The sequence below is a fragment of the Coptis chinensis genome, chromosome 4 (genome assembly GCF_015680905.1).
Source record: "Coptis chinensis isolate HL-2020 chromosome 4, ASM1568090v1, whole genome shotgun sequence".
Taxonomy (NCBI): domain Eukaryota; kingdom Viridiplantae; phylum Streptophyta; class Magnoliopsida; order Ranunculales; family Ranunculaceae; genus Coptis; species Coptis chinensis.
The window spans coordinates 23,093,783-23,237,961 of record NC_141459.1 but is presented as its reverse complement, the minus strand read 5'-3'; the positions used below and the strand labels follow the sequence as shown (position 1 = coordinate 23,237,961).

At 36.8% G+C, this 144,179-nt stretch overlaps 11 protein-coding genes and 2 long non-coding RNA genes across 18 annotated transcripts; 6 read left to right on the top strand and 7 right to left on the bottom strand.

Annotated features, from left to right (window-relative positions):
• Nucleotides 1-9,059: 9,059 nt before the first annotated feature.
• LOC147502719 (uncharacterized) lies at nt 9,060-19,428 on the bottom strand. 4 transcript variants are annotated; one of them, XR_015220048.1, is made up of 7 exons: nt 18,834-19,428; nt 18,480-18,760; nt 12,614-12,714; nt 12,278-12,337; nt 12,061-12,169; nt 9,784-9,869; nt 9,060-9,261 (listed from the first exon to the last, which is right to left on the bottom strand). It is a non-coding gene; the product is annotated as an uncharacterized LOC147502719 (long non-coding RNA). The 4 variants fall into 4 exon arrangements; XR_015220047.1 differs by having other exon boundaries at nt 18,480-19,428; XR_015220046.1 differs by lacking the exons at nt 18,480-18,760; nt 18,834-19,428 and having other exon boundaries at nt 12,598-13,779.
• Nucleotides 19,429-20,539: 1,111 nt separating this feature from the next.
• Nucleotides 20,540-29,282, top strand: LOC147502717 (LEAF RUST 10 DISEASE-RESISTANCE LOCUS RECEPTOR-LIKE PROTEIN KINASE-like 2.8). The gene is made up of 3 exons (XM_086607558.1): nt 20,540-21,435; nt 27,845-27,922; nt 28,033-29,282. Exons 1-3 carry the CDS (start codon nt 20,586-20,588, stop codon nt 28,761-28,763), a joined length of 1,659 nt encoding a protein of 552 aa, XP_086463684.1. The 5' UTR covers nt 20,540-20,585; the 3' UTR covers nt 28,764-29,282.
• Nucleotides 28,826-29,197, top strand: LOC147502718 (LEAF RUST 10 DISEASE-RESISTANCE LOCUS RECEPTOR-LIKE PROTEIN KINASE-like 2.2). The gene has a single exon (XM_086604598.1). It carries the CDS (start codon nt 28,826-28,828, stop codon nt 29,195-29,197), a length of 372 nt encoding a protein of 123 aa, XP_086460724.1.
• Nucleotides 29,283-34,135: 4,853 nt separating the features above from the next.
• On the top strand, nt 34,136-34,504 carry LOC147502716 (uncharacterized). Its single transcript, XM_086604597.1, has one exon. It carries the CDS (start codon nt 34,136-34,138, stop codon nt 34,502-34,504), a length of 369 nt encoding a protein of 122 aa, XP_086460723.1.
• A 27,031-nt stretch (nt 34,505-61,535) lies between these two features.
• LOC147502715 (LEAF RUST 10 DISEASE-RESISTANCE LOCUS RECEPTOR-LIKE PROTEIN KINASE-like 2.4) lies at nt 61,536-64,451 on the top strand. Its single transcript, XM_086607557.1, has 3 exons — nt 61,536-62,414; nt 63,072-63,149; nt 63,248-64,451. Exons 1-3 carry the CDS (start codon nt 61,556-61,558, stop codon nt 64,366-64,368), a joined length of 2,058 nt encoding a protein of 685 aa, XP_086463683.1. The 5' UTR covers nt 61,536-61,555; the 3' UTR covers nt 64,369-64,451.
• Nucleotides 64,452-65,568: 1,117 nt separating this feature from the next.
• Nucleotides 65,569-66,689, top strand: LOC147502714 (uncharacterized). Its single transcript, XR_015221781.1, has 2 exons — nt 65,569-65,710; nt 65,914-66,689. It is a non-coding gene; the product is annotated as an uncharacterized LOC147502714 (long non-coding RNA).
• A 5,790-nt stretch (nt 66,690-72,479) lies between these two features.
• Nucleotides 72,480-80,946, top strand: LOC147502713 (rust resistance kinase Lr10-like). 3 transcript variants are annotated; one of them, XM_086607554.1, is made up of 3 exons: nt 72,480-73,328; nt 73,867-73,947; nt 79,659-80,946. In XM_086607554.1, exons 1-3 carry the CDS (start codon nt 72,551-72,553, stop codon nt 80,798-80,800), a joined length of 2,001 nt encoding a protein of 666 aa, XP_086463680.1. In that variant the 5' UTR covers nt 72,480-72,550; the 3' UTR covers nt 80,801-80,946. The 3 variants fall into 3 exon arrangements, with proteins under 3 accessions (XP_086463680.1, XP_086463682.1, XP_086463681.1); XM_086607556.1 differs by lacking the exon at nt 72,480-73,328 and adding an exon at nt 73,674-73,764; XM_086607555.1 differs by lacking the exon at nt 72,480-73,328 and adding an exon at nt 73,698-73,764 and having other exon boundaries at nt 73,849-73,947.
• Nucleotides 80,947-90,705: 9,759 nt separating this feature from the next.
• Nucleotides 90,706-91,767, bottom strand: LOC147502712 (uncharacterized). The gene is made up of 4 exons (XM_086603904.1): nt 91,642-91,767; nt 91,412-91,566; nt 91,212-91,335; nt 90,706-91,119 (listed from the first exon to the last, which is right to left on the bottom strand). Exons 1-4 carry the CDS (start codon nt 91,714-91,716, stop codon nt 90,889-90,891), a joined length of 585 nt encoding a protein of 194 aa, XP_086460030.1. The 5' UTR covers nt 91,717-91,767; the 3' UTR covers nt 90,706-90,888.
• A 12,368-nt stretch (nt 91,768-104,135) lies between these two features.
• LOC147502711 (uncharacterized) lies at nt 104,136-104,597 on the bottom strand. The gene has a single exon (XM_086604596.1). It carries the CDS (start codon nt 104,595-104,597, stop codon nt 104,136-104,138), a length of 462 nt encoding a protein of 153 aa, XP_086460722.1.
• A 2,462-nt stretch (nt 104,598-107,059) lies between these two features.
• On the bottom strand, nt 107,060-107,707 carry LOC147502710 (uncharacterized). Its single transcript, XM_086604595.1, has 2 exons — nt 107,513-107,707; nt 107,060-107,404 (listed from the first exon to the last, which is right to left on the bottom strand). The coding sequence occupies exons 1-2, from the start codon at nt 107,705-107,707 to the stop codon at nt 107,060-107,062; spliced, it is 540 nt and encodes a 179-aa protein (XP_086460721.1).
• An 869-nt stretch (nt 107,708-108,576) lies between these two features.
• On the bottom strand, nt 108,577-108,936 carry LOC147502709 (uncharacterized). Its single transcript, XM_086604594.1, has one exon. It carries the CDS (start codon nt 108,934-108,936, stop codon nt 108,577-108,579), a length of 360 nt encoding a protein of 119 aa, XP_086460720.1.
• A 27,264-nt stretch (nt 108,937-136,200) lies between these two features.
• On the bottom strand, nt 136,201-136,725 carry LOC147502708 (uncharacterized). Its single transcript, XM_086604593.1, has one exon. It carries the CDS (start codon nt 136,723-136,725, stop codon nt 136,201-136,203), a length of 525 nt encoding a protein of 174 aa, XP_086460719.1.
• A 43-nt stretch (nt 136,726-136,768) lies between these two features.
• LOC147502707 (uncharacterized) lies at nt 136,769-139,191 on the bottom strand. The gene is made up of 2 exons (XM_086604592.1): nt 138,747-139,191; nt 136,769-138,510 (listed from the first exon to the last, which is right to left on the bottom strand). The coding sequence occupies exons 1-2, from the start codon at nt 139,189-139,191 to the stop codon at nt 136,769-136,771; spliced, it is 2,187 nt and encodes a 728-aa protein (XP_086460718.1).
• Nucleotides 139,192-144,179: the final 4,988 nt, after the last annotated feature.

Below are 144,179 nucleotides of genomic sequence, written 5' to 3'. Positions count from 1 at the left end.
TTATCTTCATCACCATCAAAAGTTGTCAAACACTTTCACCACTCGACAATTAAGGCTTCAAAAGCTTTAGGGTGATTAACACATTCACCACTCAACAAAATGCAATGTGATTAATTCATAATGTACGTTGAACAAACTTCATACTTCTCTACTAAAATCTAGTCGTCCCATGGTACTTAACTCAGGGTCGGCTCTGAGGTTTGGGTGGCCCTAGGCGAGCTCCTAAAAATGGGCCCTCCGTCTTAGGAAAAAAAAAAAGCACACACACACACGCGCGTATTTTTTTAAAATTATTAATAGTATACTGCATTGCAGTGGGAGCGTGAGCAGAGCAATGTAGTTCGTGATCATAGCCAATCCATTTAGTCTTTCTTGTGACATGTTTGACCAAAGGTAAGACTTGATTGTCTAACATATTATATTTTCAAACTCATAATTCATAAACAAAAGAAATTTTAAATTGAAATAATAGAATAAGCAATTCAAATAATTTTAGCATAGAGAGTTTGAGACCTCATACATTTGTTAGAAGAACTTTCGACTTTTGTAGGAAAAAGTCAAAAAGAGAAGAAATCCGGCATCCGCTAATTCGCTAAAATAGTTTGAAATCCGGCATCCTCATATCTCTTGTTTTGCTACTGTAAGTCTGTAAGTTTCGTTTAGTTTCTTTTGTTTAGTGCAGTTGGGCTTTTGAGTTTTGACTAAATGGGCCTAGCCAAACAGCCAAACTAAAAAAAAAATGAATATGGACGTGGGTCAGTGGGTGTGAACTTGTGTAAGCAGCTGGAGGCCCTAAATATTAGCAATCAAATGGGGCCCTAGGCGGTGGCCTATGCTGCCTACCCTCAAAGCCGGCCCTGACTTAACTTCGTCTTGGTGTTGTAACTTCTATGTAGGCAAACCAATTACTTCCTCTTTTTTCAGTCATGCATCATATATCCTAATGAATTAATATAATGTACCAAACCTAGTAGTACATTTATCCTAAAATGAACAATATGTTCACCTTCGTGTTGTAACTTCCATGTATGCAAGCTTAACACTTCCTCTTTCTTCGGATATGAATCATTTATCCTAAAGAATGAATAGAATGTACATAATGTATTAGTAGCTAATAACTAACTAACTACACGCTCAGAGTTTAATAATTGTGCCTATGGCAGTCCATTGCCTAAATATTTCATCAAAGCATACATATATGAATATAATATTCAAACTACCAGCTCAAAAGTGATTATGTCGAGGAATATATATATAAGTACCTCCTAGCACCTAAAGCTGCCAGTTTGTCTGCTAGTATCTATCTAGTTTCATGAATATTTGGCAACCTAACCAAAAGATTTAATGTTGGCATATAGATTTAATGTTGCACTCTATTCCATGTGTACTCTAAATTCAATCAGATTTTTCAATGTATGTGTGTTCCTCAAGATGGTGAACATGATTCAATGTTAGAGTTGCACAAACATGATTCTATGGAGTATGGACCCAATTTTTTGAGAATAAACTAATTATATACATTTACAATAATAGAAATGAAAATGTCGTACAGGTGTGACAACAATCTGTTTGAGGAACATGACTATGCCAGCAAATCTATACAATGGTTGCCAAATAAGGTTTCATATATAGTAATTGATGTCATAAAAACCGCAAGGGTATACTAATGTGGTGAGGCATCAAGCATGCCATTGTGTCCAAATCACTTTTCAAATGGGGAAAATACCATTGTAGCATTTAAATTTACACTCCAAGAAAAGTATTAAAAACCTTGCAGCCTTCTAGGCTATAACATTAGAAACTTGAAATAAAAAATATAACGTAGAAATACTATATAGATAATCACTAAAGAAATAGAATCGATGAGCATAATGACCATACCAGCAGGATGCTTGGTCACTCCAACTATTCTTCAAATTTGAATCCCTGGTATGTTATGGTTCGTCTTCTTGACCTTTGCCACCACAACCTTCATAACTTTCATTTGGGGTTACTCAGTTCAACTTTCCCATTGCCAGGTGCATTGTTGTATTTCCTTAGGCTATCCTCTGAAGAGTTGGATTTTTTAGATAAAACCCCCAAAAGTTTGGTACACTTTGTAAAGAACCCCCCATGATTTTGCAACTCACACATAACTACCCACTCCATCCCGGTTCTGTTTCTCTCACATCCATATTTTCATTATTGACAACTCTACCCTTTCAGTTGCTTTTATTTTGTCTCTAGAGTGAAACCCCCCATATTATCATGAATAGTAGATTGTATCTAACACAGATCTCTTTATTGCCAAACCCTAAACCCTAAATTTCCATCAAACCCGATATTTCTTTGTCTTTATCTCCTTTGTTTTGGTTTTGCTTTGGTTAGCTACTCTTATTTCTTCGTCTGGTGGTCGTACTATTTCAGATAGCGAGGAAATGTAAGTTTTTTCACCAAGCTGTGATTTTTTTCGTCCAGTTAGTGTTAATTGTACTAGGGTTTTTATAGATGTTAGTTGCTTATATACATGCATGGTTTTTAAATGCAGTAAAATGGATGATTTTGGTCTAAGAAATCTTAGGTGTCACCATGGTGGGAATTTGGGGTGAAACTATTAGGAACAATCGTAGACGTTACAGTTATATTGGTGGGGAGTATGAAGATACAGGTGTAATAGAAGGGAATAGGGTAGATGTTTTTGGTTTGGTTCAGTGGATTACTTCCAAGTTTGCTTCATGGTCAAACCCTGCATGTTATTGAGATAACTTGGGTGCATGGTCAGGAAACTAAATAAATTGTATCAGATGATGAGTTGATGTACATGTGGAGGCATGCTAGGGAAGATAGGGATAGCCTTACTCACTTGTTTATCCACATCACTTGAGTACTCTCTAGTGGTAGTGATGATGATGAGGGCCCATTTGATGATGAACCATCCTCTGAAAAGGAACTTGTTGCATTTGATTTGGATGAATGGCCAACTGTGGAAGAGTATGATAGACAAGAATAAGTTGTAAAGAAGTTGGCAAATAGTAGGTCCCAACTTCTTTTGGGATATGAACAAAATCAGACATATGTAGGACAAATGAAGTGCCTAGTGAGGGGCAAAATGTGTCTGCTTCACATCATGGGGGGGACCACAACCAAAATAAAAAAAAATGGTGAAAAGAGAGAGAAAAAAAATCCCCCCATTTCTACATTTGGGAGGTTAAATAAGAAGAGAATTAGTGCTCCATATGGTATTATTGATGAAGATTCTGATGATGGTTGGCTGGAGCAGAATCCAAATGATACTTTTGTAGAGATTCATGAGGAGGGAAATGAACCAGAAGCAGTTAAGAACAATCCAACTAATACTTTTGTAGAGATTCTTCAGGAGGGAATTGAAGCAAAAGCAGTTGACATTAATCCAACTAGATCAGATGACAACAATCCAACCACATAAACTTTTGAAGCTGGATCTTCTAGTAATGGTGAGCATTTATTATAAGTATGAATTAATTTAGATTATTTATTATAATTTATATTTTATTGAAGTTTATTATGCCACTTTTATGTTCATAGTGAAAAGATTAGAAGAGGTGCTAGAGAGGTGGACATTGATCAAATAGATGCTAAAGATAAGTATTATTCAGATTCTTCTGAAGATGAGGACTACATGCCTGAAGAAAATGAAATTAATGAACCAGATGATGTGGCACCAGCTGGGTTTGTAGTTAATGAAGATGAAGTTCACACTAATGAGCCTGAAAAAGATGTGGCTGAAAGAACTTTTCAAATTCCAAGTGATGAAGGTCCAATTGGAGTTACAGTAGAGAATAAGTTGTTTGTTGGTCAGATTTGGGGTGATAAGTATGAATGCGGAGCTTTTGTGAGGCTTCATGCTATTAGGAGAAAGTTTTCATTTAGGTACAAAATAAATGATAGTGACAAGATAGAATTTGTGTGCTCAGTTAAAAACTGTAGTTGGAGGTGTTATGTAAGGGTGACAAATTATCATCATACAATGAAGTTGAGGAAACTAAATGATGTGCACATATGTGAAGCTGATCCTGAAGATAAAAATTCATTAGCTAATGCCGCACCTTGGGTTGCTGTACAAGTTGAAGCAGATTTGAGGGATCACAAAAGCTTCAGGGCAAGTGATATCATTACTTTGATTTGGAGGAGATATCAGGTACATATAAACTACAATACAGCTTGGTATGCTAGGAATATAACTATGGAGGTAATTCATGGTAGTTATGATGATTCATACTAAAGACTTCCTGCAATGTGTAGGCAAATTTTGAAATGGAACCCAGGTAGTATAGCAAAATTTAATAGAAACTCAAACTACATGACCTTTGAAGACATATGTATAGCATTGAAACCTTATTTAGATGGCTTTGTCAGTGGATGTAGGCCTATAGATGGGTGTTTTCTCAAGGGAAAGCATGGGGGTGTATGCTTAAGTATGATTGCTTTGGATGGGAATAATGGGCTGTATCCTTTGGCATTTTACATTTGCATAGCTGAAGATACTAAAAGTTGGACAAAATTTTTGGGTATCATTGCTCCATATATCATGAGGCATGAAAAGCCACTTACCATCATTTCAGATAGGCAGAAAGGTTTAAGTAATGCAGTCCAAACTGTGTTACCCAATTGTCATCAGAGGTTTTGTTTCATGCATATGGTGAAGAATATGAAGAGGAAGTATAGGGGTTTATAGTTGGAATCATGGGATGCAGCAAAATAATTTTCATTTGTATAGTGGACAAAGAAAATAGAAATAATTAAGAAGAAGGATGCAGGGGCACATGATTAGCTGATGCTTGAGAATCCAAGTATGTGGGCAAGATCACACTTTGACACAACAACAACATCAGACCATCTGTCCAATAATTTCACTGAGGCTTGAAACAATTATATTTTGGATACTAGAGACAAGCCTGTTGCAAAGATAATTTCAAAGATTTTGATGTTGCAAATGAAGATTTTGTACCAAAGAAAGTTGAAATATAAGTTGTGGGAGGATGATGAGTTGGTGCCTAGGGTAAAGGAGTTAATCAACAAGAGGTGTGAAGATATCAAAGATTATGATGTAGCTGGTGCAGATAATAACAAGTTGTGTGTATCATAGAATGTTACACATTGGTGGATAGTATATCTAGAAAAACATGAGTGCACTTGCAATGAATGGCAAGTGACTGGGATTCCTTGCATTCATGATGTATGTGTTATCAAACCTAGAAGGTTGCTATGGAAAAAGTAAGGTTTATATATCTTTACTTATGTTTACTTAAGGTTTATATATCTTTACTTATGTTTTATGTAGTACTTAATATATATTTTATTGCTTATTATGTTGCATGTACCTAATGGCAGCTTTTGTAGTCCATATCTACTTGCTAAAAGTTATAAACAAGCATGTGCTGGCCACATAGCTCCAATTGAGCCTGAAGATGATTGGGAGAAGGTGGGTACTTGTGTTTACATAAATATAGATTTACCATATATGTATCAAACATATAAGATGCTAACTCATTATATTAGTGCAGCCTCCACCAGCTGAGTATGTATTTCCACCCATTAGGTAGAGACAACCTGGGAGACCAAGAGTTAATAGGAGAAGATGGGAGGATGAGAATGCAAACACAACAAGGTGTGGAAAATATGGAGAATTTGGGCACAATGCAAGAAGTTGTCAAGGAGGAGCTGTGGGTGGTAATGATGCAATTAGGGCTGCAACGAGAAATGGTGAAAATTTGGAACCAACTAGGAGTACTGCAACTAAAGGTAAACATGGAAGACCAAGACAAAGAGTAATAAGGAATCCTTATCTTGCAAGACCTCTAAACCAAGAAGGTGAACAAGTTCCTGTAGATGGTGAACAAGCAGTTAGGGATGGGGTAGAGGCAGGGGAAAGGGAAGGGGTAGGAAAGGAGAAGAGGGAGAGGGAGAAGAGAATGAAGTTACTGGTGATAAACCTTATACTGATGATGTTGCACCTAGGGGAAGGGGTACAAGGGGAAGAGGAAGAGGGAGTGCAGAAGCTGGTGCTAATGAGGCTTTTACTGGTGATGATGTTGCACCAAGGAGAAAAGGAAGTGGGAGTGGAGAAGCTAGTACTAATGAGGCTTCTACTGCTAATGTGGCACCTAGAGGAAGGGGTGGAAGAGGAACTAGAGGGAGGGGAAGAGGACCTGCTAATGTTGTTGCACTTGTTGAGATACCATTGAGTGATTCTCAACCACCAATGACTCAGACTCAACCAACCCCTCCACCACCATCCACGTACTGTTAGACCCCAACTGGTTATACCTGCAGCACCAACTTTGCCTGAAGAATCGAGAAGGACAAGGTCAAGAAAGTCATAGATGCTTCTGGTTATTTCTTTTGTTTTTTTTGTGGTTTTGTATATGTCTAAACACTATGGTTTGATGTTGGTTTTCGCTATTGTTTTGGATTTGTAGACAAGATCTTTGGTTGTTAAGTTGGATGTTATGTTGCTACATTTTAGTTGTTTTGTTTGAATGGTTATTATGATGTTAAATGTTGCCATATTTTGTGGTTGCTGGCTTTGGTTTGATGATGTTGCATTGTATTGAAGACTTTATTGAATGTTTGTAACATTTGCAGGTTGGTACTCTGTTAGTGCTATGTAAATGCAAGAGTCAAACAATGATAAAATATTAATTTTCAGCTTTTCATTCCATTACTTTCTCAATGTCAATTTCCTTACAAGTTCACCCACATCATTGACAGACCCTTCAATTTGCATGTTAATAGGTCCATAAATAGTCAGTTTTAGCTTCCCACCATCATTCATTTCTTTTTTTTTACTTTTCTGCTTCTGTGTCAGCTGGTCATTCTAAATCAACCCAGACAAAAGCCTTGCACTTAGGTCTTCCATAGCAGGAAAGAAACCTTTGACCCTTGGTATTCTCTTGAGAACTCCAATACAACTTCATCTTTTCTGGGCACCCTTGAACACATGGATAGTTAAGCCATGGACAATCATGCTTCCAATGACCAGACTCCCCACATTCAAAACATTTTCCTGTGTTCTGATGAACTTGAAATGGTATAAGTGAATTATTTATAAAATTAAAAAAAAAAAAACCCAATTTTAGCTAAAACATTTGAGTTTCCCCCCTCCCCGAACCAATTCCAGCTAATGAGAAGAATGATGAAGAAGATGAACGATGACAAGTACACTAACTAACCTTTAACTGAACATTGTTTGCATTTGACCCTGATGCTTCGCCACCACCTATTTTGCTCATCTTATACATAAACCCTAAATAATTAATTTGTCACTTGATTTGGAGTTGGGGAATTTATAGAGGATAGAGAATAAAGGGTAGAGTTGTCAATAACGAAAATATGGATGTGAGAGAAACAGAACCGGGATGGAGTGGGTAGTTATGTGTGAGTTGCCAAATCATAGGGGGTTCTTTACAAAGTGTACCAAACTTTGGGGGGTTTTATCTAAAAAACCGTTTAAGAAATATATGTAAAAAAATAAATAAATAATTGACATAAGAAACCACTAGCTAATGCCTAGCCACGCATAGAATGACTAAGACTTAGCAACGTCAACTACTACATGTAAAAGTGAGGACAAAAATGCTTTGGTACAGTACGATGCACAACTGCAAGCAAGTGTTAAGTCTTAATATAAGTGTATGCTTCAAATTCAAAAATCTAAATAACCAATATAATATGGCCGGACTATTGTTAAATTTAGTTGGAAACTTTATCTTCAAATAGCCTGGACATCATTATGCTAGCGACAAAAGGATCTCTTCTTTGCATGTTTCCAAATGTGTTGACTCAAGGGGAAAAAAATTGTAAAAGTAAAAGACTGCATTATGTGCGTATAACTATGTTAGAAATTTACAAATGAAAAACATGTCTATATTGACCAAGAAAAAAAATATTCGTAAAGTTTCACCATGTCTTAACTTTCTTTGGTAACTAATATTACAGTTATTGTGCAAAGTCTCTGTCAAATATAATCTACTCAAGCTATGACCTACAACCCTAAAAAATCAAAAGTAATAATATCACAGTGTCACTTGATCATCACAAAGTCACTCCACTAACACCAACATAAAAATCCCAGCAAATTACCTAGAACTGGAGTAGAGGTCTTGGCTGAGACACCATCTTCGCTGCAAGAGTGAATGGAAGAAATAAATGAAATATTTTTGTCCAAAAAAAAAGATGAAACCATGAGAAGAAATCCGAGAGCAAATTGTAAGTATTAGTGACAAATAATATACGTAGTGACTTGGAAACACAATCCAACGTACTTACCCTTTGATTTCTAATTGTTATTTTCAACAGTACAATAGGAAGTCCAGTGAGCACTTTGAACACCACGTCCATACAGTCCTTCACAACACTCTTTGAAAGAGTGACTTGCACCTTGAATCTAGAACATCGTATCATTAGTGATTAGCCGGATTAATTTAACTTATTATTGGCTAACTACAGAGTACTTGGAGCAACACTAATTAAGAATATGAGTATACGCCAATATATTTTCTAACCTATACGATCTTCGTTAGGGACTGCATCATGCATCTCCATTGTTTTCTAGTTTGAAGTTATGCCTTTGTCCCATCAAGGTAGTGCTTCAATAACACAATTGAAGGTCAACTGTACAGAAAACATAATATATACACTACACCACGGATATACATCTGTCGCAAAAAATATTAGTAACGGTTATCTTGCGTTGACACAAATGCGTGACAAATAATAGTAACGGGTGTTAGTAACACTTAATATCCGTAGCATAATATAGTCACGGTTGTCAAATGTTATTGAAATTAATTTTAGTAACGGATACATAACCGTTACAATGTATTAATAACGCTTACTAATTTTGTTTGTAATTGATGAATTGTTGGCAATTATCTATTTGTAATGGATGTTCAACCGATACTAAATCTGGTAGCATTTGGGGAAAAAAATTAGGTCCCAATCATTGTTGTGCTACCTGCACCTGCTTCTAGCATATATTTCACAACTTGTCCATCCCATTAAAGGCCTAAGCATTCACTCATGGATACACAATAGCAAGAAAGAAAGAAGCACTCAAACCAACATATTCCATAATTCATTGGTGAGTCACAAGTCTTGACTCTAATTACATTAAACTAGTAATTAGATTAAGTCTTTTGTGTTTACAAAATACACGGATATAATAAGTCCTAATAGCTCTCAAACAAAACATTTGATCTCTTAATTCGTCCTTCCTATAGCAATCATCAAAGTCATTGACACCTGCAACCAACCAAATGACACCAAATATAAATTAAGTAAATAGAAATTATTGATACATAATATCGAGTAAAATTTGTGCAAGTTAGATTCATAAAAACAAGCAACATAAGTCAAAGTTGAATTACTCTACCCTATTCACACAAGACTGCGCCAGGTATGTTTTTATGCTATTTAATGGACTGTAATCATGGCACCTCTATAATACTTATGTAATAAAAGACACCGTAGTTGGCTATCACACGTACAAATTAATATGGTACATCATATCGCACAATTAATATAAAGGTATCGTTGTATAGTCCCCGTCAAGAAGGACAATAGGGCACTAAAATATAAAGACGTTAACTTTATAGATTCTAAAATATACCTTAAGGTTGTGTGTTGTCCTAAGGCCCTTCTAAATGGTGTTTACTCATTCAAAATGAGCTCTTCAAGAACTTAGAACCGTTATAAATTGCTCTTATTATGCTGTGTGATCCTAGAAACAATATTCAAAACAAAGATAGTTGATATATCACTAACCTGGACTTGTTTTTATCATTGGTGGGAGCAATTCCTCACAACTCAGAGGCGGCATCATCATTCTTTATAAGAGCACTGCCAGCTTGCTGTAAATTAGTAAAACAGGCGTAAGGCACGAGATAAATATTCAACAAATTCGAAAAGAAAGAGTAAAGGTCCTTCATTACACAGAGATTAAACGTACATAATATCAAGCCAACTAATACGAAGTGATAAAATAAGTGAAAAAGAAGTTGAGTTTACCTTATTTCACTCAAGTTTCCGGGCATTGATAGTACATAGTTTTTCTTATTTTATAGGAGCGACCAACTAATATTAAGTGATAAGAGCCCAAAATTATAGTTTCAACCCCTTAATAGTATTACATTTAGGCCAATTATGTTCATAATAAGTAAGAGTTGGTAATGTTTACGTGTTTTTGTGTATTTCAGGTTTTGTAATCAATTATGTGAAGAAACACGTCACTTTTACAAGAGAAATGAGTCAAATTGCTTACTAGAGAAATTCTATGATTAAAACTTAAGTTTCAAGGAGAAAAAGCATTTTTAAAGCCTAGTTAAAGCTGAAAAGTCAAAGTCAACGCGGGTAAAAAAAGAACATAAAAGTCAACAGAACTTCTGTAGGCCGTATCTTTGGACTCAGACATCGGAATTGGGCCTATTATATGTCAAAAAGACCAGCTCAGAAAGAGCTTCCTAATGGTGCAAGCCTTGACCTAATCAGAGTAGTAAAAATGGACAAAAAGGTATTATAGTATATTTCCATCAAGAAAACCCTTTTTGGACTTAAGTAATTAGGTTTTGGGTTTGATTTAGTGACCCAAAACACAGCTTCAAAGTCCATGTGCGAAATTGTAAACCTAACCCTCTCCTATATAAAGAGGATTGAGGCAAAACTTTATTCTCTCTCTTTCTCCCATTAGTTAGAATAATTTAGAGCTCTCTCCCACTTAGTTTAGTTTAATTAGGGTTTAATATTAGCTCTCTCCTACCTCTTCACTTTAGTTTAATTAAGTAATTATGGTTTATAATTGTAGCCTCCATAAAACCTCCATTAAAATACCTTTAAGTTATTATTATTATTCAATTCAATTGCTTATCTTTCTATTATGTCTTATTCTCATTCTTTTATTCATGATAGTCCCATGAATTAAAGCTAAACATCCATTAGAGAGGATTTGAATGAAGCTTTGATGAGGACTTGATATGTTAGTATAAAATTGTTGGTTAGAACTTCAAGTTTAGGTTTTTCTTGACTTAGAAATAAAAAGAATTTAATCTAAACTAGAGAATAGTGAGTTTTGTCATGAGAATGGAAAACAGACTTTCTCTCATGCTAATTAGTTATTACTAGAGATACCATAATTGATTAGGGATCATTAAAGGTCTAATCTTTATATTTGAATCTTGTGGTTGAATGTAAAGATTAGGGTTTCGTAACAAACTCTATGCTAGCATGTTAAGTATTAATTAAAGTGGATTTCAATCTCTCTCTATTCTTCTCCATATTTTATTCAAGTCATATTCAATTCTTTTAATTTAATTAGTATAAGTTAAATTCATATATTTAGTTTCGTAGTATAATTTCACATCCATAATATTGCTCTCACCACTATTTCTTTGTGTTTGATTAGTTGAATTCGTTTAAGTCTAAAGAGTTAAGAGTAGAACGATTCCGTACTCTATATATTGCATTAATATATATGTGAGAGTAAGAAATAAATAATTGATAACGTAAGAATAAATTAAGAGAAATCTAGCTAGTATTGTGTTTTTACGTATATCAGTTAAGTTCTTTTCATACTTTAAAGAAAACAAGAAAAACAATAAGTAAAACAAGCATATAATGATAAGACTGCATGGACTAAATGATACTAAAACATGGCAATGTGCTTGTCCATGCTAAATTACACTAAGCAGGTAACGAAATATCATGAATTGGAGTGAAAGAAGGGAGCAACTGATTAATGGTGAACAAGTTTATCAAAATGCAGACTAGAAAATGCTAACAAAAAATCCAATTTGGCCCATCTAATGGTAGGTACCACTACCAGTCCCTAGTGTGTGGCCCAGTGGATTTAAGTCAGAATATAATAATCTGACTTTTACTTGGGCCTAATTTAGAGAAGTAAAAAATCTTACATAGCACCCAAGTCCTAATTTCATACATGTGCACATACAATAAGACACACACAAAAGATTCATGGTGATGAAGTTCACTTGCCATCCCTGCTAATTAATTGTGAAACATCCATAAAGAAGGCCAAGAGTGCAGCACCTATTCCAGTCAATATTGTACTCTTGACACGAACTTGAGTGCGCTTATTAACATATGAGAAGAACTGTGGTAGCAATCCATCTCTAGCCATTGCCATCAGGATTCAAGGCTGAAAAGCAAAGATAACAATTACATAATACAAACAACCATTCCCATGCCTTTTCACAAAGGATTTAAGATCAATACTAATTTCTTATTCTTTTGAAGGCATGCATACCTGTTTAAAGATGTCAAATACCAGTGCGTCTCTTGCACAACTCTTCTTTGCAGCTTTGTTCTGTAGTGAGTGAAAATAACTTTAAAGTTCGTATAGAACTAAAAAATGTTAGTTTCTTTCGAGTGAACAATTTCACACAAAATCTAGAAGTCTAACTTATCAACCATATTTTGTTCAGTGCACAACCTCCAAATCTTCTCAACCATTATTCTGTTATGTATTCCCTAATATTTTGTTATGTATCCCCTAATAGAATAAATAGGATGAGGCCTCAAATAGGATATGAGCTATGACTAATGAACAAAAAGAATACAAGATACCTCAGGGGACTCATACCAGAATCATGAGCATCTCGTGAAAGCACCAAGGAAGCTTCGCTTGTTAACACTCAGACATTATACACTACACCATTCTCAACGTTAGCTTGCTCCTGTTACCTAAACACCAAATAGGACATTGATATCTCCAGCCCAATACATAAAAATATTAAAAGACCAAAACATAACTTTTTCCCTCTACCATTCCTTCATTGATATCTCTAGACATAACTAAAACTCTGCAAAAAAAAAAAAACTAAATTCAATCCACCTCATTCCATGTATTCTTATTTCATTTTATAGTAGGAGTAGATGCAGCAATTAGAGTACATTTTAAATTGACTAGCAAGATATAGCATTTGGTAGTTCTCCACACCCATACTCGATACTGAAAATCCAATTGAACCATTTGTTTGTTATGCGTTACTATTTGCCTATTGACTTCCTTGGGTAAAAACCCAATCCTTTTAAAGAGCACTTTATTAGACTAGTTTCACATCTATTCATGGCCAAATAACTGAAAACAAATTCAAGGCACTCGAGTATTTAAGGGACATATTGGACTTGAGATAATAACGTATTTATCTCAAGTATATCCAAGTTTACTGCCCCCAATCTACATAATGTATAATTTCAGTACTTAAATTTACCATCCGGAAATCGCATAGCAAGTGTGCAAAGACAAGATCATCAAATTCAATTCAATCCAATCAGCTTCACAATTATAAAATTCTTATTCTACAATCTAATTTAATGTCAAAACATTGTTTGTTCACAATCATTAATAGTAATTTTCCAAAATATCTGCAACAATCAAGTGACCAAGTGGCCAAGAAATTACAAAAGGAGCACATACAAATCATCCATGCATCCTAATAATGAACTTCTTCAAATGACTACAAATCTATACTTAATTTTAAAAGTGGAGGTGTATAAATTAGCTAACTTGGTTCTCACTTACGGGTCCTTGGCTTATAAAGATTGATTGAGTAGGTGAAGGAAACTGGGTCATGTAGTCATATATTCACTCAGTACAACCACTTTCAATAAAAAGAGAAATGTCAAGAATAGGTAACCCCATAAGATAGTATTAATTCAATAAAAAAAATATGACAACTACAACTATATTTAGTCTTACTCACCACTCTTAGCATCAACTCCTTTCCTTCTTCTTTTTTGTCTTCCTCAAATCAATAGATTCTATTAACATCAACAATATATATATATATATATATATATATATATATATATATATATATATATATATATATATATATATATTATATAATTAACAAATTAACATGTATTGCCTGCTTTTTTATTTGAACCTTTGTGGTTTCATATTTGGACAGGTGAAGTGCCAAGACTTTCCTGGTAAGCACAACAACCTTAACATAGAGGAAACTGAGATACAATTCTCAAGAAGGGCAAACGGTAACATAAAAGCAAATTACATACAAACTATACAATCAAATAATCATGTATTTGAACAAGGACCTCATCAAATTAGTCACATTTGGAAAAGGCCAGCAATAACAACATACCATATCTAAGTATCAACACAAGTAAGTGAAGTATCCCATCATTTAAACAATCAACCATCTTCAAAATATACAACTTCACTTCGAGAACAAAGCTTTTTTATATAATTCAAAAGCCAAAGAGATAAGAATCAACATACAACTAAGTTCAATTAGATTATAAAAAAAATCAAAGTGGAAATTTAACAAATTTGCTATAGTAATTAGGTTCCCTCGAATAATGAAAGGGAATTGAATGAAGCCAACACAAGCAGATTTTTTACCCTTGTCTTTGATACATAAGAAAATTTAAAGGGAATTGAAATCAAACATTCAAAGATGCAACCTTTAGCCATGTTTGACATGTTATACCAATAACAAGAAAAAAAAAAAACCATACTAATTCATAAGCTAATTCATTTTTTCGATAAATAGAAACCCTAAATAAAGGAGGCTTCACTAAATGATAAGCACTGCATGTTACATAACTTTGGTCAAAAAGCATCCTTCCTTGAGCAGATTGAGCAATTTGTGCAATTGATTGCGTAAATAAAAAAACCGTTGCCAAAACCCTAACTGTTATAAAATGGGAGAGAAGAGAAGATGAAGAAAATGAAGGAGAAAAGCAAAATGATGGGTTACCTCAATAAGCAACAACATCGGTAAGAGCAACACCAGCAGTCAGCACCAGCAAGTTCTAAGTTTTCTTTTCAAGTGAGCGAGAGAATGAAAAGCATTCCCCCTCAAAGTTTCCATCCACCTTATCTTGTTTTTATTTTTTTTATATATATTTATATATATATATATATATATATATATATATATATATATATATATATATATATATATATATATTTGGTCACGCTTCGGTATCTGTTACATAATATCTATCTAAACGTAACCAAATAAATCAAGTATTTGCTTATATAATGGTTGGTAACATTTCTAACGGAATGTATGTGTCACACACTTTGTAACAGTTGAATATGTGATAGGAATCAATTTTTCTAGATGTTGCAAAATCAGTATTATGGTGTAGTGATACCTACTATTCATGTATGTTATTTGATTTCTTCTATGCACGCTACTTGTCAAATCCATTGTTGTGTCGAGGGGCACATGCCTAAGGCTCACAATGATTCTGCTTGCACATTGTCAAAGATTAATATTTATATTTTGATCCCTGATATCCAAATGCAATGTGACCAAACAAAAAAAAAACATTATCACAATAAAATCTAGGAAAACATGAATCTAAAAACCTACAAATGTGGTTATGTTGATTGCAATGAGCCAATAAAACTGTTCAAGCATGTCCAATATTTTGTAATTATATTGTACAACGTGTTCATGAAACAATAGCAACAACTAAATACTAGCAAATATGTACTTAGCTCAAAATTAGGCTTTAGGTATGGTTGAGAAGAGGAGAAATAGAAAGGGTCTGGTAGTGTCATTGATTCTATACTAAAGCAACCATCACCTAAAAGAGACAACAAAAGAAAAGACGAAAGGAAGATAAAATGAAAGAATGAGTACATTGGCTTTTGGTTTAGAGAGTGTTTTGATTTACCAATAAAGGTAATCCAAATATGGAAGGAGTGTAACTTAGTTTGGCTTGGTGTTCCATAAAAGTTCAGCAAATCAATATATTAATTGGTATATTCTCCAATGAAAATTAGGCAACTGAATCAAACAATTGAATTGTAGTTTTATAAGAGAATACATATAGTACATAATCCAATGACTATTATCAAAATTAAGTCCGCTATACAGCTTGCTTGAAAGTTGAATGAAAAAAAATTGGAACCTTCATTCAGCAACAACTCAAAATAATTTAAATCATCAAAAAAAATATATGAAGGGAAATATAATTAAGTCGGGATTTTTTTTTTAATAACTGAAATTCAATAATATTACTCTAAGACACATTGTATGGTTTTCAGTTAATGCAATTAATGTTGCAATAAAACAATAGCGCTACTTCAAAAAAATATATAGTATGTCATGCATGAGCATGGATTATTAATTAATTAGTAGTTTCTATTTTGTTTGGTTTCCTAATTCAATTAGGAATAGGAATTAGATGGTTTCCTATTTGGTTTCCAATTAGGTTTAATAGTTGTTTTCTTATATAAAGGCATATAGGCATTCATTGTTAGGTTGGTTATTATGGAATATTAATTCTTTGTGAATTATTCTTCATGTTTGAAGGTTTAAACCCTAAATTTAGGTATTTGATTTATTAAATCGTATTGATGTTCATCTATTGTTGAAGCTTCCACCAACAAGATACATCAAATTTGGTATCAAGAGCCGGTTGATTTTTGGGAATTTTTTTAGGAAACATTGTTCACGAGTACTGTTCACCATAACACTGTTCACCGCGGGTACTGTTTACCAAACACTATTCACTACAAAAAAAATACTTTCTTTAATTGTCTTGGTTAATTTTCATGGAGTATCATAGGAGAAGTAGAAGAGACTCACCGCCACCGCTCGATCATCGAAGTTCCACGGGTCGAAGTACCATGTCGATCACAATTATGAGAGAACTTACGATATGGATTGCAGCCGCCATGAGAGTTTTACTCCTTCGAGAAGGTATGAACTTCCTTCCCCTCCTCCATTACCGATTGTTAATTTGCGACAAAAATTCAAGTCAGAGAAGGGATGCGAATTTTCCTCCCACGAATCGATATATGATTCTGATTCCGACCATGCAAAGAGGGATGGTGTTTCCCCTCTTAAAAATAGTCACTACCACCACCATGAAAAAAAGTCACCTTTGTTGGTTAGGCGAACTCCCCCACCTTCTCTCTCTAATCAATTTGGTGAGAATTCACAAGCGAAAAGAGAACAAATTGATGCTTGGATAGCCACTAGCTGCTATTCTCAATATCAAGAAAAATCATATAGAGAACCTATATGGGAAGTTTCTCCGCCGGAATACTATGGACACGAGACATACCGCAAGACATACCATACTAACCGTCAACAACATGCCAGTGGACAACCTAATGTTTTGGGCTCGAAACTAGGCATTAAGAAGCAACATAAAGTTACTTTTACTGATTTCCAGCAAGTATTTGAGCCTACTTTATCTCCTCAGTCTACGTTACAAGCAACAAGGAATCAAAAAGAGGTAGAAACCCATCTCCATGATGCCCCACACCAAGCAGTTGTTGGACCTATTGTAGAAGAGGTTGCCACAAGTTGTTCCATCAATGAACTCCATATACAGGTTGTAGCAGAAGAGGAAAACACTATTGATCATCAATTTCCAATCCAGGTTGATGTTTGTACAGAAAAAAAGAAACATGGAGATGATACAAAGAAAGAGGTGACTTCTATGAACATTTTTGATGCACCTAATCCATGTGCTCACCTGGTTGTTACTTATGAAGTTCAAGCATCCAAGTTTCAAAACTCCTTTTCTTCTGCAAAGTTAAAAGACAATTTACAAGGAATTCTGATTCTGATTGTTGAGAATCGTGACAAAGGTGAAGTTGTTTTGATGTCAAGAGGACTCAGTTTAAGTAATATGATGTTGGTACAAGACACATATTTGGATCCTTTCATATTCCATTGTGAGAAGAATTTTTTTGCTTGGACAAATACATCCCTTTCGTGCAGATTTCGTAAGTTATGGTATTCAACTGATTAGAAATTTCAGCATAGAACAATAATAGCATTATGGCGCTTGATTATTTTTGCAAGTCATTACTTGGGCAAAATTCGAGGTTGACTTCCTTTGAACCACGGGAGGGTGACGTATATGACTATGAAGAGCTTTTGTATGTTGATGGATTTTTATAACTCCAAACTCGAGGACAAGTTTCTTTCAAGCCGGAGAGTGTGATGCATGAGCATGAATTATTTAATAATTAGTAGTTTCTATTTTGTTTGGTTTCCTAATTCAATTAGGAATAGAAATTAGATGGTTTCCTATTTGGTTTCCAATCAGGTTTAGTAGTTGTTTTCTTATATAAAGGCATCTAGGCCTTCATTGTTAGGTTGGTTATTATGGAATATTAATTCTTTGTGAATTGTTTTTCATGTTTGAAGGTTTAAACCCTAGATTTAGGTACTTAAGAGATTGAAAAAGTTTTAAGAGAGTGGCAACTATTTTTCTATGGAGATATGCTCAAGGAATCCATACAAACTAAGACCTAATTTCTGTATTGAAGCTCCTTGCTTTAACAACACTAAATAACAAAGACAGTGCCCAAAAAACATTATGCTTGATTATTAATGCAATCAAACATCAATTGGCATATACACAATTGCAAATTTGAAAATGTCCTCAACAATCTTAAAGTATATAATATGGAAATTCAAGGTAATTAAAAACATGGGCATTACCTGATGTCTATAATTCCAATACCCACTCCATCCAGCAATTATCACATCGAGGACCAAAGAGATAGGTAGTTGATCGATCAGCGGTGGGAGCAGCCTCTTTTCCTAGAAGTGCTTTCTTTCTTGGCCGGGAGCGTTTTAGTAGAAATTGGTGGAAATCCACGATAGGTGCTCAACCAAGAAACATGATTATTCAGAAAGGCGGTACACTTCAAGATGCAGCTCCATAGATAACGCCAGTCATTTCATTCCTAGATTTCGACCAAACTAAGATCATCCAATGCCTAACACCACCAAGAACCGAAGGCAACTTCAACAAATTGAAAGTCAAAAATATCAACACTTTGAAATGATTACCTTTGATTTAGAGAGTCGAATCCAATAATTATTTGAAGATAGAGCCAGGTGCAGCCCTGAGTTCTTAAGGGCCCTAGCCAAGCACTTAATGTGAGGCCCCCTACCTTTGAGATCTAACAAAAAACCTATAAAAAGAGTTGATTAAAATGAGCTTAATTATGAGTACGCTTTCTGTCGGTAGTGAGAAAACATAAAACGTGCAGTAATAATTGTCACTAAATTCAGGGCCCTAGTTATGAGAAAAAAATTTGGGGCCCCAGCTGCCTGCTTCTCTCGGCTACCTTCAGATCCACCTCTGGATAGAGCTTTTGGTTAGGGAAATTGAAGATTAAAAAAATGCTTACTTGATTGAACTGCCTGGAACAACATTGGTGTCTTCTTTTTCGTTGTGATTGGGGGTTTAAAGCTTTAGTTTTTTTATTCATTCCCATTGAAATTAGATACACAGACTATTGAAAAGCAAAAAAAAATAAAACTAAAGAGAGATTGGTAAAAGAATCACAAAAACAAAAAACTAAATGTTGTTAGGGATAGCAAGAGATTCAAAGATGTGTTACCACGGTGGGGGTGAGGACTCTTCAATTATGGAGATTTTTTTTTTTTTTTTTTTTTTTTTTTTTCCGGGGGTTTTCAAAGCTTTTTAGCTAATAAGAAAAGAAATTTAGTTTTATAGGTCTGTGCTATTAAGCATCGATAATGATGTCTTCTACTTTTTCGTTATTATGAGCTACTTAATTTTTTTGTCATTTACTGTTTAACTAAATGTCACGCTCATTGTTTCTATGAGTTTTGATCCCTTCTAATAGGGTGACTGAAGGAAAGCCATGATTTTAAGGGATTCTCAGTTATAAGGTGTGTTCTAAACTTCACAAATTCATGGGATTCAGAGTTAATTGGAAAGCCTAAAACCTTTAATAATATAGTAGTTTTAACTTTACTGTGTTTTTTTTAACTTGGATAGCTATACCATAATACAAAATATTACGATATATGATGATAAATATTGAGATTTCAGCAAAGAATATGTAAATATCGTGATATGTTTAGAGATATATACAATTATAAATATCGATTATATTTATAATATTCTCGATATTTTAAAATATATTGTGATATTTAGAGATATTTGACGATATTTTGTGTAGATAACAATTTTATTTAATATTTATCATTATATTTTAAATAAATATAAATTATATATCATTATATATCAAGAAATATCTACAATATCTACGATATTTGTATATGAAACAATGTCAAATATTTCCAAAAAAAAAATATATATCCATGATATATATCTATAAATCAGAAATCGATATTTTGTCATATTTTGATATTTTGTACTATGAGCTATACACCAATCAATTACAAATAGTGGTGGCTAGAGTATCAACATCAGTGGACTTGTTGGCTGGGTCACTTTTTGAAAGCATAGAAGTAGATGCAACTCCATCGCTACGATACTACACTAGGATATATGACAGAATATATGAAATCATGCCTATGCACAAAATACTTATCTGATTATCATCTCCACGACTTTGTGGCTTTGTAGCTTGCTGCCAGTGGAATCACATCGCTTCTTAACATTTCTCGCACGCGTAATACAAGGGTTATGAAGTCAAAGTCTTTCACTAAAGTCTGACTTATATGGCGTAGAGCCGTAGAAGACCAGTAAACCCCACTTGGCCACTACCCGCAGATTTGTGGACATTCAGAAATCCATCAGAACCATATAAATAAAATGAATGAATGTTCTTTCATTCTGTACTTCAAATCATTGAAAACCATCACTACCAATTTCTCTCCATGTCTCACCTTGAAAATTTTACGAAACCATTACTCACTGTTCTCTTCTTTCTCTCATTCACTCTATTAATCTCCTCAATAAACTCTCAACAAGCACCCCCACCATTTATACCAACAAGCACGGATCCTACATATTATTACAACTTGTGTGTACCTTCAACATGCAGCAACCTTTCACTCCCATATCCATTTGCTCTGCCAACTCCATGCCGTGCTGCATCTGTCCTATCCTCTTGTCCTTCTAATCAATATCTCCTCCTAACTGCTCCACGTACAACTGAAGTCTTCAGAGTTCTCTCCCTTAACTCCACTGATCCCAATGAACCCACTTTAACTATTGCGTCAAATTCTCTTTTCACTTGTGGTGTGCCGGTCTCTAATCCAAATTATGCATTAGAGACTACCGTTTTTTCACTACGTCCGACCTATAGCCCTGGCACCCACCTCAATTGTACTAGTCCTATTCCTTCTAATGCAATCCAAGGGTTGCAAAATGCGCCTTGTCTTGATTGCAACACTACATCCAACTTTTGCTATTATGCTCCATTGTATGATGTTAAGTATGCTAACTGTGAGGCATTTTATTTATTTACCAAGGTTGGTGTCTCTTTTAATGCAAGTAATGAAAGAGATTTGAGAGCATATCTACGGTCAGGATTTCAAATCGGATTTTCAAAGTCTTTGGAGTGTCGTGGATGTGAGGGTTCTGGTGGTAGGTGTGGGAACAAACCTTCAACGGGCTCGTTCGTTTGCTTCTGTCCAACTAGTGTGCATAGCTTCAATTGCTCTGATGGTATGTACTTATTTCTTTCGGTAAATGAATTCGGTTCACGTAGATTGGTACTTAAATTATCAAGTCCTAAACCAACCCCCTCCCCCCCTTCTTCCATCCTCTGGATGTGCTTACACTAAAGGAAAAATTAAATTCTATATATATCGCTAAAGACAATTTCTTCCTAGCGTGTCTGTATGGCTTTGAAAAATAAATGTACTAGAGTCTACTTGTCTTTGTATTTTTACTAGACAATTTCATCCTAGTGTGTCAGTAATGTTCATGTTGGTTGAAAGTTGAAACATTTTGTATCCATTTTCACAGACCAATGCTTTAAAGGTGACAGGTTCCTCCTGGCTCCTATTGTACTACGAAATGTGGTCTTTCTGACATGAAATATGACAAAAGGTTGATCCAAAAAACATTAGCCTACCCAAAAAACCCGATTCCACACATAGGGATTATAGTACGCCAGGATGTGCATACATATTTGCATTGAAATTAGAGTCTCTCCCCAAATACACACACAAAAAAAACACGGTCAATCCAAGTTGATTTTTTTTTTTGTATGTATTTAAGGGAGACTCTAATTTCCCCATCAAGTGGGGAGAGGGGGGTGTTATAGCTAGTATCGAAAAACAGTAATAAGAATGCAAGTAAAACTTATTACTGAGGATTGTGCTCTGCACAATTTCCTTAAGACGAAAAACAAGTTATTACAACAGTGTCACCAGCTCTGCAAGAACTCTCAGCATACTCTAGACAAGTTTACCCTCTTAGATAAACAGGAGGGTGGATTTGCACCCACCCCCCCCTGCGCGCGACGTGTGTGGGCACACGCGCACTAAGGTTTTCTGGAGCTCCCACCTCCCGAGAGCCCCCAAACCAAGGAGGCCTTGTGTGCGCGCGAGCACCCTCCTTATATCTCTACACTATCCCTCCATAAGAACACAACCAATATAAACTTAAGAGTCTTAAGTTTAGTAACCAATAATGGGACTAAAGCCCCCCACATTAGAGTGTAGTAGATACAAAAGGTCATGGGTTCAAACCCATGAGGACACAAATTCCTTCACATTTCCAACAATCCCCACATGAATGGAATTATTAAGAAACGAAGAAAAGAAAAAAAAAACAAGAATGTCCGAGTATGAAGAAGTTATGAATGGGTCAAGGTGTCATACGACTTGAACCTTCGCTTGGTGTTTGTCTGTCGGGATTACTAGTTGACCCGGTGACCATAGTCTTAAACTGCTCAACATATATGTAAGCCAAGTCAACAGTAACACACATAACTTCAAAAACATCATAGAGTTCCCTCGGTTGTGCTCAGATATAGCCATGAGCTTCCCGTGTTTCATGAGTGCTCTAGAGAACAAGCTTATAAGTTCTCATAGGAAGCGGCTTTACTTCCTCACTCATATAGGTGCCTCTATCGAGTGTATCATGTATCTTTACACCCCAATTTGGAAAAACCAAATTTATAGAAAGCATTAAGAGTATTCACTCATCCTTTAAATGATACGAAGGTACTACTACATCATAGGGATGGGTACGAGTTTTCACTCTAGGTGTAGTATCCCCACAAATCACGCAGATAACTTGTTTCCCCATTGAACCTTGATCCCGGGATCTCCATTCACGAAGGTTGGGTGTCGCTTATCGGTGATTTAATTAAATAGGCAATTAGTCTTTAATAGACTTTAGCCCCATCCCTCGATGTACTAAAACCAACTCTCTAGCTAGGCCTTTAGTTAAAGGATCGCCTAAATTTTCTTTTGACCTCACAAAGTCAATAGCTATGATCTCATCTCTTAACAACTCGTCGCAATGTTGTTATGTTTCTTCGGTTAATATGTCGAGATTTCCCATTATAGGAAGTATTTTTGGCCCTCAAGATAGCGGCTTGGCTATCCGCAATGAATAGAGACAGTGGAACGGTTTAGGCCAAAGCGGGATATCCATCAAAAATTCCCCGATCCACTCTGCTTCCTCACTAGCTTTGTCTAAAGCTATAAACTCGATTCCATAGTGGAACGGGAAATGCAAGTTTGCTTAGATGATTTCCAAGACACCGCACCCCCCGCCATAGTGAACACATATAGCCACTAGTGGATTTAGATTCCCGAGAATCGGCAATCCAATTGGCATCACTGTACCCCTCAAGCAAATTTGGATATCCGCCATAATGAACACCATAATTTGAAGTATATTTCAAATATCTCAATACTCGATAAGTGCATCCCAATGCTCATTCTTTGGGATTTATGGTGTATCTACTAAGTTTCCTTACGGCGTAAGCAATGTCGGGTCTAGTCTAGTGCAGTTCATAAGATACATGAGACCGCATATAACCCTAGAAAACTCTAAAAAGGAGATACACCTAACCCAAAGATTTTTTTGTCAAATGTATACTAAGATCATATGGTGTTCGGCGGTACATGAAATAAATTGATTAAACCTTTTAAGCATTTTCTCTACATAATGAGATTGAGTCAAAGTAATTCCATCAGAATTATACACAATCTTAATGCCAAGAATGACATTAGCAATACCCAAATCTTTCATGTCAAAATGCTTACTCAAAAAAGATTTAGTCTTATTGACGGTTTCTAAACTGGTTCCAATGATCAACATGTCATCCACATATAAACAGATAATTACACCGGATTGTTCCTCAAATTTACAATAAATGCATTTATCTGCCTCATTAATATTAAAACCCATTAGAGATTAGCACACTGTCAAATTTCTCATGCCACTGTTTAGGAGCTTGTTTGAGACCGTAAAGAGATTTCTTTAGTCTACAAACTTTTCTCTCAAGGCCTTCTAAAACAAAACCTTCTGGCTGATCCATATATATCTCCTCTTGTAATTCCCCATTTAGAAATGTCGTTTTGACATCCATTTGGTGAATTACGAGATTACTGAAAGGAAGAAGCAAAAGCTATTAACATTCTAATAGATGTAATCCTTGTCACAGGAGAGTAAGTATCAAAGAAATCAAACCCTTCTCTCTGTTTATAGCCTTTTGCTACTAATCTCGCTTTATATTTATCAATGGATCCATCTGCCTTAAGTTTCTTTCTAAATAACCATTTATTCCCAATAGTTTTACAACCAGGGGGCAACTCAACCAGCTCCCAAGTGTTATTGGTTATAATGGACTCATATTCACTTAGAATGGCCTCCCTCCAAAAAAATGGCATCAGAAGATGACATTGCCTCTAAATAGGTCTGAGGATCATCCTCTACCAAGAAAGTAAGGAAATCAGGTCAAAAGAGGTGTTAGTCCTAGGTCTCTTGCTCCTCCTAAGTTCAATTTCATCTTCAAAGAAGAATCTTCTCGAACTCTAGGAGCAAGTCTAGAAGAACTTCGAGTCCCTCCGATCTCTCAATAAATGGGAATTTATCCTCAAAAAAGACAAAGATCCCTAGACTCAATAATGGTATTATCATCAACAAATTTATTTTTAGATTTGAAAACTAAAACCTCAGAAGCTTTGCTATTCCTCATTGCATACCCAATAAAGACACAATCTACGCTTTAGGGCCAAAGTTTAGTCCTCTTGGGTGTTGGTATAGACACCTTAGCCAAACACCCCCACACTTTAAAGAATTTATAAGACGGTGTCCTATTTTTCCACATCTCATATGGAGTTTTATCCTGTCTTTAAAAGGTATCTTATTCGAATATAACAGTCGTTAGCAAAGCCTCCCCATAGGTTCATAGAAGCCCCTGAGCTATTGATCATTGAATTGATCATATCTTTGAGAGTCCTATTTTTCCTCTCTGCTATCCCATTGGATTGGGGGAGCATAAGGGGCAATGGTCTCATGTACAATACCATTATTTTCACAAAATTTATTGAAAGGACCGTAATATTCACCTCCTCTATCAGACCTAACTATTTTTATTTTCTTGTCTAACTAGTTCTCAACTTCAGTTTTAAAGGAAATAAATTTAGCTAAGCTATCATCCTTACTCTTAAGAAGATAAACATGACAGAAACGTGAAGCATCATCAATGAATGTAACAAAATATTTATTACCTCCTCTAGTCATGTAACATTTAAGATCACATAAGTCAGTGTGAATCAATGCCAACAACTCAGTGTTTCTTTCTACCTTTTTGAAAGGTTTCCTAGCATATTTAGATTCTACACATACTTCACATCTCTTGTTTTCATAAATAGTATTCTTGGATATGTTACCTAGATGCATCAGTTTTTTAATTGAAACATTATTAACGTGTCCAAGTCTACTATGCCACAGATCAAATGACTCAACCATATAAGAAGAAGTAGATGATTTATTAAATTCAAAATCAGTTACATTGAGCTTAAACAAGCCTTCATCTAAATAACCTTTACCCACAAAGGTTCCCCCTTTAGTCAGAACAAATTTGTCTGACTCAAAGACAAGTTTGAACCCCTTCTTACTTAAAAGGGAACCAGAAACCAGATTTTTCCTAATATCAGGAACATAAAGAACATCCTTCAAATTAAGAACATTTCCAGAAGTGAACTTCAAATTAACAGTCCCTTTTCCTTCAACTCTAGAAGCAGATGAGTTACCCATGAACAGACTCTCTCCTTCTCCCAGAGGAGTGAAGGACGAAATGCACTTTTGGTGCCACGATGATGTGTTTGGTAGCCCCGGTGTCTACCCCACCACCATGTTACTCACCCAAGTTAACCTCAAGAACCACAGCAGAAAAATTACCATCCCGAACTACATTTGCTTGTGCCTTATCTTTCTTCCCATCATTCGGACCTTTTTGAATTTACATCCGGGGCTATATGACCTCGTGATCCGCATTACATAGCAATGAATTTCGTGGATTGTAAGGTTTCTTTTAAAATGAGGTTGGACCGTTTATTCTTGTTCGCATATGGTTTCTTTTTGACGGGAATTTAGTTGATTTAGACTTAGAAGAACTAGCAGCGTTACCTTCAACCAAAGTTAGCCTTAGCCTTCATCTCTCAAGTCTCCACATTGATTTCAAATTTCTTCATGTTATCCTCCTCGATCCGAAGGTTGACGATCGATCTTCTAAGGTCATCTCTTTCTTCTTATGTTTGAGATCGTTTTTGTACTCCTTCCACGAGGAAGGGAGTTTCTCAATGATGGAAGCAACCCGAAACCTTTGCAGATTTTATAACCTTCCCCGCAAAATCTCATGAATGATTATTTGCGGCTCCTCCACTTGAGAAAACAACAGATTTCCCATCTTCCATCTTGAATTCGAAACTTTCCTACAAGAAACTTCTTAGAACCTCATCTTGATGGCATACTTCTTATCAAGTAAACTCCACAATTCTCAGAGCAATCGCATTACACAAAAGATAAACATCATACAAATCAAGGGAAAGACAATCAAGTATATAATTTCGACATAAATAATCCTTCTTTTCCCATCTCTCCACACCACCGTAATCGACCGGGTTCATCTTCATTTTCATTGTAAATGGGTTTCTCAATCAAAATCCATTCAACCAGGTTCAGAGTAGTCGATATAAACCGCATTTTCATCCGGTAAAGACTTAAAATTTCTGCCATCAAAAATCTCAAGTTTGACAGACTTACCACTAGGTTTTTCCATTTTAGCAGTATAAAGAACAAGCGAGCACAATACTAGACAATTTAATTTTTCGTCTTAAGATTGTTATAGCTAGTATCGAAAAACAGTAATAAGAATGCAAGTAAAACTTATCACTGAGGATTGTGCTCGGCACAATTTTCTTAAGACGAAAAACGCCGCCGGTATGGTTGCCGCCAAATTTCTCAAGCCGCACGCCTCCCAAGATATAAACAATGGATTTGCGTGTCACCAAATGACCACTCTGCAGAACTCTCTCAAGATACTCCGCACAAGTTTTAATAAGAGGAAAAATAATGTTGTGTTACCCTCTTAGATAAACAGGAGAGACCTTAGTTTTATAGATCTGAAAAAACACAACTCAAGCCCAGTACTCGCACTCACGCGAAGCCCAATTGGGTGGATTTGCACCCCCTCTTGCGCGCGACGTGTGTGGGCACACGCGCACTAAGGTTTTCTGGAGCTCCCACCTCCCGAGAGCCCCCAAACCAAGGAGGCCTTGTGTGTGCACGAGCACCTCCTTATATCTCTCTACACTATCCCTCCATAAGGACACAACCAATATAAACTTAAGAGTCTTAAGTTTAGTAACCAATGTGGGACTAAAGCCCCCCCACATTAGAGTGTAGTAGATACAAAAGGTCATGGGTTCAAACCCATGAGGACACAAATTCCTTCACATTTCCAACAGGGGGTTATCTAGTGGGGGGTAATACTAGTTAACCCAAAAAAAATGCCACAACTTTTGCTACATACATTTGTTCTTACTTTTTAAGTAACAATCACACTAAAATTATTATCAACTATTTTTTCCTTCTGTTTAATTAGGTATTTTGGAGGACCTTTCAACGTGGGTGAATTCACCAGGAGGCGGGGGATCCCGACCATCTAGAAGAGTTATTGCAGGTTAATTTTGCACATCTTTTAGTTGCATTGTATTTACTTTATTTATAGTGCATATATACATATCCTAAGAGCAACCTTTCATCTAACGAACAGCTCTTGGTTCAATGCAGCGATTTCTGCTTCTGCATCATCATTGTGTCTAGTAGTCATTGTTGGGTTACTAGTGATCCTTGCTCATCGAAAGAAGTTGAACTTTCACTTTGACAAGACGACCATGTCAAGCATATCTCCGAAAAGGTACTCGTATTCTCAACTAAAGAAGATAACTAGCAATTTCTCGTCAAAAATCGGTGAAGGGGGATTTGGTATTTTGTACAAAGGGATCATTCAGAGAAACCAGGTCGAGGTACCAGTAGCTGTCAAGATCTTGAAGAGATCTAAGCAAACTCAGAAACAATTTATGAATGAAGTGGCAACTATAGGGAGTGTACACCATCATAACTTGGTGGGTATGTTTGGATATTGTGTTGATGGGGACACTCATGCAGTTGTTTATGAGTTCATGGAAAATGGATCTTTAGATAAGTATATCTACAACATCAAGAAAGAAAATGTTGAACTCGAAGTTGACAACAAAACTGAAGACAAGTGGCTAAGTCCTAAACAACTATGTAGCATTGCCTTAGAAACAGCTAAGGGAATACTCTACTTGCACCAAGGTTGCAGGGATAGGATCTTGCACCTTGACATTAAACCATCAAATGTCTTGCTTGACTCTAATTTCTCAGCAAAAGTTGCTGATTTCGGGCTAGCAAAGATGATTGATAAGGACCGTAGTCATGTGTCTCTAACCGCAGCTCAAGGAACTCCGTGGTATGCAAAGACCGAGAGATGTGGTTGAAGACTTTTGGTCCAGTGACAGAGAAATCTGATGTTTACAGCTATGGGATGCTTCTTCTAGAGATGGTTGGCAGGAGGAAGAACTACGAATCTGAAATGTCTGAATCTAGTCAAGTGTATTTCCCTGAATGGCTATATAACAAAGTCGAGAACGATGAATTTCCTTTTGTAACAAGAAGGGGGGACAACGATGCTTCTTTTGAGATTGATGAGGATGAAGAAAAGGCAACAGAACAAAATGAAAATATTGTTAAGAGGATGTGTTTAGTGGGTCTTTGGTGCATTCAGCATATCCCTTCAAATAGGCCATCCATGGACAAGATAGTACTAATGTTGGAAGGAAATGTTGAAATTGGAATACCTCCACATCCACATCCACTTCAACAAAAGACAACTCAAAGTCATGAAAGCATATTTTCGGATGCTCCTGTTTAAATTGGTTAGGGCGTAAATATGTATACTAACATTCTTGTATGTGTTTGAGTGTTTCTTCTTAATATACATATGATGTTTATGAAAACCTAACACGAGTATAATGCCTATGTCCATTGAACATTTATGGTGTTGAGGGTGTTGATTTCCCTCGATCACCATTGCTGGAACGACCTCATGGGATCGGCTCTAAGGAGCTTGACTGATTTGCACACATCAGTTGAAGCTAATACTCCTGGAATTTGAACCTCCGAACGATCTGCCCACATTGAACCAAAAAGGTTAGCAACGATCTTGCCATGTCGTCTGGGTTTTTGCTACGACCTCATCATGTCGTTTGGACATGATATCTCGGCATTGGCATGTCGGATGAAACTGAAATTTCACAGCTTGTCGAAATTTCAGAATACTATAAACCCAAAGTTAAGTGCAACAGAAGTTTTTTAGAGAAACCAATTTTGGGTGCAACCAAAATTGAGAGAAAACCCTTGCAAAGAGAAAAAGCTTGTAAGGAGAGAGAGAGAGATAAGTGAAGAGAGATCTAGTAAGTTGAAGATACTTGTCAAGAGTGCTCTTGTGGACATAAGCATAATTGGGCGAACCACGGTAAATCTTGTCTCACTGTGTTATGTTTTTGCTTTACATTGTTATTGCTTGTTTGTGATAGTTAATTTCATTGCTTATAATAGAGGTTGTTAGTTGTAGTGAAAGCTTAGATTTTAATTGGAGTTTAGAGTGTCCATAAACAAACTATCTTAGTGGGGATGGATTAGTATTGTTTTCCCCAACAGAGGGAGTCAAGGAGCTTCAGGGCTTGGAGCTGTCATGACTGCATGAGGTAATGACCAGCTTTTTGATTGTTCATCACTCCAGGCTTTTACAAAAAAAAAAAAAAAAAAAAAATATATATATATGAAGAAGAGAGGAAGACACTATAAGGGAAGGTTTTTTTTTTTTTTTGAAAAATTAAGTTTTTTGTAAACCTGTTTTGCACACCCCCACCTGTTTTATTTCCAAAGGTAAACCTTACAAAACCCCCTTAGAGTTGGATCGTTAAAGGGAGTAACTTAACACTATAAACTTTCAAGTTCACCGGGCATCAAGCCATACACGAGCTTACTCGATCGCTACACATACCACAATAGGTCCTAAAGAAAGAAGTGATGAGAATACTTTCTAGATCTCCTACTTTCCAGTCATGATGTGTTTCACTATCTTAGGAACTGCGCTTTCTCATAGTCACAAAAGAAACACTCGCAAGCACAACACACATAAGTGAGTCCTAGATCGAGTATCATCCCAAAACTCTTTGGTGTAATCCTCAAGTTCCTCATCTGTTTGTTTTTCATTAGTGTCTTCACCTTCTTCATCATCGTAAAGGTAGGCTCTACTTCTCGTGAAGAACTAACGCTCTTGGATCCTCTTTCTTCTTTTTGGCTTCACTACATTCCATGGTTTTTGTTCCTTTGACGGTATTATATATCCTGATGTACGTTTAGGCACTTTTTTGCAGGCTCTTTTGGGACATGATCTCGATCTAAAGAATTCTTGTTCAAAGAAATCATGCATCTTCCATATCTCCTTTGCGTGCATTAGCTAACTCAAAATTGTTCATCTCTCGAGAGGATTGATGCTCGGTAGCTATAGGAGTTGTATCCCCTCTTGGATTTATATGTCCTCTTGAAACCAAACCAACTTTAACACTTTGAGAGATAGGAGTTCTCACATTACTTGTGTTAGTTGCAAATTTTTTCCCCTTCTCTTGAGTTATTCTTATTTGAGTACTATCATCTTGTTGAGGTGCAACATTTTGTTTGAGTTGGTGCAATCATTTCTTCTTCATTCACTACTTCTTGATCTAGAAACTCCAAAGGATATATATATATATATATATATATATATACATTTGGAGTTATGGGCTCAAGAGAAGGGAAGGTTATTTGTTGTTTTCTTTTTCTTTTTCTTTTTTTTGTACGAGTATTCAACTAAAATTCCCTTATACATTTTCATAAAATCACCAATAATATTGAGTTGAGTTGTAGAAAATGCCCTCAAGGATACACGTCAGCATTAGAAAAGATAGGTTTCTCTAAAATATAATAGGGAGTGACTCTCAAGGACAAAATGACGAAAAAGTAACTCTCAACACCTTTTTTTTTTTAATCACTCACAAGGACTGGGTAGATGAAAGGTCAAGTATACCCTTGATCGCGAAATAAAAAATAGCTCGGGTAGATGAAAGGTCAAATATACCCCTGACACACGAAATAATAAACGGCCTGGCCTAACTGAAATGACCTGGTATATTAGTGTATATAGTATGAACAATGATTGTTCATTAAGCTATGATGAACAATCACTATTCATACCTCAACATAATGTATGATTAGTAAAAACACCTATTGGAATATGAACAATCATTATTTATACCTATTTAGGGTATGAAAATATGAACAATCAATGTTCGTATTAACATTGATTGTTCATACCTATTTGGGGTATGAACCTTAACATGAGCTATGAACAATCACTATTCATACTTCAACATGAGCTATGCACAATCATTGTTCATACCTCAACATAATGTATGAATGTTTGATCAGTAAGAACACCTATTGGAGTATGAACAATCATTGTTCATACCTATTTGGGGTATGAACTATCATTAACATTGTTCATGCCTCAAACATGAGGTATAAACAATTAATGTTCATATGAACAATCCATTAGTTAACATGAGCTATAAACAATTAATCACTATTCGTATGAACAATCATTATTCATACTTCAACATGAGCTATGTATGAGGGTGACTTTGGATCAGATCGGATAAAGGGCCTTCCAAAAAATTTCCAATTTTTTTTTCAGATGGCAATATCCAACATGTTAAATACCCAAACTGTGAAACCTTCCATTTATTTACTGTGATGGCACAATAATGAGAGGTGGACTAGGTCAACAGGATAAGGAATGGGATGTAAGATAATAAGGGAAGTCGAGGAGTATAGTATCGTGACCACAGAACCCTAAACCGCGGACGTGGCATAGGTACGGCGGAAAGAGGGACCGAGGGATGGAAAGACAGGTGTACGAACCAGATGAAGAGGGGAAGGGGTATAAAGAGAAGAGGATGGAGAGAAGAGGGGGAGGCCGCACAGTGAGAAGGGAGAGAGAAGAAAGAAAAAGAGAAAAAGAGAGAGGGAGGAGATTAGGTCCAGGTGGAGTTTAGGAGCTCTTCGATGCCTGTTTATAGGTTTGAGGTTCATACATTAACTTGTAATTTCTAGGTTCATACATTTGGCGCCATCTGTGGGGACCGAAGAGATTGTAGAAGGTAGAAACAACACTGAAAGTGAAGAAAAGGGTAGGCAAACCAAAAAGGGCAGTGGTGCAAGATCCAACACCAGAGGCGGTGATTGATGAGGAGGGAGGTCAAGAAGTGGAGCATGAAACAAAAGAGACCTGGCTTATGAGAGAGGAGATCGGGAGACTGAGAGAAGAGAACGACGAACTGAGGAGAGAAAAGGAAAGAGCGGAGGAAGAAGAAGGGGAAGAAGCAGGTGAGGAGTCTGATGAGGAGGAGGGCGAGCCAGACCTCCTCAAAAATCCGGTGGGGGGCTTTGACCATGGAACAAGTTTAGGAGATGATAGATAATGACAGAGAGGCAAATTGGCAGCAGGCAAAGGGCCGTGGGGGAACGGCAAGTCAAGTGGTAGCCGGGCTGAATCGCAACCCATTAGTGGATGACATCCGCGGCCGAGGTGCTTTGGGTTTATCCAACCAACCTAGGTTCAAAAGATACGATGGCAAAGGAGGCCCGGCTGACCACAGTACATCCATCATTTCAGACAACAGATGCCTCTCTGGCAAGAGGCTCGGTATGATGGACTACAGTGTATGATGTTCCCGGCTAGTCTTAAAGGAAGGGCATTGGACTGGTATTACCGGTTGCCAGCGGGAAGCATAAGGAACTTTCAAGAGTTGGAACAGGCGTTTATAGATCACTTCATACACCAAAAAAAGTGAGTGGTGGATATCACGGCATTATTCAATGTTCAACAGAGATCCGCAGAGTCAGTGAGGGAGTATCTGTGTCAATTTAAGGTCGAGACATTGAAGGTCAAAAATCTGGATGAGAGAACCGCAGTGATCGCATTTGAAAGAGGGTTGCGACCAGGAACATGAGTACACCAATCTGTGGCGAAGAACGAGATTGCAACCTTGCATGAGCTATATCCGCGAATGGAAAAATATATCAGGTATGAGGACACTATATAGAAGGAGTCTAAGAGGTCAGGGAAGGCAGTGTTATCGTTGGACAAAGACAGGGAATACCGAAGGGCGGCGGCGTCTGAGAAGGAAAACGGTGGGTACTGCGAATACCCACCAAGGGCAGAAAGAAGTCGGGACGGGATTCGAAGGGAAAACAGAGAAAGGAAACCATATCACAAGTTAAGATAGAAGTGACGCCGTTGAATAGACCCCTGAGCGAAATATTGTTGTTGATTAAAAACCTGCAGGGATATGAAGGGTCGCGGAACACCCCAATAGAACTACCTGATAAACCTTTCTGTGCCTATCATCAGATACGCAATCATGAGCCCGACAACTATTATGCACTAAAGTGGTTGGTTCAACGATTGGTGGAAAAAAGAAGGATGAGGGAGTTTGTAAGGGGAGCACAGAATGAGGAGTGTATGCCGCGCCAGGACCGGATACTAGGAACTATTAATGTGATTTTTAGTGGAGAGGTACTTAGTCATAATGCTAATAGAGATAGGGTGAGGAGAACCGCAAGCATCTAGCAGATCAATGACAGGACAAACAAACCACGACCAAGAGTAAGGACAGCGGAGGACAGAGACAGGATCGTCTTTAGCAGTGCGGACCTACGGGTAGTGGATTCTCCCCATGAAGACACGTTGGTCATCACAGTAGCAATGGGCAATTACATGGTGAAGAGGGTGTTGATCAATTGTGGTATTGCAGTGGATTTATTATTTAAAGGAGCATTGGAAGAAATGGGGATTGATCATAGGCAATTGAGGCCTCCGCGGACTAATTTATACAGGTTCAATGGGAGTATGATGGAGCCCATAGGAGAACTCTTATTGCCTGTAACCACGGGTCCAATGACGGTCTTTGCACAATTTATGGTGGTAGATTCTTCTTCTCAGTACAATGCGATTTTAGGAAGGCGGTGGATTCAAGAGATGAAGGCTGTACCATCAACATACTATCAAGTGATACGGTTTCTCACCCCGACGGGCATGTATGAAGTTCGGAGATCAGGTGACGACCAAGAATAGTCACAAAGGTATAGTGAAACGGTTGATTTGCAGACCAGAAGAAAAGAGCTCAAATCCTAGGAAGAGGCAGGCATAGCAATTATAGTGTGCCTCTATAGAGGGGGAGGAGGAGTCAACAGTGGGTCCGAAGACACTCGACGAGATTGAAGTAGTAAATATTAGGGAAGGGGAGGAAGAGAGATTCACCGCGATAGGGTCCAGTTTGCCAGAGGAGTGGAAAAGTAAGTTACTACAATTCTTGTCAGAAAACAAAGACGTGTTTGCGTAGGTAATTGAGGATGCTACGGGGTTAGACCTGGAGTTTGCGTGTCATCGTCTACACATGAGAGAGGATGCCAAGCCAGTGAGGCAAAGGATGTGGAGCATTAGACCAAAGTATGCGGAGGGCATTCGCGAAAAGGTTGCGCGGTTAAAAGGAGCTGGAATAATACGAGAAGTGGAATTCACAGATTGGTTGTCCAATGTGGTCGCGGTACCAAAAAAGAATGTCAAGGTTTGTATGTGCGTCGATTTTACAGATGTGAGTGTAGAGTGCCCGAAAGATAGTTATCCCATGCCGCGGGTGGATGAATTGGTGGATAGGACAGCAGGATTCAAAATATTTTCATTCATGGATACATCTATGGGATATAACCAAGTCGCGATGTACAAACCAGATCAGGAGAAAACAGCATTTGTCGTAGAAGGCGACATGTATTGCTATACCAAGATGCCATTTGGATTGAAGAATGTTGGAGCCACTTTCCAGAGGCTAGGTGAGAAAATGTTCGAAAGTAAGATTCGGAAGGGGATTGAAATTTACATAGATGACATGGTGGAGAAAAGCATATCAGAGGAGGAACATTTAGAGGGGTTGAAAGAGACATTTAGGATACTGCAAAAGTACAATTTGAAGCTGAATCTGGAGAAATGCACATTCAGAGTGACCACTGGAAAAATTTTGGGCTACATTGTTACTCAGCAGGGAATAGAGGCTAATCCGGAACAGATAAGAGCTTTGATGGAGATGTCGTCACCGCAGAATGTCAAGGAAGTGCAGCGGTTGGCAGGTAGGGTTGCGGCTTTGAATAGGTTCATTTCCAAATCATCTGATAAATGTAGACCACTGTATCAGTTACTGAGAAGCACCCCAGATTTCTTGTGGACATTAGAATGAGAGGAGGTGTTGCAAGAGTTGAAGAGGTATTTGGGTAAGGCTCCCTTGTTATCTCGGCCAGAACAGGGGGAGAAGTTGTACTTGTATTTAGGGGCTACCGAGTATGCAGTTAGTTCAATTCTTGTCTGTCTAGTTGACAGAATGGAGAAGCCGGTGTATTTTCAAAGCAAAACATTGTTGGATGCAGAGACGCGGTATAGTAGAATTGAGAGGTATGCCCTTGCGTTAATCTTCTCGGTTCTAAAGCTGAACCCCTACTTCAAGTCACACTCGGTGGTGATGATGACTAACATTCCTCTCAAACAAGCATTAAGGACAGAGAAGTCAGGTAGAATGTTAAAATGGGCAGTGATGCTTAGTTCGTACTAGATACAATATCAGATAAGAACCGTGGAAAAGGCGCAGGCGGTAGCGGAGTTTCTGGCTGAGTTCCCCGCAGAAGATCCCACTTGGGGAGAAGAGATGGTCATGGAACCGAAGAGGGATGGGGAGCCCGACCTACTACACCCTTGGGATAAGAGGAATGGGTGGAGAGTATTCGCAAATGGATCTGCCACTGACGCATGCAGCGGCATAGGAGTTGTGTTGGTCACGCCTGATAATAACATAATAGAACAGACCATGAAACTAGGGTTCGCGGCATCAAGTAATGAAGCAGAGTATGAAGCAGTGATAGCGGATTGAGAATGGCCGAGGACTTGGGAGTAAAGGAACTGACTGTGTATTTCGACTCAAATCTAGTGGTGTGTCAGGCTAATGGAGGGTTCGATGCTCGCTGTCCGCAAATGGCTAAATATTTGAAGGTGGTGCACGAAAGGTCCAGCAAGTTTGTGAAACTCAGATTTGTACACTTGGGTCGTGGTGAGAATAGGCATGCGGACGCCCTGGCATACGTGGCTACAACCATACCTGGGTCCGAGGAAAAAACGATACGGGTAGGAAGACTAGAGAAGCCAAGCATAAAGGAGGTGATAAAGGTGTGTCAGATTGCAGAAGAATAAAGGGGATGGATGGATCCTATTAAGCATTTCTTGGAGGGAAAGGAGGTGACCGATAAGAAAGAAAGAAGGAGGTTGGAACAGACTTCTTAGAGATATGTTCTGTTGGAAGGTGAACTATACCGAAAAAACTTCAATGGGCCATTGTTGAAGTGTTTAGGGCCACAATTAGCCTTAGAGGTGCTGGCAGAACTGCATGAAGGGGACTGTGGGAGCCATTCCGCCGGGAGAACTACGGCACACCGACTATTGACGCAGGGCTACTTCTGGTTCTACATGAAAAGGAATGCAGTGGAATTCGCTAAGAAATGTGACAAGTGCCAGAGATTTTCACAGCTGATATTCGCTCCCGCGGAACCTCTGCATAATGTCTCAAGTCCATGGCCTTTTGCTATGCGGGCAATGGATATCGTAGGTACACTGCCCATGGCTAGCAGCAAAAGGAGATATATGTTGGCAGCCATGGACTACTTCACCAAATAGATAGAAGTCGTACCTTCGCAACAAGTGAAGGAGATACAGGTGATTAAGTTTTTATAGGAGAACATCATATGTCGGTTTGGGCTGCCATATGCCATCATTGCAGACAATAAGATGTAGTTCACGGGAGCAAAGGTGACTGAGTTTCTGCAGGCATACAAGGTGAAACAAGGGTTCTCTGCCCCCTACAACCCCGAAGGCAACGGACAGGCTGAATCTTCCAACAAAACGATAATGAATAACCTAAAAAGGAAGTTGGAAGACAAGAAGGGTGCGTGGGCAGACGAGTTAAACCATATTCTTTGGGCTTATCGAACCACACCTCGAACAACCACCAAGGAGACCCCATTTGCCTTAGCATACTGCGTCGAGGCCGTGATTCCTTCAGAGATGGTGACAGCTACTATGAGAACCAAGGTCGAGGAGGAGGGATTGAATTGGTGCATCTTGGCAGAGGATTTGAATTTGGCATAAGAGAAAATAGACTCAGATCACATTCGATTAGAAGAGTATCACAGGCGATTACAAAGGCAATACAACAAGCGGGTCAAGCCGCGGTAGTTCAAGATAGGAGAGTTGGTGCTCCACCGGGTGACTCCAAGCACAAAGAAAGAAAAGGATAGGAAGTTAGGTCCAAATTGGAAAGGGTCGTACATTGTGGTGGAAGTAGGAGGGTCTGGTACTTATAAGCTACGAACAATATATGAAGGACAAACTGATAGAAAAGCCTTGGAATGTAAGAATGTTGAAAAAAATTTACAACTGAATGTAATGAAGTTACAAAGCAATGTAAGGGAGGTCCAGAGCTGAGGACTAGAGCTGTTTGTAAATATATAAAACCATAGTACTTTTGTAAAAAGAAATTTGTTTGCTATGTATGATGTCTAAATGAGAATGTGAATCGCGGACAAGAGATACGAGAAACACATGGGGCAAGGAGAGTGATTCCAATAGGCTTCCACGCCTATCGGAGGGAGAGGCAGCGGAGGGGATGAGCCTTTCGCTGATGCTAGAGCTGGAGTGAGCCTGGGACAAGAGGAGTTGTGCCAACAGGCTTCATGGCCTGATCTAGCCCGCGGAGTGGGATGAGCCCTCCGCAGATTAAAGATGCAAGAGACACCGAGGGCAAAGGGGAGTGACCCCATCAGGCTTCCACGCCTATCGGAAGGAGAGGCAGCAGAGAGGATGAGCCCTTTGCTAACGCTAGAGCTGGAGTGAGCCTGGAACAAGAGTTGTTCTAACAGGCTTCATGGCCTGATCTAGCCCGCAAAGTGGGATGAGCCCTCCGCGGATCAAAGATGCAAGAGACACATGGGGCAAAGAAATTTGCCTTCATCAGACTGCATCGCCTAACCGAGCATGCTACACGACTTAGCCGAGGTGGCGGAGTGTCTTAAGGAGGTGTGGAAAGCTTCAGGGAGGAAAAGTTCAGGAGTGTGATAAGGAGAGGGAAAAGGACTAACTAGAGACGGGGAAAGCTACATGTGGGTATACTTTGCAAGTTAAACAAGTAGATAAAGCTCAAAGATAAAAAGACAACATGCACATTAAGCGAAATCAAACATCATAGTCACTAAACATGGAGTGGGACAAATCGCGAGTTGGTAACAATGTTTTAATACAAAAAGATTTCTAGGGCATTCCCTAGGTGGACTCATCAACAATCATCTCATCAGTAGTTCCCTCAATGGTAGCTGCGGGGGTCTCATCAGGGGCTGCTGCTGGGGAGGGATTTTCTTCCATCACAGGGTGTTCGGGAACGACATCAGGGGCCAAGACTCCTTCCCTTGCGACCTCAGTAGATTCGATCACCGGGGTGGCAGGCCTTTCGGGGAGAAGTCAGCCTTCCTGTGTGAGCCGCGAATGCTCTTCCTGGATCTTCTTGGCCACCCTCTTGTCAGGCAGGGCCTTGAAGCGGTCGCGAAGAACAGTCATGTCTGATTGGTGCTGCTGCAGCAGCTTGGCGATAGCATCCTGATGATTCTGACTGAGGGCGTCCACGGCCTCCTTGTGCTATTGGGTGAGGGCATCCAAGTTGAGCTGGTATTGTTGGAAGAGCACTTCCCTTTGATGGCTCAGGCGTTCGTTGACCGTATCCATGTATCGTTCGTGAGATGACTCCGCAGACCTGAGCTGGTCCTGTGCCTTGACTTTAGCCAAATTGGCAGCTTCTAGATCGGATTGGAGTCCGGCATAGGCAGCTCTTAAGCCAGCAAGGCCGTTAAGTTCTTGCTCCAGGGCTATCACCTTATTCTTGGTGCTGAAAAGGTCGCGGATCATAAAGGAAATATCCAGGCTCACCTAGGAACAAAGAGGAAGATGGATTAAAAAAAAAAAGTTACCCTTTCCCAGTTGGTATACAACGAAGTGCGGTGCTGGTCAAACGAACCCCCCTCCGCATATGCTATGTCCTTGGGCAAGTGAGCATTATAAAAACAAGGAGGAGGCTATAGCAATATTGTCCAGAGCGGAGTCTGCCATTTTCACCCTACGGTTGCGCACCTTGAAAATCGGACAGAAGTCCTCTGCAGCTGCAAGTTCGGATGCTGGGGCGGTAAACGGAGCAGGCTCTTTGCCAGACCGGCGTGTGCGAGGGGAGGAGACAGCAGGGTGAGGGGGTGAAGAGTTAGTATAGGGGCTTGTTCTTCGGATGCGGAGGCCCTTTGAGTGGTGGGGGCAGGCTCTTCAGATGTAGTAGTACGCTGCCTCTTGGAGGGTGGCTGGTCAACAGGAGCCCACACTTCATTGGAAGGAACTTCCATCACCTCATCCTCATCGGAATCACTGTCGAACAGTTTTTTCTTGCGGACATCCATATCATTGGGAGGGGAGGATGGTGAAGTGTACTGATCGTCCCAAGTAGAGATAGAGCGGTAGGAAGGGACGTCTTCAAGAGCCGAAGAGTGGGTGGGATCGGGAGATTCAAGGGAGGCGAGGGAGCAAAAGTTCAAGGATGATGGCGGCAGGAGGTATGGGTGCGAGACCTTTTTCATGGAAGGGGAGAAGCTTTGGGTTTCCGCTCTTTGGGAGGGGGAGGTCTATAAAATGGAGCAAAGAAACCGCCAATATTGTGTAGAGCGGAGATTGGCAATAGGGGAGTAGCGGTAGTGGGATGGATACCCAGGCGGTCGGCTTGAGTAGGACCAAGTTCGCAAAGCCTTTGGAAGATGGGACAAGAGATGTTGGAATAGATTCTGGACTTGGAATCTAGCCGCCAACCTGCAAAACAAAGAGGAACCGTGGATTAGTGACAACAAGAGCAGCATATCGAGAGAGAAAGGAAGAGATAAGGCACTCACCACGTTTTCGCGAGGTGGGTAAGGGTTAAATCAGAAGGAATGTCCGCGGAAAGAAATTGACCTGACACGTATAACAGGTAGTGGTGCAACACCTTGTCAGAGGTGGTGCCGCGGAGTACAAAAGATTGTTTCTGAGGGCGTACACAAAAGGATTGGTACCCGACACTGACGTCTTTGGTACTGGTTTTGATATAATATTGAGAGCAGATGTCACGGCTGGTAATCTTAGGTTCGCCGATCTTGTTATACAAGTTCGTGGCATACAGAATCCTCCAAAAATTCCCTATACCTTGGCAGGGGGGAATATTGAAGTGGTTGCACACCTCAACATCAAGAAGAGTGAGAGGAAGTCGTAGACTGGCGATAATTTGACCTACCGTAACTACAAGGTACCCCGGCCGTCGGGGAACCAGATGGGGCTAATGGGTGACGGATGGCACGTGCTCCAGCAGTATATCGGTCGGAATGTCGTAAGCAGCCCTAATTGCGGTCAAATTAGGTCTACGGCATCTAGAAGGGGGTGGCAGTAAAGGGGCTTGACGTCTGGAGGTGGAGAGGACCGCAGCAGTGGCAAGAGCGAGTGGAGAGGCTATTCTGTCAGATGGGGAAGAGGAAGAGTCACCGGTTTCGGAGCCCTACATGGGGTAAGAAGATGAACAGACGCAAGATATCAAACCCACTCAAAAACACAAAACTAACAAAAGAGAGAAAGGCCTAAAATAAAAACTTGCCAAGGGGAGTGTAAAAAGAGGTGATAATCCCGAAGAGTGCACTGGAGAGAATAGGGAGTCACCGGAGGAATGGGGAAGATGAACGCGAATCGTAGTGTGGTCGGAAAAAAGAGAAGGGGGCTGAGCAGTAGAAAAGCAGAGGGAGAGAGGGAAGTTGAAATGAGAAAGGGAAGAGAAGGGGAGAAGTTTAAATGGGGGAGGGGTAGAAGTGTAATTTTGGAAGATTGAGAAAATCGAAGAGAAGGGGAGAAGTTTAAATAGGGGAGGGGTAGAAGCGTAATTTTGGAAGATTGAGAAAATCGAAGAGTCGGACAGTAGAGCCAGGCAAATGGCGACGCGTAGAAGCTCGAGGTACGAGAGGCTGCAGAAAATGTGTGTGATGATTGCCATCAACATCACACACAAATCGATGAAGAACATGATGAGCTGTCAAGGTTAAAGAACGGTGGGAATTCTTGACCCCGGGTCCACTCACAAAACCGCAGAGTCGAGAAGGGGCATTTGTAGTGGCCCAATAATGAGAGGTGGACTAGGTCAACAAGATAAGGAATTAGATGTAAGATAATAAGGGAAGTCGAGGAGTTATAGTATCGTGACTGCGGAACCCTAAACCGTGAACGTGGCATAGGTACGGCACGGAAAGAGGGACCGAGGGATGGAAAGACAGGTGGACGAACCAGATGAAGAGGGAAAGGGGTATAAAGAGAAGAGGGGGAGGCCGCACAGTGAGAAAGGAGAGAGAAAAAGAGAGAGGGAGGAGATTAGGTCCAGGTGGAGTTTAGGAGCTCTTCGGTGCTTGTTTATAGGTTTGAGGTTCATACATTAACTTGTAATTTCTAGGTTCATACATTTACCCCTGGCAACTCTTTTAACCCTAGTAGTGTGAAAGATTTGAGAACATATTTACAGTCAGGATTTCAAGTCAAGGTTACAAAGCCTTTGAAGTTTGGAGTGTCGTGGATGTGAGGTTTCTGGTGGTAGATGTGGGATCCAGCCTTCATCAAATCCATTCGTTTGCTTTTGTCCAAATAGAGTGCATAGCTTCAACTGTTCTGATGGTATGTATCCAGATCATTCATTGAACAGTTACAAATGCAAACTAGCGTATGTGCTTGTTCGCTTGACTTGTTCGTTAGGTTATTCATACCCCTGCTATAGCTAAATCCGACTTTTCAGCTTGGCATATGTGCACAACATAGCTCAATTATTTTCATACTAGGGTATGCCCGTGCTTACGGCCCGCGAGACCTGGACGCACCTATGGTACTACTTCCGACAACTCATCGCGCCTTCGTGGCAAGGCGTACACGCATCTTAGGCGCAAAATATTCGGCGCAAGACCAGCGAAACAACTCAATTTATAAGTCCAGCCGCAAGGCCATCCCAATTACTCATTATCTATAAGCACAAATCAATTAGAGGCCTAACAGTTTATGGGCTAGCCCAACAATTTATAAGCCCAGCCGCAATTATTGACTTTTGGTTGATTTTTTGATAAATCCTATAGTATTGATTACACTTAACAAAATTACACAAACTCTCCAAACACTTGGATCTGCCATGTCACAACTTACTAAAAGACAATGATAACCACTGGATGGAGACCCTGCGGGCTCCACACCATTGCTTTTTATTATATAGATAGGATGTGGTTATAATTATCAAGCGTAAATGATCAATAATTACAATTGGGTGAGAAAAGGACATTTGATATCGGCAAATCAATGAATTAAAAACAGAATTTATTTTGCATATATTACTTGCAGTAAGGAGGACAAGACATGGAATGCATGTGACTATGTTGTTTATATTGCATAAAGAAGACACATTGACTTAGTTCTTCACAAACTATGCAGCCTCGATCGATAAATAAGTACTCAATGTACACTTCTTTGGTACTCTGCCTTGGCTAGTATTTTAGTGACAAGTATATTATTTGACTAATTATCTCCTATTAAAAACATGAGTAGTAAAATTGCTTTAATCCTATAGCGCCTTCTTTTCATTTTTCAACCAGGTATGGTGGAAGACCTTTTGACATGGGTGAATAGATCAGGCAAAAGGGGATCTGAACCATCCAAAGCCGTTATAGCAGCAGGCAAATTTAGCTTAGCTCTTGTTGTTTATAATTGCTTATCAATTTCTGGCAAAGCCTGCAAAGGGATATCAATTTCCGAATCCGATCCAATTATTTTTCGGATGGCAATTTTTTTTCCGAATTCAGAAAATTTAGAAAATTGAAAAATTTATGGAAATTTTGGAATCCGCAAAATACGGAAGTAAATCAAAATTTTGAATTATATAATCGGATTCTCCTTTAGGATTCTCCAGTTAATATATTCATTTAGCAATCATTTTGAAATGTATTAATTTAGTAAACAACTTAGACATTTTAACAAGCACGTTCATTCAGTAAGTCTTTTCTTCGATCATGTTAATGCATTAATTTAGTAAATAGGAAGATTGGAGAAATTGAGATATGTACTAGAATGACAATATTGATTTCTTGAATTTGTGAGAGAGGCAATGTTCTACTTCTCTAGGGTTTTTATTTGGTTTGTAAATTATCTGTAATTTTAATTTAGTAACTATATGAAATAGACCGTTATATGTTAAAAATCATAAATTAATCAGAAATCATATTTTGAAAACACAACCAATTCCGATCCTATTATTTTTCGGAAAAATCGGATATTGGAATTTTGGATATCGGAACACAAATATCATTGCCAAATTCGGAAAAATAGCATATCGAAATTCGAAAAAATTGGGTTTTCGGAAGAAAGTGGCACCCCTAGCTATGCACAATCATTGTTCATACCTTAACATAATGTATGAGTAGTATGAACACATATTGGAGTATGAACAATCATTGCTCATACATATTTGGGGTATGAACAATCATTGTTTATACATCAACATAGTGTATGAGATATGTTCACCTATTTGGGTACGAACAATCACCAAATTTCTCTGCTTTATAAACATAACACAAAGGTGTGAAACTGATATTTAAAAAATAAATAAAAATTTCTATGATTTATATCTATAATAACATGCATGGAGGGGTAAAACTGGTATTTAAAAAAAATAAAAAAGTCGGGCTAATTTATCTTGTCCTTTTTTTCCGATAAACAATACCATACATATATTAAAATTATAAGGAAAGAGGAACAAAGTCTACATCTAACATACACTTCGGAAGATGCTGCATAACCAACTAGTGATTTGCCCACCCCGCTAACTGATGCGCATCCCCATTAGAAATTCTACTAATCCATTTAAACTTACTAAACTCAAAAACCTTAAGGTAGCTCAGTACAGACTTATGCAAAGCTGCAAGTGACCAAAAACTTCCTCTTCCACTAAAGGAATTGGTTACACTTTCACATTCTCCTTCAAAAAGATAGCTCGCCCTCCTCAGGTGGCATGCCAGCAGAACTGCCACCTCTGCTGCCACCATTTCAGCTTCCTTAGGTCCTTGAGTTTTATACCTTCGGACTGCTGCTCCAACCAGCTTGCCTCCTTCATCCCATGCCAGACATCCAGTTCCTGCCCACCTGTGTCCCTGTAAAAAGAGGTATTGAATCTTACTACAATACAATTATGTGGTATAATAGGGAATAACTTATCTAAAGAAGCAGGAATAGAAGGGTTTGGAGGAGTATTCTGTTGAATAGGTTCACAGAATGCTAGGAGGCATTTACAACTAAAGGTTCCAGCTCTCCTGATAGGTTCTTCAATGATGGTACACGCACCTCATAATCTGCTGCACCAATCCCTAAGACAATCCCCTGGAGATTTTGGATTCTTAAACTTAATTCTGAATCATACCAAGCTACTCTAGTCCAATTGCACTCAAAGAAAAGGTGTTGGTCTGACTCTATAGTCATCTCACAAAAGGGACAAGAGAAGTCTCCCACCATCTTCATTTGAGTCAGAAGGGGACCCAGAGGCAGAATTCTCATATACAATTTCCATAGAAACAATTGAGTACTTGCATGGAGTTGGGCTTTCCAGATATGTGATATAGTGTGTTGATTGCAACTAGAAGATTGTCCAATCCAACTAGCTTTATTTAAGTGAATGTACACAGACTTGACAGTAAGATCTCCCTTCTTAGTTTCACACCATTTCATCTTATCACTCTGGGCTCCTTGTGGTCTATTGGTCTAACCACCACTTCTTGGATCTTTTGACTTATAAAAGGGTGGAAAAGACTGTCAAGTTTCCCAGCATCCCAGCTACTGCCATCTGTTAGTAACATATCAATCACCTTAAGATGTTCAAGTAATGGTTCATCAATTCCCATTTTCTTAAGTGTGATGGGTATACCATCCTTGCATAGCCAAGGGTCATTGAGGACAGATGTGGTGGTACCATTGCCTATGCTCCATATGAGCCCACTGCTTATCTTAGAGAAGGTTTTGTGAATTCCCTTCCAGAAGAAAGAGGCAGTCACTAGAGGGCATTCAACATCACCAATCCAATTTTTCCCATATATATTAGTAAAAGTTTTGGTCCACAGGGAATCCAAATTAGTAGCAGCTTTCCAGGGTAGCTTGGAGAGCATAGTTATGTTCATGTCCTTGGCCTTTCTAAACCCCAGACCACTACAGTGTTTGGGTTTACAGATGTGTTCCCACCCAATGGTGTGGACACGTACTGTTAGTTGAGTAAGAAGCATTCCAAAAGAAGTATCTGCATGCTTTATCAATCTCACAAGTTGAAACATGTAACAGATAGATAGCCATGGCATACAAGGGAGTTGCTTGGACTACTAATTGAATCATAGTTGCTCTTCTAGCCTGAGAGAGCACCTTAGTTTTCCACCTTTTGATTTTGTTATTAACTCTATCTACTAGGTATTTGAAGCTGCAAAGGTGAAGCCTTTTGGTATGGCGGAACTTGTCTGATTGGATCTTCAAGATTTGCCAAGTTATTTCCATCAAACTATTGTGCTCTTGCCTGGTTGTTTACTTGTGATCTTGTAGTTTTCGCCATTAATGGAACTTGAAGAAAAAATGTGGAAGAGGGCTCGTTGATAAGAACTGCAGACGGCGCCAATTATGTATGGGTAAGAACTCACCCAAACATATCAATGGCTTCGTTAGGGAGGTAGTTATGATGAATTGTTGAGACTGTACCACACAGGCTGCCTACTGTTATGTTATTAGAGTCTGATTGCAACCGCCAGCACATGAAGCCTTATCCAAATCGGTTTTGGTTTTTATAACCATTAGTTCATGGAGTTGGTTATGTATAAGGACTCTATAAATGGAGTTGGCTATCATAACCAACTACTACAAATGATCCTTATCTCAATCAGTTTTAGTTTTCCTTTTGCTTTAGGACTTGTATTCGATGAGAGTCTATAAATAGAACCCCATCCTTAGAGTTTTAAGAACACACATTAGAGAGAAACTTGATAGCATAGATTACAAATTAGGTGAGCTATTTTGTGAGTGCTTTGTGTGAGATTGATTGAGAGAGATATATTAGTGTTTATAACTACTTCTTGATAATAGTGAATTGTGGTGCGCTTGTGGATTAAGGTAATTGCCTAACCACGTATATATGTGTGTTTATCTTCTTTGTTTCTTTCTTCTGAGTTTTCTAGATTCTAAATTTGTCATGTTGGTTGGGGTAGATCCTAACAACTAGTATCAGAGCGTAAGGTTTTACTGTTGATCTTGGGTATTGATTGTTTCCTGTGTGAGCAATGGCGAATGACGAAGGAAAGCTGAAGATCGAAAAGTTTGACCGAACAAATTTTGGATTTTGGAAGATGCAAATTGAAGATTATCTATGTAAAGCCCCTATTTTTTTGTACATTATTATTACAATATTTGGTATTTTCGGAATTAGATATTTAATGCATGGTCAATATGCTAGAAAATTTGGTTTGACTTTTATTATAAAATGAGAAAGGAGGGAAAACAAGATAGTATTTTCGAAATTTGTACTATAGAAAATTAGTATTTTGAATCTTGAATGTTGGGTAGAGATTTATAATATTCGGAAAGTTTTCAAATAAAGAAAAAACAAGATATTAATATATATATATATATATAAGGTATATAATAGATATACTACTTCTAATATAAAATAATATTCTATATTTATGAATAGAGATATTTGGTAAAATAGGAAGTTTCTAAAAGGTTAAGCATAATATATGGTAGGTAATATTATTTAGAAAGGTATCCGGAAAAAAAAATAAGGTTTTCTTAAAAACAAAAACTAAACAGCTAAAACAAAGAAGAACGGAGACACGGATCGTGCATCTTTTAGCTAGCTTGGGATCGGTTTTCTTTGATATTCTAAATACTATTTTTTACGATACTAGAGGTGAGTAGTTATATTTTTAAATCTATTTCACCGAACCTATGGACATGAAGAAAAAGCTTTACTGTCAGAGTTTTGTTCTCGCTCAGTTTTTTATTCTACTTTTCCTATGTTGTTATTTTTCTCATCCTGTGAAATTGTTGAACTGGTTAGATGTTAATATATTTATGTGCTTAATCATTGAAACTCTGAATTGAACTGCAGGAACTCAAAAGAGGTCGTTAATGGCGGTGCAAGCCCAGAGAAATTGTCTTGTATATTATCTATATTATCTGAACCTTTATAATGTTTATTATGTTGTCGTGTTGGTTGGATTATGATTGGTGATAGTGGTATAGTTTGTAATTTATTTGAATTGGTATATAGTTTGTTTTGGTTGATTGAATGGTTGTTGGTTGATGTCGGGGGATTAAGGGATTGATGTTTGGTTGTTGGCTGATGCTGGGGGATTAAGGGATTGATGTTTAGTTGTTAGTTAGAGAGTGGGGGCTATTGGGAGCTTGAAGAAGTTGTTAATGGCGGACGAGATCTAGTTTGGAGGAAGGGGATCAATATAATGTATTGGGTTTTTGTGTTTATTAAAGTCTTAGGGGTTTTCACCAGAAGTCAAACCGCGAGGATGAGAGTGGGGGAGGAAAAGAGTTGATGGTGGTTGATCGGTGGAGGTGGTAAGGAAGAAGAAAGAGGAAGTGGCGATCCTGTTTTTATTTTTGGTTAAGCTTGGGCCGAACCAATTATTTGTTTTTGGGCCGAAACCTATTAGTTGTTCTTGGGCCGGTTTTATGTTTTTATGTGGGCTGGTCCTTATGTTTCCAAGTGGGTCAGGTTGTATAAATAGGTTGGTTTTAGACTTTTGGGCTTGGTCTTTTCCATTGGTTTTGTTTTGGTTAGTTGGATTAGGACCATGGGTTGAAGTGTTTTACATACGAGTTTGCGTCAGGACCTGTTTGGATGACCACCGTTTAGGACTGTTGACTGTTGGGCTTGACCTGTTGATCAGTCAACCCTTTGATTGTTGATCATTGACTGTTGACTATTTATTGCGTTACAATTTGTATATATTGAATTTTATGGACTAATCCAATGGTGGCATGTTGTGGAAGCATGTATAAACGGTTTGTCATTATCTAAGAAAGATTTGTCGTTAATTTTGTGCAATTTTTGACATGTGACGAGATTGAAATTTAAAGAGACGTGATATTCCTAAAACGCTATAAAAATGTTATGCGGTATGTTTGGAGCAATTATGACATTATGTGGTATGTTGAAATTGTTGTTCTGTTAAATGATATGATATGTTATGTTAGGATATATATTAAATGCAATATTTTTGAGAAATAAATGTAAATGCTCCGTCATTATATCTGTAAGATGCTACTATGAGGTATTATAGTATTTGTGGATATTTCCAAAGGGATTGTGGTTTAGTGCAATAATTTATTTGGCACGTGATAGAGTGAAATGGTTATGAGATGGATGGTGATATTTCCAAACGTTGTGTTTTAGTGCAATATATTTTATTGGCACATAATAGAATGTGGAATGAGTACGAGATATAATGGTAAGATATTTGAATAAACTACGTAACGAAAATCCTAGAACTAACCTAGCTACCACAACTCATGTGATTAGCCCTTGTGTAGGGTGTACGTAATATGATTGGCCCTTTAAGATGCTGATTGACCCATGTGTAGGGCAATCATAGCCGAATAGTAGTTTGATTATCTCGTTTGCAAAATTTAGAACGAGACGCGCGATATTTTATGCCGAATAGTGGCAGTACTCACCTAATGGCGTTCGTGTGAGGGTTACCTGGTATGCGATATCCCGCTTGGGGTAATTACGCATAGAGTGGTTCATTATGTGAGGGGAGGCATGTGGATGTACATGTTCGGCGTTGGGGAGCAATTGTGGTAGCCATGGAAACTAGGTAAAATATAGAGACGACGTGATTCTAGAGACACTTGAAAAAACTCTAAACAATAATTGTGATGATATATCAAAGTATACGTTAAATCTATAATAAATGATTTATTGTGGTTATGAAATAGGTCATTGAGATTGTTCTTGTTGGTTCAATGAGATGATTGGAATTATATATATGATATGTTTGTTTTATTGTAATTTATTTTGCATTCATAATGGTTTTGTAGAAGGGTAGGTTGAATTGATTATTTATGCAGGTGTGACCCACTCTGTGATTAAGACTACACCAGTGTAAGTATAGAGTAAGTTTTAGTTTTGTTATTTTATTAGATGCAGTTGATCTAGTATGGTTTGAAACTAAGGCGCCTCGGTGGAGGAACTAAATGCTTTATTATTATTGAATTGGAAGTTAATGCGCCTCAGTGGAGAAACTACCTGCCTTAATTATTGTATTTAAGAATGTGTTGTATTATTCGTTGGATGTTAAGACGCCTCGGTGGAGGAACTAACTGCCTTATTGATTGTGTATATATATGTATAAGTATGATTTGTATTTTAGGGCTACTCATACCAACATTGTTTATAATGTTGACCCGATTTGTATGTTTACTTATCGGGTGTGTTCATAAAATGAACATAGTTGAGAAGTCTTGACATGATTAGGGTTAAAGAAGGTTGATTGATGCTTGTGGTTTGTGTTAGTGTCTCATTACAGAATATGTTTTGTTTTCCCTTGAGGTGCAATAGATTTTCAGTTGAGACAATGTTTTTGTATTTTCAATTGTAATTATAATTAAAGAGTTATTGAAAGGAAATTTGTAACTTAACCATATTTATGAATTTTCGTAAAGAAGCAGACTTTGATTTATTTTAAATTTTTATTGTTTTCAAATGATTGGAATAGTTAAATGATGTTGGGTGAAAGTTGGGAGTGCATCACACCTCGAAAATCGAAGAGTCGGGAACAAATATTGTTTTTCCGATTTTGTCGAAATTCTGGGTGTGACAATCTATATCAGAAAGATCTATATCTTCCATTGATGGGATCCAAACTTGAAGTAATGGTTGTGGATGTTTGGATCCTGCTTGACATAAAAGCACTTGGTACAATTCGGTTAGCATTCAATATCAAAACTGAGAAGAGCACTATGGATCTCATGAATGCTCTCTTTGCTATGTATGAACAACCCTCTGCTGCTAATAAGGTACATCTTATTATAAAACTCTTTACTTTAAGGATGTCTGAAGGAGATTCATTCAAGAAACATCTCAATAAGTTCAACGAGACCAAGGATCATTTAGAGTCTGTTAAAATATCTTTTAGTGATGAAGTTAGAGCTTTGGCCATTCTTGGTCAGATGCCAGCAAGCTAGAAAGCTACAGTTGCTACCATCAGTGGCTCTGCAAGTAAGACTAAGTTGAAGTTCGATGATGTAGTTAGTATGATACTGACCGAGGAGATCTGAAGTAAATCAGATGTTGCTTCAACTTCTTAGTTTGCATTGAGTTTTGAAAGTAGGGGTAGGAGTTCATACAGGGATTCTGATAAGAACAGATCTAAATCCAAAGGGAAATCTCAAGTTGATATATCTGAGATAGATTGCTATAACTGTGGCAAGAAAGGACATTACTCTTATGATTGTCGGTTGCCTAAGAAGAAAAAAGGTAAGAAACATGGAAAGAAGAAACGCCAAGAAGCCAATGTGGTTGAGGTGTTAGATGATGCATTGATTTGTTCTATGGAGAGCAGAGACGACTCCGGCCTAGGTGCTGGACTTGGGTGCTTCATTCCATGCGACCTCAAATAAGGATATGATAGAAAGCTATGTTCTAGGTTAATCTTGGTACAGTCTATCTGGGTGATAACAAGCCTTGCAACATTGCTGCTAAAGGCAATGTATAGATCAAGATTGATGGGTCTGTATGGAGGTTAAAAGATGTAAGGCATGTTCTGGATTTGAGGAGAAACCTAATCTCAGTAGGGCAGCTAGCAAGTGAAGGTTACACTACCCATTTTACAGGTGAAAGTTGGAAAGTATCAAAAGGTGCATTGCTTATTGATAGGGTTATATACTAAAAGCATTACTTTTGTATTAACTCTAATTCTTTATATTTTGAATGAAAATCATATGGGCAAATGTTATGCATATTATATATGTTATTAGTTATATGCATGTGTCTAATACTTTATGTTGTAGATGATATGGTGTGTGGTGACACACAGAAGATCATATCATCAGTACCTTATAAAGTATAAGTAAACGTTCACAACCTAGATGGATTTTGACAAACCATTGGTACGGTTGTAGTATAATTCGTGTGTATTGAACAGGACCAAGTGAAGTTGTTTCTCTTTATACTGACTATATAAGATAACAAACACCTCTGTTATTATGGATGCTTGTCTTCTTAATCCGGATATAATAACGGACACTTACGTGTATTGTACATTGCTTTAAATCATTAATGATCGAGTGAGATTCATTTGTGAATCAACAAACTTGATGGATTGGATAATGATATTGTATGTAAGGTATGATGTTGATTATAGAAGAAATCCGTGACCCGCAGGAAGTCGGGCTGATGATGTCCCCTTGAGGAGCTCATAAGGATTGTCATGTAAACCCTGCAGGTGAATTTGATCTGACATGACAATAAGGTTGAGTGGTACTACTCAAGGACATAAGAAGTTGATTAATGTAGTTGTCAGTAACTTGACTTAATCAATAGGCATTTGATATCTTAAACACGGGGAGATCAACGAGCATATAATATGGAGCCCATAAACGCTGACACGTAATTTGGGATTAGGGCGATAGTGTAACAATGGCCTTTAGTAGAATAAGTCATTTGTTGACGGACTTAGGTCGTGTGTTATGGGCGAACATGGGAAGCCCAAGCCCGTCAGGAGGCCCAACTCTAATTTCTCCTTATGGTCTCTGTTGTAGCCTATAAATAGAAACCTCTTTCTCTGGCCATTTTTCTACACAAGAAAAATCAAGGTTTTGCTTAAGAAAAATAGATCCAAAATCGGTTCCATTTTTTAGAGTGATAGAGGCCAAGTGAGAAAGGAGAGGTTGGTAGATCGTTGCCCACACAATGTCTAATCTAAAGATAGGAATACAACAGAAGATTTTTAGCTATTGGATTCTCAGAGTTATCACAGCCGATCCAAAGGTAAATTTCTAACCAAACCGAGACACCCCTTATTCCGCTGCGCGTGGGTGTTTCGCGGTTCGTAGTAAATCATTCGGCGAAACCATAACGGTTCCTACACTTATTGCATGTGGAAAGAAAGATTGTACTCTCTATTTAACCACCAGTGGTTGTGGTTTTGTTGATGTTGCTGATGACAAAGAAGATCTAAACACATGGCATCACAGACTTGGCCATATGAGTGAAAAAGGAATGCAAGTCCTTCATTCACAAGGAAAACTACCAGGTTTGAAGTCCACTGGGATAGACTTATGTGAGAACTGCATATATGGGAAGTAGAAGCGTGTTAGCTTTCAGAAAGTGGGAAGAACTCCAAAGCAGCAAAAGCTTGAGTTGGTTCACACAAATGTCTGGGGTCCTTCATCTGTCTCCTCTCTTGGTGGTAAGTCATACTTTGTGACTTTTATTGATGACTCTACTAGAAAGGTATTGGTTTATTTCTTGAAGCAGAAATCTTAAGTTTTTTATGCATTCAAGAAGTGGAGAGCTATAGTTGAAAATGAGCCAGGGTTAAAATTGAAGTGTTTGAGATCTGATAATGGTGGAGAGTATAATGATACTAGTTTCAAGGAGTACTATTCTGAAAATGGTATTCGGATGGAGAAGACACTGCCAGGGACACCTCAACAGAATGGGGTGGCTGAGAGAATGAACAGGTCATTGACAGAGCATGCACGATGCATGCGCATACAGGCAGGGTTACCGAAACTATTTTGGGCCGAAGCAGTAGTACAGCAGCTTACTTGATTAATCGTGGGCCATCAGTTCCATTAGATCACAGGTTACCTAAGGAGGTCTGGGGCGACAAGGAAGTAAGTCTCTCTTATTTGCGAGTGTTTAGATGTGTGTCATATGTGCATATCAGTGGTCAGTCTAGGGGTAAACTTCACCCCAAATCACTAAAGTGTGTATTAATTTGATATGGCGGTGATGAGTTTGGTATCGATTTTGGGATTACCATAATCGAAAAATCATACGAAGTAGAGATGTGGTATTCAATGAGAATATAATGTACAATGACAGAAATGACACACATGTTAGTGGGACTAGCTTTGTTGACTTGGAAGACACTGAAGTTAGTCATGGTATAATGTAACAACATGTTACTGCTGTTCCACAGTCAAACACAGAAAGTGGTGATGAGGTTTCTGCATCACAGACTCTAGCTCCGGCCAGTGATCTTAGGAAGACTTCTAGGCAACATGTGCCAAGTCAAAAGTATTCCACATCCACTTATGTGACTTACTTGCTCCTTACTAATGGTGGTGAACCCCAGTGCTATGATGAAGCAATGAAAATAGAGGATGAGAGCAAGTGGGAGCTTGCTATGAAAGATGAGATGGACTCCATCATCACAAATGAGACATAGGAGTTGTCTAAATTACCCATTGGGAAGAAGGTCTTGCATAACAAATAGATATACCGAGTAAAGGAGGAGCATGATGGCTCTAAAAGGTACAAGGCCAGATTGGTAGTCAAAGGTTTTCAGCAGAAACATGGTATTGATTACACTGATGTATTTTCTCCAATGGTGAAGCTTACTACTATCAGAATGACTCTGGGTATTGCGGCAGCTGAAGGTTTACATCTAGAGTAGTTAGATGTTAAGACCGCATTTCTTCGTGGTGACCTAGATGAAGAAATTTGTATGCACCAACCGGAGGATTTCATCATGAATGGTAAGGAGGAAATGGTGTGTAAGCTGAAAAAGAGCTTATACGGTTTGAAACAAGCACCAGGACAGTGGTACAAGAAGTTTGATGGTTTCATACAAAAGAACGGTTTCTTCAAGTGCAATGCTGATCATTGTTGTTACTACAAGAGGTCTGATTCTAGTTATCTTATTTTGTTACTATATGTTGATGATATGTTGATAGCTAGGTCAGATATGAATGAGATTAAAAATCTAAAGAAACAATTGGCAAGTGAATATGCTATGAAGGATCTGGGTGCAACTAAGCAAATTCTTGATATGAGAATCAGTAGAGATAAGGAGAAAGGAACTTTGACATTGTCTCAGGTTGATTATGTTGAACGTGTCATTCAAAAGTTCAACATGAGTGATGTTAAACCTGTTAGCACACCCTTGGATAATCACTTTCGGTTATCTAAGGAACAATCTCCCAAGACCCAGAAAGACATAGATTTCATGGCTAAGGTACCATATGCCTCAGCCATTGGAAGTCTAATGTATGCAATGGTTTGCACGAGACCAAACATTGCTCAAGCAGTGGAAGTTGTTAGCAAATTTCTTAGTGATCCTGGAAAGCAACACTGGGAGGCAGTTAAGTGGATACTACGCTACTTGAAAGGCACTACTAATGTCTATTTGTGTTATCACAGAGGTGATATAAGACTGCAAGGTTATGTTGATGCAAACTTTGCATGAGATATTGATTGCAGGAGGAGCACCACTGGTTATGTGTTTACTATGGGTGCAATAGTTGTAAGTTGGGTTTCACAATTACATAAGATAGTTGCTTTGTCTACTACTGAAGCAGAGTATGTTGCAGTCACTAAGGCTAGCAAAGAGATGATATGGCTCCAAGGCTTGCTGGAAGAGTTAGGTCTGATATAAGAAGAAAATGTGTTGCATTGTGACAATCAAAGTGCAATACATCTAACGAATAATTCAGCATTCCATTCGAGGACTAAGCATATTGATATACACTACCATTTCATCAGGTCGTTTCTGGAAGATGAAGTACTAGTACTTGAGAAGATTCAAGGAAGTCAGAACCCAACTGATATGATCACTAAGCCAGTGACTATTGAGAAATTGAAGCTCTGTTCAGCTTCGGTTGGTCCTCTAGCTTGAAGATTGTTGTTGAAATGCACCATGACGCACCAGTTATACAAGGAGTACAGTTACTTTGTTTATCAATCTCCAAGTGGGAGATTGTTATGCTATTAGAATCTGATTGCAACTACCAGCACATGAAGCCTTATCCAAATCAGTTTTGATTTTGATAATCATTAGTTCATGGAGTTGGTTATGTACTAGGACTCTATAAGTGGAGTTGGTTATCATAACCAACTACTATACATGATCTTTATCTCAATCAGTTTTAGTTTTCCTTTTGCTTTAGGACTTGTATTTGATGGGAGTCTATAAATAGAACCCCATCCTTAGAGTTTTAAGAACACACATTAGAGAGAAACTTGATAGCATAGATTACAAATTAGGTGAGCTATTTTGTGAGTGCTTTGTGTGAGATTGATTGAGAGAGATATATTAGTGTTTGTAACTACTTCTTGATAATAGTGAATTGTGGTGCGCTTGTGAATTAAGACAATTACCTAACCACGTATATCTGTGTGTTCTTCTTCTTTGTTTCTTTCTTCTGAGTTTTTTAGATTCTAAATTTGTCGTGTTGGTTGGGGTAGATCCCTAACACCTATGTATCCAAATTGTTCTTCAAAATCAAGTCTCTCTAATGAACGTAGTTCTTTGTTGTAATGAAACGGGGTATTTATAGATGAGAAATAAGCTAATAAGTTTTCTTTCTGCTTAAGAAAGATCATTTCCTTAATTGGTTGGATATTTCCCTCCTTAGATAAAGTTAGATCTTTCCAAATGCTTTATATGGAAACCATCTTTTGACATATTTTAAAATGTCTATATATAACTTGGTATACCATTTTAGTGGGCAACATATGTGGCACCTTAATAAATCGACACACTAGTAGGCAGTGCTATTGGCTAATGATGGTCATATGTAGGGGTACACATATAGTGGTACATACACCAAAATCTTCTGTTTTCTTTTTAGAAATAAAGCATAATTGGAACCCCAGGTATTTATCCTTAAGTTCAAACAGCTTCATACCCCAAATTTTTTTATGTTTAAGCTTATTCCTAAACTTAACATTCCTGCTAAAAAAGATAGTGGATTTATCAAAATTGATCTTTTTACAAGAGGCCTCACAGTAATCATTCAGGATAGCTTTCAATCATGTGTACACTATTCTCCATGTTTGCTTTGGTAAAGAGGATGAGGTCATCAGCATATAAAAGATGTGTGATAGAGAGAGAGCCCCTTCTAATATTAATGTCATATACCTCACTAGCATTCTCTGCCTTAGCAATCATTCTAGATAGTGTCGCACCTCAGTAACCAAAATGAACAAATAAAGAGAGAGGGGATCTCATTGCCTGAGCCCCCTCTCAGGAGTGAACTTTGCTATAGGATATCCATTCAAGAGAACTTGGAAAGTAACACTAGAGAGGTATTGAAAGATCAATTCTCTCCACCTCTTACTGAAGCCTAAGTTCTCAAAGATGTCATCAAGAAAAAACCACTCAACTTTATCATAGGCTTTAACCATATCCACTCAAATCTAATTTATCTTGTTCTTGAGGGTCACTAAAATTGAAATTGTGGGTTCGTGGGTTACTTAATGCTGGAATTTGACCTTGTGAGTTACTAAAAAAACAGTGTCCTCTAGAGTTGTTTTTCCACGAAATTGATCATCTAGACTCTTTTCTTGAAAATATAATGACACATAAGTTTTTTTTTTTTTTTAACAATAATTAGGGGCAAAAAATGAGCAAACCCACCCCCCCCCCATTGCACAGAGAGAGAGAGAGATACAAATACAGCAACATCCAATTTTAAAAAATCCCTACCTTCGGTAACACTCTCTTTTATTTTTGTGTTCAATTTTGAAACATTTCCTAATTATTAAGACAGATCTTTGGCTTGGGTTTCAAAGAAACTTATATACGATTTTGCTACTTTTTGTTCATAGTTTTGTCATTGAATTGGTATTTGTTCACGTTAAAGTTGGATGAATTAGTGTTGATGGGTTCATGATTGTGTTGGTTTTGATTAGTGTAGGTCCAAGGCTTAATCCTACCTACATTAATATCGGTTCTTCCAAGATGCTCACAATGAGGCACATCAGCAATTTTTTTAAAATAGTCTTTACTTTAAAAGTAATTACTTGCGTTTTTACCAAAATAACCTTGAATTTAGTGTCCTCTCTAATTTAATAAAAGTCAAAATTGTCTTTTCATGTGTTAGAAAAAAATAAAATAAAACTACGTCCGTTATTTCCAATTCTACACCCGTTATTTCAATTCTATCGCATGGGCTATGGGCTATTTTAGTAATTATCAAATAAAAAAACAAAAAAAGAACCCAACCCTTCCTCATATGTCTATGCAACAAAGGAAAGAGTTGCTTCTTACAAGAAGTCCTCTAACTTTGGATAGTTCTAGAAATTTGAAGTGATTAAGAAAAACTTTTGCCTTCCTCCTTTGAATGTGATCCCACTCTTTCTGAAAATGCTAAACATGAAAGCATAATTCAGTAACGCAAAAGGAAAAAAACTGCAACGTAAGTTCTGCTCTATTTATATACTCTCTGTATATGTACTTGGCAGTTGGTAATTTTTAGTTCTTGGGTTCTCAATTATACTTGAAATGTACTAACAGGGATCTTTCTGAAAATGCTAAACATGAAGGCATGGTTGTAGATTTTGTACTTTAAATCAGAAATGAAGCTGCGCGCTTTATTGGCTGGAACTTGCAAGCTTGCACTTCGTAAGTTTTGAACCTCTTAATAACTCTTCATTAAATATCCAGAAGTTTAAAAATGAACTCTGAGTCTCTGACTGGGTACAACTGTACAAGCTTGCATTTCGAATTAAGGGTTATGTCTAGCGTAGCGGCATAGCAGCTCAGAAGTTAGAAGACAAGAGTACTGGACTGACTTTTTTTGTTTGGCTGATGGTGTGGTGCTAAATGCGCCCATTTTACAAAACCCCACTCATTGTGAAACACCCCACTTCAAAAAAAAAAAAAAAAAAAAAAAAAAAAAAAAAAAAAAAAAAATCTCTCAGCTGACAAGCTGACAGTACTTATCTCTGCACCAGCTTTCTTCTCGGTGGTTCTGATATTCTCTCAAGTGCTGACAACCAAATTTTAGTAGGTAAAATATAGGGCAATACTCCCCCCGTTAATTTTTCGCAATATCTGTTAATTTGTTCCCAGTTGTGACTTTATTACTATACTCTTCAAAAAGAAGTTTTTTAGTTTGGGCAAATGCCATCCCGACTTCAGTTTAGAAGTTTTTTAGTCATTGTACGTCATACTTCCATTGAAATTGTTTGTCATATATGAAGTAATTTGTGATCGAAAGATTCCAAAAATGAGGAGTATTTTTAACTGGGGTGATGACTTCACTTCCCTTTATCTATTCCTTTTTCGAAAGACCACGATTGACACATGAGATTGACTATCTTCAAAACGTAGGTACTTCCACTTTCTTTCCCCCCCCCCCCCCCTGTTAATTTTTCGCAATATTTGTTAATTTGTTCCTAGTTGTGACTTTATTACCATACTCTTCAAAAAGAAGTTTTTTAGTTTGGACAAATGCCATCTCGACTTCAATTTAGAAGTTTTTTAGTCATTGTACGTCATACTTCCATTGAAATTGTTTGTCATATATGAAGTAATTTGGTAGTATTCTCAAAAATGACCTAGGCGGTGGCTAGGCTAGGTGCTAGGCAATGCCTAGACGACTTGCCTAGGCCTAAGACACAGTTCAAAAAACGGTGGCCGATTATTCGGCTTCTAAGTAGACTAATCTTTCTCCCTTCTTATCGCAATTTGTTTATCAATTCGTTGATTGCAACCCTTCCCGTTTTGTATCAATCCTCTCCAACGTTGTATGTTGGAGAGAACGTACGTGATTGTAATCTCTGTAAAACAGGTCGTCCCAAAAAAAATTATTTCTTTGTGAACATGTTTTCTCTTTGTATGTTGGAGAGAACCTAAACTGCCAAACAAGAGGCATTGGAGAAATCAAGAATGGTTGAATCACTGACTATTGAGCTTGAGATTGTCAAAGTGGAGATGGTGCAAGCTTTGAACAATGAAATACTTGCAACTTCAAGTGTTCAACAAGTTCCTGAATGAGTTGGAATCATCTAGAAATGAAGAAGAAAAAAGTAAGAAGGCAATGGAGAGTTTCACGTCAGCTTTACATGAAGTTTTCTCGGAAGCTATAGAAGCTAAGGAAGAACTAAGGAAGAACTTCTGTCCACTCACAACTTGAAGATCTTAAGCCTCGCACTTATTTAATGCACAAATGCGCTTTTGCATTAAGTACATCAACCAAAATACTTTAGCCTAAAAATTAACAGACTGAGACATAATAAGTTTAAAAATAACAAGCCCGACCACAGGTCAAGCAGCATGGCTAGTAGTATTCTATACTTGATTGCGGCGTGTGTCAAAGGATGAAAGTCAGAGAACTTGATGTTTAAAGATTGAAATTGTTTTTTTTTTTTTTGTAATGGTATGTGTGTTACATATTTGGTATATTATAATTTTCTACTTTGCAAATTAACCAACACATCAGTAATAAATACAGTGCTATCATTTCCATTGATACATATGATTCTATAGTGCCAATAAGAATTTGACATTATGTTAAAATGTTAATTGAAAAGGATCCGCACGATTTTTGCGCTCACTTTTCCGTTCATGTAGATCTCCTTCACTCTAAGAGCTTTTCTAAATTTATTCATGCCAGTTTATATATCAAGCATTAGTTTTTGTAGTTCTATGGTCATGGAAATCCTCCATTGGTTTAAAACTCAGATTTGTTGATGATTGTGATGAGATTTGTATGGCTGAAGAAAACAGAACAGGAGAAGATGAAATTATTGTTAAGAGAATTTGTTTAGTGGATTTGTATGATTTATTTTTTTGAAGTTAGTTTCTCTTTTTTCTTTTCCAATTCTTGTGTTTTCAGTTTCATACCACCACATTCATTTCTGCAAAAGGCAACCAACAATCTTTGAAACCATAACTCAGGATGCTTTTGCTTATGGCTGAGTCCAATGGCTCCCTATCCCTTTAAAAGTAGTGTTAAAGTCAATAAAGTAGAGCTAAAGTCAATAAAGTCGATAAAGTAAAAAAAAAAGTCAAATTTAAAAGTCATTTTTCTTCTATCTCTTTTTTTCTATATATAAAATATGTTGACTTTAGCTCTACTTTATTGACTTTAGCTCTACTTTATTGACTTTAACACTATTTTTTTTTTAAAGGGATAGGGAGCCATTGGACTCAGCCTAAGAAAGCAATTATAGTGAGCGTTATTTTTGACATTTAAATGGATTTGATATGTAGTTTATGTACACGATTCGTCCAAACAAACTCCACAAGTTCTCTTCTATTATCAATTTCCTACTTGAGAAATAAATCACTAGTCTTAACTTAGCCTGAATTTGTGTGTGGGCCTACAAAAGTAGAAAGATATTGCCTGGTGGCAATGTTGGTTTTGGTGTTGGGTTAACTAGTATTATCCTCCCACTAAATGAGCTAATTAGAATTTTTCCCAACTAGTTGGAGAAATTAGAGCCTCCCCACACAAAAAAAAAATACGGTCAACTAAAACTCCTTTGGTGTCAAAGAATGCTTCAATCCTTTCAAAACTAAATCATACCTTTTTTATGGAGTGGTTAGTTAATAAGTTGAAATGCAAATTCAAGAAACGAGTTCTCCTGTCTAATGAAAGTCCTTTCCCAGCTAAGGGTGAAGCATCGAACGACATAATATATGAAATCATAGCTCCAAAATATTTTTCTCATTATCATCTCCATGACTTTGTAGCTTCACTAGCTTGTTGGCTGTGGCATCACATCTTCGTCTCACACTCTCACCTTGTCTAATGATTCTAATCCACTTCATACAAGACTAGTCGTGCTAATTGCGTCTGAACACTTCTTGCAAACGTCATGTAAGGCCATGAAGTCAAAGTCTTTCACTAAGAAGCACTGAAGACTGACGTAGAAGACCGACAGATAAGTCAAAGTCTTTCACTAATAAGATGCCCTGAAGACTGACGTAGAAGATCCACCGATTTAAAAACATAACATAGTAAATGTTCATAGTAAATGTTCTGTCCTACAAACAATCCAATCAAAACCATCACCACAAATTTTTCTCCATGGCTCGCCTTCAATGTTTTACGAAACCATTACTCACTCTTCTCTTGTTTCTCTCATTCACTCTATTAATCTCCTCAATAAACTCTCAACAAGCACCCCCACCACTTATACCAACGAGCACAGATCCTACATATTATTACAACTTGTGTGCACCTTCAACATGCAACAACTTTTCACTCCCATATCCAATTAATCTGCCAACTCCATGCCAAGTTTCACCTGTCCAAACCTTTTGTCCTTCTAATGAAACCCTCCTCTTTACTAGTCCAAGTGACACTGATACCTTCAGAGTTCTCTCCGTTAACACCACGGATCCCACTGCCACCTTTCTAACTGTTGCGTCTAATTCTCTTTTCACTTGTGGCGTGCAAGTATCTAAACCAAATTATGCATTACAGGCTACAATTTTTAGACTACCTCCGGTCTATAAAGCTGGCACCCACCTCAATTGTACTAGTCCTATTCCTTCAGGTGCAATCGAAGGGTTGCAAAATGCGTCTTGTCTTGATTGCAACACTACTACCAACTTTTGCTATTATGCTCCATCGTTTGATGTTAATTATGCTAACTGTGAGCAATACTATGTATTTAACAAAGTTGGTGACTCTTTTAATGTAAGTATTGAAGGAGATTTGAGAGCATATCTACGGTCAGGATTTGAGGTCAGAGCTGATAAGCCTTCGGATTGTCGTGGATGTGAGAGTTCTGGTGGTAGGTGTGGAAGCAAACCTTCAACGGGCTCGTTTGTTTGCTACTGTCCAACTAGTGTGCATAGCTTTAATTGCTCTGATGGTATGTACTTATTTCTTTGGGTATATAAATTCCGTTCACGTAGATCAAAATAAAGTCCTTTCCATCCTCTGGATGAGCTTACACTATAGGAAAAATTAAATTCTATAACGCAAAGACAATTTCATCCTAGTTAGGTGTGTCTGTGACTGAAAAAAAATTGTACTTGAGTCTACTTGTTCTTCTGACATGAAATACGACAAAAATCCCCAATTCCACAAATGGAGAACGCACCCGCCCAAGCGTTTCTATGAATGACTTTGTATGTAGTTCACACACGAGACAGCATTGTAACAAATAACTTTAATCGTAGGTGACACTAATGATAAATATATCTACTTCTACCAGTCATGGAAACCCCTCAAAAAGTTAAGAAAAAAAAAAGGTGTTGTTTTAACAAGTATAAACAAATTACTTGATAGACTTGAGAGGGAGAGGATAGAACTCCATTAATGAGAGAGAGAGAGAGTTAATTAGTTAAAGGATTCTTTTCTTTTCTACTGCTAGATTCGATTGCGAGCTCATAGTCTTCCTCATAATAGGTGTTCAAGAATAGTATAGTTCAAAGTGCCACGACTTTTGCGATACATACTTTTTTTAACTTTTTAGGTACAATCATACTAAAATTCTTATCACTGTTTTTTTCTTCTGTTTAATTAGGTATTTTGGAGGATCTTTCAACATGGGTGAATTCACCAGATGGTGGGGGATCCGGACCATCTAGAGCAGTTATTGCAGGTTAATTTTGTACATTTTTGAGCTGCATTATTTTATAGTGCATACATATACACTATGAGAAACTTTTTGTCTAACGAACGGTTTTTGGTTCAATGCAGCTATTTCTGGTTCTGTGTCAGTATTGTTTCTGGTAGTTCTTGTTGCGTTAGTGGTGATCCTTGCTCGTCGAAGGAAGTTGAACTTTCACTTTGACAAGAAGACCGTGTCAAGCATATCTCCAAAAAGGTACTCGTATTCTCAGCTAAAGAAGATAACTAACAACTTCTCATCAAAAATCGGTGAAGGGGGGTTTGGGATTTTGTACAAAGGGACCATTCAGAGAAACCAGGTTGAGGTACCAGTAGCTGTCAAGATCTTGAAGAGATCTAACCAAACTCAGAAACAATTTATGAATGAAGTGGCGACTATAGGGAGTGTACACCATCATAACTTGGTGGGTATGTTTGGATATTGTGTTGATGGGGACACTCATGCTATTGTTTATGAGTTCATGGAAAATGGATCTTTAGATAAGTATATCTACAATATCAAGAAAGAAAAAGTTGAACTCAAAGTTGACAGCAAAACTGAAGATAAGTGGCTAAGTCCTAAACAACTATGTAGCATTGCCTTAGACACAGCCAAGGGAATACTCTACCTGCACCAAGGTTGCAGGGATAGGATCTTGCACCTTGACATTAAACCATCAAATGTCGTGCTTGACTCTAATTTTTCAGCAAAAGTTACTGATTTCGGGCTAGCAAAGATGATTGATAAGGATCGTAGTCATGTGTCTCTAACCGCAGCTCAAGGAACTCCAGGGTATGCAGCGCCAGAGATGTGGTTGAAGACTTTTGGTCCAGTGACAGAGAAATCTGATGTTTATAGCTATGGGATGCTTCTTCTAGAGATGGTTGGCAGAAGGAAAAACTACGAATCTGAAATGTCTGAATCTAGTCAAGTGTATTTCCCTGAATGGTTGTATGACAAAGTCGAGAAGGACGAATTTCCTTTTGTAACGAGAAGAGGGGACAACGATGCTTCTTTTGATGAAAATATTGTGAAGAGGATGTGTTTAGTGGGTCTCTGGTGCATTCAACATATCCCTTCAAATAGGCCGTCCATGGACAAGATAGTACTAATGTTGGAAGGAAATGTTGAAATTGGAATACCTCCCCATCCACTTCGACAAAAGACAACTCAAAGTCATGAAAGCATATTTTCAGATGCTCTTGTTTAGGTCCGTTTATATATGTAAATCCGTATGTTAACAGTCATATATGTGTGTTTCTTCTTAATATACGTGTGATGTTTATGAGAACCCGACTATGATGCCTGTCTATTGAACATTTTTGGTGGTGTTTATATGTTGAGGGAAGTTGAGGAGCTTCCGTGTTTGGAGATGACATGAGGTAATGACCAACCTTTTGATTGCTCACTCCAAACTGTTACAGGAAGGAGATCAAAGAAGGAAGAAGAGGAATAGAAGAGAAGATTATCTGTTGCTTTCTTGTCCTTTTTCTTTTTGTATGAAATATTCAACTACAAATCCCATGATATTTTCATTTACTACAAGAAAATTTGGTCGGTTTTGTTTTTCGTCATCTCAAGTTGCTGCTGACATGGTGTTTATGATCGCCAATTCGAAGTACAAGTAGGAGGAAGTGAGTCCTCAACATTTTATAGTTGTTCTGTTTCCTTGAAGATATCTAGTTCTTAGAATTTGAGTTACTTTTTCTTCGTAAATTTTCAGCATTTACCATATATATATATGCTTATTCGTTACGACAACGTGTTTGTTTGTTCACTACTTCTGATTTGTGGAATCTGGCTCTGCTATTATATGGGGAAGCTGGTGGCCAGTTAGAGCATTTGCAATGCAGGTGATAGAGAGGGGGTAGTGATAATTATCACCTACTTGGGTCCAAAACTGCTGTGCAATGCAGGGTGATAATGAAGGTGATAATTATCCCCAGTTCAAAACGAGGTGAAACCAACCACCGAGTTTATCACTGACTTGTTAACCTCGGACGGGATGTTGGATTCGATGCCTGGATTACAAAACTCACCGGGACGGAATCCAACATCCCGTCCGGAGTCCTAACGGCTACCAACGGTCAAAAAGTCAGAACGGTCAAAAAACGGTCAAAATAAAAAACTTTGGTATATATACAACATTTGTTTCATTTCAACTCACACTTCCAACAATCATATATCATATTTCTTCTTCTTTAAAATCAGTTCTTAAAAAAACCAAATATCAAATGGCATCAACTCAAGCATCTCAAGCAAGTGGTAGCACTCAAGCAAAAGCGAGAGCTCACTTTAGCATGTCCGATGATCAAGCTCTATGTCTTGCTTGGATAAAAATTAGTGAAGACTCTATTGTTGGTGCTTTCCAAAATGCAAAAGGATTTTGGAATCGTGTAACAAACGAGTTCAATCAAGCACGTGGGTCGGATAGGTCTCCCGATTCAATTAGCGGAAGGTGGAAATATATTTCAAAAATGATGAACAAATTTGTTGCAATTGTGAATGCGGTGGAGGCTCGACATGCAAGTGGTACAACAATACAAAGCCGGGTAATTACAACGTTGTCAATTTGGAATTTATTGATTATCTTAGTCTTAGTCTAATTATTTCCGTCTTCGTCTAATTATCTTAGTGTATTTATTATTTCCATTTTAGTCTTAGTCTAATTATTATCTTAGTCTAATTATTATTGCAGTTTAATTATCTTAGTCCTAGTGATTATTTTAGTCTAATTACCACCATTTTTTTTTAGTTGTCCGAGGCAAGGATGACGTACCAACTACAAGAAAAATCGGCTTTTTCACTTGATCATTGTTACGTTATACTCAAGGATAATCCAAAGTGGAGTAACGTTTTTGAGGCAAGGTCAAGCCGCCCCACAAAGGAAAAAGGTCGCAAAAATGATGGTGAAGATTCAACTTCTAATTCACCAAGTGTTGGTGGAGTTGAATTGGAGGGTTCTCAAGAAATAGAGGCCCCAAAAGAAATGGAGCGTCCTCTTGGATCGAAGAAAGCCAAGTCCAAAAGGAACCAAGAAAAATCATTTGGTATGTTGGAGGGTTACTTTACACGTTTAGAGGATACATTTGCACAGGATGCAAATGAAACACAAAAATGCTTAGAACTTAGGGAAAGGGAACTTGCATATGGTCAAAGAACTGTGATGGCAAGAGAAGAAAAAAAATCGGATTCAAGCAGAAAAAAATCAGGTTCAATTGGAAAAAAATCGGCTTCAAAAGATGCAATATGAAGCTAAGATTTTAGCGACCGATACAAGTGTCCTCCATCCCGATACCGCTTTTATAATCGAGCAACAACAAGCTGAAATACGTGCTGAATGGGGAAGGGCTAGAGGTGGTTCTAGCTCTAACTAAGCTTATGTATTTTAATTATCTAGTATTTTATTTTAATTAAAGCACTATGTATTTTAATTAATGCACTATGTATTTTAATTTCACTGTCTTTTTAATTAATGCACTATGTATTTTAATTTCATTGTATTTTTAATTAATGAACTATGTATTTTTATCTAACTGTTTTTTTTTTAATTAATGCACTATGTATGTTCTGTCCAATATAATTATTTTCATAGAAATACAATTACCAATCAAATTAAAATACATTGTAATATAGTTCATTAAAATACAACCCATTAAATACGTTGGAACTACATAGGAAATACATTAGGAAATACATTAGGAAATACATTAGGAAATACGTTGGAACTTAATAGTTCACGTTAGGAAATACATAGGAAATACATAGGAAATACGTTGGAACTTAATAGTTCACGTTAGGAAATACATAGGAAATACATAGGAAATACGTTGGAACTTAATAGTTCACGCGTAGGAAATACATAGGAAATACATTTTCATTTCCATTTTAATTTTAAGCCTCCTTCTCCCTCATCCGATCCGACCAATTTGGATCATAAATTGGTACCGGATCTGGCTGTTTCTTCAATGCCACCAATTAAAAACATGTTCAACTAAGTCCTTTTGAAGATTAGTATGTGTAACTTCATTTCGATCTTTCATTTCTTGCTTCAATCATCCGACATAGACAAAATGAAAACCATCATCTTCCCGAAAAGAGCGGTATTGTTTCTTTCCTCGACCTTTCCAATTCCAAACTCCACTTTCACGCTCATTCTCAACAATCATATTATGCATTATAATGCATGCCTTCATTATATCTCCAAGAACAACAACACTATGACAACGCGAAGCCTTAACAATATGCCATCGTGCTCGCAAAACTCCAAACGCCCTTTCAACATCCTTTCTTGCGGCTTCTTGACGTTGAGTAAAGATCTTTTCATGCTTATTTCTTGATAACGAATGGCTTGAACAAATGTGCCCCATTTTGGGTAAATACCATCAGCAAGATAATATCCCATATCATAGTCATTACCATTCACATTAAATGCAAATGCCAGGGAGCCTCACCTTTGCTCTAATGATTCAAAAACATGAGAACGATGAAGCACGTTAATGTCATTATCACGAACCCCGGTAGGCGAAGAAGCAATGCCGGATCCAACAATGTTTATGCGAACGGCTTCCAAGTATCAAAGTTGGTTCCTTCTTGTACCCTACATGTGTTCCGCCCATCCACTTGGGCAATTCTTCCACACCCAATGCATACGGTCGATTGATCCAAGCATTCCCGAAAACCCCTTGCGCATTTTCAGCTAATATCCTAGCGATTAATGCCTTCACTTGGTCGCCTCAAGTACTCTTCCTCAAACGCCGTGATAATTGCCTTGCACCAACGCTTCATAGATACATTTGCTTGTGGAATCTCCAATTTGTAAATACTCATCCGTTGAATCGGAAGAACAACCGGTTGCTAATTGTGCAACCGCAGCTAGTCCCTTTTTTTGTAACCCGAAATTGCTTGCCAATCTAATCCATCCACCTTGTCTTTAAAGTAATCGTCGAATGATGCAACAAGATGCAACATATACATAAAAAGCTCTCTTGTCATCCCTGCACCTTCGCCTAAACTTATGAGGAGGCCACCTACAAGGTGTTGTGAAGTAATCCCTCATTATCTTTTGTTTCTTCGAAATCACCACCATCTCTAAACGCGTGTACTCTCCTGCCTCGCACGATCCACCGCGTTTGTGCGATCCACATCTTCAATTTCAATGGTCGCTTGAGTCATTAATGCCCCAAAGAAGATGGATAATAACCGCAACCTCCTCCTCCTCCTCCTCCCTCATCATATCATTATGCTCATCTCTTTACTCTTTCCATGTAGTCATCTTCAGCCAAAGTACCGTAAGAAAACTACCGGTGAAACCGTAAGGCGAACTATTACTACTAGATCCTCCCCATAACCTTTGGTTATATGTAATTCTTTCTTCTCTAGACATTTTTCCTATTTTTAGCTTGGTTGTGGGGAAGAAGATGGCTATGTTGTTTGTTTGATATAAAAGATAGAAGAGTAAAACGAAATATGAAAGGTAAGGTCACATATGATAAGGTCACATGTGATACTTTGATTTTGGTCCACTTACCAATTGACAACACATTTTATTAGATTTTTGTTCACTCTCCAAGTGACAACACATTGTATCCAAATGTCTATCCATGTACCCTCAATAATTCCAAATGGGCCACCATCCATAATTGCATTGTTTGGAATAGTAAAATGTGCGTGAAGGAGGGCTTAAAACCGCAGACGGATGTTACATTCCGCCTCGGTTAAAAACCGATCGGGATGTTACATTCCGTCTCGGTATCCCCATACACTATACCTGTCAGAACCTGTCAGAACCAAACCACCTGCAAAATGAGTGATATTCCAAACTAAAAATTTGCTGTTTCAACAATGACAGGAAATTAGTGAAACAAATGTGAAACGAGCGAAACGAATGTTCCATTTTTGGAAACATACGAACTTATAAGTTTTTAATTTTTTTTGGCCATAACCTCATTTGTTTTATTGACATATTCATATAAAAAACCTGCTAATATACTTTGAAAATAATAAAGAAGACAAACAACAATCATGAACAACACCCAAGTCTAACACAGAAACTCGGTAAAAAAACTAACTTATAATTTCTTAAAAAAATTGGACATAACCTCCTTTGTTTAATGACATATTCATATCCAAAACTCATCAAAGAAAAACCTGCTAATCAAAAATTCATTACAAACAACAATCCCAAACGCCATAAGACAAGTAATGGCTACGCTTATTACAAACTACAAAAATATCTCATCGAGACCTCCTCCCCCTACGAGAAGGCCGGCCGAAGAGCTCTCCCCCCCCACGTCGTTGTCGCCTCTGCGGTTGAGCTTGAGCTTGAGGTACTCCACTTCCAAAGATTCTCCAACTCTTGCACACGCCTCTCGAAGCTCCAAAGTTCGATTACGTTCTTCTTGTAAGTACTCAAACTGCGGCGAGAGGACTCCATGAAGGACTCCACGATAAAGATAAGTGAGAGAGTCAGAAGTTAAGGAGCTCGACCTTACTTCATCCCGCTTTAACAAAACAAATGCAAGTTAGGGGTTATAGTGAATACTAATAATAACAAATCATAAATAAATTCAAATCATACTAACCTCGCTAATCGCCGAATCAGACCGACAAATCTGCTACCACCACTGCGGCATCTACCGGGTGGAATAGGTATTCTCATATCTTGCCCCCGAGAAGTAATCATGCTCCAATGCCAAAGGTCATCATCATCAAATATCCGTGGAGTTCTTTATGGCATCCGAATATCATGAAACACCCCCGGCGCGGATCAGGCAACTCCACTCCTCCCCGAAATGAATGTCGGCCTCAATGCTCCGTATAACCCCTTCAAAATTGGTGCCCCGTATAACGCGACCTAGCAAGAGACCTCGACCAACCCTCTTCCAATATAAGTCATAGTCGCCAAAAACGAAAAGTCGACGCGCCCGCCACTCATTTGGGTTTGCTCTATAGTGTGAAAGAACAAAGGGAAGAATATCGAGGTCATCATATCCATAGGTGGTGGGTAAGGTATAACAATCTCTCCGGATACTTGCCGCCAACATCCGGCCCCCAGGTACCATGCGTTGATCGACCCTATAAGTATCATTCACCGAAAAGAAACCTTGCTCTATGACACATATATGATAGTCTACGGTCGGTCGTTTCTCTGGAACATCCGGAATATCCGCATAAAGGGTCCGAAAGATGAAGGACTTCGCCCGTGGTTGCCACTCAATTCGACTAGCTCCTAAAAGCTCAATCTGGCGGACGAAAGTGTTATGAATATTATGTGATAGGTCCCCATACCCTCACCTCCACGATGAAGCCCCCATGCTTGAATACGGGAATCGTGTCATGAGTCTCATCCTCTTCCAACCTCTTCAACACGGGATGCATCACACCTAAAATGCTCGTATTCACCAATACCGCCATCAATAGATAAAATACAATATCAATATATATATAAACATGTCAACATTAATAATTAGATAAATAAATGAAATGAAACAATAACTTAATAAATAAGACTTACCGGTATAATCCAAACAAAGCCGCACAAATTGCCTTTAAGCGGCCTCAACTCAATCATGGTCTAGCCCGGTAAAGGTATGCTAAGATGGATTGACCCCAGGTCATAATCCCACATCCTCTACGCCCGGGAGACAATGACCATCCACCCGATACGTAAATAACTATCAAAGATATCCAAATAATACCGCGACCAACAAAGTAGAAGAGGAAGGCACGTACATACTTCGTGGATCGACTCCTCACCAATATGATAGTCTTTCGGCTTCTCCTTGAGTCTATTCAAATATCTCACAAACCAACTCATATTTATAGCTCCTCCCTTAAACCGCCAAATTGATAATCTCAAAACTCGTCTTGCTCATCATCTTCAACCAAATCAAAACATTCAAAGAAACTCATCGCCGTAGTAAAACCTCTAAAGTTTCATCAAAAGGAACGGCATCTCCATAACCAATTGGGATACCCGTGAGCATTGTGAAATCAAGAGGGGGTATCCCAAGCTCACCCCATGGGAAATGAAATGTGTGGGTAGTTGGCCCACCGCCAACTATCCCAAACAACAACGCCTTGATCATTTTGTCCCAAATTACAATTAAAAAACTCCCAAATGGTGTGGCGGATATAATATCGTAAATCGGACAAAATTAGGATCCGTTTTGATTTCATACAACGCCACCACGACATTAACATTTGAAAGTGCACAACGACTTTCCATAAGTGTACTTCCTACATTCAACAAACACGCAATACGATAAAATTCAAACTAAAATAAACTAATATAAACTAATACAAATTCAAACTAAAATAATAATGACAAATTCAAACTAAAATAAACTAATATAAACTAATACAAATTCAAACTAAAATAATAATTACAAATTCAAACTAAAATAAACTAATATAAACTAATACAAATTCAAACTAAAATAATACGACAAATTCAAACTAAAATAAACTAATATAAACTAATACAAATTCAAACTAAAATAATAATGACAAATTCAAACTAAAATAAACTAATATAAACTAATACAAATTCAAACTAAAATAATAATGACAAATTCAAACAACAACAAACTTGATATAAACTAACATAAATAATAATAATTAACTTAAAAAAAAAAATCAAAAACTTACTTGAGATTCCGCCACTTTCGATTTGCTACGTGTCGGACCGATGTTGACGCTTAATGGTGGGTGGTCCTCGATTTCACAACGCGGAAAATTAAACCCAAGTTCAATTTCGTCCTCCTCGCCCACATTACGCCGTTCTCGACGACGATCCCTTTTTGCCCATTTTTTTTTGGAAATTTTGACATTTCCAAACCATCTGAATGCTCTTGATGTGGGCGAGCTTTGGTGGGGATGGGTTGGGGATGGAGAAGTCATTATGAATGGAAATTTGTGTTCAAAGGTTGTGAATGGAGGCTACAAAATCGAATTTTGGCTGGAAATGAAGTGAAAATGGAGCCTCGCTCACGTCTGTTGGTATTGAGCCATCGACGGGATGTTACATCCCGCCTCGTTATAAAATATCGACGGATGTTACATTCCGCCTCGCTATAAAAACTCCAGACGGAATCTAACATCCCGTCCCGATGTTTTTATCACCTTTGATTGCACAGCTTCACCTTGTTTATCACCGGGTTGGTGATAGAGGGGGTGAAAAGTGAGGAGGTGGCGGTGATAGAGGGGGTGATAGTTATGACTTGCATTGCAAATGCTCTTAGAGAAGTCAAAGTCTTCACCAGAAGACTAAAGTTTGAGCATCTTGTCTAGCAGAGGACCTGCATTTAAACCTGCTAACTACCATTCTTCACTATAAACAATGGTCCCTTGCATTGGTATGCCTGGAAAACCATCTGATTGCTCTTTCCATGGCTCACATTCAAAACTTGAGAAATCTCTCTATTCTCTACTTTCTCTTCACCACTTTCTTAATCTCCTCAGTTGTTTCTCAAGAAACACCAACAAGCACAGATCCTTCGTACTACTACAACCTATGTGCACCTTCAACATGCAGCAACCTCTCACTCCCATATCCATTCACTCTCCCAACCCTTTGTCATCCTTCACCACTCCAAACCCTTTGTCCTACAAATCAATCCCTCCTCCTCACTAGTCCACAGTCCACAGAAACCTTCAGAGTTCTCTCTATAAACTTCACTGATCCCACCATAACCACATTATTTATAGCATCAGATGCACTTTTCACTTGTGGTGCACAAGTGTCTAGGCCATATTATAAATTAGAAACTTCTTTTTTTTCATTACCTTTCAATTATGACATAGGGTCTCACCTTAATTGCACTGTTCCCATTCCTTCTAATAATGCAATCCCAGGGTTACAGAATGCTACTTGTCTTGGATGTAATGGTCAAGATCCATTCAATGTTTGTTATTATGCTCCCGGGTTTGATGTTAAATACCCAAACTGTGAAACCTTCCATTTATTTACCCCTGGTGACTCTTTAAACCCTAGTAGTGTGAAAGATTTGAGAACATATTTACAGTCAGGATTTCAGCTCAGGTTTACAAAGCCTTCGGAGTGCCGTGGATGTGAGGTTTCTGGTGGTAGATGTGGGATCCAGCCTTCATCAAAGTCATTCGTTTGCTTTTGTCCAAATAGAGTGCATAGCTTCAATTGTTCTGATGGTATGTATCCTGAATTCCAGACCATTCATTGAACAGTTACAAATGCATACTAGCGTATGTGCTTGTTCACTTGACGTGTTGGTTAGGTTATTCATACCCCTGCTATAGCTAAATCCGACTTTTCAGCTTGGCATATGTGCACAACATAGCTCAATTATTTTCATATAGGATATGGTTATAATTGATGGATGAAGCTTAAATGATCAATAATTACAATTGGGTGAGAAAAGGACATTTGATATCGGCAAATCAATGAACTAAAAACAAAATTTATTTTGCGTATATGACTTGTAGTAAGGAGGACAAGACATGGCATGCATGTGACTATGTTGTTTATATTGCATAAAGAAGACACATTGACTTAGTTCTTCACAAACTATGCAGCCTCGATAGATAAATAAGTACTCAATGTACACTTCTTTGGTACTCTGCCTTGGTTAGTATTTTAGGGACAAGTATATTATTTGACTAATTATCTCCTATTAAAAACATGAATAGTAAAATTGCTTTAATCCTATAGCGCCTTCTTTTCAACCAGGTATGGTGGAAGACCTTTCGACATGGATGAGTAGATCAGGCAAAGCGGGGTCTGGACCATCCAAAGCCGTTATAGCAGCAGGTAGATTTAGCTTAGCGCTTGTTGTATATAATTGCTTATCAATTTCCAGCAAAGCCTGCAAAGGGATATCTTATGGGATCTTATTGAATAAGGGATTGGATCGAAATGATATATTGGGTATTCGTGAAATACATTTCTATTTAGTTCAGTTATTGTTGTGAATAATTAACTGCGGAAACAACGTTACCCACACCAAACGGATCAATCCTACACAAAGATTGATCTTTCTCAATAGACAAGACTTCAACACCCTCCAAAGCAATATCCCAACACTTCAATATCAAATAACAAGCATATGAAATAAAACAATCAATGTAAAAGAAGAACAAACCACAAGACGAGATATATCGCCGTTCGGCAATTTGCCTACATCCACACCAAGCGAAGTTCCAAGCTTTAATAGATGTCCCGAGTAACAGTTACAAGTCTCTCTCAATTCACTCACAAAGAATGAACACTCAACTCACAAAGAATTGTTCTCTTGTAATCACTTCTTTTCTTGGTTTTGGAAAAGTTAGGTTTTTCCAAAAACCGATTTTGTTTTTATACCAAAAATCAAAAATCGCTTCATCGTAGCGGGCCCGCAAAGGACTCCGAGCTGGCGCTGCCTTCGAATTGGGTCGCCAAAAACACCGAGCACTTTGCGCTGGCGCCGCTTTCAGAGCTGGTCGCGCTTAAATCATCGGAGTCATGAGCGAAGAAGTCGCTTCACTCGAAGAGCGCCAGGCCTCGATCGTGAGAAACATAAATTTTCTACATTCTCCACTTCCGGTGAGGTTTTAACACATAAAACCGGGCGACACATCCAAAGAAGATCACATCCAAAGAGGAACACCTCCAAAGAAGGAAGATTCAAAATAACCGCCTCGGCGGCTATGCCCACACGGGCTCTTTTCAAACATGTAGGATTTGGAGCAAGTCCAAACAAAGTTGAACTTAACTCCGGTGACAACTTTCGCCAACATATCGCCAGGATTGTCATGGGTGTCTACTTTCTCAAGTGCAACATCACCATCCTCAATGACATCCCGGTATAAAGTGATAACGGACATCAATATGCTTGGTCCGACCATGATTTAACTTGGTTCTTCGCCAAATGAATAAAGACTCGACTATCACAATACACAAAGAACACCGCTTTCGCTCAATACCCAAATCACCTAGAAGCACCTCGGCCATAAGTGCCTCTTTCATCACCGCCACACATCGCCATATACTCCCTCGAAGTAGATAGAGCAATCAGAATAGAAGATAGACCTCCAACTAACCGTGCGGCAAAGATGCATCATAAACACATAACCGAGTCGATCGCCGCCTATCTAGATCACCGATAATCGTAATCCACAAACCCACCGGGACATAACAAGTGCCTCCACCATAAGCTATCCCACATCCAAGGTACCCTTCAAGACCTAAGATCTACCCATTTCATCGCCTCCCAATGCCGCTTCCCGTGTTTTGCCATATACCGCATAAACACTAATCGCTCAGGAAATGTCCGGCGCAGCACACCATATAGCATACATCAAACTACCCACGACACTTGCATAAGGAACATTAGCCATATGCTTTGTTCATCCAATCAAACTAGGAGAGAACTTAGTCGAAAGCCTAAAATGCCCAAATTTAAAGGTGTAGAAACCGACTTTGCATTCTCCATACCAAATCGCGGAAATTACTTTCTCGAAGGTATTTCTTCCGAGATACAACTATCCGCCGCTTCTTCCTATCTCTCAAATCTCCATGCCCAAGATCTTCGCTCCACCTAAGTCTTTCATCTCAAACTCGAGAGCTAAGTTGAGATTTCAACTTGTTCTATCTCCACCATGCTTTTGGAAGCAATAAGCATGTCATCCACATAAAGGGGAGATAGATGAAGTCATTACCACGAAGCCTTCGAAAGTAGACACGCAAGCAGCCATACTTTACTTTCGGGTGTACTCATGTTCAGATCATGAATGTGTCAAAGTCATTGTATTATCAGCTCAAGCTTGCTTTTAACCCATACAAAGGACCGATTCAATTTGCAGATACATGATCTTCTTTCAAGAACGACAAACCCTTCAGTTGTCTCATATATAGATCTCTTCTTCCAAGTCCCCATGCAAGAAAGCGGTTACATCAAGTTGCTTTAACTCCAAGTCAAGTGAGCAACTAAACTCAACAACACACGAATGGACGTATGTTTGACCACCGGGAAAATACCTCATCAGAGTCGACGCCTTCCTTCCGTGGAAAACCCTTTTGCTACCACTCTTGCCTTGTACCCAAGATCGTTTTGACTCGGGAAGGACCTCTTTCTTTCTCAACACCCATTTGTCGCCGATAGTCCTTTTGCCCTTTGGCAATAAAACTAGGTCCCATGTGTGATTTTTATCAAGAGATTCCATCTCGCTTGCATAGCTACCAACCAATCTCTCAGAATGAAAGCATCTCTAACAGCCTTCCTTGAAGCTATCCGCTCATCATCTTCGATATTCAAAAGATATGCCACTAAATCCACCGACCATAGTGTTTCACCTTCATGCCCATACTTGTGCACTTCTTTAACTTGTCTCTGGCCTGGGTCACCACTACAAGTTCATGGATGCTCATGCTCTTCCTCATTGGCTTTGTGTGGTTCCATGATTTGGTACCTCATCATGATCTAACCACCATCCGGCAGATCGCATAACTCAAGCTCGAGCTTGAACTTCTATAGACTCACCATTCGCGGCCTACTTCCTTCCATCGAAAGATAACACGCGAAGTCTCATCAAAGGTAACATCTCTGGCGACCGTGAACTTGTGGTCTTCTAGACACCACAATCAGTATCCCTTTACCCCATTTGCAAAGCCTAAGAATATGGCCTTCTTAGCTCTAGGATCTAGCTTGTTGTCCTCACATGGTAGTAAGTCAGTCGATCCAAACACTCACAAGATACTATAATCACCGGTTACCCCGACCACACCTCATAAGGTGTCCCAATCTATAGCCGGTATGCGGGTGACCTATTAGACAGTAACACGCCATGGACACCGATTCCGCCCAATACTTTCCGCTACTGGACCGGCATTGGGACAATAAACATCTTGCTCTTTCAAGCAAAGTTCTATTCATCCTCTCTCGCCATTCCATTCTCATTGGCGTGCCCCCTCGATCATCCCATTAATGCGGCAATTCCCTCGCCACAAGCATGTAACTCTTGAAAGGTCCATATGTATACTCAAGCACCATTGTCGGCATCGTAATGTCTTTACCTTCCTATCTCGCGATTCTCAACCCTCGCCTTCCACTTCTTAAATGTCTCAAACACTCCATCTTTCGATTTCATCATATACACCCACACATACGAGTATGATCATCAATGAATGAGACATAATAGCGTTACCTCCCTTGAAGCCACCACCGAGGTCCCCCTAAACATCTCAGTATGCACATAATCAAGGATGCCTCGCTGTCGTGTGCTTGCTTGACTTGAACTTGACTCGCGATCGCTTCCCATAGACGCAATGCTCACGTAACCCCATACTTCGGCTTCTTCAAGTTCTTCAAGAACCCTCGCCAGCATAACTCGGACAAACCCTTTTTCACTCATATGCCCTAAACGATATGCCACATCTTAGTGCACTCAAAATCATTACTACATGCCACCGCTACATCGCCTATCACCGCATTTCTACCAATCGTAGTATACAAGGTTCCATATTTTTGACCCTTCATAACAACTAAAGAGCCATGAACAATATTTAGATTCCACCTTCCCCACAAACTTGGGCCTTTGGAATCCAAGGTACCAAGAGAAATAAGACTTTTCTTTAGCTCGGAACATGTCTCACATCGGTTAGAGTCCTCACTACACCATCATACATCTTGACCCGTGATAGTTCCAATTCCTACCGCCTTTACAAGCAACGCCATTACCCATTAAAAATGAAACGCCATCAATGCTCTCATAAGAAGTAAACCACTTTCTATTCGGCACATATGATAGAACATCCTAATCAAGAATCCACCTCTCGTCATATAGTCTTGTGGACACACGAGATCAACTCATCCTCTTCAGAGCCCGAAGCATAATTTGCCTCAAATTTTGCCTTTACCTTTCTTCCCGACCATCTCTTGTTCTCTTTTTTCTTGGGTGAGGACAATTACTTGCGTAATGTCCTTTTCATTGCAATTGAAGATCAGTACATGTTTTAAAGGCTTTTTGACTTGGACCTAGAATTATCATTACTTGAATAATTCGTTCGCATCTAATTTCCTCTTGCCACTAGCCCCCGACTTGCATCAATGCTATTCTCTACACGTCTTCTTCATCAACTCATAAGAAAGAAGTGCACTCAACTTCGTCCAAGATCGACGACTTCTCTCGCTCATGAATGTAGTCATTAGATGCTCATAGCTTTCTCGCAAGGAGAATATCAAACATGCCGCTTGATCCTCATCATCCATCTTCATACCAACATTCAAATAATCCGCTAGACGCCGACGGAACTCACTAACGTGCTCTTGCATCGTTGAACCATCACCATCATGTACCGATAAAGACGCTTCTTAAGGTACATCTTGTTCGTCATGCTCTTTGTCATATACATAGACTCTAGTTTGAGCCAAATACCCAAAATGTATTTTCTCCCATCACACTATACATGACCTCATTAGCAAGACATAACCGGATTGATGAACAAGCCCCGAAAAATCGAACTCTTCCCAATCATCATTACTCATACTTCCAAAATTTAGATTTAATCCCCTTCAAAGCGCAGGCAAACCTTGTTGATGAGGATGTCCTTTTACTTGGACTTGCCAAATCCCAAAGTTATTCTTCCCATTAAACTTCTACTTCAAACCTCGTTTGACATCTTGGGAGTCATCTTTCAAGTTACACACAATAACCCAAAAGAAACAATTTCACCTCGAATTTAATCGAACACCTTGTCTACACAAATTTTAGTACTAAACTCAAAATCCTAGTCGATACCCACGCCTCGATACCAATTGTTGTGAATAATTAATCAAAAACAACGCTACCATTGACCAAACGGATCAATCCTACACAAAGATTGATCTTTCTCAATAGACAAGACTTCAACACCCCCAAGCAATATCCCAACACTTCTCAATATCAAATAACAAGCATATGAAATAAAACAATCAATGTAAAGAAGAACAAACCACAAGATTTAGAGATATATCGTGGTTCGGCATTTGCCTACATCCACACCGCGAAAGTTCCAAGCTTTAATAGATGTCCCGAGTAACAGACACAAGTCTCTCTCAATTCACTCACAAAGAATGAACACTCAACTCACAAAGAATTGTTCTCTTGTAATCACTTCTTTCTTGGTTTTGGAAAAGTTAGGTTTTTCCAAAAACCGATTTTGTTTTTTATACCAAAACCAAAAAATCGCGTTCTTATCAGAATGCCCCGCAAAAGGACTCGAGCGCTGGCGCTTCCCTTTGAGCTGGTCGCTACTAAAAACACCGAGCACCGAAAGCGCTGGCGCTTTCTTTGCTGGTCGCGCTAAATCATCGGAGTCATGAGCGAAGTCGCGCTTTTACTCGAAAGCTGGCGCCGCTCGATCGTGGAGAAACAGAAATTTTCTCTACAGTTATCTTATGAGCAATAGGGGCGCAATGCAATGTATGTACTTTGGTGCTATATATTAATTTTTGGTTCATACACTAAGAAACCTGATTCTAATGAGCATTTCGTCCTTCAATACAGCAATTTCTGCTTCTACTTCACTGGTTATCCTCATCGCATTGGTGGTAATCATTGCTCGTCAAAAAAAACTTGGGTTTCACTTCGACAAGAGGACATTGTCAAGCATATCTCCAACACGGTACTCTTATTCTCAGCTGAAGAAGTTCACTAACAACTTCTCGGCCAAGCTTGGTGAAGGTGGATATGGTAGTGTGTACAAGGGGACGATTCATACAAACGGAGTTGAAGTACTAGTAGCTGTAAAGATCCTGAAGATATCCAAGCAAACAGAGAAACAGTTTATGAACGAAGTCACAACAGTTGGGAGTGTGCACCACCAAAACTTGGTGGGTGTGTTGGGATATTGCGTCGATGGTGACACTCATGCTGTTGTTTACGAGTTCATGGAGAACGGATCTTTAGATAAGTATATCTTCCGTAGCAAGAAAGAAAATGATGGAGATGAAAACAGAACTCTTTACAGACGGTTAAGCTCTAAACAAGTGTACGGCATAGCCTTAGAAACAGCCAGGGGAATACTCTACTTGCACCAAGGCTGCTCGAATAGGATACTGCACTGTGACATTAAGCCTCCAAATGTGTTGCTTGACTCTAATTTCTCTGCCAAAGTAGCAGATTTTGGGATGGCAAAAATGATTGATAAGGATTGTAGTCATGTAACTCTAACTGCAGCTCAAGGAACTCCGGGCTATGCGGCGCCAGAGATGTGGTTAAAGAGTTTGGGTCCAGTGACCGATAAATCTGATGTTTATAGCTATGGGATGCTTCTTCTAGAGATGGTAGGCGGGAGGAAGAACTATAAACCTGAAGCGTCCGAGTCTAGTCTAGTGTACTTCCCAGAATGGTTGTACAACAATGTGGAGAAGGACGAATTTCCTATAATGACAAGAAGATGGGATGGTGATGATTCTTTTGAGATTGATGGGGATGAACAAAACAGAAATGAAGAAGATGAGAAAGCTGTGAAGAGGATGTGTTTAGTAGGTCTTTGGTGCATTCAGCATATCCCATCAAATAGGCCTTCCATGGACAAGATAGTACAAATGTTGGAAGGACATGTTGAAATTGGAATACCACCTTATCCATTTCCACATGAGGCAGCTAAAATTTATGAAGGCACAAGCCAAGATGTTCCTGCTTAATTCTCTGTTATGGTTTATCCGTGTATTTTGATTTTCAAAAATCTCAGTAGTTGTGTTAGAAACGTTATGTACGAATTATATGGCCTATTCCTAAACTTGAGCCGAGCAAGGTGAACTAACCGTGCTACTTGGACTCATCTTGTATCTGGCTTGTTTAAGATCATTCGTGTAACGCAATTTAACCTGGAACAAACTACTTGTACTCACGAACAAACCACCATTTAAAACCAGGAGCAAACTACATCTAACCAGCAGCAACCCATATTTGGCCTTGAGCAAGCATGTGTGTCCCGGACTCAAGTACTGCCAGGAGCAAACCACACGTTCGCGGGACAAGCGATATTTGCCCGTATGTTGATGGTTTTACTCCACATACCGTACATATACTTGGATTTGATTCTTCACTTTTCCCTCCAAATCAGTACTTAAGATATAGATTACCCTCTGTTCTTTTAAGCCCTGAAAACCACAGATATATTGCATTTTTGCATCCATGTGTCACCCTCCCAAAACTAACTAACTACTCTTATATATATATATATATATATATATATATATATATATATACTTTTTTTTCCGGCCCCTACTTAACGGGTGCCGCTATATTAAATTATTTTAAAAATATTAGCAGAACTATGATAGCTATGAGATATGAAAATTATATTAATTACTAATTTCAATGTCTACAATGTAGCACCTGATTTTTTCACATAATAATTATGTGTTTTGTTGTCCTTGGTATTTTTTTAAACAATAATTATTTTTCAAAATAGATGTGTAAATAATTTGCAAGCAATTACATACTGGTGCAACTTCGCTTTATTCTTCCTTATGATCAAAAGTAAAAAAAATTTAAGACTACATAGTACATATATATAATTAATGTCTCTGAGATTCTATTTGATGCACTGTTAAGCTGTTGATTACTTCAAATTTCAAAAGCAAATCTACACGAAACTTTGGCATACACTTTTCAAGAGTTGAGCATTTCTATGTCTTGAATCTGAACCTACCTATGCAATGCATAAAATTTGCTAGTACAATTATCATGTCATACTTGCTATCGAAGCAAAAGTAATCTAAAAGTAATTTAGTGAACTATCAAGTTATACATTTTTTTTATACACACACACACTCAAGAAGGATTTTAAACTTGAAACATTAGTTCCAGGACTGAATTTCTTTAACTCACCTCCTACTCTAATATACTTACCCACTTTGGTTTGACTGAAATCAGAAGAACCACGAAAGACATATATAGGTTCTTTAGACATACGATAGTCAAGACTGATTAAACATGTTGATGTGGTAATTCCTATTTGTATTTGTGTTTAATTTTTCTACTTGTAAACTTCATCCCCTAAGCCAGCCTTACATGTTGTTTTGTACTCATGTAAAATATCAAAACAAACCTTAATCCCACAAAATATAATTTTGATTTCGTACCCTATGTTTTCCTCCTCCATCTACATCCAAAAAATTTAATATGGATATGTTATTTTTCCTTGGCATTGTTATCAGGCACATTGCAGTTGAGTGTTCTACCAAGTCATTGTCAGGCCGAATTGTTGTGAGCCCCACCACATGGGCGTTGATTTCCAAAATGAGGTGATATGCCATACTTTCGGTAAGGTCGGTCACATTGGTAGAGATTCCACCGGTGACCTCGTGGTTTGCAAATAACCGCTATAAGATCGCCCATATAGGTGTTTCGCACAAATGATAATGCATACAACAATTGCAGGAATAATGGCCAACTGGGTCTTGACTGTCCGAATGAGTCATGTGGCTAGGCAGTGCCCAAAATCTGAATATGCCCAAAATCTAGATATTAATTTTATTGGTTTTTTTTTTGACATAGTAATGGTAGTTCTTCTTGGTTGTGCTGGACACTTGGAAGAAGCCTTAAACCTTGTAGTGATGATACCTATTGAGGCGTCTGTGGATCACTCTTTGGTGTTAATCGGATCCATTGAAATCCTGATTAGAGAAAAAGGAGTCAGAAAGAACCCTGGCTGCAGCTTGATGGAAGCAGAGGATGGGATTATACATGAGTTATTTGCTGGTGACATTACACACCTAAAGTCAAAAGAGATGAAGGAAGCATTGGATGATCTTTTACAGACATCATTTGGACTATTTACTACGACTGCTGGAATCCCCATTAGGATTGTAAAGAACCTCAGAGTGTGTGAGGATTTCCACACTGTGATGTGTGGTGCGTTTCTGATTATGAGGAGAGAGATTGTTGAGGGATAACATTATGTTTCACCAAATGCAAAGAGTGTGAGCGTGCTTATATTATAAATTTAAACTAAAAATTAACGGACTCTATAGTGACAAACTTTCATAAATAAGAAGCGTTAAACCTTGGCCATTAAAAAAATACTATGTGACCAACATAATAAAGTTTTGGTATTAAAGTACTAATCCTCATGGTTTTCTTTTCTTTATTATGGAACTCTCCATGCCCTTCATTCCTTTAATTTTTTCTTCGAGATAATATATTTTATCTTTGTTGTGTTTATCATCAACCAAACAATCTAGCATAATATTTTTGAGGATGTCGAGTTGATTCTGTTTCTCTTCAACTTCTATTCTTTTCTTCATAAGTTCTTTGAAATTGAAGTCTTCAATTTCCATATCACGCTCATCCTTTATAAACCGTGGTTATGCGTGAAAAGTCACTGAATCCTCTCTTTTGCAAATGTATATGTTAGATTCCATCAATTTCTTTAACTATGACGTCTTCACTGTTAAAGAATAAGTCTTTTAGTAACTTTAATGTCACAGTGCTTTTGAATTGTCCGCTCTCTAATTCTGTGTTGTAGACTGGATCGATCTTGTTGAATGTTAAGTCCTGCTTCTAGAATTTCCTTTAGCATTTTTTTTTTACATAAGCTGTAATTTTCATACGTCATTATCTGCAATATATATAATAAAATGAAGTCAATAAATAATTGTAAATAATAGAGAAGAGGAAGAAAATAGGTTAAATTGTTTTTTTTAGGTTAATAGATTATGTTTTACTAAGTGATTGGAAGTTCAATTTTCGTAGGTTTTTAGTTTTGTATATCTCTTAAATTTTGATATTTTGGAACAGTGAGCTTCTCCTTTTTTGCAACCTCCACTCTATCGAGCATGGATTATGACACGTGTCGGATATTTTGAAATTTGGATTTTGAGTTTTATAGTGTGGGCACGTGCAAAACGTGTGAGGGGTCGTTGTTGCATTTTGAAATGGCATAACACCATACACACCACAATAGACGGTCAAACTTGGTAAATGAATCGTTAACTAACGATAGGGTTACCTAAAACTAAGAAACGTAAAACTTTGGGTCCAATGCTGGGATGGCCTAAAACTAAATCACCTTATTTTAAATTAGATATATATTTTTTTAATTAGGTAGAAGCTATCGGGTTTAGAAACCTATAAGTATACTATTACTGTTGGGCCTGGTCCCAACAAATTAAAACATATGTTTTAAGCGGGTACTGTATCAATTAAAATTTGAATTGGTACCTCTGTTTCCCACGCAGCTTCCTTTCAAACTAAATTGATTATGAGGATGTTACTCACACTTTAAAATCTTGGTCGTTTCTTGATTCAATGGCAGAGGAACAAAACAATAGTGATCAATTTTCAAGGGTTTATGATATTGACAAAGATTTAACCAAGAATACTTCCACACCAGAAGTTTTTAATCAAGAACCAGATTTGAAACTTTATGAGAAGAATAGTAGTAGTTAAGACGACGATGATGATGATGATGCAGCTTCGATGGATTCAGTGTTATGTGTTTCCGGATGTAGTCTACTTAAGAAAGGTTTCACACAGAATGATTGCACAGGTTAGTATCTTTTTTCGCATTATTAATTTTCTTTCTTGATTATAATTTCTTAATTAGTGTTTAATTTGCATTGTATGTTCTAGAAAAGCATATAATTGAGTAATGTTGAGCATTCTTTTTTGGCCTCAGTTATTTGACTGGTACACTTGTTAGAATATTTTTGTTGAATTGTCGCAGTTATGTAATATACTTGTATATCGCCTTAACAATAGGTTTCCTTTCAATTTGGTCTTACTCTCGATCTGTACTTGAGAGAGTGAGTGTGTTCCTTTACAAATTTACCTAGCAATGTTTGAAGAGAGTGCTTGCTTTCTGTTGAGAAAGGGTTGTCGTTAGGTAGTGGTTTGGGTTTGAGTGTGGCGAGTGCTGCCGTTGCAGCTGTAGCAGTCAATGGGATTTTTGGTGGGAGAGTTTTTGGAAGGAGAGTGGTTTGGGGTCGAGTGCGGCGAGTGCTACTGCTGCAGCTTTAGCCGTTAATGAGATTTTTGGTGGAAGAGTGGTTTAGGGTCTACTGGGGTGAGTGATGCTGTGAATGAGATTTTTGGTTGGAGAGAGGTTTGGGGTCGAGTGTTGCGAGTGCTGCAGCTGTAGCTGTAGCTGTGAATGAGATTTTTGGTGGAAGGTTAACTGTTCCTGATCTTGTTCATTCTGCGTTGGATTGGAAGCGAAGGTTTTGGGTTATCATGCAGATAATGTTTGCATTTTTAATTCCATTATCTGTAAAACTGTCATGCTACCAATACATACATAAAATTGGCAATTATGTATCTATGATTGCAAAGACTGACTTAGGGGGTCATACATATGGGGGTAGGCTAACACGGGATGAGCAAAAGGTTTTGTTTCAGATGACCTTAAGTGGATTCAAGCCAAAACAGGTTCTTAATGTCATCAAAATAAAATTCTGAACGACTCTGTATATGTCCTAAAATAAATATCTCATTAAGTTATGATAAACTATAGATAATTCAAATTGAAAAAACAAAAACATAATACGTTAATCCTCATCCAAATCTGATGAATTATTTGGGATGCTTAGGTAGTCCATATCCCAATTTGGTCCTCCTATAAGCAATGCTTCATTTATTGACTTCAAATAGTCATTTTCTTTTCTCAAGTTTTCAATATGTTGATGAAGTTGTTTTTCTCTAGTATTTGCTTCATGCAGCTCTTCACGTTTAGTAATGACTTCTTTATGGTTGACGTCTAAAACCTCAAATTTGTATATTTGCTGTAGAAAGCGGATAGCGTTTCCTGCAGCCGCATTTTCTGAGTCTACTTTCTTAGTTTGATACGTCCCCGGAAATGATTGGCTTATAGGATAATTCGGGTTTTTGAAGATTTCTCTTATTATCGGCAAATCTATTATGACATCTGTAGCATATCGGTTGTTTTCAATCTTTGATATGTAAACTGGTTCTCCCTGAATTTTTTCCTTGATTAGAATTTCTCTCAATGCTGTCTTGAGTGAAATTTTGTGTTTGGCTTCATACTGCATGAGCTGCATTTTAAAATGACATTAGTTTATATTATCCAGAAATATACAGTCTCACCATTATTAGGGCATATACGACTAAACTTGATTCCAACATTACATAATTTTGATATAAAAACATGCATTTTCTTATACTCTAGTTACATATATATACTATACCGTACCTTATACACACACACCTTTCCCCCTTGAAAAGTTGATATGTTCTCTTTTGTTATGCTCTTATATTTCATATAATTTCATCAATAATTGTCGTGTTGGATTGATTGACTCAATGAGTTGAATTATAAAGAGGAGGGGTAAGAGGGGTTCCAGGAACAGTTAATAGTGAGTGGTTGTTACACTAATACAGGTCTTAAGTTCAATATAGTTCAATATAATTTTGAATTAAAAGACGTTAATATCTCATGTGTTTAAACTTTAATATTATCATCAGTTGAATCATAAAAGAGAAATCAACAAAATTATTAAATAAGATATTGGAAAAGAAATTGTTTACCTTATCCATTTTTGTTAACTCTTTCTCAGCCTTGATTGAATATCTTCTATTGCATGCAATGAAAAAAAGAAAAAAAAAACTCAGTTATATATGTAAAACTAATGTAAATCAGACTAAAAGAAAAAACTGAAAGTTTACCTTTGTTTTTTGTTTTGTGTTAGGAGGATCGTGGGTTTTTTATATATATAGGTTTGTTTAGGTTTTATTATGTCATTAGAAGTTTAGTATTAATAGGATTCTTATTAGATATGTTTGTTTAGGAAGTTAAGTATAAATAGGATTCTTTTGGTAGAAGAAGTCGTTATGTAGGCCTGGGAATTAGACCGTATACTTCCTTGCTAGTCCAGGAGATCTTCCTCAGGCATTGAAGTTCGGGTACAATAATGAATCCAAACCCAAGATGCTTCTTGAAGTAGGATCATCCCATGTCCAACCAGTAATATAAATCAAGCGCCTTCAGTAAATAAGATGTCATTGCAGTTCCAACGTCAGTAGTTCCAAAAATATGAGTGTACTACTACATTGACTACGTGATATACAGCTCTTGCTGTTGTTATTATTGATGATATAAGTATGATAAGTGGTGATCTTTTTGATAAACTTGACTACATTGCTAGAACTTTGAAGGGTCGTGTCCATAAACTTTTGATTTGCGAGTTGAACTTACTCAAATATTTCGACAATCGGAGCGGGAGTTTATAGATTTGGTTCAAGGGATAAGGATAGGGAGATTGAATGAAGAACATTTAAGAATTCTTCAACATTGCTGTAATGAACCGGTGGATTCATCGATGACTGTGTTATGTCTTTATCCGTTGAATAGGGATGTCGAGAGGGTGAATGATGCTAAGTTAAGAAGTTTGAGTGGGAAAATTGTGAAGTGTACAACAAGGGATACTGGAAAGAAGACAAATAACCTTTGGAAGTTGCAACTCAGTAGGGGGATCGCACCTAAGAAGTTGGAGTTAGGTATGGGTGCTAGGGTGATGTTGATTAAGAACATGGATGTGGATGTTGTAACTTAGAAAGTTTTTTTTTTTTTGTATTCTTTGTATGTTAAAATGACATGAGAAGATGGAAGGCTGATTCCACTGACAGGAAAATAAAAAACCACTATTGTAGATTGTAACTGTGAAAGTATATGATCGACGGAGGATAATTAAATGTTTTAGAGTTATCGACTTATTGCCATTGAGGTTCCTTGGCTTTCTTGGTTGTATATTTTAACTCTGAAAGTAAAGTATGGAAGACGGATATAGTTAAAACGTTCCCTAATTTTTATTTTTATTTTTATTTCTTTCCTGGTTATGCTTTTGAACCTTCCAGAATAGTTTTGCTAGCCTCTGTCTCTTTTTTCTGCTAGCATTTGTGAGATATAAGTTGATACCAAGAGTATCAAATAAAGGTGGGGATGACTTTAACTTGAAATTTCAGTTAAGCCATCGGTGACACCTCAGGGATTCATCAGTTTCCTAGGTTGTCATGTTGTATCAGCACAAATATTAGATTCCACACTTTTCAAACTTCTCAGGATACTCCACTAAAACACAATAAAGAAACTCAGAAATCACTGTTTGTTGATGCTTAGATAAAAACCATAAAATCGTACTAAATTTTAGAAAATGTAGGGTAAAAATTAAAAAATAGTATCTCCCCTGCTTCTCCCCTACGGCGTTTACTTTGTGGGGCATATTTTGCGCCATAGTTTCCAAGCTCAACCACGGACCAGCTCTTTGTGGCCCATTCCCTTCCTGGCAACCTACGATCAGTTCTGCTTGGCTTGGCCTCAAAATACTTCGGCCCACCATCTCAGGTCCTTTTGTCTTTTTCTTCTTCCTGGCTTTCTGACGGTCTTCTTCATCTTTCCACATGGCTTCTTGCCTTCTAAGTTCAGCTAATCTTTGCTGCTCGTATAGCCTCTCTGCTTGCCTTCTAAGTTCAGCTATCCTTCTCTTGTCTTCCTCTTCCCACAATCGCCTCTCCTCATTAGCTTTTCTCTTTGCTTCTGCTTCTTGAGACAACCGCTTGCCTTCCTGTTTTCTGAGCTTTTCACTGCTCCACAGCTCTCTCATCGTCTTAGTCTTCCTATAATTTTCTTGCAGACCAAAACTACTTTCTTCTTGAACCTAGTCCACACTAATGTTCCCCTTTGGCTGCTTAATTATGAGTTTCTTGTGAGGCTGGTCTCTATCTACCTCTGCAGGTGGCTTTATAACTAACTTTGGTGGTTCAACCTGTATCTTCGTGTTTTAACTTGTTTGAGAAGACGATTCTACTAATCCTATTAACAGATCTAGTCCCAGTTTTGAGGAGAATCAACAAAGAACTTGTTTATCGGAATTCTGGGATTCCTCTGGTGCAATTTTCTCACTAATCTTTTCTGCAGGCCCACATTTAACCTTAACCTTGGTTTTGGATCCGGCTTTCTCAGAGTTTTCAGGGCAGATGCTCCTCTCTTAGCTCCAGTAGGGTTTATGCTTATACCGATCATCCGGTCCGCTATCTCCAATGCGTGTAGACCACTCATTCAATGGCCTTCCTCCTACAGTATGATGAGCAGAATCACCTACTTCATCACTCCCTTTCGGACCTCGTCCGGACTTATTCTAATAACCGAAACTATTCTGCCACTTTACATTCAACCTGAGTATCTTCAGGTTTTAACTTGTTTGAGAAAACGATTCTACTAATCCTATTAACAGATCTAGTCCCAGTTTGAATCAATAAAGAACTTGTTTATCGGAATTTCGGATTCCCGATCATCCGGGTCCGCTATCTCCAATGCGTGTAGACCCGATCATTCAGACCTTCCTCCTATTATGATGATGAGTAGAATCACCTACTTCATCACTCCCTTTCGGACCTCGTCCGGACTTATTCTAATAACTGAAACTATTCTGCCTCTTTACATCTGCAAACCTTCCTTGTAGTACGTCATTCGCAGCTTCATCATCCCAAGTCGAAACAACTGGTTTATAGTTATACCTCTGATCACCCCATCCATTACCCTGGACACGGCCAAATCCGTCTAGTGAACTTCCTTCTACATTACCACGTGTGGTGACAGGTGCTTTGTCACCCCATTTTGGACCTCTCCATGATTTATTCTCATCACCCAAATTATGTCCCCGCTGGTCTGCAGACCTTTCTTCGGGTTTATCAAGAACTTCACCTTCATGAGAAAACCTGCAACTTATCCCCTTACGACAATTTCCAGAATCAAAAAATTTACAAAGAGTGATGTTGTTCCTGGGTGGGTCACGCCTATGGTCACGTCCTGAGTATACATCTGTGTCCCTCTCATGGATCCTTTCACCTGTTCCACGGCCATCAGCTATAGAATCATCATGGATGTATGTGGATGATGAGCCCTTGTGACATTTGCCTCTCAAAAAACTTACACACTGATCAGAAGATCTATTGTTCGTGAGAAAGCTTATCTCTTGAGTAATCCCACTCTACATTATTAAGATGCCCCATAAGATCCTCCCCTCTCATGTCTACTTCCCCAGTATTCTGCTAGGACACCACCTGGATTCCTTCTGCCCTCAGATTCATTGTTCTCTTGATGAATTCACATTCTCAGGGAATTGAAAAGTCGGATAGAGCGAGAGACAGGGCAGAAGCTTCCATGTGGTCCTTCAGAGAAACTGTCACCCACTCCCCAAAGGAGGCGCTGAACTGCAGATACCAGTTTCTGTTAGAATTATTTATTGGCAATGTACTTAAGTGTAACATAGCTGTGTAGATTGGACTCGAGAGATATACTGACATGTGAGTGATTGTCTTGTTCCTTCGCGCAGAATCGATTGACTGATGAGAGACGATAGTTTTATCATTGTATGCAAACTTTGTATTTTCAAGCTGGAACTGGTATTACGAATTCATATTTTGAAGCTTCCCTGTGTTTCTCAGTAAACTTTATTGGAACCTTTTCCAGAAAATCATGTTAAGAATTTCCCATGACACAACTTCATGGCATGCAGCAATTGTAAGATGTAGGACTTTATGCATTACAAAACTTGGACAAATAAATTATCCTAAAGATTTCAAATTGAACTCACAAATTTCAGATTGAATTAATGAATTAAAGTAAATTAATTCAAAGACACTACTAAATACCTCAAATAGTTTAAAACCTAAACATCATTAATGTATCTCAAAGTACAGATGTTGTTGATGAAATATGAATAAATCCTAATAGAATTCCTAGTAATCTTCCATCCTAAGGCGATATTTTTCATCCTTTGATCTCTTTGTTTTCCTCATTTTCCTCTGTTTTTGAATCTTTACGGGGTTTTTTTGATGGGCGATTTTCTTCAACAGAGTCTTCATCGTCTTCTAATATATCCGTAACGCTGAATGAAGGGAACTTTTCTTTTATACTATACTCATTCAGCTTAACTTTGAAAATATACTCCTTCCCCGCATTCTTTTCAAGCTTTTCCTTTATTTCTTCAGTACTTTTTCCCTGCTTTTTGACAAAATAAATGTAGGTACGGTTCAATTACGAACTTTGTATCATTCTATAAAATAATTTTTCGTATTTAGTCATGTACTTGCCTCAGAAGTCAGCTCCATTATTTTTTGGATAGGAAACTCGACTATTTTCTGCGCCTTTTTACCAAAGACGACAAAAGCTGTTTGATCTCCCCTTTCATCTTGTATGCATAGTTTAAGTAGGTACCTATTGATGTTTTAAAGTTGGAATTAGTAATGAATTATAAAACCGAAGATGTAGTATTTATTAGTGATTTCTTTACCTGTCTTGTGGAGTCTTGTATGTTGTTTCACAATTAGTGCAAAAAGGTTCCGATCCTTTGTCAACATGCTTATAAGTGCAGTTCTCGCATGATTTGTAGCTCCACTGGTTTCCAAATATCTTCACAAACTTTGCCCTGCAAGTGAATTGCTTTCCCTTCAAAAAATATGTTTATTAGTTAAGTTTTTATTAATTTCATCACGGTATTATTTAGGCATTTAGTTGGTATACCTGATTGTGTGTTTCTTTTCCTAGTGAAATTAGCTCCGAAATTGAGACTCTGTCTTGATTCATTAGTTCCTTCATTGAAGTAGGCTCATCTGTCACTGCTTGTTCAATTTGAACTCTTGTATTTCTAATTTGATATCTACGAAAAACAAATTAGGGATAAGTCATATTTGTTAATGTTTTTGTGAGGAATAGTAATGCTTTTGTTAACGAATATCATCTGTTTCTCATCTGGTCGACGTGGCCAAAATGTTCCAAATTCAAGTACAACTTTGTCGCAGATGTTAAACAAAGTTTGTATTCCTCTGTAAAATATGAAAATTCAAAACATTAGATTTGTACTTACTTCCATTATATATGTTTAACATTCTATATAACTGATGATTAAGAATTGTACTTACTTCCAATCATTTTCAGGTATAATGATGTGATGATGAGCATCATATCTTCTTCTTGATTGCTGATATTTGCCAGTCTATCGGAGTTGTCACCCCATAAAGCTATAGTAAGCTCACTTCCCCTGATTACGTATTTACATAGTTAGCTGTGTAATAAATTAAGTTAAAAAATAATTTATGTAGATTTTGTTTACCTTTCGTTTTGTATTGTGATTTTCCTAAATCCTTGAGGTTTCTTTGGCCCTACTCTGATAAGTTTTCCTATGAAATCTGATTTGTAGACATTGTTAGGAATTAGTTATAATAAACAATATGGTATGTATAAAGAACTTACCTTTGGTATGAAAAACTGAGATATCCTTTGTTTTCATAAGATCTTCAAATTCTACGAACGAAAAATTATATCTATTGAATGTCGCCCCAATTTCTTTCGAAGAAGATACTATAGTATCTTTTGTGAAAGAAATAGTGTACTTAGATCTTACTGGACGATATCTTCCGGTTGTTTCTTTGACTTCAAATTTATCAATTACAAATATGTCTCCTTCTATCAGTTTCTTTTCAAACATGTGTTGGATTCCTGGTGAAATCTTTGCATGAATTTGATTCGACTGCACAATGTAATATAAGTGGATTAAAATTCAAAAATTATTTTGATATAAAAGAAGTAATTTTTTGAGTCTGTTCTACCTTTTAGTCAAGTAGCGACATGTGTAGACCATATGATTGTGTCTTGTCCTGTAGATTAACAACTTCCCACATTCTCGCTTATCGTGCTCGAACCTTCTAACCGCCGTTTTGTCGCTTTACCTCATGAAAAAAATTGAATTTTCCAATCATAATGTTACATTACAATATATCCAAATATTAGAATTACAATTGTTATCACAATTATGATGAATATACAACCGTTTTGCTATGTATGCATGGACCGGATGTATTATTTATGCCGAGTTCATGGATTAAAATAACAACAGTTTTACTAATACTATTAAAAAATCTAATAAGATTGAAAAAGAAATTATTGTCATGTGTACCTTTTCTCTGTAGTAGCTCTATAGTTTTCTGTAAATTATATTAATTGGTTGTGTTGTATTTATAAGTTCCGAAGGTGTTGTTCTACTTTTAGAACTATACCTGCTTTGGACTTGTACCGTATGTATAAGTTTAATTAGGCAATACTTATCTAAATTTAAAACTTAACGTAGGTAGAAGTTGAATTAAGAAATACTTATCTGAATTAGAAACGGATAAGTATATAAAATAGAATTAATTTTAGTATGGTAAAGGCAGGACCAATCCAAGTTTGGCCCGTATTTAGTGGAAATCTAACTGAGTTAACAACAATTTAAACTTGTACAGAGATTCGCTAGAACAGCTCAAACTCTAGGTGCTCTTCAGTGTTTTTAAACTCAGGACACTTGGCCTCCTCTTGCTAGCAGGCCATTACCATTCAGGCTTGATGCATTGTCCTCCTGCATCTATTGATGCTCGACCCTTGTATATGGTTCCACCTTGGCGTCTTTGGGATCCGGCCTTCAAGAGAATTATTTTTAAGATTAAGAACTTGAAGGCTAGACATTTGGTAGAGGAACTCTGGCTATTCTCCGATTATATTGTTGTTATGGATATCGAGGTGCTCGAGTTCGCTCAGGCTGCTAAGATTCTGAGGTAAGGGAGCTAAAAACTCATTTTGACCTAATGCAAGTATCTTTGTTCCTAATGCAAAGTTTACTGGAACCTCATCAGACAATCTGTTGGAAGAGACGTCTCCATAAGCAAGTAAAGCATGCTCGACCCTTGTATATGGTTCCACCTTGGCGTGTTTTTGATTCGGCCTTCAAGAGAATTATTTTTAAGATTAAGAACTTGAAGGCTAGACATTTGGTAGAGGAACTCTAGCTATTCTCCAATTATATTGTTGTTATGGAGATCGAGGTGCTCGAGTTCGCTCAGTACTGCTAAGATTCTCGAGGTAAAAGGAGTGAAAACTCATTTTGACCTAATGCAAAATATCTTTGTTTCTAATGCAAAGTTTATTGAACCTCATCGGAATAATCTGTTGGAAGAGACGCTCCATAAGCAAGTAAAGCATCTGGACCAAAGCTTGGGAATGTGTTACCAGAAAATATGTTTTGCGATAGGTCTAATAATAGTAGTCGATTAATTTTTGAGATCGTCTTAGGAATGGTACCTAAAAAGTTGTTGTTGGCCAACATAAGTATCATGACGGAAGTTGTATCTCCCATGTTTCTAGACAATTTGCCAGAGAAATAATTTATTGACAAAGCAAGTACTGACTTATGAAACAGAGGACGTGGCAGAGAACCTGTGAGCTTGTTATCTAATAGAATTATAGTTTCGATATTGTGGGCGACAGGTTTAACAATAGTAGTCGATAAATTTTTGAGATCGTCTTTGGAATGGTAACTAAAAAAAGTATTCTAGATTAAATTTATAACTCGTCATTCCAGTGCCCCATTGTAAATCCAACCATAAGGAAGATAAAACTTTAGGTGTGGATTCTGTCCTGAGACCTCTCGTAGAGAATCTGCTAACAATGGGTGCTCTCCCATGGAAGGAATCAACTCTTCCTTCGTCTATTGATGCTCGACCCTTGTATATGGTTCCACCTTGGCGTGTTTTTGATTCGGCCTTCAAGAGAATTATTTTTAAGATTAAGAACTTGAAGGCTAGACATTTGGTAGAGGAACTCTAGCTATTCTCCGATTATATTGTTGTTATGGAGATCGAGGTGCTCGAAGTTCGCCGAGCTCGCTAAGATTCTGAGGTAAGGGAGCTGAAAACTCATTTTGACCTAATGCAAGTATCTTTGTTTCTAATGCAAAGTTTATTGGAACCTCATCAGACAATCTGTTGGAAGAGACGTCTCCATAAGCAAGTAAAGCATCTGGACCAAAGCTTGGGAATGTGTTACCATAAAATATGTTTTGCGACAGGTCTAACAATAGTAGTCGATTAATTTTTGAGATCGTCTTAGGAATGGTACCTAAAAAGTTGTTGTTGGCCAACATAAGTATCATGACGGAAGTTGTATCTCCCATGTTTCTAGACAATTTGCCAAAGAAATAATTTATTGACAAAGCAAGTACTGACTTATGAAACAGAGGATGTGGCAGAGAACCTGTGAGCTTGTTATCTGATAGAATTATAGTTTCGATATTGTGTTCAGCAAGCCATTCAGGGAAGTTTCCATTGAGCTCATTCTCGCTTAGATCAACGGGTTCGACGACATGACCTCAAAGATAACTGAGACAACATGCACTTTGGAGCTACATTAGCATTGTTGTTCCAAGTAAGGTTGTTTCCTCCAAGGTTGAAAACCCTCAGCGCCTTGATATCCATTAACTATATCTTGTACAAATTCTGTAATGACAAAGGGATTCCACCAGTCAAGTGGTTCTTGCTTAAGGCTATAGTTGAAATATTGGACAAAGTTCCAGTGTTGGTAGGAATTTGCATTAATGGAAAGTTGTTGCGCAAATCCAAGACTTGGAGCTCAGTTAAATGCAAAAGTGAATTTGAAAGCCCACCAGAGAATCTATTATGGCGAAGCGACAATTGCCGCAGCTGTGTTAGACTTGAATTCCTTGACTCTATTCCACCAAAAACTGTCTCTAATGATGAGTTGCTATTGGTTTCATTGATGAGTTTTTTGTCTGTTTATGTTGTAATAATGAATTACTGAAAATGAGAACTTTAGATAAACTCCATGTTTAGCCTTAGTCCTCTACTCTTTGTTTCTGCCTTTCAGGTAACCTAATTCGTTTCAATTACCTCAAAGGAGTACCAAAAAAAATGCTTGGAAGGATTAGAAAAGGGTTTATGTGAAGTATAAATTCATACTTATTAGATCTTTAATGTATGCAAGAACAATATGGATACGACGCACTGAGTGTAGGTTGCACCTCTTCACCTCTAGTGAACTGAAGTTTCCAGCGAGGGCAATAAATAAGATGATGATCTACTCCACTCTCCTCGTTTGCAGATGGGACACCATACGTAATTCTTGCCCAACTACCACAGGTTGGATGACATTTTCAATAACCAAGCCAAAAATATCGAGTCAAGCCATTACGTCGTAAAAACACGTTGTTCTTCATCCAGTGTTCTCAATATCTAGCCTGTAGTTTTTTTGCATATGCATATTATTATTTATTGAGATGTTTTGTCCGACATTGTAACCTGTTAAGACACCGATAATTTTTATCATTTATTCTATGATGTTGAGGAGTTTTCCGGGAATAATATTTTTATAGAAGTGTCTCAAGTTCTGCTATTAAGGCACAAAAATTAACAACCCTATTCTATGAAATGTAGTTGAAACAATAAGAGTTGTAAATGCAAGAAAAGAACTTAGAAAAAGTAGTGGTTACAAAAGATCTGAATTAATCTGTTCCGAAAGGTAAGTCTAACATCACAACTTTTTTTACTTTTATGCTTTATTTTCTAAACGATCTCGCCGGACTTTATTTTTCACTTCATCTGTCAATCCTTTGTAATCTTCATAATAAATAGTATTCTTGTGTATCCTGTAGTAACAGAGTCTGTTTTGCTCAATTATAATCCACGGATCACTTAATTTTTGAGTAATCATCATTCCATTACAGTTGAAACTATTTTCGTCAACATCTATGCTATCCATGTGGTTTACCTGCATTATTTGATCGAATTTTAGTCACAATTAATATAAAATTTGATTCCTATATAACAGAAAATATGAATATGATACTGAACTATCTTTTTCTTATTATTCAAATTAGGTTTTTAATCGTATTAGCTTGTAAAACATGCACTATTGTTTCTATTGCTAAGAACAAATACAGCGAATAAATACCATGGTAGATTATGAAATTAACTCGTAGATGATCTTATCTCTTATTAATAATCTGCAAAGAAAATAAAAATTGTGTAAGTTTTAAAAAAAATAAATCACTACGATACTTATGATAAGCCTGTATAAAAATTGTCAGTATAAAAAGTTTTTTTTTTACCTTCAGCTACTGCATTGTGGTATACGGGAAGTTGTGTTGTTAAATTTATAAGGATCTATTGTGATATGGTTTTAGAAGTTTAGTTAAACTCATCTTTATAGTGTTTCTCTTTTATGAAAACTCTAAGTAGGAGTCCATTTGATATGTAGTCTTCGGTGAAAGGTGTAAATGGGTCTACCGAAGATATTTCATGGCAATTACAGAGTCTTTTGTTAGAGTTGGTCACTATGCATTAGTGTTTTGAGTCTTGTGTAGTTGTCTTTATTCCCAGAGAAGCTGACTTATGGAAGTCTAATATTGATCTGGGTTGTAATTTGGATGTTCCTCTTACAGTCTTATGGGCTTACCAGAGTGATAAAATATGTTCTCTTCTTTTTCATTCTGTGTAGGTCCATTAGTCATTTTTATTTCTCCATGTGTATGGCCACAGTTCATCTCTCCATATCATCCACCAGGAGTGGAGAGTGGACAACTTTTGAATTTGTATTAGTGAGGATTATGAGAAAGTCCTATCTTTTACAAATTTATCCAAGTAAAATTTGATTATATTGTAAATTGGTATTATATTTGGATGAACATTTAGTTAATCTCATTCTAAAGTCTGACTCTACTTTTTAGTAGTCGTATACATTTTTGGTTTAAAGTCCCTTTAAACAATCGTAAATAATGTCAAAACAGAAAATATCCCTGACTGTAATTGTCCGAGTTCATGAGCATGAATACAGAAAATATCCACAACCACGTCTCTGAGAATGGGGTTTTTCTCAATGCTGGAATCTAATATGTTTACTCTGATTAGCAATCTTCTCCGCCTGTTTGTGAGTGCTCATACTGGTTGCTTGGAGCTCCAAATGAGTGCGAGTTAGATCGTTTTCAAGCTTACTTAGGGAAGAGTGTAGTTTTTCCATCTCGAGCATGCAGGGACCAGACCTTACAACACGGTTGTTAAGCTCTGCAGTCGCTCCAATAACCTGCGATGAGAAACGAAAAAAAATCAGAAGGACAAAGAAAGATAGAACTAAATACATGCATAACAATAGTAAATAGGAAAACAGAAAGCCTCACCCCTGATAAGCATCTGGCTATGTGGGTGTAAAGCTGTGATGCATCCCCCTTTCGCTTGGATCCAGAAGTCGATAATTCCTTAGTTCCGGTCAGTTGCATATGAATTGGATTGAATCGTGGTTTTTAACATATTTCTATGTTTTTAAGAGTTCCAATTCTTGATTTTCCAAAGTTCAACTTGATACAAATAAGCGATATGTTCCAACTCCTTAAATAGACAAATAGGTGGAGCAAAGTTGGAACTGCGAGAAGTTTCAGATTGTTATATGGATGTTGGCGACCGAGCTTCCAAAGAGTAGAACCTTGGTTTAAAGTCCCTTTAAACAATCGTAAATAAAGTAAAGAAAATATCAAAAAAGTAAAATATAAAATATCGAAATTGCCCGAGTTCATGAGCATGAATATAGAAAATATCCACAACCACGTCTCTGAGAATGGGGTTTTTCTCGATGCTGAAATCTAATATGTTTACTCCTCCTACCATTAATGAAGCTTGTACATTAGAAAAAAAAAACTCAGCTAGAGATAGGAGCCTATGCCTTCCAATTTTTTTTTTATCTGTCTTTGACGCAACTGTAGTACGTTAAGGTAGTAAGTCTGATTAGCAATCTTCTCCGCCTGTTTGTGAGTGCTCATACTGGTTGCCTGGAGCTTTAAATGAGTGCGAGTTAGATCGTTTTCAAGCTTACTCTGGGAAGAGTGTAGTTTTTCCATCTCGAGCATGCAGGGACCAGACCTTACAACACGGTTGTTAAGCTCTGCAGTCGCTCCAATAACCTGCGATGAGAAATGAAAAAAAATCAGAAGGACAAAGAAAGATAGAACTAAATACATGCATAACAATAGTAAATAGGAAAACAGAAAGCCTCACCCCCCGATAAGCATCTCACTATGTGGGTGTGAAAGTAGATTGGTCGGTGATCCACCAATGAAAAACTCAATAATAACTTGAAGAGGTTCCAACACTTGGTATTGGTATCATCCTTCGTGGTGATCCAAAGACTGGTGCGACTTGGTAAGGGTGAGGTAATTAAACCTATAATCCGTTCTTTACACTCGCTTCGTTTGGCCAAGATTGTGTAGAGTGTAGACTACTTGTTAGCTCAAACATAGGCTTTTCTATCTTCTTGACACCAAAAAGTAGTGTGTTCTCGCATAAAATTAAGTAGACCTTAAACAATCTTACTATAAACATAAATACATATGTTTAGTGTGTGGCCAAGGTTTTGCGAACTTGAATATGGGATGCCATTACATAAGCTATTGATGACACAACTCTAGTTGTCACTTCCGCTAAGGATTCTCGACTTGTAAGTTGTAATCCTTTCATGTATAGCTATTTTATTTTAGCAAATAAAATAAAATAAGTCAATCAATTATGCTTGGAAACCTTTTGGTACTTTCGTAAATCTAAGTATAAGGTTACTCATTACCATAAACTTTCACTTCTTAAGCCACTTAGTTAATCAATAATATGAAAGACGATCACATTCGCTTTCTCACCGTATTTGTATTATTGTTTCTTTGCTAACTATGGTATAGGTTCTTGATCGGGATGAGACACCTTTTCTTTACTCATGCATTTGACCCACCAATGATTTATCAAGATCGTTTTCCAAAGGTACCCAAACATACAATTTTTTTTTTTTTTTTTTTGGTTGAGTGTTGTTTCCGGATGGGGTGGCAAGGTTCCCGTTACATAGGAAGCTATTGATCCCCAACAACATAGGCACCCAACTAAGTCTTGAACTCACTTGTAAGAACCACTTCCCATTCAATACACTGAACTTATGACTATGTTTAACTTAAATAAAATAACACAAACCAACATAATTAGAGTTGTGTCCTTTTCCATTTTAATATCAAAAATATAATAGTCATTAGTTTTAGAAAATAATCATCTATTTCGGACTCGATAATAGAAATGAAAAGGTTATCTTAGTGTGATATGAACGTAGGCTCTATGCATGACTTTCCTTTAAGTGATGCTAATAAGGTGTCGCAGTTCTTGAGAGGCCTATGCTCCGAGCATCCCCGAGGAACTATAAGTGATTGAACTAACTTTTCATATCCATTATTTTTTGTAGGAATTAACAATCCCATTCTTTTGTATCTATGCCCTAGTGCCTATAAAGATAACTATTTATCATTGATCTTAATCATGCCCCTTTATTATATTTCAAGTTCAATTGTATGCATTTGAGGTTTTCAAGAACTTTTAAGCATTTTTTATTGCTTAGCCCAATTAAAAGTTAATGGTGATTTAATGGCAAATTCCATTGTTTTCTTCATAAATATAAAAAAATTGATAAATGTAATGAATATGATAAAAAATGAATAGTCTACCTAAAATGAACTATGAATTCATAGTGGACGTAAGTAAAAAAATAAAAATAAAAACTTATGTATAGCAATTGATGTTATCAAAGATTTCTACTCTCAATCCTATGAGATATAGTGGAACTTAAGATAAGTTAGTTCCACTCAACATAATTGCTCTAGCATGGATGTTTTCTAATCTAAACTAGTCGCTTTTAAGTCTATGAGAGTTTTAATGGAAGGGAATTATACTACTATGCAACTACCCACAAGATGCAACTAGTCGACATTATCTAAATAATTATGGGAAGGCTTCGTCCATTCTATGATAAGGAGTTAACAATTGATTCCACCTTAACTCAACTTAATCCACTAACCTATAAATCGCTATTTATCATTGATCTTAATCATGCCCCTTTTATTATATTTCAATTCCTAATCCCTAATTATACATGGCATTTCTACCAATCATAACTAGCATGTGAACAATTAAACCCATGCTCATGGTGAACTAATCATTTCTAGAGTGGAATAGAAAATCGACTCACGATAATCGGACTCAAGCTTTCATCAAGGCTTCACAACCCCTCTAATGGAGGTTTAGCCTTGAATCATTCCTCCAATCATTTCCATTTATATTAAAACTAAACATAATATAAAGCATTGAAATTTACTTAATTTAACAATAATGAAATCTAATTTAATGACTAAATTGAAATAAGGACATGAATTGAAATTAGATCTAGAATTGGATTTGACAAAAATCGAAATTGATAAGAAATACTACTTTATTGATCTAATTAATTTGAAGAACAAGATCCAAAGGTTTAATCTAATAAGGGGATTTGAAACTAATTAAAGAAAACAATTAAATCTAGATCTAGAAGCTATTTTAATGGCTATATTCTATTCTAAGCTATCTACCCTAATTCTCTACTATTTAATCTACCATTAACAAAGAATTAAGCTTTTGTTTTATACATTCAGATCCAAAAATCGTGCATGGGCTTGGAGCCATGGTTTGGGCCGTAAAAAACCAATTTTTTTCATTATGAAAAAGGCCTCTTCAGCTGCAGTTGGTGTTCCACAGACTTTTCGTCCACTTCTGCTCCTCTGATTGGGTCAAGGCTTTTTACAGCATTGACCATTGCAAAGCTCTTTCCGAACCGGAATCGTTTTGACATAAGGTAGGCCTCAATCCGGTTCTTGTGTTACTATTGTTTATTTATTTGTATTTGAAGTCCAAAGATATGGCATTCGAAGTTCTATCCTTTATCTGCTAAAGTGGCACATTTCTTTTAATAATGGACTTTGAAGCCTGAAATGCATAAAAACACTTTAATCAGTATTAACTCTTACTTATTATTCACATAATTGGTCTAACAGTATGATTATTAAGGGGTTAAAACTACAGTTTTGGGCTCTTATCATTTCGTGTCATAGAAAGCACTAAACATGTTAGCATTCTTATAGAAAATCAAGTTTGGAGATTTTATATCAGCTCCCATCTAATCTGATGATATGAGCCTTAAGCAAGTTGAGCTACAGACTACATATTAAGGAAGTTAATATGATGATGATGATGAAAGTGTAGCAGCTTATCAGGCAACATGTATAAGGACGGTGGTGAATCAATTTGTCGCGTGTGTCAGTGTTCAGAGCCTAACAGTAAAGGAGAGGCTGCATTAGGATATCTGGATATATTCCCTCCACTCCAGGAACTACCAAAAACTGATGTAGATAGGAGATATAATTCCAAGGATACCCCGAAGTTTGCCAAAAGGGACACAATTCATGCAAGGTGAGTATAGAGTTTTTGTTTCTAAATTGTAAAAAGTACATATTGACACTCCTTCCACATGTACACACCTATCAATCCATCTACATTGGACTTCTGTATAGTCACTATTGATGTGCTAATATTTTAATTATGAAAGTACACGGTCTTATGGATGGTGACTTTTAAAGTGTTATTTAATATTGAACATGACTCTTGTTTTTCATTCCATGTACATATCCCAACACTTTTATATTATATTCTCGTGGATCAGATTTAAACAGATAGCAATTTAAGTCGTATGCATCCGAAAGAACTCAGTAGCTTCACCATGGGGCATCGCTTTGTGGGGTATAGGGATTATCAGGGAATCGGCTTGAGACGTCACTTCCCGGTTGAGCGAAAATGGGCTCTTGGACTTTAGGTTAATTTTTATGTTATATTTCTTATCCTTGCATGAAAAACATATACTGTTTCTTGGATCTGTTTCGTCGATATAACGGAGTAGGTGCGGAATTCTGAATTCTTTGCTCAGTGAAATCTACGCTACCACCGCTGTCATTGAAATATTGTAACGCAATAACACAAAGCACCAGATGATACTTGCAGATGTATTTCACTGGAGTAAAATCTGGACTTATTACTGATCCAAGTAATCATGTTGGTCACCTCAATTTATTTGCATGTCACTATATATCTTTTTATACATACTCTAACAAACTTAAGAGCACTGATAGAAATCAGGACATAGAAACAAAAAAAAATTGGGTGTTTGGAAGCATCGAGTGTTTAGAATCATTACCTTCAGTTCCAAAATGGCTTCTCACTGCATTGTTGAATGAGTACACAATCCAAACATTAATGTACTTAATAAAGTTTGCATGTTAAGAAGAATTCCAAACATTAAGAAGAATAATTAAGAATAGATAAGATTCCATACAATATGATTTAATAGAACCATGAAGAAGACAGAGTAGAAGGGAACGTTAAGGTAGCTAACATTATCTCCTACTGTCCCTAGTACTACATGGCTTATAAAAAGGGATTAGTAGGAAAGCACTTAGGGAGATAATCAATTACACTGAAGTAAGGAGGATTTGATCTCTGTGCTGTTTATGGCCATATTGTCGCTATTTGTTTTCCCTATATTCCGTTGAAAGGAGATTTTCCTATTAAACAATGTAAAAAAAATAAAATCAGTGTCTAAAATATAAAAAATATATATATAATAATCATTTGTTTTAAGAAAATACCTTTGAGTGTAATAATATTCAGATTGAATTGAAAACTTCTTTATAGACAATGTTTTGTGTATGTCCTTCAGGCTCGTCCCCATTCCTTCTGATTAAAAACATCAGTCCCTCTCGTGAGCTTGTTCTTGAAACTGCAACATATAACTGGCCATGAGTGAAAACTGGCATTGGCAAATATATTCCAACTTTTTCGAATGTTTGTCCCTGGCTTTTGTTTATGGTCATTGTGAAACAAACTTTAATAGGGAATTGCTTCCTTCTGAATTCAAATGGCCATTTTGTATCGCTTGGGGACAAAACTATTCTTGGAATAAAAACTGGATCTCCTACTCTATTCCCTGTAATAATATCCGCATATAGCACTTTGGAAGCTAATTTTGTGACGATCATTCTAGTCCCATTGCACAGTCCTCGACTCTGATTAAGGTTTCTCATTAACATGATCGGAACACCAACTTTTAAATCCAGTTTGTGGTTCGGTATGCCGGAAAATTCTAGAGTGTTTAAGAATTCTGTCGGGTATAAAACATCTTGTTCAGCACTTTTACCTTGAAATGGACTTAGTGAGTCTGCACTTAAGTATTTCTTTAGTTCTGTTGGGAGTTCTGAAATTATTGTGGAGTTAATTTCATCAACTGTTTCGTTCCTCGGGGCTAGAATGCTTCTTTCTTTAAAATATTGAATATCGATATTTGTTGACCAAATCCGGATATATGCATGACACAATATCTTCTACTGGATTATCACTATCCGGAATAAGCAGGTCTTCTGGAATTTTGATCCAAGTTGATTCCACCTCGTCACTCATTCTAGAAGTAGGAAGATTTCCGTCTCCAAGGTCTAAAACCCATTTGCTAAACTCTTCAATAGACTTTGTTGTAGCTGATTCTATATTTCCATTCTTCAGTCGCATGTTCTCAGTTAAGTGAAAGACTTTGCAGTTTTTCCATAATTTTGACTTGTTGATAGAAGCATCAACAACATTAGTTCTTGTGCCTCTTGGAATGACTGGTAATATCTGTCTGAAATCTCCTCCCATTAGGAATGTTTTACCACCAAATTCTTTGCCTTGTGATTTAAAAAGATCCTCCAGTGTACGGTTTACTGCTTCAAATGCATGTCTGTGAGTCATTAGTGCTTCGTCCCATACTATTAGATCAGCCTGTCTGATAAGGTTGTGTAATAATGTCCCTTGAGAGATGTCACAATTGGTGTTTTCATCAGTCGAAATAACAATTTTAAACCTAGAGTGAGCAGTCCTTCCACTGAAGTAGGAGCCTGACTATCCCGTAAGACGCAATCTGCAAGAACAATCTTTCCTTCGGACCGAAGTTTAGATATAATTGTTTTGTAAAGATATGTTTTGCCAGTTCCTCCTCCATCCATACAAAAAAACACCTCCCCGATTGAGATTGAACTCGCATCATTAACAGAGTTGAATACCTCACGCTGATTAGCATTCATTCCGTTGTTAAGAATCTCATATTCTTTTTTGCAACTCATTGCAGTGGTAGTCTAATTCTTCAAAGAATCAATTGTTATCTCGGGAGATCCTTGAAGACATATTAAATTTTGGGGAAATCAGGAATGTTTGTGAGAGATAATCCTTTTTCAGCCATAATTTGTTCAATCTCACGAGAGAGTCTCATTTCTAATCTGTTCTTCAGTGAGTTGGAGATTCTCATTATTGTTCTTCTTTCTATATCAAAACAAAACATCTTCTCCGAGGTGCTTTTGGTGTTTCTCCCAAAGTTTTTCAGGATATGTCACCCCACAAAACAAAATCAATGTGACGAACAATTGTCTCAAAGATTTTGGAACTTGCCAATGACTTGCTTCCTCCATAGCGTCATCCCATTCGCTGTCGTCCTCAAGTAATCCATGTGCCTTGATATAAAAATGAAAAATTAGAATAATAATGTAACAATATGAATTGCATTTTAATAGTAAACCATCATAAATGAGCTAAGGTTTTATGATTAATACATACTATTTTATTTTTTGTTTCAATATCTTTTTCTGATGAAATGTTTTTACATCTAAATGAATTCTCGATAATGAGGATACATATATATTAGTTTACAACCAACCGTGTACTCTGACTATGCAGGTGTACATTACCAAGTAACGTGTAAACTCTCCCCTTATCTTAATTTCAGTAATACATTTATCAGAGTCCTTGATTTTCAGCATATATTAGAATGTTAGTTTCAGCAGTAGTGCATTAATCAAATCTCCCAAGTAATGTGTAAAACAAAAAAAAGTAAGAAGTGTTGTATATATATATGTATAATATTGTCTTCTTATTATTATTTTTCTTCTAATGTATTCAAATATTCATTGCATTTAATGGCCTTTTAATTGGAATAATCCGGGTATGCTGCAGCCTTTCTATTGTTTTGTACTATCTGCTTGTCTAATGCTGAATGCATCTGTATTTGCTATGCTGTTCTGACACGATTCTGTAAATTCTTATGCAGAGATACATGGATTCTGAAATTCGGGCTATCATGGCGCAATACATGCCATTGGATAATCAGGGAGAGGTCCCAAATCATATGCCCCATGGGGACATCTAAAAGCTCATCGATGAAAAGATTGGGTGATCAAGAAAGCAAAAAGTAGAACGTATACACTTCCTCCCATTAATTAGGTTGCAGGCCATAGTTCTCTCCATAAAGCTCAGTAGTGTTATTGCTGCTGCTGTTGCTCACTGTGAAAATGTGGTGAAGTCTTACCCTGACTCTTATAAACGTGTATTCCCATTAGACTGGGCATTAGGAGCTTTTATCATGCAAAATAGGTCAGACTTGGACAGAGAACATTCTGACTGGATTTCTGCTGTACTCAGTGGTGACTCAACTGGGGGGTTCTCTCTTTTTATTAGCTCGCAAATCTTGTTGACACAATTTTAGATACGAATTGGGAGATCAATTGGGATGGGGGCAGTTTAGTATTATCTCTGATAAGTTGACTGGAGAGGTTTTGGCATGTAAGTCTATAGCCAGGGAGAGATTGGTCACTGCAAATAGAAATAATGGCAAGGTTAGCGATGGAGCTTTGTGCTGGCCCATTAGAGAAAAGGTACACAGTTCATTCGGAAGTGAGATAGTTAAGAACTGCAGAGGTGAAGCATCATCTAAACCCTGAAGTCACGCTTCTATTATACAAACACCACTATGGTCAACCTTCGAAACAAATGTCTACCATAAACTTGCTATCCAAAACATTAGAGCAAGTGCTTTCTTGTAAAGAAATAAAAATACTTTTGTCACCCGGTTTTCGTTATGACTTTACTTATATTTGAAATTCCAAAATGCACAGCAAATAGGCTCCCGAAAAGCCAACAACAAAATGTTGTGTGCGACTTTGTGTGTTTTTTTAAAACATGAACATAGATACGGAGAGGTTTTGAATCATATTTGACATATGAATCAAATAGGTTAACAAAATTTGAACTTCTAAAAGTATATGTGACAGATTTTAAGCAAGAAAACAATATAAAAAAAAATTAATATGGAATATGTAATAAAATATACCTGACATGCTGCTCTAAAAGTTGGATAAACTTTTCGATTAACAGTTTTAATATCTTCATACGACAAAGGACCTTTGACGATATTCAAAGAATGACACCCAGATAAAATCTCTCTCCTGAAGTAGGATGTGCGTAGTAGACACGTCCAATTTTCTTCCCATTTTTCTTGGTTTCCACTTCCTTTCCTTCTTATCCCATACGAATTTAGTAGGAAAATCGACATAGGTAAGACCCATAGCTAATTCTGGATACTCAATATTTGCTTTAAACCACTCTGTGAACTTGGTTTTTGATGAAGATTTCCTGTTTAGTACATCTCTTGCATCATCTCTCTCACTATAATAAACCAAATGCTCACCTTCAAGATGGAATGGTAACCTTTCAATGCCTGGTCTTCTGTACTGAATATTAAATTTCAATAGTCTCCAAACCGCTTGTAAGCGATATAAGAATCGGCAGATCTAAGAAATTTGCAACTTCATCAACGCCCTTTACTATTTGATGAGTACTATCTTTGTCAGAACCATGTTTTCAACAATAATTGCAGAGCCCCCGTCCCTTCCCTTGTTAATATATTTGAAAAGGTATTTGATTGATCTTCCCTTGTTGCAGTGTTCCACATTAATATGAGCTTGGTACTTAACTATCAAATCAACATTATGTGGAACAACCCATCTGTTATCAACTTCTATATTCTTCTTCATTCCCTTTCAATTGTTATTTCGCCTCCTGTAAACTGTGAAGTCATTGTCGTCAATAGTTGTTTCTTCACTAAACGGTCTTGGATAGAACTTAGTACACTTTTTCTCATTCATGCAAGGGGAATCTAAGTTTTCTATTCCACATGGCCCATGTATCATGAATTCTAGCACTGAATCATAGGCAATTTTGTCACCAATTGGGTCAGGTAACTCTACTGATATGAGCTTGTTGATTAGTGCAGGAGTAGTAGGCTTCGAAGCGTTGTCCAGAAAAAGTAAAATGTGAGCGTGCGGTAAACCTCTCTTTTGGAATTCAATAGTGTATAATGCTGCAAAACATTAACAAAACCCGTATTTATTAATATTTTCATAAAATATTATGAATTTTTAAATTAATTAAAACAATATAGTATATAGGTTACCTGCCCAAGCCTTCCCAAATTTCTTGCGCTTTTGTAAATCAGTCATCAGTTCGTGCAATTTCATCTCAAAAACTCTTGCAACAATATCGGGAAAGTCTTCTGGTTTATAACCAGGAGCTATCATGTCAATACATCTCTGGATTTCTGGCCATTTAGGGTTGCATGTAAAAGTAATGAAGAGATCTGGGGAACCTGTGTGCCTACATATTGCAATGGCATCTTGATAGTTCTGTACCATGTACCGCGGACCACCTGTGAAAGATGAAAGAAGAACTAACCATTTGCCTACAGTACCAGGCCTCGTGTCACCAGCAACAACTGCATCTACTAATCCTTGATACAATTCTGCCCGAATCGTTTGTTGATTATTTCGAACCCAATCCATTCTATTTTGTTCAATAGCTGTATAAGCATCTACACAAAGTTGATGTCTCAATTTTTTCCCACGAACTATAGTCCGCCTTCATTCAAGGCGAGTTGTAATCTAAAAGCATAGTATTCTCTCATGCTAATATTTTTTCTTTTTCCAACTACTGCATTGTTTCTATATGGAATGTCAAGTCTGTATCCATCTTCAGCATGGGGGAACAAAAGTGGATACTGCATTGCCATGAAACTTGGAAGTAATTCGTTGATTCTCTTCAAGCCAAATCCTTTTTTGTCCACAATAACATCTCTGTGCTCGTTAAATTCATCACCATTGCCAATGATTAGACCAACTATCTCTTTTGATGATGGCAAATTATAAAGTCTTCCATCTTTTTGTCTTCTATTAATCAATTGTATCTTTGGCGCGTGGCCACATGACATTCTTTAAATCTATCCCTTGCCATTCTATAAGTCTTGGTGAGTTCGTTGGTAACATTCAACATATTTATCAATCCTTGAACAATGCTAGAATCTAAAGCATATTTTGGATTCCTCTTAACAATTTTCTTACTAAGAGAGTTCAACCTGTGGGTGACTTCATTTTCAGTATCATGTATGTACAACTGTGCAAACCTTGGACGTACTCCTTCAGCTGGAAGCAATGTTCCAATTTTGTGGTGATTTTGCCCTTTTATTTTATAAACAAAGGGTGCCTTTCCATCATTAACTGAGCTCTGAACTTGTCCACCAGTAGATGTGAACACGAACATTAAGTTGTAAATGCCGATGTTTTCCATGTAATTTAACGATTTTGACCCTCCATTGCAATCCAAAAGATTCTTCAAAAATTTCAGAGTATCTTTTAGAAGAGGCAATTGAACCTTTCCATTCGACAACATATGGAGAATTTAGGATTAATAGGTTTTTGCTCCTATCATTCCTTTCTTCGCATTGCATAATAGCTCAAGAAGGAGAACATATGGATGTTGGACATCCAAAATCAAAAGGCTCAAAACAACTTCCTGCAAGGCAAAAAGTTAATAAAAATTAAAGAATTTAATTATAATAAGAATATAAAACATTGCTGTAAGAAAATTACTTTTATGTGAGATATGTATTCCACATGAAATGGAAACTTCAGTTTCATTGTCCACTTCAATGTCGGAATCTGATCTACTCATTTGTGATAGGTAATCATCATCACTTTCATCATCAATGTAATTATCGTTTCCAATGCTCTTCAAATTCAGCATCTCTTTTCGTTTAGCACTATTTCTTTTAGCTTCTTCTTCACTTGTTCCGGGCATAGATACTGTTTAAGAAATAATAATATGTCATTTAATAAAGTATTTGATGCTATAAGAACAATAAATTGAATACATAAGAAGAAAATATTTACCAAAACTTTTCATTCTACTAAGACAATTAGATTTATAACTTCTCTTCTATGTTTTCCTCTTCTGTTTTCTTTTGACTGGGGTAGACTTTGTAGTTGTTGTTTTTCTAACTGATACTTGATGCTGACCTGCAATTTAAGAGTAACATTAGTATGATGAATATATAAAGTACTTGTCAGAATCGTTGTAAGTTAAGACATACTTTCTTGTGAAGGAACAATGTCACCAGAAGTTTCTTCCATATTATTAGGCTTGGTCTTTTTTCGAGAAATTTGAATTTCTATTTGAATTTCATCCGAATCTTTCTCTGCGTTAAAGTAGTGTCAGTTAAAGTAGAATGAATACTACTTGAATTTCAACCGAAATCATGTAGAACAGAATACTGCTGGAAACCTAGAAAGAAAAGGAGTCAGTTAAAGTAAATCATCAAACAAATATGTGAATTTAGTGATATTTCTTGTGCACGTGGTAGTGTTACTTACTTATTTTGACTATACCGGTGCTAGCAAGTTACCCTTTCATAGCTAAGCTTTCTGGGTTGGGAAGCTAATGATTGGATCGTACCTGGCCGAAGCAGATTGGGCAAGACTCATGGAAAGGAAGAAGAGTCAAAACTGAGACTAAGAGGGCTTTCTAGCTGCCTTGAAGTCCTGTCGAGTAGTTGCCAGAAGAAAAAGAAACTAATCCTATGAAAGAAACGAATTCGATTTTTGATTTGAAACTGAACTACTGGTGAGCAGCGATACTAATAATAAGAAGCATCTTCACCATTACTGCATTTTTCTAAAAAAGAAATAAAGGTGATAAGCTGCCTTGCATGCTTTCAACGTATACTTCACTCTCAAAAGAGTATTGGCTCTATTATCACAGTTCCCAATAGCTTTTTTCAGAAGAATTGGAGTCTAACACCTATTTTCTTCTAAGGTTTATGCTTATCATAGATATCTTCCTATGCCAATCATGTCCTACAAGTTTGGTTCCATTGATCCTATATCTGGGCGAGAGACAGATGATGACAATGGACAGTTTGTCTTAAGTGTTTGTTGGAGAGGGAAGTCAAACACAGTTGTGACTGCCAACTTCACCGGGAGTATAAAATTATTGCAGTTGGTGTCTAATTGGTTTAGAAGAAGAGATTTTCTTTGGTGTTTCCGTGTCCTACGGAACTATATTGAATCAGAGCTGTAGGAAGGCAATTAAGAAGATATCGGTGAATGGTCTTGGGGAAGAAGTTAGATCTGCTGTTCAAGAGCGTCTCAGCTAGTAATGCGATGCCCAAAGGTCTCCGATGTCGTCTTGGAATTGAGGCTTCTCAGCCTTTGAATTTTGTAGAGGTTGAAGAAGCTGAGAACTGAGATGCCAGGAGGGTGTTCTTTCAATTTGAATTGCTACATGAATATTCTACTTTACCCTTGCAAAAGTAACTTTGATTAAGTGTGTTTGTATTTCTTATGTACCAAAAAATATGTACTAACAGTAAAAAAATACTAACCTTCAGTGGAAAGAATTTGGAGGCCTTTGAAAGATGGTGTACCAAGGAAAAACCTTCAGTCCAGGGAAAAAAACGAACTTGCAGTAGAAGGATGATGGTGTGTGCGTCGTGAATATTGATGTGTTTTCTTAGAATTTCTTTCTCTATATTGGCGTATGGTTTCAATAGGTTTTTGTTGAATGCTTCATGAATATTGATGTCTTTATATAGATTTTAATATGACAGCAGTTGTATAGCATAAGAATTCTGTTGTTGATCCATTAACTAATTCGTATCCATATCTATTAACTAATCCATATCCATATCCAATAACTAATACATATCAATTAACTAATCCATTATAGCTATGCATTTTTTTATCGAACTTCCTCAACAGAGACTCTTGTTTCTGAAGAGCGGCGGTAATTGAGATCCAGAGATGGAAGATTCATAGAAGACGACTTGACCTCAGAAGATGTTGGAACTGCTTATGGCAACTATAGACGATTGTATTACACGTATATTCCGATTATGTTTGTGCATCTCGTTTCATTTGTTTTGTAAAAAGAACGGCAGGTTTACTTAGTTTAGTTACTTGATTATGATTATCAAAATAACGTACATATATATCCAATGCAATTTGTTAGTTTAACAATATGTAATAATCAAGTTTTGAAAATGTAAATTCGTGATCCGTTAATTTGGTATGCTTACTTTTTGGTTTGGGATCAAAGATGGTTAACCACTTATCCAGACAGTTTAAAGTTTAAATTGATTAGCACAGCGCCACAACAACAATAAGGTTGGCAAACACAACAGCATTTGACTTAATTCTGAAAAACGATTCTTTGTGATCTATCACCTGCATTAGGTACATATAACTACCCTGAACTATTTCTTAGATGACCGCATCAATAAAGCCGAAATTCTTTTCCCTGGTGTTGGATTCTTTCTCATCGCAGTTTTCCTTGGAGCTGTTGTTCACTCATCAAATGGAGCTGATAATAAAGCAAAGCTCAGTAGCTTGTCTAAAGATAATATGGATGAGGCAGGGTATCTATCAATGAATGCTGCCATGGCAGTTGGACGGCCGGCCGCCCGTTACCCAATTACGCTTACTTCAAGAAGAAGATCAAGTGCAATTCAAGAAGCCGCTTCAATCAGATTCGGCATTCTTCCGTGGGTACCAAAACAATATACAAACCCGAATATCGAGCATGATCAAACCAAATATTTAAAGTTTAAAACCAACAGAATATTCTTAGCTTGTGTACCTTTGCATCAAGAGAAGGGGCATTGTGCCTAAAAAATGAAAAAGGCCATGTCGGATGCAACGCGAAAGCAATCTTTTCGGTGTTAATATTGGAAGCACGAAGAAGCCGAGTTTGCCCGGATCAAGATCAGGGTATGTTGGTGCATCCGATTAGCAATTGCCGGCTGTTTTAAGCATGTCCTGCATATGTACTCCAAAATGTAAGTCAGAAAATCCAAAAAACAAACTCAACAGTATTTTATAACCATAATTTGACTGGAATCAAACTTCAATCATTGCATTAAAAATGTTAGAAAATTAACAATATTTTCCATTGTCAAAGACAAATGCTTACTTCTCTTTTCCCTGGTGTTGGATTCTTTCTCATCGCAGTTTTCCTTGGAGCTGTTGTTCACTCATCAAATGGAGCTGATAATAAAGCAAAGCTTAGTAGCTTGTCTAAAGATAATACGGATGAGGCAGGGTATCTGTAATGACGGGGTCATGGCAGTTGGACAAAGAATCAAAGATCAATCCAATGAGTTGACACAACAAAATTGTAATGCAACCTTCATCTTGTGGGATCAGTGAACCTCCTTATTCTAGCCTTCCATAATTGAACTATAAAATGTATGAACGCAGTGTGCCAAAGCTCCTTAATCTTAGTGGTAATGTTTAAAGTTCCCTTAAGGTCCTCCAGCCAAGATGACAATTCTCTAGCAGCACTTAAAAGGAAGACGGTTTATTTTTTTTACGAACAATCCTCTAAAATTGCTCCTAGGTAATAACTCAGCTATTAATAGCATGATTATTGTTCTAGAAGTGAGCCTAACATACATCATCTTGTTTCTCATTTGACGCTCACACTTGATGTAAGTTAAGACCAAGTAGTGATGCTCAACAACATATTGAAACTCATGTATAAGTAAAAGAATGTGTAAGAGGCAAAGTCCTTAGTCAAGTTAGAAAAGTTCTCAATCAACATCTTCGATCGTGTTAGTTTGCCGCGATCAAGATATACTTCAAAGCAAAAGTGAGCCAAAAAATCATGCATATAATTTTCAATTAACTTATACATGTACTATATCTTTCTAATACTATATAAATTATTAGAGAAAAGACTAAGTAGACTGCAAATAATACTATGTACAAACAATTATAGCCTCTGTTTGAGTAGCCAAGGACTAATAATGAGTATCTTCCTCAATGACAAATTCATTGATTCATATATTATAATTAGATTAAACTTTTCCAGCTTGACTGGGTTTTTCCATAAGTTCCTTGGCAGATTATTTATGTACGACTTCGGTTGCATCATTTTTTTATTAGTACGTCAATAACATCATTTATAATGCGTGTTAGGATGCTACTTCTTGGGGCTGACATTGTTAGGCAACACACATAAGTTATAGCAACTGTTGTTATCCTTTCATTATTCCATAGGTATTATAGTTGAGTATTATGTGTAGTGCTATATATATACACTGTGTTGAAGCAAATCACAGTGTGTGTGTGTGTATATATATATAGTTCTGCACAGTGAAGACTGTCAATGCGATGTTGGCCACAGTTAATCACAGTAGTTTTAGATGAGTAGTTATGTACTGATTATAACTAATCCTGATTTACTTTTCTAAATTTGCCAACATGTAGTAGAACTGGTTATAGCTTAGTCATAACAACAAATGGTTCACAAAATGACAGTGATGAAAATCAAAGTAGTTTTACAATACGTCATACATTGATAAGAGAAATTATAGTTAATGAAAAAACACAAATTGTGATCTATAAAACCGATAGCCATCTATGTCATGTCGAACAACCTACGAACGGGTTGCGTTTCATAATTGTATTATAATATATTTCCACTCCAACTTTTATAAGTCAGATTACATGGAATATAGTGCATACTTTACATGTTCTAGTTTTATTGTGTATGATTGCCACTCCCAGATCCCATTCGAGCAGATCGAATGCTATCAATTTCATCTATAAATATGATTGAAGAGGCATGTTTTCTATTGGAATCTCGAAAGAACAGGGAAAATATTTATGCACATAACACATGGAAGTAAACGATAGATTTATGAACATTGTTCAGTAACCACTCTGTAGAATAAATTAGCATATATCTAGCAGTTAGCAAAAAAACTTATTTGAAGATTTCCTAAACTCAAAATATAATTCTAACACAATCTTCAACAAAAAAATAATAGAAGAGAGTATGAGTACTTACTAAGAAGGGCTTGAGGAGTACTGGTATTAGGTTTGCTTGCTTCTTTATCCATGCCAATCTGAGTAGTTGCCCACTTAACCATTGTTGATGGTAAACGTGATCTAGAAAAAGCATTTATGTAAGAGATTGCTTTGGTTTGATCCCCACTTTTCCTGCAACCAGTAAAATAGTAGGAAATGAGCAAATTAGAAGTCCATGTAGCAACTTCTTGATGCATGACTAAAGTAGTACCCTTCTTACCTCACATCCTGTATGGCTTCATGAGCTACAATCAAAAATTATGGAACGCCCTCATAGCGCATCTCAACAAAGTGTCGATCACAACAAACAGCCAAAGTTCAAGGAATAAAGGCCGAGAGAGAAATCAGTATGGGTAACTAATCAGTATGGTCTGATTTCCTTGTAAGTATATAAAAAATAATTCGTTTGTGTGTTTCTCCGTTTCCAAAATAATCTTGTAAGCATATTCATGCATATTATTAGATTTAAAATTGTTAAATTCCAATTCGTTTGTGTGTTTCTCCGTTTCCAAAATAATCTTGTAAGCATATTCATGCATACTATTAGATTTAAAATCGTTAAATTCCAAAATGGGGTAAAGGTCCAATAAAAAAAACCCAATCCAATAAATTAAGTGGAAAGAATTCGGATATCAGAATTCCAATAAATTTGAGTCAAAACGACCTGAAATGATACCTTTTCCATCCTCAGAAGGTCAAGTTGCACGTCTTACTTGTCTGATATCACAGATAAGCGCACAATGAATGCCAATTTCTAGACTATAATCTCAGAGATAGAGAACAAAGCCGAGACAAAACCAAACTACAATTCAAGTGAGAGCCATACCTGTTGTTCATACCTAACGAAGGGATTGCTGGATCATGTTGGATTTCAAAGAGAATATGGAGAAGGAGCAGCCGTGCAAAGACCCTTTCGGCTTTATGAGTTCCTTTTTTTTTCCCTCTTAACTGGAAAAAGTAGAACGTGAATGAGAGCTTGAATTAAAATTAACTACGCTTAGCTAATTAACTAATGATTAATTATACAAAATATGTATAAGCATGGAAAGTGTTTGTCAAAGAAAGATTGGAACTTCAACCCCCAAGTTAGGTTGAGATGCGCAAGCGTGATGTTACACTACTCGCCTCGCACATCAAACCGGTCCAAGTAGGTTGACTCCCCAACTCTTGGTCGTCAAAGATTAAAACTTCAACCTCCAAGTTGGGTTGAGATGTGCGAGCGTGATGTTACACTACTCGCCTCGCACATCCAACCGGTCCAAGTAGGTTGACTCCCCAACTCTTGGTCGTCAAAGATTGGAACTTCAACCTCCAAATTGGGTTGAGATGCGCGAGCGTGATGTTACACTACTCGCCTCGCACATCCAACCAGTCCTAGTAAGTTGAATCACCAACTCTTGGTAAGTCAACCAAAAAATTAAATTTCCAAAACTTAAACTTTGTCTGAGCCTTATACATTCTAAGAATCGAACTTCTTATTTAGTTTTCGTCATGGTGAACTTCTACAATTAGATTGGTGTCCTACGATGTTTATGAAAACAGAAGATATGAAGGGAGGGGGAGGGGTGGGTGAGCTTAAAACTATGAAAGCGGTAAACATGAAAATTAACTACGCTTAGCTAATTAATTAATGATTAATTATACAAAATACGTAAAAGCATGGAAAGTGTTCATCAAAGAAAGATTGGAACTTCAACCCCCAAGTTAGGTTGAGATGCGCGAGCGTGATGTTACACTACTCGCCTCGCACATCCAACCGGTCCAAGTAGGTTGACTCCCCAACTCTTGGTCGTAAAAGATTGGAACTTCAACTTTCAAGTTAGGTTGAGATGTGCGAGCGTGATGTTACACTACTCGCCTCGCACATCCAACCGGTCCAAGTAGGTTGAATGCCCAACTCTTGGTAAGTAAACCAAAAAACTAAACTTCCAAAACTTAAACTTTCTCTGAGCTTTATACATTCTAAGAATTGAACTTCTTATTTAGTTTTCCTCATTCTGAACTTCTACAATTAGATTGGTGTCCTATGTTATTTATGAGAACCGAGGATATGAGGGGAGGGGTGGGTGAGCTTAAAATTATGAAAGCGGTAAACATGAAAACACCTAGATACTTAAAATTTCTATACGTGGACGCCCTCGATAGACGCCTTAAAATTTCATTTGTAAACACTAACAATTTGTTGAACAAAACTAAAGCGGTAATGACCAGTTATGGGTTACTCTCTTCACTTCAACTTGTAATATTGGTAGTCATAGAGTAAATGGTCAGAAATTAAGGAAAGGAACTTTTGAACTTTTAATAAGAAGAAAAGAAAAAAAAAAAAAAAGGAAAAATGAGATGCTCAAGAACCTATCAGTGGAGTGTAGATTGAAAATCTTACTCTTGTCGAGATTGATGTCCAGACCAAAGACTGAAAACAAAACCATGCCCTTCAAGAATCAATATCCTCATTTGACTAATATCACGGCATAAAAGAAGAACAGTGTTACCTGCAAAGTGAAGATGTAAATGCAGACTCCCAACACCCTAAACCTTCAAGACTTTTAGATCTTTCAATCATTCTACCCAGAAACTTGTGCTATTAATTCTAAGTGTTCAGATAAACTACAGAGCCTTGATTTTGGTCGAGATGCTGGAGAATTGGATAATCAACAAACAGTCAAAGTTCAAGGAATAAAAGGCCGAGAGAGAAATCAGTATGGGTAACTAATCAGTATGGTCTGATTTCCTTGTAAGCATATAAAAAATAATTTGTTTGTGTGTTTCTCCGTTTCCAAAATAAATCGTTAAATTCCAAAATGGGGTAAAGGTCAAATAAAAAAACCCAATCCAATAAATTAAGCATAAAGAATTCGGATATCAGAATTCCAATAAATTTGAGTCAAAACGACCTGAAATGATATCTTTTCCATCCTCAGAAGGTCAAGTTGCACCTCTCACTTGTCTGATATCACAGATAAGCGCACAATATATACTCCATCATTTTTAGCTTGAATGCCAATTTCTAGACTATAATCTCAGAGATAGAGAACAAATAATACGAAAAGAAGATCTGAAAAATAAGAGGTCCAGCAGTGTTATTGCATACTGCATGGGTAACAGAAATCCCAAGTCTAACATATCAACATGAAAGAAACTCACCTTTACCGAATTACTTAATCTAATAAGGTGAGTTTCATGCCTCAAGGAACCGACCTATTCAAGAAACACACATCAAAAATCTTTATAATCGGTTTCATCGAAAAGAAAAAAAAAAAAAGTAATCACAAACTTAACGAAAATCCCAACTATAGCAAATTGTCCCCTTGAGGCATGTTCAATTTATGGAAGCTAAAGGGCGTAATGATCCACCAAGTCTAGTAGGCTAGCCTGGATTTCAAACTCATGATCATGGTAGGAATCTTCAAAAAGAAATTTCGTTAAAAGTTTCTAACTAATGAGCCCAAAACACGTAGAAGGTAAAACAACATACTTGTTCACGAAGCCAAAGATCTTGAGCAGCCTTCTCAATATCAATTTATTTTGCTCCATGCAACCTCGAAAGAGTAGCCAGCTCTTCCTTTGCCTTTGACGCCGCTTCATGGGCTAATAAAGCCGATGACTTGATTTGTTCGGGTCTCTCGAAATGCATGTCAGAAGTTGATTTGGCTCCACCATCTTCTCTTTCCCTTCTTTCTCTCTTTCCACCCTTTCTCCATCTGAATTAGTGCTATTTCGACAACACATTGTTAAGATCGGCTTCAAGAGATGCAACTGTTCGATGCTATAGTTCCTTCTCGTGTTTGTGGTGGATATTATGGATTTTTCTTTCAAGTTCTGAGTTGAGTCAACTCGTACCAAGCAACCAGATAAAAAAAGCCCTCGTAAGTTTCTAACTCTAGAAAGTGCAACATAAACCATACCATAACCGGAGGCTTTTGAAAGATCAGTACGAAGGTAATCAAGAGTCATTCCTTGGCACTTGTGAACCCTAATAGCCCATGCCAAGATAAGAGGAATCTGCTTCGAAGTTGCAAACACTTTTTCTCCCTCCATAACATGCCATTCTTCAGGCCCAATCATACGCACCAACCCTAAGTCAAATCGAACCTTGGGCAACAGACATTTAGCAAATGCTCTCCGAGACTTGTTTCCAGTTTGCTCAACGAAATCCACAATGGTACCAAATGCGCCTTTGATTTTGGTTGAGATGTTTGGAGAATTGGATAATCAACAAACAGCCAAAGTTCAAGGTTATAGAGTTTGGGGTTTTCGGAGTGGAGGACGTGAAATTGAATCGTGGGTTTTTCCAGATATCTATCTCCCAGTTTTTTTCGAGTTTGGGCAGCCAAAGTTCAAGGTTATAGAGTTTGGGGTTTTCGGAGTGGATGGCGTGAAATTGAATCGTGGGTTTTAGCTCTCCCTATTTTATCGTAATTAGTTTTGCCCACGTGGACACTCTCAAAACTCTCCCTCAATTGATGAGGGGAGAGCTATAATATATACTAGATTTTGGACCCGGGCATACGCCCAGGATCTATTAAATATTTTGTGTGCTAAAAAGGCTTTACAAAATGTCTCACACAAATTTTCAAATAAGAATATATTTTTATTGAAAATAAACCGAAATACGCATGAGCAAAATGATTATGGTGCATAAGTACTTAGAAACTAAGGGATCAAATTGAGATAGCCTCTTCACTTTGTGGTTTAGAATATTAATCTGTAATTTTCAAATGAAATTATCTTAAACTCAATTTAGCTTGTATAATAGTTTATTAGATTTATGGTGATTTAGCGGTAAATCATCACCGTTCGGCTTACGTACTAATGTGTACAAATCACTAAAACAGATTAATTGTTTCTATATCCTCAAAGAATACACTACTCCCACTTAAAAAGATTTATCACATGAACGTGTCCTACGAATGGGTGTCGTTATATTAAATTATTCTAAAAAATATTAGTGACTACGAATAGCTATGAGATATGAAAATTATATTAATTACTCATTTAAATTTCTTTCACCACTCTCTATAAAAAAGAAGCATCAAACCTTGATAAAACTCATCGACTTCCTTTTATTGTTATGTTTAATAATATAAGTTTGATTGAAGTTTTGTGAGAATGTCCAATGTGGCGAAGATAATATTGAAGCTACTTGAATAGCAATGCATTCTCAATCACAATAAAAGAATTATAATAAACACTATTTGAAATGCAAAACTATATTTGTCGAGACATTTATTCCCCCTACATATAATACAAATATGTTTTAGGGTTATTAGTTCAATGCATTTACATCAAGTTTATGATTTTCATTAATTATTCTTTGAGGTTAGTTTAATGTATTACGTTGCATCCAGTTTCCAATTTCTCATTAATTATTCTTTGAGGTTAGTTCAATGCAGTTTCATTAAGTTTCCGATTTCTCGTTAATTATTATTTGAGGTTAGTTCAGTGCAATTGCATCCACTTTATGATTTTCCGTTAGTTATTCATTAAGGTTAATTAAGTACAGTTGCATCCAGTTTTTGATGTTTCGTTAATTAATCTTTGAGATTAATTCATTACATTTGCATCCAAGTTTCAATCTCCCGTTAATTACTCTTTGAGGTTAGTTCAATACATCTGCATCCAATTTCTGATTTCACGTTAATTGTTTTTCTAGGTTAGTTCGATAGTTTGCAATTTCTATACAATTTGCATACATGTAAGAGTCTATTTTTATAAACGCACTTTCGTTTTGGGTTCCTAATTACTCGTAATTACTCATGTGAGAAGGCTAAAGAAGTGGACATTTATGCATTTATGTTTTGAGGTCAGTGCGATGCAGTTACATCCGACTTCCGATTTTTAGTTAACTATTTTTTGAGGTTATTTCAATGCATTTGCAACCAATTTCTGATTTCCCATTAGTTAATATCTGATTTAAGTTTAATGCAGTTGTATCTAGTTTTTGGTTTTCCGTTAATTATTCTTTGAGGTTAGTTCAATGCAGTTGCATCCAATTTCCGATTTTATGTTAATTGTTCTTTAAGGTTAGTTCAATGCATTTGCATCAAGTTTCCGATTTCCCATTAATTATTTTTTGATGTTAGTTCAATGCAGCTACATCAAATTTATACTTTTCCGTTAATTATTCATTTAGGTTAGTTCAGTACAGTTTCATCCATTTTTAAATGTTTCGTTAATTAGTCTTTGAGATTAGTTCATTGCATTTGGATCCAGTTTCCGATTTTCCATTAATAACTCTTTCAGGTTAGTTCAATATATCAGCATCTAGTTTTTTATTATTTATGCTTTTTGGTTAGTTCGATATACTTATATCCAGTTTCTGATTTCCCGTTAACTATTCTTTGAGGTTATTTCAATGCATTTGCATTTAGTTTTTGATTTCTCATCAATTATTCTATGATGTTAGTTCAATGCAGTTGCATTCGATTTTTGTTTTTCTGTTAAATGCATTTGCATCCGGTTTCCGGTTTCCTATTAATTATTATATAAGGTTTCTTTGATGTATTTGCATACCGTTTCTAATTTTCCATTAAATATTTTTCAAGGATTTGCATCTAATTTCTAATTTTCCATTAGTAACTCTCTGTCGTTAGTTTAATGCAATTTGCATAAAATTCCGATTTTCCGTTAATTACTCTTTGAGCTCAGTTATGTATTTGAATCTAGTTTTCGATTTTCTTATAATTATCCAATATAGTGTATAATACCAATTTCTACTGATCCATCTGTAGTGTCCTTGCAAACATGACATAAAAAGTAAATTATGTTTAATTTACTATGTGGGATCATCGAAGATTATCCAGTTCCCAATTTCCCGTTAATTATTATTTAAATTATGCATGACTCACTATGTGGAATCTTCAAAGATTATCTACGAACGGATATTGTTAGATTAATTATTCTAAAAAATATTTGCAAATATATAGAACTATTATATATTAATATTATATTGATCACTCAACCAATTTTTTTATAACGTGAAAACCTCACTGTCTATTAAAAAAAAAACTCACTTTTGATAAAACCCTTCAACTTCATTTTGTTGTTTAATAATAGAAGTTTGATTGAAGTTTTGTGAGATTGCCTAATAAGGCGAAGTTCATATATATTGAAGCTACTTGAATAGTAAGGAGTTCCCAATCATACTGAAAGAGATAAGATAAACACCATTTTAAATGTAAAACTATACTTATCGAGACATTCCCACAACATATAACCCAACTATGTTTTGAGATTAGTTCAATGCATTTGCATCCAGTTTCTGATTTTTCGTTATTTATATTTTGAGATTAGCTCAATGCAGTTGCATCTAATTTAATTCCCGTTAGTTATTTTTTGAGATCAGTTCAATGCAGTTGCATCCAGTTTCTGATTTATCGTTAATTATTTTTTTCGGTTAGTTCAATACATTTGCATCCAGTATCCAATTTCTTGTTGTTAATTGTTATATTATTTGAGGTCAGTTCAATGCATTTGTATCCAGTTTCTGATTTTCCGTTAATTATTCTGTGAGATTAGTTTAATGCATTTGCATCCAGTTTCGGATTTCTCGTTTATTATTTGATAAAGTTGCATTTTCATCTAGTTTTCGATTTCCCATTAATTGTTGTTTGAGGTTAGTTCAATAAGTTTGCATTCAGTTTCCGATTTCCCGTTAATTATTTCTTGAGGTTTTGCATCCAGTTTATTTTTTGAGATTAGTTCAGTGTAGTTGCATCCGGTTTCCAATTTTTCGTTAATTATTTTTTAAGATTAGTTCCACGCATTTGCATTATATTTTCAATTTATAATTAATTTTTCTTTGAGGTTAGTTCAATGTAGTTGTATCCAGTTTCTGATTTTCCGTTAATTTAATCTTTGAGGTAGCTCAATGCATTTGCATCAAGTTTCCGATTTTCCGACAATTATTTTTTTATGTTAGTTTGATATATTTGCATCCAAGTTTTAATTTTATGTTAATTATTCTTTGAGGTTAGTTTAATGCAGTTCTATCCATATTCCGATTTTCTATTAATTACTTTTTAAGATTAGTTTAATGCATATTCCAATTTTCTATTAATTACTTTTTAAGATTAGTTTAATGCTTGCATTTGCATCCAGTTTTCGATTTCCCGTTAAATATTATTTGAGGTTAGTTTGATGCATTTGCATCCAGTTTTCGGTTCCCCATTAATTGTTTTTTTTTTACTTAGTTTCAATCAAGATATATATTTTTAAAAATATTTGTCATTATTGCTTTGCCGTTATTTTTTTTTTTTTTTCATTTTCTATTATATATTTTTGTGATGTTATTTTTTGTATAATTGTTTTAAGTATGTTTTGAGGCCGTGTTAAAGATATATTCGAAATAAGTCGGTGTTTTATCATAGACACTAAAATTTTATGATTTGTAATAGGGAATTAGTTTATACAAAGTCACCTATTTTTTAGCAATATTTTTTATTTGATTAAATATATAAGAATTTGAACACTAAAAGTGTTTGATTCGTAATAGGAAATTACTTTATACAAATCACCTATTTTTTAGCAATTTTTTTTTATTTGATCAAATATATAAAAATTGAAAATATACTCAAACTCTCTAAATATAAGAATTAGAAATACACTCAAACTGTCCAAAGAGATTCAATATACGTGGGATTATAAGCTATTAGAAAATATTATCTTTCATATTAAAGTGACACATAGGATAGAGAAAAGGCTAACTCTCATATTAGAGTGCCACATAGGAGAGAGAAAATCCTCTTTTAAAAGTCTCTGCTTTAGTATATAGACTAGGTATTATACCCGGGCATATGCCCGGGTTCTTTTATGAAATTTTCATTTCCAGCATTGTGTAATAGGAGTAAGGGTATTATCATGTAATTTAACTAATTGAGAAATTTCATTTCCAGCATTGTGTAATAGGAGTAACTGTATCATCATGTAATTTAACTAATTGAGAAATTATTGCATAATAAATCACAAACATGTAATAAATTTAAGCATACTTGGCACAATCTATAACCTAATTATTATTCCTAAAATAAGTAATAGTTCCATTAAAATTTATTCTACTGATCATCATCATCACTAATGTTGATTATCTGAACAACTTCATCACTCGTCATGTCAACATTAGCAAATGATGTTCGTAATTCTCTATTTTCTTGTCCAACGTGCATGATATCGACATGCAGTTGTTGATTTATTTCATGAAACTGTTCATTGGCTTCTTGAAGTTGTATGATTTCGTTTGTAGCTTCTTCATGAATCTGACGCAGATGATTGATTTCGCTCATTGCTTCTTTAAGTTGTTGTCGTATATGGGTAAGTTCTTTGAAGTTGAAATCTCTGACGTCGAATTGGTACAATTCACGAAGTGATGTGAGAGCAGCCTGTGCAGCTTGATTTTCATCTATATTTTGTGTTTCTTCCAGAGTTCCATAACATGTTTGCAATGTTGACGAATTATCATAGTCGTCACAATCTTCTTTAAATATTCCTTGTAAAATAGGAACGTCTATAGTCACATTTGATCCAAATTTATCGCCTATAATTTCCGTTTTGTAAACTGGTGGTGTATAAATTTCATTATGCAACAGTATCTGATTCAATATTGCTTTCCTTGAAATAGGAAATATTTTATCATGATCCATTTTGCTGCACAAAAAATTAAACATAATTAGTACGTTAAATTGTGAATAAGTTTATATACATATTGGCATAATATCTACTATCGTGCCGATGCAATATTCCGGATATGGCATTTACCGATACAGTTGTTAATTATATTTGCTAAAGTAATATGTCAAGAAATATTTCCAAATTCCAAATTCCAAATTCCAAATTCCAAATATTTGCTAAAGTACGTGTAATCCAAATTCCAAATAATTAGAATTCAAAAATTCAAATTCCACATAGCGATATTTCCAAATTCCAAATTCCACACAGCGATATTTCTATACTATTCAACTATTCAAAAACACGCGCCATTGGCGCTCTGGCAGCATTGAAGAATTGTAAAAACATACCTGTAAGTTGAAAACTGGAAAGAAATTAGATTGTTGCAAAGAAGAAATGAGCAAATATTTGTGTAGTCGGATCTGGTGTTATATAGAGTTGATTTTGTTGATTTTAGAATTCTAGTTGATTTTGAATTTGAAATATTGTTCTGTATTAGAATTCCGATTTGGTTTTGACTTGGTAAGCCGTATATTTTGATTTGATTTTTTGTTTAGGAATCTATTGCTATTGCTCTGTAACCCCCTCCAAATAAAGGTTTTTGCTTTGTTTTTTTAGTGATTGAGATGCCATAAGAACAGAGCTTCAGCGATGAAGGCTTCGGTCCTCCCCCTAAGAAATGGAAAGACACTTGCGATGGAGGAAACAATTTTAAAGGCAACAGGTAACTCTCATCCTTGAATTCTGTCATTTGTGGTTAATTGCACCAGTATTTTACGTTTTCTGGTGTGCTAATACCTAGTCAGACATTTCCAACAAACTTTGGCTTATTTCACTGATTAGCATTCAACAACGATATCCATTGGATTATAAACAAAATTATAGAGAATCTGTTTAGTCGGCCTATGAGTCAGGAGAAAAGAATTTTTTGTGGGCATGATCAGATAAGGACTGGTTAGTCCATACGATCTGTTAGGGGTGAGACAAAGAAGGAAAATGATGAAGAATGCCTATTGTATGAAACAAAAGTATTAACAGATGTTGACATTTTGAAGAATGCTATTTTTACCGTCGCATTGCTTTTTAATGGATATTTTTATCTATGTTATGGAAAAGAATAACTAAATTGAACTCTTCACCACCAATAGTTTAATGTTAAACACACATCTTCATGGAGTGGATGATATTGTTTAAGCCTCAAGATGATTCATTCTTCCAAACACTTGATTTGAGCCCTAGTTGGTTTCAAATGGTTTATTAGGGGTTTTCAGAATTATGTTTGGTTGTTCTTTTCAGAAGTAACGGAGGTTATCTAGATGGCACATACGTTGCAACAGTTAGATTCCATCTCTGTACCCGGTTGTAGACTACAAAAACATAGCCAAAAGGTCTTGTTTTCTGTTCAGTATGGCCTGTTATCAATACACTTGTAGGAGATCATAGAAAATGGTTTCTTAATTTTGTGAATCGCTTTGATCAATTTTGTAATTATTGCGATTTGTTTGTTTTACTTTTTTAAACGGCTTAGTAGAATTTTAAGATGATTTTAACAAAGGATTATATATACATTAGAATGAAAAAGAACGTCCAACCCTTGCAACCCCGACATGAGGGGTTCAATTCAATCCACCAAAAACTCGGGTTCGTAAGGAATCTAGTAGTAAGTACATCTTCTTATTCCATATTTAGTTGCAACAGCTTTTTAGTCTACCGATGTCTGAGCCAATAGGCATTGGATGATCTCAGTTTGGTCGAAATCCAGGAATGAAATGACTGGCGTTATCTATTGAGCAACAACTTGAAGTGTACCACCTTTATGAATAATCATGTTTCTTGGTTGAGCATCTAGGTGAAGTGATGATAGAAATCTTTATTTGAGAGTAACATCACCATAGTCCACAGTCATTTAAATCTGTTTATGAATGTGCTATTGAGAATTTTGGTATTCGTCAATATGGTGGAATTTTGATTGGAATTGTTGTTTATATATAGAGTAGAATAACTTGAGTATAAAAAAAATTAAAGTTTAAAACAATCTACTGAAATAACAAACTACAATATGATGTTTCCTCAACTAACATCGATTAAGTCGCATAGTCAAATATAAATATAAAATCAAATATGCTACTAAATTATTATTCTTGGTTATCTTCATTCGTTCTGCAAATTCTTTTCGTTGGTGGTTGCTCATCTTCTCCGTCATTTGTGTTGTTTGAATCTTCAATGATGGTGGCCACAGTTCCATCTAGATGTGCTTTTGAATTATGTGTAATCTGATGAGTTATTTTTGTATTCCGAGATGCATTGTCACTTGGTGTTGCATCGTAGTTGTCCTGAAAGTAAAATATGTATGGTAAGTAATTTGCAGAGATGTATTATATTGTTAAATTGTTATTGACTAAGATAAAGTATACCTTCTGATTTTGTTCAATGTTGTCTATTTTGTTCACTGGAAAGATTTTAGAAATAGTTAGTGAATTGTTGTTCTGTTCTTTGTTGAATCTTGTTACTCTTATCTGGAATATAGTTATGTGCCCAATTAGCCTTCCAAACTCTTTTTCAGCAATCTCTGTTCCATTCTCCTGTAAAATTAAAATAAGATAATAATCAGTTGCGTGAAATTAAATATTAATAATTTATGATAATTTTGAAGTTGTGTATAAATCTACCTCCATTGTGAGTAATTCCTTTGCACTTTTCTGAAGTAAAGATGAAGCCTCTTGTTCAAATAAAGTTGCCATTGCTGTGGCTGTGTTGTCCTCTATTTCCATCTTTAGGATGTACCTACAAATTAAAAGTAAAGTTAGTCGATACAGAATTGAATATTGCATTTTACAATCTAAAGTCATGTATCGTACTTTGGAATTGGTTCCACGTTGCCATGTTTTGTGCACTCATATCCTTCTGCATTGGTGGTGATTTTTTTTGCACAATGTGGGCAAGCTTTGTAATACCAACCGTTATCATGCAGTACCTTGGTTATGGATGCCTTGCATGTGAAATGTGTCTCCTGCAAATAAATATGTTTTGAATGCAAATAAATATAGTAATAAATATATTTCTATACTAAAAAAATAATAAATAAATAATAACAACTTACATCTGAAAAAAGATTTGTTACTGAATTTTTTATCTCCGAAAGAGATCTTACATTGTGATTCATTACTTCTTCAAAGTTTTGATTTTTTCATCCATTAGCTCTTGTGCTTCAACTTCTATTCTTGTGAAAAAATAAGTTAGTTAGTTTTTTCTATTTATTTGATTTTGTTATTTTTTCGAGTGAATAATTATAGCAGAGTGTACCTGTTTTTCAGATTTGCAATCTCTTGAATGTCTGAATTCTAATACACTTTCGTTGCTGATGTTGTAGATAGAGAATATGAACCTGTGACATTGGATTTTTCGTTTAGTTTGCGTATAATGATCGACTCAGTAATAATTTGATTTTTTTTTCGACTTACCGTAAAAATTCACTAATTGATCTTTGAAGTGATTATTAGCACGCTTTTGCTGAAGAGTTTTTAAGTATCCAATCTTTGATTATTTTTATGTTTTAAGCCCCAAATAGTCACTTGTATTGAATTGTTCCTATACAATTATATAAAAATTGTTATTAGTAGAAGGCGTTAACTTCATTACTTTTCTTGTTTTTAAATTGAAATTATCACCTTTCATCTTTCGGATATAATTCCATCATTGTTGATCTTTGTATTGTTTTTCTTTTTTCTCTCTCTTGGTTGGCTCCATGTGTGACTATTCCAATGATATCTGTACACAATGAAAAAAAAAATTGTGTTATAGAAAACACACTTTGTAGACATCACATCTTATATTTATGATTAATTACGATGTTTATTTTTTTTTTACCCGTTAGGTGCTTGTTGTCTTTTCTCGATGACACCTTTGTGAAATCTACGAAGTCAAATTGTTGTTTTGGGAATTGAGTGTCAATTCTCTGTTTGGCTTCAATGATTGTATTCTATTTGAACTTGATGATGTAGGGATGATTCAATGGGACGGTATGTGATATTGTCAAATATTTTGAGTGTTGAAAAGTCTTCGATGTGGTAGATTTGCATCTCTTTCACCAAGGTTTATATTTGCCCATAATGAAACTTGGAATTTTTGCATGTATCGATCTCCCTGTTAGACAATAAAATCGTGTTACTTCTATTTGTATGAGTTTGACGTAGTGAAATAAAAAGATTAGCTTATACTTACATGTTCGTCTAACAGCAACGTGTCTAAGCTTTTGACTGTATTGGTAGTGTAGTCAATTGCTTCCCAGATTCTGCTTACTCTGACCTTGATTTTGTAATTTCCATTGGACTCTTTGATTTCCTTGATTCTAGTGTATTCTTTTTCATCCATATTCCTGAAAATTGGTCTGGAGTCAATTACATTACATGCACGTCATATTGATTGATGTTGGTTTAAGTTCGATGGTCTGTAATAAGTTTGTGCAGTAAAGATTGTTCTTGACAATAACGAAATAAGAGAATTGAATTATTGGTATCTAGTTCCTAGGTTTAAGTTAGATGCATACATATATGTGTAAGGTAAATAGTTTGATGATTATAGAACAGTAGAGAGAAAACATACCTTTAAGCAGTCAATTAATAGACCAATACTATCTAGATGAATTAACTCGAGAATAGAATGCCCTTTATATAGACTATTTTGTTTGTTGTTCGAATATGGTTTTCTATTTTGATTTGTAATATGTTTATAAATTGATTTGGATTTGTGTCCGCAGCAATTCTAATTCGTATCTAAATAGGACTCCTACAGACGCCACAAAATAGGAATATGGACATTGTGTTTAATTATTTGGGCTGAATTCTAATACCTATCTAAATAGGATTCTTAGTTGCAAAGTATGGACACCGTCTTTAATTATTTGGGCTGGACTATTTTATAATTTAATTAAGTGGAGTGTGTATTTTTCATATTACAAATGCATTGTCGTATGTATATCAAAGCAGTAATGTCTTGTTTATAGAGACATTGTCATATTCATTTTGGATTCATTTCAACAGGATACACAATTCCATCAGGTTGGGCAATCGTGGTCTGCTCTCCTGCCATTCATCTGAACCCTGAGAAATACGAAGATCCCCTTGCCTTGAATCCATGGTGATGGGAGGTGGGTGTTTATTGTAGCATTTTCAAGTGTATTTGTTGGACTGCTTCTTGTTCCGGCTCGAAACACTTCGGCAACCCCAGTGCTTGGCCATCATGTAGCTGTTTCAAGTGTCTTACTTCTGAGTCATTATTTTTGTGTCTTATTTGGGCATTTCGATAGCACAATGGGATAAGTGGCCAGTGCTAATCCTCCGATTCATTTATATGTACCTGTGCGTCAACACTACTGATGCTTGTTCTTGGTTGTACATTGCGACCTTTACAGTTTTAGCCATAAGCTGAAAATTCTTAGTTCATATGCTGATGCTGCGGAAGGATTGGTGACACGTGGATGGATTACAAAAATTGAAAAGCATGGGTGCTTTGTGAAATTTTACAATGGAGTCCAAGGATTTGCTTCAAGGTTAGCTATCTGAATCTTTCATATAGCGTACTTTAGATTTAGCTAGTTTATTTGTTAAACAGATATATGCTTACATAGATAGGTTGCTGAAAATAAATGTCAGTGCTTGGCCATCATGTAGCTGTTTCAAGTGTCTTATACTTAGTCGAGTATTTTTTTGTGCCTTGGTAACGTTGTTTCAATAATCTTTGAGCATCACCCCCGTTGCGGTGCGTGATCCAAATTATATATATTCTGGTCTTGTGATCCAGCTTATATATAGCTTCAAAATAATGTTGGCCACTGATCAAAATTCATTTTTGGCTATGAGATTCTGGACATGTACTAAATTCAACGTAACAATGGGATAAGTGGTCATTCCTTTTGGTGGTGGAATGAGATTTTGCACTGGCTCAGAGTACACATAGCTGCAAATATATGTGGTCCTCCATTTTTTGGTCACGAATTACAGGTAAAACTTTCCCTAAAGTGCTCTATAAAATAGGTTCGTTGAATGTGAAAATATTCACATAGAACATGGGTTGAAATACACTGCCAATCACTATGTTTGTGTGATTGACTTGCTGAGTTGGTCTAGTCATTTCTAAGAAGCTGAAGACATTATTGATGGCATGCCTATGAGCCTGATAGATTCTTGTGAGATTCTTTGCTCGGTGGATGTAGAATTAGTATCTCTTTTGGCCGTCATTTTTGTTTGGATGTGTTGAAATATGTCTTCTGAGTTTTAATGTTTTATAACACCAGTCACGTAGTAGCAAGATTGATGTTATAGCCAGCTGATCTTTAATGGAGATTAACTGGCTCACTTCAATTTCCTAATGAACAGGGCCTGGTGCAACCATTGGCGGCATGTGTGCTACGCGTTGCTCTGGTTCTTTGCCTGTGAGGTTTGCATTCTTTCTGAATTTGTTGACTTTTACAGATATAAATGTGGTTTTGAATTTCTTGGAAGAATACAAGTATGATCTTGCATTCGTATTTTGGTATCTCATCACCTTTTGAAAGTACACTTCTAATATTTGTTTCAAAAAGTGGAAGTTTTCCAAGAAAATACCTTTTGGATTATACTTATCATCTATGATTAGCCCATCCCCCGACCCTGTACATACACATCAACTAAATAAGGGAAATGCTTGAAATAGTTGCATGACAGAAATGATATGTCTTCACTGGAATTGCATTGTGAATCCAATTTATTGAGAAAATTTAGTGGCTGGTTCCCCAAGCTATATAAACTTTTTTGCTCCAATGGAGACTGAAGATGGTCCATGGTCAATTGCTTGCAAATGTACTCAAGTGATACATGCTAAAATAAGGAACTATTTGTTTGTCACTTTGTCTTTTATTACTGGCCTACTGCATCCTAATCAGTTTGACATATTAGTATTAACACGTGGAGTCTTGTACTTTATAACAAGCTCGAGGCCCTTCTTCTATTCCCCTTCGACCTTATCCATGTGACACAAATCTCTATTATTAACAAATGGGCAGTCATGAAGTTCCCTTACCCGGGAGCACTAATCGTTGCGTTACTTCTTCACAAGTCTTCTTTGGGGTTCTTCTCTTTGGGAAGCTCAAGATTTTGGAGCACGACTCGCTCGACTTTCTAACCATGTGGTGATTCCTATCAGCGGCAATGATATTTTATCTATCGCTTTTTACGAACAGTGAGCTACTCCTTCATGCCAATGTAGATACATTCATTGTCTTTAGGTCAGCAGTCCTTATTTTTGTTGCAATGGAGGAGGCCCTCTATTTGCATCAGCCTTGGCCTTCAATTAGAACATGTCTCTCACTTTCCACCATCTTTGCTGGAAGTGTGCTATACGTCCTAACAGACTATCAGTTCACTCTGACAGCCTATAGCTGGGCCCTTACTTTTATCCGGCAAGATGACTGGGTCCCGCATGAACCGATATTATAGGCTATTTTTCTATGACACAGGGGGCAGTGTGTTCTTATTTTTTCTTCTTCTTAAAGCAACTAAGTGTTTTTTTAATTCAGCTTGGGATTGCTCGCATTACCTATGCACTATTTTTTGGAAGAGAGAGGAGTGTTTGGACTCATTCCAGAAGAAAGAAATGAGAAGAAAGAGATTGTGACTCATTCCAAAATCAAAGAGAAGCTCCATCACTGGTACATACACTTAACTACTCAAAATCTACTTATATATATATAGATATAGAATAAACGAACTACATTATGTCAAAGTTAACAACAGGTCTATTTCTATATCTGCTTTTTCTATTATTAGTCTAGCATATATAGTGTAGAAATTCTCCAATCTCTTAAATTGAATTCATATAAAAAATAAAAAATATGCTCATTACATTATATATAAAATTGTTCTTATTGAAAATGCTCCAATAGGTCTGTATTGTTTTCCTCACCTGCAAATATGAGAAAATTAAACAAAATAATTTTTTATAATTAATAATATTATAAGAATAGTATAATGTAGTTTGAAAAGTACCTTTTCAAATATCTGTATACCGATCAAGGTTTTTAGAGATTGCTATACCGCTATTAAATTTATATCAAAGATTGTTGCAAGGGAGATCACTGTCAGGGACTCTAATCGTTTCCATTGTTTTAAGGATGGAATTTGTTCATGTGGTGATTTATGGCGATTTAGATCCGTTGGTTTGATACATAATAGTTTCTTGATCTCGTCCATCTAGTGGAAGACACAAATGCTTTCGTTTTAGTATGTTTAACCTAAATGTCATCAGTAATTATGGAAATAAGAGTTGTAGTTCTTATCAAGTAATAACTCACCCAACCAAGAAAAGAAGAAAAAAGAGCATGTCATGTAGTGAAAATTTACAATTACGTTTTAAGTAGTTAAAGCCTCATTTGAGATATCTTACATAATATATACAAAAAAGTGACTGTGGACTATGTTTCATTACAAAGCTCCTTGACTTTCAATACGAAGATATTTTTTATCAACTGATTCCCATTGATCGTTAAGATATATCTCTGCAAGTGCAGTATGAAGTGCGACCCCAAGTGGAAGGACATCTTCATCTAAAAAGAAGTGTGGAGAATGCGGCGAGTGAACTGAACCCAAGTCCTCATTTCTAATTCCAATTCCGAACATTACACCAGGAATAACTTCTTGATAGAAACCAAAATCCTCGCCTGCCATCACCTTGTTAGCCGTTGTGACATTCTTCGGACCAAGTAAGAGCTTGCCAACCTCTCCACATGTTCATGCAAGATCTCATCATTGATAGTAGTAGGGTAGGCCGGATACTCCTCTTCCAGGAAGTCAATGTCAGCCTTACATCTGTGTGCTGCATGTCCCTTTATGACCTGCAATGAGCGCCAGAGATATCAAGAAGAACGTAGAAAAGATGAGGTTATCTCATGTAGGCATTTCCTTCATTTAAGAAGGGAGGCAGTCCAAATTCGTTTGGTGAAGCCAAAAATACAGAAAGTGCTATAGCATATAGCACTTGTTCTAAGTATGATGTTCTCCGATTTATGTATTTAACGGTAACTTTGGTGTCTTTCACCACCCATAAAGATATACAAACAGAGAAAGATCCCAGGTATTCTGGATCTTGCTTACCTCTTTCAGTCTCCTCTGGAGTAAGTCGCGGACCATCATCGTGGTAAGACTTCTCAAAGTGCCCCGAGGTTCAGCAGACTGCGGAATTACGTTCATTACTGTTCCACCATGAAACTAAGTCACAGAGAGAACCTACATCAAGAAATTAAAGCTTCAGTAACAGAGCCTCTAGAACTGAGAGGTGAGAGTATTACTTCAAGTAAGCATTCAACAAATGGTGCTTTTACGTACATGTTCAGTATATCTGTTTGTAGTGCGTAATACCTTATTTTTCCACAGTTACATGGGATGTCTAAGCTCATGAAAGAGGTTGGTTATGTTGCGACTGAGGGTTGACATTGGATGATGAGAGTTATGAGGAATCAGATGTAAGAGTTCCAAACATCAGGTTTGATTGCCAAAAGGAGTATACATAAGAATGCCAAGAAAAGAGTTGTGAGAATCCTAAGAGAGGCTGGAAATTGGATCTACTTCTTGGAATTGGACACTATGAACCATGTTATGGTTTTGTACCATGAGTCCATGACAATGGAAGTGCCATCAGGAATGGTTGTCATATCACATTTGAAGTCAAGACGCTAGAGAGAGACAGAAAGAGAAGAGAGGCCTTTGAATAGCTGCACCACAGACAATCTAATGTGTCGTTAAGATATATCAATATTATGAATTTCTTATTAATCTTGTAATATTGAAGCTAACGTTGACTCATGAAAGTGAATCTCATCTTCATGATATGCACATTCTTGATTGTGATTATCAGACTTGATCCATGAAAATCGGAAGGGATGCCATTGTTCTTACCCAGACTGCCAAATTGAGATTTATAGGTTTCCTGTCACAATCATTAAATGAAGGCAAAGATGTAAGTTATCGCCAGTTTCTTATGTTTGTTTTCCTTGTTTTGATTTATTTGATATGACTGCAGATTCTGGAAATTCTAATTGTAAGCTATGCTAGGCATGGCCTTACGATGGAATTTGACTTAAGCGTTCATACACCAGCCTCAGCTAAATATAATCTGAGAATTATAAAGGAATTTTCACTTTTTGATGAGTAATTCATTGCGACACTATTACTCTTAGAGGGGTTGGGACACAAATATACATATGGAATTTGGATGAATGGGGGTCGGATTACTGTTTGGACTGGCAGTATGGAAAGGATACTTTGCCTGAAGCTGACATTTTTATTCGGTCTAGAAGGATCGGGATATCGTCCGGTCGGATCAGCCGGAAGGTTGGTAATTATCACATTCTATTTGAAGTCCGAAACATTTACGTAGGAAGAAGGTTTTGTAGTTTTCTTTAAGTTGCAAATCAACTTATTATACATGAGATAGTTTATTATCTTACTCTACTGGTTTTAGTTTATATGGGTTGATTTTTTTTTTAGTTATTACTTTTGCAATTAGTATTTGTTATTTCAGTTTTTCCTTTTTTTGTTATAGGTCCCTTTGAACTATTCCCTCCGATCCTACTTAGAAGTTATCTTTTTGGATCCTCTATTGAAGATCAAGGTTCAAGGGTCTACTAAGGTAATCAACTTAATTTATTATGTATAAGTCAGTAATAGAAATAGAAAATACATAATGTTTAAAATTGATTAAAAAAATAATCATGAGAATATATGTCTTCCAATGCCTTCAGCTTTAACATTATTATCTCCTGTGTGCACAATAGAAAGAATGTATTAGAATTTAGTTAGATATAAAAATAAAACAAAAATATGTATGCGAGTGCAATTGGTTGTAATACATTTGTGTTTGATAATCTTACCATCTGATTGAGCTGTGTTGCTTGTTGTTCTTCAATTTGCATTTGTAGCCACTGTGAAATTTATTCTGAAAAGTTTGATAATAACATTTGGTCAGTGGTATTAAATATATATTCATAGATTAAGAGATGATGTGTTCGGATCATGTCTAGTTGACATACCTGTTGGTAGATTGTTGAAAACCTCATGGTAAACAATGTTCTTTGTATGACCGTATGGTTTATTTTCTTTGTTGTCTATCAATATCTTTAATCCTTCTCATGACGTGGTACGGGAAACAGCAACATACAGTTGTCCATGGCTGAAAACGGGTGTAGGAAGGTAGATTCCAACATGTTTTAGAGTTTGACCCTGGCTCTTGTTGATTGACATCGCAAAGCAAATTTTTATAGGAAATTGTCGTCGTCTTAGAATGAAAGGCCATTTTGATTCGTTTGAAGACATGACGATGCGATGGATGGGAACTCTTTTTCCGATATTCCTTCCTGTTATAATTTGTGCCTCGATAACCCTTTCTCCTAGTTTTGTGATGATCAGCCTTGTGCCATTGCACATGCCCATACTTCGGGTTTGTGTTTACGAGGAGCATAATGGAGTGCATGCGCTTCAACTCAAGTTCATGATTTGGAATCCCGCAACTCTATCGTATTTAGGAACTCGGTTGGGATACAAAATATCTTAATTTTGAATATTTCCACACATTGGGCTTATTGAGTCAAGACAGGGTATTTTTAGAGTCTCCTTCCAATGTCGAAAAGGGCGAATGAGTTAACCGTCGACACAATCATTTCTTGGTGTCAAAATGCATCTGTCTCTTAAGTATTCCAGCTTTGTATAGTTGTTCTCAATGTCAGGGTAGATGCTAGACACAATTTCTTTAATGCCGTTCTCTCCAGGCGGAATGAGAAGATCGTCTGGGATTTTTATCCAAGTTGGCTCTTTGTTACTATTAAGAGCAATTGTAGGCAACTTTCCTTCACCTAAATTGAGGACCCACTTGCTGAATTTGGATATGGACTCAACCATTTCTGTATCAAGGTTTTCGTCTCTAAGTCGCATATTTTTTGTCAGTAGATAAACCTTGCATTGGTCCCACAAATGAGATCTTGTTAGTGAAGCGCAGACCACTTGTTCTCTTTTTCCTTTTGCAATAACGGGTAGAGTTTGTCTAAAATCTCCTCCCAAGAGTACTGTTTTTCCTCCAAAGACTTTTAGATTGGATTGTGGATCTTTAAATCGCATCAGATCTCTCAAGGTTTTGTCCACTGCTTCAAAAGCATCTTTATGATTCATTGGTGCCTCATCCCACAATAATAAGATCCGCCAAGATATGAGTTCAAATGAAATGGCTGCCTTGGCCAATGTTGCAACATGAGTATTCATCAATGTCTATAGGAATTTTCAATCGGAATGTGCGGTTAGATCCTCCGGGCATTAATAGAGATGCTATACCTGAAGAAGCTACTGCCAACACAATTTTCCCCTGTGATCTCAATCTCGCTAGGATCGTGTTCCAAAGGAATGTTTTACCAGTTCCTCCGCTGCCATACACAAAAAATAGGCCTCCTGTTTTTTCCTCCACCGCATTGATAACTGCGTCAAAAACTCTCATTTGATCACTGTTTAGCTGTTTGTAATGCTCGGAGAACTCTTTGTCGAGGGCTACCCTATCGTAGCACAACTCTTCTTGAAGCAATCTGTTACCTTTACCAACATCAGACTCTTTCGACATGTCGGGAATTAGTTTTTCTGAAAAGTCTTTGAGTTTTTTATTGTACTTGTTTAATAATCTCTCAATCTTGCAAAGTGCACGATTTTGAATTTCCTCATCAGTGAGTGTCAGTTCATCGTTTTTGAGTCTGTTTCTTTCGTCGAAGAGAATATCCTCATAAAGTAATTTCCAATTTCTGTTCCATAGTTCCAAAGGATCGGTTATCTCGCAGTACATCAAAAGAGTGACGAACATTTGCCTCAATGTTTTTGGTAATGCTGAAATTGCTGCTTCTTTGATTGCTTCATGCCATTCACCATCGTCTTCCAACAGTCCTAGTGCAAGGCACGCTGACTTGTAGGTCGGATGGACTTTTCCATTTACTGTTCTTATCTCTTTAAAGTTCTTTGGACCCTTCACCGTGTTAAGAAGTAGACGAAGATAAAACCGTTCACCTGTTGTCGGTGGGGTATAGTATATCCTGCCTATAGTTCTTCCTGATTTCCTTATTGTCCATTTCTTGTCATTGTTTGCATCCCAGACCCATTTTGTAGGAAATTCAGCATATGTCAATTGCCTTGTATCTTCGTTCTCCGCATTCGTCTTCATCCACTCAGTGAATTGAGTGTCGTGCACTCCACTCCTATTTGCCACATCGGGTATATAATCACTGTCCTGGTATATGATAGGCTGTTGGTTTTCCAAGTGGAATGAAAGACGTTCGACTGCCGGGTTTCGATATTGAATGTGAAAACCGAGAATTCTCCAAGCTGCCTCATGTGCTGATAGATAACGACAGTCTTGATATTGTTTGATCTCGTCAACTTCACGTATGACCTGTTCTCCATTTGATTCGCCATCTTGGATGTTCTCCTCAATAACAAATGTTGCTCTGTCACCACCTTTGTGCACATATTTGAACAAATACTTAACAGACCTTCCTTGGTTGCAAAATTCGACATTTATGTGTGCTTGGTATTTGACAATCAAATCTCTGTTGTACGGAACAACCCAACTGTTATCAACTTTTTTCCCTTTCTTTGTAATAGCGAATTTGGAATCATTTCTTCTCATGTAAGCAGCAAATCCTTTTTCATCTATGGTTGTTTCGTTGCAAAATCTCTTTGGGAATTTTCTAGTGCATTTATTTTCATCCATGCAAGGAGATTTTTCATTTTCTGTGCCACACGGACCGTGTATCATGTATTGGACTACGGCTTGAAATCCCAATGGATCATCGACTTCATCGGGCAGCTCGGCAGAAATGATTTTTTGGATGTCTGATGGAGTTTTTAGTTTGTCGTGGAGGAACAACAATATATGAGCATGTGGTAGTCCCCTTTTTTGAAATTCAATTGTGTAAACAGCTGCAAAGAGGAAATCAGTTAGATTAAATACACAAAAAGATAATAAGGACAGAGAAACAAAAGTCTCTATTGACTTAGAGGCTAAAGTTCGAAATTCAAAGTCCAAATGAAAATAAATAATTAGCCACTTTGGCTGATGTTAATATTAATTAATATATAGTTAATTAGGAAGTTCAACTAAAATTGAATAAATTAGATTCGTCAGTGAGACAGAAGGAGAGACATCTAGAAAATACCTGCCATAACCTTTCCGAAGTGTTGACCTCGACATAAATCGTCCATGAGTTGATCTAGCTTGATCTTAAATGCCCGAGCTACAATTAATGGGTCATCTTGTGGTTTTAGCCCCACTAAGGTGGTGAATTCTTCTATCTCTGGCCATTTAGAATTACAGGTAAATGTGATGAAAAGATCTGGTGATCCTGCATATCTACAAATAGCAATTGCGTCTTGATAGCTTTGAACCATATATCTTGGACCTCCTGTAAATGAAGAAGGTAGAACTAATCTTTTTCCAACTGAAGCTGGTGTTGTGTCCCCGACAACAACTGCATCTTGGAGACCTTGGTACAATTCTGATCTGATCTTTTTCTGGTTATCACGTATCCAACGTAGACGGAGCTCCACCACGCTTGTTTCTGCATCAACTATTAACTGGCTCAAAAGACGTCCACCTCTCATCGATTAATCCCTTCATTTTTTCTATGTTGAAGCCTGTAAGCATAGAATTCTCTAATGCTTACTGTATTGCGTTTTGTCAGCTTACTTCCACGTACATTATTTTTTAAAATCTGCAAATGGAAACCATCTTCTCCAAATGGAAAAAGAATAGGATATTGCATAGCCATAAAGCTTGGTTGTAACTCATTCATCCTTTTTAAGCCTTCTGATCTTTTCTCGACAATTACGTCTCTACCATTATTATTTTTATGTCCGTCTCCAACAATTAATCCAGCAACTTCTGCTGCCTCTGGTATGTTGTACTGCCTTGCATCCTTGTTTCGTGTTCCAATGATTCTCAAGCGAACGTGGATCAAATCAGACTCTCGAAATCTTTCTCTTGCTGTTCTGAAAGATTTTATTAGATTATTCTCAACATTGAACATTTTTATCAATCCGTCGACAATTTCTTTATCTATGTTTTTCGGATCTTCTTTTTCTTTTCTTTTCAAAAAATCCACTCGATTTTGAACTTCGTTTTCTGTGTCATGTATATATAATTGAGCAAATCTTGGCTTCTGGCCTGGCATTGGCAGTAAAGAACCTATTTTATGATGATTCTGTCCGGTCAATTTGAAAACATAGGGTCCACGACCTTTTTTGTTTATATCCTTGTCTATTTTTCCGCCCATAGACGTCATAGCAAACATCGTATTGTATGACCGTATGTTTTCTCTGAATTTTCTTGATCTAGGTCCCCCATTGTAGTCCATGAGCTGCTTTAGAAAACTCGGAGGTTCTCTTAGTAATGGCAATTTTACCTTCCCTTGTTGGCAACAGATGGTAAACTTTGGATTCTTGGGTCTCTTATATTTTGTGTTCCTCTCCTCATACCAAAGTATAGCACCACAGTGAGAGCAGACACTTGAAGGTCCTCCAAAATTCCACGGCGTAGAGAATTTTCCTGCAAATGAAAATACATACATGTTAATAATATAAATTAATTTAGCAAAACAATAATACAATTAGAACTTACTATTGGTGACAACTTTGTCTTGATTGTTACGTTGATTAAGTAAACATCTCGTCTGCTAAAATGTCATCGTCTGTAGCATTAATAAGGTGTTAACAAATGATTTTGTGATATACACTAAGAAATGCATTAATAAGGTATTACCAATTGTATCATAATCAATTTCCATATGATCATCGCTTGCCAAGGTTGTGGCATTTGTGTATACAGTCGAAACCTCTTGTGACCTTTGTGTATTGCAAGAGCCAATATCTAAACATATAGAAGAGAAAAGTAAGAATCCTAAAAGTTTTATTTCATAAATATATTATCATATTTTCAATATTGTACCTGATTGATATTGAGGAAGATTTGCATATTGAGTCTGCTGGAATAGTGATCGTGAGATTGGATGTGACGAGTGGACATTATATCCAATTGCTGCACACATAATGATGTAAGTAACTTCTCATAAACATATGTAAATATATATAAATATGATTTTTTTTTACCTGGTGAATGTTGAACATAAGGAAAGTACTGGTATTGTGAATGTGAAATCATAAGTGATGATTGCACATTGCTATTGTACTGAAAAGATAATGGATACGAATGAAAGAATCCATGTGCTTGTGCTGTTGAATGTTGAACATAAGGAAAGTACTGGTATTGTGAATGTGAAATCACAGGGGATGATTGCACGTTGCTATTGTATTGAAATGATAATGGATATGAAGCGAAGTATCCATGTGCTTGTGCTATTGAGATAAAGATATATTAGTTCATGTGCTTGTGCTTGTGCTGTTGAGATAAATGAATGTGATAAGAATTACCAAATGCTAGACCGGCAGGTGAGTTTTGTCTTGGTGTGTTATGCATTCTTCTTCTGTGTGTATGGTTTCCCTTTGCTCTCAACTTAAACATTCTTTCTATGCGTGCTTGTTTTGCCTTCAGTTTTTTGGAGACATCCATTTAGTTCTACACCGGAAAATATATTAGTCAATAAAATAAATATATACAAACTAATATAGCATGCTTTCTGCGGGATGGTCGGCTCCTTGTGCTACTATGAATGTGGTAAGGTCTGCAACATAACCTTTACTTGCAGCAAAAAAAGAAAATAAAGTAGAGTAATAAAAAAACATAAGGAGGCTTCTGCATTACACACTGCTCTATTTGATCGAGATAACATACTTGCCAAATTCGATACTTGTTCTTGTAGGCAAAGGTCACAACGATGGAATTGTTTGGGTTCATTTCAACTTGTTCATCTCACAGGGGCAGTTGGAGTTATAGTTTCAACAATGAATATTATGGTTGTTGCTTAGGAGGAAAAGGAATAAGCACTACGCCTTGTTTATGATGTTTGTCCCCATATTCAGTTTGGTCATTGTGTGGCCAACACATCAATATTGGAAGCCTCGTAGACTTGGGAATGACAATGGGTCTACCACATGGCCACTAATGGCACACATTGATCAACAACCTTGCCGGTCGCCTGAGGTTACGCTTATTGAATTGAGAACTTGGTCAAGGTGGCCATCAAGGCAACACTCTTAATTTTCGTCGAATGAGGCCTTGTGTCGACATTGCATCTGGTCATGTATAGCACTTACATGAGTCCAAGTCTAGCTTGTGTTAAGGTGCGGGGTCTCGTGTGTGTTTGGGAGTGTGCATGCCAAGTGTGCGCATTTGTTATCTGCCTTCGAAAACAATCAATGTGCTTCGAGTTCGATTATTTTTCGGCCAAATATATCGACCTTCCGAGGCTATGGGAAGTATTGTGGATCAATTTCTCTTATTTAAAAGCGTTTTTTCTTACATTAGAGAAATATCAAACTCAAAAATTTGAAGGTCTTAGGGCGAAAACGAGGATGAATTTTATTACGATTATGAATTTTGGGGTTTCATGAGCATTCTTGTCGAGAAAAGCTTTTGCGCGTGGAGGGTCTTGGGTAGGGGTGGTGAACTTCGAAAGCAGTTTATTTGTAGTTCGATGAAGTATGACGTTTACTTTATCTGCTTTGACCGTGTATTTCTTCCTTCTCTGGGCAGTAGGTCTTGGGTAGTTGGGTGTACCAGAGGAAAGTCTGAAAAGACTATAAAGAACAAAAACATCAAGGAGAGATAAATTTTCGAAAAGAAGAAACGAAAATTCGAAGCTAGCTAGGCGTTGCCAAGATTTTGATCTATTTCGCATTCATCTCAGTTCTCAGCTATGATTTGTTTGTTCTGTTTCCTAACTATCTTCTTATAGATTCTCTTTAAAGAACTTAACTATCCTCTTATAGATTTTGATTCATGTTATGCATCTGTATGCAGATGGTTCATGGGTGACAAAGAAATCGGAGACGGGCAGATCGTTAATGGGTGGTGAACTTCGAAAACAGATTTATTTGTAGTTCGATGAAGTATGGCGTTTACTTTATCTGCTTTGACCGTGTATTTCTTCCTTCTCACGGGTGTGCATCGTATATTGTAGCTTTTATTGTAGTGTTGGTCCGTGAGCGATAGTTCTGATAAAGTTGATAAGTAGTCCAGGAATAAAACAAAAATAGGTGTTTACCTTGGTGTGGGTTGAAGTTATTCTATCTATTGCTGTTGTATTCAGAGAGTGTATGTAAGTTATTCTATCTATTGCTATTGTATCCCATTTATTTTGTACGACCATTTGAAGAAAATCCTAATGACTATAAGTATTGAAAAAGTTTTTGCTAAGATGCTCAGTGTTACTGTATAGAATAAATAGATAATGAGGAAAAGAGAAAAAAAAAAAAAAAAAAGTGAACCTTTCAATGAATCAGCAGGAAGAACGTTGAAGATGAAGATGAACAGAAGATGACCAAGATGATGAGTAGGAAAAATTATTGTTAATATATAGAAGATGACCGGTACAATTCAAGTGCTAATAGAATTTGTTATCTATTTGTCTGCTAAATAGAATTTGTTCTAATATATTTAATAGAATTTGTCTACAGAGTTTTAGTGGAGAGATGAGTGTACGTGGCATACCCCTCTCTTAAGAACGCGCCACCTAGGATTGTCATTGCCACCTCAGCTGGACTCTGTTTTAATATAGAGAGAGGTGATAGTAGATATATAGAGATGGAGAGGGATAGGACCACTCCCAAAAAACCATATCTTATCCTAGGAGTGCAAGTGGATATCCAAATATTCGAATCCGATTCGAATTCGTATTCGAAAAATTGGATATTATCAGAAAATTTCGGATTCGGATTTAGAGGATTCGGATATTTTTTTTATGTTCGAACTGGTTTCGGATACGGATTCGGATACTGCCATATCCGCATCCGATAATATCTTATCCAATTTAAAAAATTAATAGTTATTATATATAATTAATTTATTCATTTTTTTATTGTATAAAATATTATATAAAATCATAAACTAATAATATAAAACTATAATAACAAAATAATAATAATAAATGACAAATATATATATATATATATATATATATATATATATATATATATATATATATATATATATATACTAGTTTTTATAGTGGTAAAATGAATTATTCAAAGCAAATAAAATTTTAATTAATTTTAATTTTTGGATCGGATATTATCCGATATCCATTTCGGATATCCGAAATCGGATTCGGATAATTTTTTAATATCTGTCATATTCGGATTCGGATACAGGCATATCCGCATCCGAACCTATCCGTTTGCACTCCTATCTCATCCTACCAATTTAATTAAGGGCTGATATTTTGTAGATATGATCTCTCCACCATAAATGACATGCAAATTTCAACTCATTTAAATATATGTAACTTAAGCAAATCTTATTATGAAATCAGAAAATTCTAAACCGTTAGATAAACGTTTAAAATTGAACACAAATTTTCACAAGATTAGACATCTAAATATGATGAAATTTTGTGGGCATGCTATCCAGTGCAAGAAGATCATATCCACAAAAAATCGGATCTTAATTCAATTTGTAAGGTCGATAGAGTAGCCCG

What these genes read in the sequence shown, in the direction of transcription:
- LOC147502717 (XM_086607558.1), top strand. Translation starts at nt 20,586, where the DNA reads ATGTTCTTTCATTCTGTACTTCAAATCATTGAAAACCATCACTACCAA. An exon ending in TAGCTTCAATTGCTCTGATG is followed by an intron (nt 21,436 to 27,844) that starts GTATGTACTTAT and finishes CTGTTTAATTAG; the next exon opens with GTATTTTGGAGGACCTTTCA. An exon ending in ATCTAGAAGAGTTATTGCAG is followed by an intron (nt 27,923 to 28,032) that starts GTTAATTTTGCA and finishes GGTTCAATGCAG; the next exon opens with CGATTTCTGCTTCTGCATCA.
- LOC147502709 (XM_086604594.1), bottom strand. Translation starts at nt 108,936, where the DNA reads ATGTCATGTGGCCACGCGCCAAAGATACAATTGATTAATAGAAGACAA.
- LOC147502708 (XM_086604593.1), bottom strand. Translation starts at nt 136,725, where the DNA reads ATGAATCATAAAGATGCTTTTGAAGCAGTGGACAAAACCTTGAGAGAT.
- LOC147502710 (XM_086604595.1), bottom strand. Translation starts at nt 107,707, where the DNA reads ATGAAGAAGAATATAGAAGTTGATAACAGATGGGTTGTTCCACATAAT. An exon ending in ACATGGTTCTGACAAAGATA is followed by an intron (nt 107,405 to 107,512) that starts GTACTCATCAAA and finishes TTTAATATTCAG; the next exon opens with TACAGAAGACCAGGCATTGA.
- LOC147502715 (XM_086607557.1), top strand. Translation starts at nt 61,556, where the DNA reads ATGTTCATAGTAAATGTTCTGTCCTACAAACAATCCAATCAAAACCAT. An exon ending in TAGCTTTAATTGCTCTGATG is followed by an intron (nt 62,415 to 63,071) that starts GTATGTACTTAT and finishes CTGTTTAATTAG; the next exon opens with GTATTTTGGAGGATCTTTCA. An exon ending in ATCTAGAGCAGTTATTGCAG is followed by an intron (nt 63,150 to 63,247) that starts GTTAATTTTGTA and finishes GGTTCAATGCAG; the next exon opens with CTATTTCTGGTTCTGTGTCA.
- LOC147502716 (XM_086604597.1), top strand. Translation starts at nt 34,136, where the DNA reads ATGGGCAATTACATGGTGAAGAGGGTGTTGATCAATTGTGGTATTGCA.
- LOC147502713 (XM_086607554.1), top strand. Translation starts at nt 72,551, where the DNA reads ATGGCTCACATTCAAAACTTGAGAAATCTCTCTATTCTCTACTTTCTC. An exon ending in TAGCTTCAATTGTTCTGATG is followed by an intron (nt 73,329 to 73,866) that starts GTATGTATCCTG and finishes CTTTTCAACCAG; the next exon opens with GTATGGTGGAAGACCTTTCG. An exon ending in CAAAGCCGTTATAGCAGCAG is followed by an intron (nt 73,948 to 79,658) that starts GTAGATTTAGCT and finishes CCTTCAATACAG; the next exon opens with CAATTTCTGCTTCTACTTCA.
- LOC147502718 (XM_086604598.1), top strand. Translation starts at nt 28,826, where the DNA reads ATGGTTGGCAGGAGGAAGAACTACGAATCTGAAATGTCTGAATCTAGT.
- LOC147502707 (XM_086604592.1), bottom strand. Translation starts at nt 139,191, where the DNA reads ATGAGAGGTGGACGTCTTTTGAGCCAGTTAATAGTTGATGCAGAAACA. An exon ending in CTTCGGAAAGGTTATGGCAG is followed by an intron (nt 138,511 to 138,746) that starts GTATTTTCTAGA and finishes TCCTCTTTGCAG; the next exon opens with CTGTTTACACAATTGAATTT.
- LOC147502711 (XM_086604596.1), bottom strand. Translation starts at nt 104,597, where the DNA reads ATGACTCACAGACATGCATTTGAAGCAGTAAACCGTACACTGGAGGAT.
- LOC147502712 (XM_086603904.1), bottom strand. Translation starts at nt 91,716, where the DNA reads ATGAAGGAACTAATGAATCAAGACAGAGTCTCAATTTCGGAGCTAATT. An exon ending in GAAAAGAAACACACAATCAG is followed by an intron (nt 91,567 to 91,641) that starts GTATACCAACTA and finishes TATTTTTTGAAG; the next exon opens with GGAAAGCAATTCACTTGCAG. An exon ending in TACAAGACTCCACAAGACAG is followed by an intron (nt 91,336 to 91,411) that starts GTAAAGAAATCA and finishes AAACATCAATAG; the next exon opens with GTACCTACTTAAACTATGCA.